Here is a 144179-nt window from a genome sequence, read left to right as displayed (position 1 = left end):
TTATGCTAATTCTGACTTCATGCTTCTTGTTCAAAGCATACACATGTAAAACAATATTACATCCACAGTTCAGTTTAAATGATTAGGTTGGTCTGACCATGGACTAATGCATTTTACAAACATCATGTCATTTACATTGCTCTAAGTCTTCTACCATGCTGTGTTCCTTTCAAAAGGCCTTTTAATATAGAGTAATTATGAGAGTCTGAAACAACAATAAAATGAAAACAATGGTATCACAGAAAACTGTGTAACATTGCAAAGAATGAGATATTTACTCTATGGTTAAGCTGCTGATATTAGAATGTATTATTTAACACAAAATCATATAGTGAGTAACTGAAAACTGTACAAGTGTCAAATGGTTCTATCAAAAGTTTGAACAGGAATTATGAAAGGTCAATGATTGCAATGGTATCCTTTATCCTAATTATAAACGTAAATTGTTTTGCTAAGTGAATGGCTATTCTTATTTATAGTCATTTGATTTTTCTCTTCATTTTCCTCAGTAGACAGCCTGGATTACATTATTTCCCTCACTAAAGTCCACAAAACTCATTTCGACATTCCACTAAAAGCTCTGAAATACCTTGGTTAGATCAATTTATCCCGCCTCATTCTTATTATAAAAGTGTTCAGCAAGAGAGGAGAATGTCAGTATTCAACTGATATGAGGTTGTCTGTCACCTGATTCGTAGATTTCTTCACTCTTTCACCTTCATAACTCCAGGATTCTAGAGGCATCATTTTAAAAACTATCCACTGGGTCTAGGAGATTGACCTATGCTTGCATCAGGATCTGAGTTTGGAAACCCAATATCTTTGTAAAAAGCTGAATACAGCTAACTACTGCTGTAATTGCAGAGCCAGGAAGCTAGAACAGGCTGACCGATATGACCGATATACACTTACCTGCATACATCCATACATAATCTCCCAAACACCTTTGCCCTTCTCATTAGTAATAATGGTAAAAAATAATGGCTACCTAATAGAGATACTAATAAAAGTGTCCCAATCATTCAGGCAATACCTGAATTCTCTTTTTGACATGGCCATGGTAAAGTCATATGCATACATAGTGTGGTCAGAGTCTTCTTAAATGCAACACCCTCTAAGAAATCCAGGGAATATCACAGAAATGAAAGCAAAGATTATAAAAAATATTTAGTTGATTTGAATGACAAATTGTCAAAGTCAGGTATCCTTAATCTCTGGTGGGTGTTGTTGAGATTATAACGTTTTTGCATCTAAGTTAAGTTTTCTTTATTTACAAAGACTTGAACTACATCTTTGCTGAGGGTTCAGAAAAAGATTTCCCATTAATATTATTGTTCTATTAGTATTTTCAGTTTCTGACACAACTGGTCATTTTGTAAAGATATACCATGTTTTCTGTATCCATCTTTAGAAAAACAAGACATTCAATATATACAGAGTATTATTAAAGTGTAGTTATCTTATAGGAGAGCAACAATCCCCCCAATAGAGAGTTCTTACTAATAATACCTGTTGTTCCAAGAGTGGTTTACTTATTTTGGACAAACAGCCAGTGAGTTCACATAGACCACTAATCATTAAAGGCTTTTGACATTGTTCTTTGTTGCCCTCCAGAAATTGTTGGCAAGACTGTATTGTTGAATACACCTGTCATTTGAGTCACAGAACACAGATAACAAAGCTGGTAGTTACCCAGCAGCTTCATCTCTACTGTCTTGTTTCTATAATTCTGGAGGGTGCTACTCATGCTACCAGAGTTATGACTTATCTTTATACCCATAAACCAATACACCCCTTAACCATTGCCTAACAAGCTCCTATTTGCAGTATACAGTGACTATCTCAGAGATCCACAACTGATCAATGCATTGAAGAATAAAACGCTGCAGAATGCTTGCTCAGTCATAAAATAAAACACATACACCACAATCCCTTCTCCCATGGCTTAGCAATCATTGATTAAGAAGAAGCAGATCTTAGGAGGCAGATTCGTGGAGGATTACAAGGACTCAGTGATTCTGGCCACAGCAGGGCAGTGGCATGTGGAAACCCAAAGTTATTTTGATAGCATATATAAGACCTTCGCAAGCTCAAGCCAGACTTAAAATTACAGTACGCAGAGGAGAAGTGAACACAAAATTTTGCCTCCATCAGCGGAGCTGTTGGCAACTGTTAGGTGCTTGAAGAGGCAGAGTCACTTCTCTCTAAGAGATGGCCCCTGTATATGGACCTTGCTCCAGAGGAAAGACACAAAGTTGTTTTATGGGGGAGGAGATGTAGACTTGGGAAAGTGGGGAAGTGAATATAATAACACATTATATGAATTCTCAAAGAAATTTTTAAATGCTTAAAAAATGTAAGATGGAATTAACAAGAGCTACTTATAATATTTGAGTGAAAAATGAAAGTACCCACACTGGCTCTGATTGATGGCAATTATATTAGGGTGTTGTTTTGTGAGTAAAAGAGAAGGTTCTTTATTGGGTGTGGCTTTCCTCACATGTCTGTTCCTTGTATGGGAGCTTGGAGTGGTATTTTCAGTTATGAAGGATTATTTTATTTAAGGGAAGAGTTTTTGACATTGGAGTATCTTGGGGTGCCTAGGTACTGTGTTCAATGTCATAACTATCACAGTACTTAAGAGGTGGCCTGCCTACGATAGCCACAAAACTCTTCTGTTAATACTTGAGGCCGTATTCCTAGTGAATTAACTATTGCTGAGCTAGAGACTCCATCTCTACCACAGATGGGGCTCTCCGACAAATTTACACCTGTAGAAATAATGAGGGAAGGGAATTATCAGCTAGAGTACACAAAATTCAAGTAGAAGTGGTAGTCCCTAAGCTCTGGGAGCCCCTTCTGTACCTTGCCAGCAAATTTTTACTGTGTTCTGACCCTTGTTCCCACATTCTAAATCCTACTTCAAGTAGAAAAGAATCCATCTGTTAGTAAGTGCCATTTTATTTTCTTTCTCAATGTTTTTTGCATAGGTTTTTAGCATTGAAGTCAGACTCTATTCAAAACACTTCTAGTCAGCTTTTTTATATTTAAATTCACTTTACATTCTAATCACCACTCCCTCTGTCCTCTCCTCCCAGTTGCTTTCTACCTCCCTCTTCCATGTTTCCTCTTCTCCTTTCTCAGAAAATGGTTGTCTTTCAGCCTACCCCCAGCTTGTACCAACCCACTCCAGCACATCAAGTTGCATCAGGGCTAAGCTCATCTTCTTCCACTGAGGCCAGACAAGGCAGCCTATCTATGGGCAGGTGATCAATAAGCAGGCAACAGAGTCCGTGGCAGAGACAGCCCCTGATCCTCTTGCTTGGGAACCCACATGAAGACCAAGCTGCCCATCAGCTCCATGGGCTGGATATAAAAACTGGGTTTATATCCAGTTCAAACATGAATTTTGTTTGGTGCTTTGGTCTCTGTAAGTCCCCATGGGCCTAGGTATTTTTACTCAATGGGTCTCCTTGTAGAGTTCTTGTCCTCTCCAAATCATTCTTCCTCTCAGTCTTCTTCAAGACTCCCTGAGCTACACCTAAAGTGTGGCTGTAGTTCTCAGCATCTATTTCAATGCACAGCTGCGTGGAGTCGCGCAGAGGACTAGGAGCTGACTTAAAAGCAAATACAATGTGGGAAAAAACTATACTAACATGGAGATGAAGGATGGAGAAATTATTGCACAGAATTGTGCGATAGGATAATTAAATAGATCCTGGTCTCTCTCTGTGGTTATTTGGAGTGGAAAGCTGGCTGGACAACTTTTTTTTTTAAAGCAAGTAACCCTATTAACCTTATTTGAATAAGTTCAGGGTTTTTAAATGACAAAATTAGACATAGTCAAAGTTGCCCAATTTTCTCAAATATTCCAATTTTTTTCTATCTGCTTCTTTTACTCTGTGATCTTTTAGTAGAGGCTAATATACCTTTCAACCTGACACAAGTAGGTTCCAGAAAGCACTGTCAGGATTTCTGTCAGCACTGTGTCTGAGTCATTGATAAAAAACACACAAAATAGTACTCAGAATTTTACAAGACTTAATTACAAATACCATTCACTTTTCTGCATCAGCTGAGCAGTGCTAGGCATTCAAGTTGGACCTCATGAATTGATGCTAAATATATCCTCTAACCTCTGCTTTTTTCTCTAAACAAGTTATTTGCAAGACACAGGCAAATTATTTCCTAGGTGGTTGTGATCATTACTGCTCTTCTCCAATATGGCAAAGTGAGTTTGGTACTTATTTAGAATCTGTGGCTACTTTATTTTGTTCTGTGTAAGTCTTTGAAGTGGTTCATGCTGCTTAGTTCACTCATATTATATGAGTAAGATGAATTATTCAATATGGGTGCATTATAATACTGGTTGTTAATTGTGTATGCCATCTCTTTGTGACCTTTTAAAATGGATCAGTGCAGCTTCTGAATGGACAAACAGATTCCTTGAAATATGTGAAAGTGACCATTTTATGCATTAAGTCTCTATAACAAAACAGCAATGGGAACAAATGTGACTGTTTGAGTCAAAGCTGATTAAACTGATATACTGATGAGCCAGTTAAAGGGCACGGTATGTACCAATACCCTGAGTTCCCCTGAGTTCTGTCTTTTAAGACCCTGAAAATTAAAAAAAAAAAGTCTAATTAAATGAATACAAATATTGAATCATAATGGCCCTAAGTCATAAGAAAGCAGCGGTTACTATGTCCTGTGATTTCATAGGAGCTGTTTAGTCCAGGATGCTCATAATTAGAACTGATAGAAAGTTCACACATGTTTAAGAGCAAGTGCTGAAGATCCAGGGTGTGGGAAAGAAAAGAAGTCTGTGTGTCTACCTCTACCTCACAAATTTCTCGCACATCACTCATGGAAACAATTTCTCCTTTCACTACAGCATAATCATCATTAAGAAGCACAACCATACATCGTGTGAGTCCACTGATGATGGTGGTAGCATCCCATTTCTTCTAATCACAATCTAAGTACAAAAAGATTGATATCTCATCTGCACTGATCTGAAAGTCTGTTAGGCACCCCACATTTTTTACATGATAAGCATGAAAGGATCTCACTATTTTGGTTCCTGTCATATTAAAGTGTATTTTCTTAGAATTTGCCTCATACACAAATGTCAAGCATTTTTAGAAGGATGAAAATTTTGTATTAAATTATATTACTGAATTATTTCAGAAATAGTACATATTGTATGCTCTTAATATAAAGATCTATGATTGGAAAGAGAACTGAAATGAGCAAGAATGAATAAAACAGACAGGAAGAGCTATACACAGTTTGAGGAAAGGATTTAATAATCTAAGGACATTTTAAAATGTAACAGTAAACTAGCAGAAAAGTATATGGTGATGCATAGATTCCATGAAATTAGAATTGATTAGCTGTGTTTTGTTAGAAAATGCTAAGGTAAACATTAGAAAATGAACTTTAGACTCTCATTTCATTTTATAGCTCACCTGCTATTTATTTTGCTCCAGACTCTTTAGTAGTAAATACTGTGAATATTGATTTATTAATATACTAATTTAAATGTTGGTAGAGGAAGTGACATAGTTTTATGTGCCTGTGACAAGTTTAAAAGGCAAGAAAAATATTTTAATTTTTATTAATGTTTAAAATCTTTTAAAAAATTAAAATAGTATCATATCATACTCCCTTCCCTTTTTTCCCTACCATTCTCTTCCATGCATCCCCTTTGCTCTCTTTCAAAGTCATGACCACATTTTTCCCATTGTCTCACAGAATAATGGTTAGGTAGATAGATGATATAGATGTGGATAGATTTGGTATAGATGATAGTGATAGATATATAGATACAGTTAGATACCTAAATATATAAGGCTGATCTGTTCAGTCCGTTTATTATTACTTTTATGTGACTTCAGGTCTGACACCTCCTATTGGATAAATACATTGTATGCTCTTCCCTAGAGGGATAGCATACCTATCCATGGTGTACTTGTCAGGTATAGATTAGGCAACCATATTGTTATTGGTGAGGTTTCATGGATAAAAAAGTTCCTGTATTTTCTAAGAGACAGAATCCAACCACAGATTTCCTGATCATCTGGTTGTTAGAATCTGTTCTCCTTCTCTGCCATCATTTTCTCCAAGACATAGTGCAGCAGTCATGTTGTAGATGTGTCCATTGAAGCTGGCCATCCCACTATAACTTGTTCTCTGCATCTTGAGTGGTTGTGGTGTTGCAGACATGAGGATAAGTCATAGAGGCTTTGCTTGGCAAAGTTCCAGAGACCTCTGACTGTCCAGTATGATCACAAGACATCCAGAGCAGCTGTTGAGGCTTTGCTTGACAAAGTTCCAAAGGTCTCCAGCTGATCACCACTACCCCTAATAATTATGTATGATCCAGGTGTAATGTTGTTTAGAAATCTGCTACTCCTCCTAAAACTGTATTTCCTCCTTATTCTCATCCCTAAGGAAAATAATATAGGGAAACTTTTTTCCCAGAGAGAATGTTAAAAGAGGGCATCAGGCCAAAGGCTTGAGACAATGATAGAGTTTTTTTCTCTGACTGTGACCACCTAAGCAGAAATTGCATAAAAGAAAGTAATGTCATAGACATAACAGTACCTGGCTAGATTCTGTTCCGTATAGAAATGTGTCCTTAGAATCTGCTTTGAAAGCAATAGAAGGTGATCTTGGAACATGTGCTTTACAGATATTTTACAACAGAGGACCCCTTGGCAGTTAGCCTAGGCTTGGATAACACACCTGTTGGTCTGGTACTGGAAGTAGGTCAAGTTTTTTCTTTGGAGAGCATTTAGCTTAAGCTATGTTGCTATGACCATCTTGTAAACACATTGGCATTAGCATGGGGAAATTTATGATTAAACCTTCCTGTGTATTGTTTAAGAAATAATGATCAGGTCATGCTGACCACTCCCTGAGAATTAATTGATTTTTGTTATACGTTTTGTTGTATGTTACAGAAATTTTTTTATTTCCTTGTTACTCTGTTGAATTCTGATTGCCCTAGTGATTGCAACGAAGAAAAATCATGATGTCATCTGTAATGAAAAAAATTTCAACTTCATTTCAATAAAATACTGGGGTTGGCACAAGGAGAGGATAAACAGGTAACAGACATGAAAGAATCAGCTAGAGTGAGGTGGGGATCAACAAGAGAGATAGAAGATGGATAACAGCAAGCAAGAAGAGAGTTAGAAAGATAGGTATCACCAAGGGAGATGGAGAGATGGGCAACCGCAGGCAAGAAGATAAAAAGGTGGGTTAACAGCAAGCAAGAAGATAGAAGGAAAGCAGCCAAGTGAGCGAGCAAGGAGTGCGGAATCAGTCAGAAAGCAAGTGAGACAGACAGAGAGCCAGAAGAAAAGTTCTCCTGGGCTTTAAGACCTTCAGCTTGTACCGCATATGCCTGAGCCTCTGAGTAAAGCATTTTCCTCTGTTCCTCAACTGCTCCTCAACAATTGGTTCCTCTAGCTAGCTGTTCAGCCAACAATTGGTTTCTCTTAATTGGCCGTTCACTGCCTGCTCAGTTCTCCCTACTGTGGACCCACCTCTCTTCTCTCCTCTTCACTGTTCCTGGAGCTGGTCTTGGGGAGCGGCATTGCGGTTTTCTGTAATGGTCTGGATATATCGCCAAAGAGAACTTCTTCAGTGACGGTGAAAGCTGTACTTATTTGTACGCATAAGCATAAATATTTAGTATGCAGTAAGGGGTTACAATGGTTTAGGAAACTGGTGGCAGTACAATAACCTTTAATATTTATGAACCCACTAGCAACAGAAACGTGGGTATGTTCCGAGGACTGGACATGATTTCGTTCCTGCTGAACGGACCTTAAGTGCAATTAGACAGTCATGGGTTATAGGCAAGATATAAATGCCACTATTGTATCTTTCCATTCTGGTCATCTTGGTTCATAGCCACCAAAGCTTAGTAGGACTGCCGATTGTTTCCCTCCCTTGTGCTTGCATAGCACCTTGCAGCACGATAAGACATAATCTTTTCAGCTGATAATTTCGTTAGATCCAGCTTGAGTAATTCCAAGTCATCAGTCTGAGTCACGTGTATTCAATGGTAGGATCTTACCTTAAACCTCAGGAGAGCAATCAAGAAAAACTGAAATAGCTTTAGGTGGTTTGGGGAGTCTCTTGGACTCTTCTGAACATCTCAAAAACAGATTTCTTATATTTTATATGGGGTTAGTTGTTATACAATCTGGGGCTCTATTTTAGAAGGGAACATTGCCAACTTAACAGGAAATAACTTATTGACATTATATATGTGTATACACATACACAGATTTATATGTGCAGATGTATAAGTACATTATGAGATGTTAATTCAATACTTAGGTAAGGTTGCAAGTGGGTCATAGCCTACACACTTTATTATCATACCTGCTTGTAAAACTGGACTTATCCCTGGCTAGCTTACAAATGAATGAGACTCAGACTAAGATGATTTTACTTGGGCTTAGGCAATTACAGAGCGGTTACTCAGTTACTCATAATCTATTTTTCTACCAGCAGGACTGGCTATTTTCCCAGATACATACCACAAATACTTGCTGTTTGAATCTTCTGGATTATTCCTAGCCTAACAGTCCAAGGAATGGGAGATGGTTTCATTCAGGCACATGTTGTTGGCTCCTCATGGCTGATCCAGACTCCTTCCTTCATCCTGTTTCTTTGCCTCCACCCAGGTAACTCAAAACCCATCTACCTCTATTCTCTCCAGTAGTTGGCTGCAGCCAATTGTAGTTAACTAATTGTTTTAAATTGAGAAGCAGGGTTTACAAGAGAATCTGCTTGTAAGAGAGCAAGCAGATCTCAGGGAGCAAAATTTGAATAGGATAGCAGTTCCAGACCACCCCCAACACCTGCTTCCCTCCAGCTCTTATTTCCTCTCCTATGCACTGAAATGGATCTGCTCTTAGAGGCTCTTTGACTTTTGAAATTATAAACAGTGCCTCATAAATATCTGAAGACTGCTAAAGAACACAGGCATACTGCATTCAGTATCGTATTTGTTTTTAAAGTATGAATTGGCTTATTCAGACTTTTTAATGAATCTATGGAATCCTCAGTGATTTAAATAAGCAGATGTTTTGTATACTTGCTATGAATGGCTACAAACTCTCTCATTCAGGCATAGTGTAGACTCTGAATTCCCCCCTATTTCAAGGATGCTCAAATTTCTACCATTAAAAGTCAATACCATAAAATGATGAAATTCTTTCTGGTCATGTCCTGAGAAAAAAACTGGAAAAGAGAATTGGTTTTGAAAACAAGAAAATCATATAGAGTTGCAACCAAACTTGCCTAAAGGTGTCAAAGGGTCACAGACACTTCTCTGTTCTTAGACACATAAACCATATTTGCTGCTCTGCCAATTTCCTTCAGTGAGCGCTAAGATTTTTTCCTGATAATCATCAATAAAGTAATCGTTCAATTTTTGTCTGTTACAACTTAGGTAATATGCTAAAATCAAAGATGAGGTAAAACTAGTCACAGGATGGGTTTTCAAAGAGCATGAAGACTCCTTTGAGTTAGAGATATATTGAAAACTAATGCCTCTTGGCTTTCTATCACTCCTGAGTGGGTAGTGGACATCCTGGCACCAATGGTCTTTGGCCACACGCATGGGTCTCTTCCTGTTACCATCTACCTTTTATCTTTTCCTGTGCTAAATGACATATGAAATTAATCTCCCATCTACCTCAGGATTTGGAAGAAGTATTCGACCACACTGTAATTTTAGTAAAAAGGTAAGATCAGGGAAACTTTAATCATGGGACAAATCAATTTGTTTGTATTCAGTCATAGTTAACAAGTCTGCAATGCAGGAAACATAACTTAAAATCCAGTCTCAATCATGTGTGCTCAGGCCTTTGGCTTGAGTTTGGAGCTACATCTACTAAGTGGTAGCATTACTCTTGTTCCAAGCATTTCATAGGGACATGAAATTAGCAGCCTCAATTCTGGGTTTGTCTTCTTTTAACATATCAAGTTATATCAAGCTTAGAATTACCATCACATATGATTACAGGTTGGTTTAACATTTATTATATAAGGAGATTTTTTTTCTTTTTTATCCAGCATTTTTAGGGTCTTCTCCCTAATGCTGTCTTAAGATACAGGTTGTATATGGATTTCATTGGAAGCTCAACCAAGTATTTATTCCATACACATATAGAATCTCACACAGGTCACGGTAAGTATTCCAACCTGATCAACCTTAACGTGCAAAAGTGTTTATCAAGGTAACAGTGGAAACATACGTGAGGTGGAACTTAGAGGAATGGAGTTCATAAGAACAACTCTATTATCAAAAATTATCACCCAGGAATGAATGATGACTTTCCGATAATTTTTCTGTATACAGAGTGACCATTTCAGTCAACTTTCTGGCTTCCACATAAAACTTGAGTAGGTGTCCATATAGCTTTGAGGACTATGTAGAAAGGAATGGCTGGAATCTCAGAGTTGGGTCTACCACACCAACACTCTCCTTATATAAGGAAATCTAGAAGGTTCCCATCTTAAGGGTCTTTTGTGGGTAACTATATGTCCTCTGATTAATACAGTTCTGGCTGTTATGCTTGGAGAGAAATAGAACAGTATCCTACAATACATTTGGCCAACTGATTTCACCTTTGATCTATAATATATGCTTCATTGGATGAGTAAATGAATTTCTATGGATCATTAATCTACAGTCTAATAAATAATTTCACACCGTATTAAAATCAACAGTGCACATGCATATGTATGCATCTCTCTCTCTCTCTCTCTCTCTCTCTCTCTCTCTCTCTCTCTCTGTGTGTGTGTGTGTGTGTGTGTGTGTGTGTGTGTGTGTGTGTTTTCTGGCAAGGTGACTCAGTGTGCAGTGGATAAAGATGCCAAACTGACTATTTGAGTAAACGCAATGATACCCATATGGTAGGAAAGAAGTGATTACTATACATTATCCTCTGATTTTCATGCACACTTAATTATACACAATAATACATATAAAAATGAATAGTTTTATGGGATAGTGCCTCAATTCATAAATTTTCTTCAATCTCTTATGTTTTATGTATGTATATAATAAATATATATATAAATTAAAACCATTTTATGCTAATTTTTGCAATATAAGTTAATAAATAACTAAAAGACTTCACAATTAAAAGCATATCACTGATAATTTACAACATACATATATCCATTGTTTGCATATAAAACAATTTGAATGTATAACCAGGTCAATGGCTTAGTTTGATCGGAATATATTCTTTTCTATAGCTTAAGTCTTTGCTTTGGTTATACTAGTTTATCTTAAGCAGTTCCAGACTGAGCAAATTAGGCTTGCATGAACCAAAGCCAATGAAAGCTATTAAATCTATCCTGACACTGAGTTTTCTAGTAACTGGTACTCATTCCTATTTCACTGTCAGGCTCTCTGCAAACTAATGGGTGTAAATTGAAGCTTGTTTGGGCTGTACATAGGATGAATTATATAATAAAAGTAATTCAGAAATAATGTTATTTACCTGCCTAATTTTACTAATTCTTGCCCTTCTCTTAGTCTTATTTGATGTCAGACATGAAAGACTGAAAATATTAAATTGACTGTCTCTGAGTGTCTAGCAGGATTTCCTAATAGGAAGAATGGTTCACTTACAAATGCATAAGGAAATGTTTATGTCAGTGGGTGGTGTTTGTATTTTAAGAGACAGAATTTCATGCATCATAGGTTCAAACAAATACCCATTGTGCCAGACATTAGCTGCCACTTAGCAGCAGTGATAGAGAAGTAGAAAACATCTGGTCGTGGATAATGAGCCAGAGCTGCTCAGCTCCCTTGGATGCTAATAGCATTGGGCAAAGGTCATGGTGAAAGGCCATCTGGCTTCCTGTGCAAAGATATGCATAGCTCTCTCCTTGCATTGCAAACTATCAGCATATTTGCAAGACTCAGCAGGTAGAAAAATCTATTAAGTACTAAATATTTAACCAATAACTTTGCATCTTTGATGTGAATATATTTTATTATCATTGTAGCTGGAGAACTGATTTTTATAAGAAACTATTGAAACAAAAACTGCATAATGACAATATGCAAATTAGCAAAATTATTTATAAACACAAGACAAACCACATTTCATACATTTAGCCTGTAGCAGAGGTGTGTGTAAATTTTTAAGAGGTTTCTACCTAACAATGATAATTGTCCTCTTCTGATTTGACCTTAAGGCTTATCTTCACAATGTTTCTATCAAAATTTGCTGCACACACACACACACACAAAAACCCATGTTCTCAGTCATACAAAGTTAAATATCAATTTTTGGTTACAATAAAAAGAAAAGCAGAATGTCTCTCTGTTATCAGATGGTCTATCTACCATTGAGAACCTAATCTATCCAACATGGTACTGTTCTAGTATTTTATTTCTAAATACTCATTACATAACTATTTCCATGGTACTAATAGAAAATGTAGCATATCACACCTTTAACAGAAATTTCACATGATGCATGAGGAAGAATAGTCTAGGAAAATCACACCAAAGAAACTTATTCAAGGTGAGTTTTGTGCAAAGAAGAGGAGGTACTTTTGGGAAACTCTTTTAAAGTCACAACAAATCTTGCCATAAAATTGAACACATTTTATTGAACAAATATTCAAAGATAAATCATGGATTAAAGGTTTGATGCTTAAAACAGTATTAAGCTCACCTGGATGATGCTAGACAATGAGGGGATATGTATTATCTTAGAGTCAAGAGAAAAAATAGATAATGACAAGCTTGACCAGTAGCCTATCCAAACTAAAACACCTGAATGCCACATTGGTTTTAGGAGTCTGGACTTTGTGAGATACCATAGTCCCAAGATATAGATAGCATTATCACAAATATTAGCTATAATTGTACTAAACTGATCATGAAAAAGATCGGAAAAAATGAATTGGGTTCTATTATTAGAAAAAAGAGTGTGGAAAAAAAGCCAGTGCAGAAATAGAAAGAAGTGAGGAAACTAAAAGGGACAGGAACTACCCAATGAGGTAGACAATGGTTTCCAGTATATTTTGTCGTCTAAGTATTAAAAATAGTCTACTGGCGCATCTTAACAATTGCGATGCTAACTACAAAACTACTTCCTGCCTCTGTTTAATTTAAATGTTTGTAAATGTACACACACATTGGCAATATGAAAAACAAGCATTACACACATGGCATGGAACAGACATTATAACTCATCAGTTTGCAAGTATTACAACAGAACTAATAAGAAGAAAATAAATTGTCTTTATCTTCTGACATGCCAACTGTTTTCTTTAGTACCTGCCTCTCTGGGTAAAATTGATGTTGGCTAATTAAGTATCATACCACTTTCATTGGCCAGCAGAAACTTATTAACAGTTTTAAATATATATATAGCTGTCTTTTTATTTTTAAAAATCTTTTTAAAATATAAGTATGTGTGTGTACTCACTTCATAGTCTGAATGAAGCCCCCCCTCTTTTCTCTACTCCCAATCCTACCCTCACATCCCCTCTCTCATTCCTGCACCCCGTTATCCTCAAGGAAATGCAGACCTCTCCCCATGGGTACCAACCCACCCTGGTACATCAAGTCTCAACAGGACTAGGCATATAGTCTCCCACTCAGGCCAGACGAACAGCCCACCTATGTGAAAGGGGTCCAAAAACAGGCCACAGAGTAAGAAACACTATGGCTGTCTTCTTATTATATACAATGACACCTCATATGTATTCACAATTTTTGAAACTCAGAAATGTATATTAGAGAAAAATTTGGAGCATTACTCCAAGGGTGAGCTGCAAGTAGCTTCCAGAAGCAGAGTAGAGCAATGTGTTGGAGGTGTTGTGTGCTAAGATTTTATGTTTGTAATGATTCTGTCAAGATTCAAAGGCACTTTGCATCATTTTATGATGGACTTCACAGAGTCAGAAAAAAACATAAAGATGCCTTATGAAAGAAAATCACCTAACAAATGATTGACCCATGAAATGTGTTCTACATGGCTTGATATGCTACACTATCTTGTGTGGATGAATAGTGGTTTTTCTCTTAAAGAATTGAAATTAGTGATATAATTGAAGTTAAAGACTTTTATTAGATATTACTATTGCTTACAATTGTGCCATTATAAAGCACCATACAAATTAAGGAAGAGATGTTTTCTTTTTTATTTTGCTTCTTACTTAACCTACATATTTATATTATTACACATGAATAAAATAAACTACATATAGCAGGAAGAACCATGAGACAATCAGGAATTATATAAGTGTTACATTCATACTGATTTGGCTATTTGTATTTGGCAAACTTGAAGGAAACATCTTTCCTATCTTTTCTGGTCTATTTTTTAAAGAAGACCAATATCTATCATATTCCATATCTATTAACTTATATCATCTATCTTGATCTGAAAACATCTTAACCCCTAACCAACTAAGCTTAATTGTAAGAATAAACTAGCTGCTCTTCAACCCCATCAGAGACTTGAGAAGGAATAAAACTTAAATACCAAAGTGAACTGGAAGTGCAGGTTAGCAGCTTCCAAAATGAAAAAAATGACTGAGACAGTTTACTCCCTGAACAGTCACCCAACACCTTATAATGATGGAGAATCATCTTTGGCTTTCTAGCCCAATATATCTTTTTAATGTCTATTTAAAGAGAATAAACCAATAATAATTTATAACTAACCCCCAATCAAAATAAACGTTTGCAGACCAAGAGAACCAACAGAAAACTACCAGACCCCCTTAGAGGGAATGGCACATTGCTCTCTTAAGGTTTCTTCAGGCTGATTTAAGGTAAATAATACCTTTGAAGGGGCCCAAAAAATTGGGGAAAATGGTTAGGCAGGACAAGGATAGCATTTGTGGTTCATTTTCTGAATGTTGAGAACCTCTAGGCTTAATAGGAGTCCTGTCTGGGACAGTCTGAAATGCTGGACCAATTGGGATTAGAAGCTTTCTACAGTGCTGCCCTGGAAGCTGTCCTGGCCTGATGTGTAACAGCAACTAAGGTGCCTGGAGGTGGAACGCGGAGGATACAGGATGTCAGCATCCAGCATGCTGAGAGGATTGAATCCTGTCAGGTGTGATCCAGTGTCAGTGCTCAGTTCTTTCTTTCAGAAAACATAATGTTTCACAAGCATTACACAGTTCTAACATTATGGTTGTATGAATTGTGCGGGATGCACAGAGCAATTAAGGCTGGTTCTGTGCTCATTGTATAAGCAGAACTAAGACATATGCAAATCTTCCTTCATGCCGTACTAAGAATGGCCTCTAATTATAAGTCACAGAGTGTCTGTGACCAACATGAAGCCTTGTTTATGCATAGACCTTCATATCTCAGCCAGTCTCAGAGCTATCCCCATGGAGTGGGATTAGCAATATAAATTACCTGCATGTTCTGCAGTTTGAATTCCCTCATCACCTCCCAATCCCATCCTCTCCATCATCCTCTTTCTCTCCCTCCCCTAGTTCTTAGAAAGGGGAGCCCTCCTCTCCTAACATCTGACCTCAGCTTATCCAATGTCTTCTGTACTGCCAGTAACCTCTTCCTCTGTGGCCTGGCAAGGCCACCCTGCCAGGGGGCAATTGAACAATATTAGCAGGCCTAAGTACAAGTCAGAAGTTGTCCCTATTCCCCAGATTGTGGGACCCACAAGAAGACTGGGCTGCTTTTCTATTACATTGGAACAGAAGGTCCAAGTCTACATCCTACATGGACCTTGGTTGGCACGTCAGTTTCTGTATTGTAATGTGTTTAACCTGAATTAAGTGGCTAACATCCGCTTATGAGAGAGAATATGCCATATTTGTCTTTCTGGGTCTGAGTTACCTCACTCAGGATGATTGTCTCTAGTTCCATCCATTTGCATGAAAAATTCAAATTTTCTTTGTTTTTGATAGCTGATTAGTATTCCATTGTGTAAATGAACCGTACTTTACTCGTTCTTCTGTGGAGGGACATCTAGGTTGTTTCCAGTTTCTGGCTATTATGAACAAGGCCATTATGGACATAATTGAGCAAATGTCCTTGTTGTATGGTGGACCCTCTTACAGTATAAGCTAAGGAGTGGTAAGGCTGGGTGCTGAAGTAGACTTATTCCCAGTTTCCTGAGATAGCACCAGATTGATTTCCAAAGTGGTTGTACAAGTTTGCACTCCCACCAGTAATGGAGAAGTGTTCTTCTTTCTTCACATACTCACCAGCTGGTCCCTTCACTTGAATTTTTTTATCTTAGTCATTTGGATAGGTGTAAGATGGAATCTCAGACCCATTCGCATTTCCCAGATGACTAGGGATATTGAGTATTTCTTTAAGTGTTTCTCAGTCGTTTGATATTCTTCTGTTGAGAATTTTTTATTTAGCTCTGTACCCCATTTTTAAAATTTGGGTATTTGGCTTGGTGGTGTTTAATTTTTGAGTTCTTTAAATATTTTGGATATTAACCATTTGTCAGATTTAGGGTTGGAGAAGATAGTTTCCCAGTCTGTAAGCTGTAATTTTTCTTTCTTTTTTAAAATTTATTTATTAAATTTTAATAATTTATTTATATTATATTTAAATTGTTAGCCCATCCCTTGTATCCTCCCATTCCTCCCTCCCTCCCACTTTGCCCCCTACTCCCTTCCCCTATGTATGTGACTGAGAGGGACCTCCTCCCCCTGTATATGCTCATAGGGTATCGAGTCTCTTCTTGGTGACCTATTATCCTTCCTCTGAATGTCACCAGGCCTCCCCTTCCAAGGGACATGGTCCAATATGGGGCATCAGAGTTTGTGTGGATGGACAGGACATTCTCCACCATTAAGTGGAGCTATCACTTTTCTGTTGACTGTTTCCTTTGCTTTACAGAAACTTTTCAGTTTCACAAGGTCCCATTTATTAACTGCTGATCTTAGAGCCTGGGCTGTTGGTGTTCTGTTTAGGAAGTTGTCTTCTGTGCCAATAAGCTCAAGGTTCTTCTGCATTTTTTCTTCTAACAGATTAAGTGTGTCTGGTTTTAACTTGAGATCTTTAACTCATTGGGGCTTTAGTTTTGTGCATGGTGATAAATATGGGTCTATTTGCATTGTTCTACTGTAGCCATCCAGTTAGATCAGCACCATTTTTGAAGATGCTGTCTTTTTTCCATTGTATGGATTTGGCTTCTTTGTCAAAAATCAAGTGCTTATAGGTATGTCAGTTTATTTCTTGGTATTCCATTAGATTCCATTGGTTTACCTGCCTATTTCTATGCCAATACTGTTGCTCTATGGTACAGCTTGAGATCCAGGATGGAGATTCCTCCAGAAGATCTTTTATTGTACAGGATTTTTTTAAGCTATTCTGGGTTTTTTGTTTCTCCTTATGAAGTTGAAAATAGATCTTTCAAGATCTGAAAGGAATTGTATTGGAATATGATGACAATGGCATTGAATCTATAATTTCCTTTTGGCAAGGTGAACATATTTACTATGTTGATTTTCTCAATCCATCAACATGGGAGGTCTTTCCATCTTCCGATTTCTTCTATTTCTCTCTTTAGAGACTTGAAGTTTTTCTCATATTAAGTCTTTTGCTTGTTTGGTGAGAGTTACATCAAGATGCTTTATACCATTTGTGGTTATCCTGAAGGGTGTAGTTTACCTACATTCTTTCTCAGACTGTTTGAAATTTGTAGAGAGCAGGGCTGATGATTTATTTTGAGTTGACTTTGTATCCAGCCATCTTGCTGATGGTGTTTATCAGCTGCTGAATTTGCTTGGTGGAATTTTTAGGGTCACTTATGTAAACTATCATGTCATTCACAAATAGTGATAGTTTGACTTTTACTTTCCTATTTGTATTTCCTTGATCTCCTTTAGTTATCTTATTGCTCTAGAGAGAATTTCAAGCACTATGTTGAAGAGACATGGAGAGAGTGGACAGCCTTGTTTTGTCCCTGGTTTCAGTGGAATTGATTTAAGTTCCTCTCTATTTAGTTTGATGTTGACTATAGGCTTGCTGTAGATTGCTTTTATTATGCTGAGGTATGAGCCTTGTATCCCTGATCTTTCCAGGACTTTTAACATGAATAAGTGTTGGATTTTGGTGAATGCTTTTGGGGCATCTAAAAAAATGATCATGTGTTTGTGTGTGTGTGTGTGTGTTTTATATGATGAATTTTTACACTGCTAGATTTTCCTATATTGAGCCACATCTTTTTGAAGTGTTCTTGGATGTTGTTTGCGAGTATTTTATTGAGTAGTTTTGCATCAATGTTCATAAGAGAAAATGGTCTGAAATTCTCTTTCTTTACAGAGTATTTCTGTTGTTTAGATATCAAGGTGAATTTAGTAATGTTCCTTCTGTTTCTGTTTTATGGGAAAGTTTAAATAGAATAGGTTTAGCTCATCTTTGAAGGTCTTGTAGAACTCTGTGCTGAATTCCTCTGACCCTGGACTCTTTTTAGTTAGGAGACTTTTTGATGACTTCCTCAATTTCCTTAGGAGGTATAGGACTATTTCATTTGTTTACCTGACCTTGGTTCAATTTTAGTAGTTGGTATCTATCAAGAAAATTGTCCATTTTGTTAGGTTTTCAATTTTTGTTGCGTAGAGGCTTTTGAAGTTTGATCTAATGATTCCTTGGATATCCTCACTGTTGTTATTTCTCTTTTCATTTATGATTTTGTTGATTTGTTAACTCTCCCTTTGCCTTTTCATTAGTTTGGCTAAGGGTTTGTCTATCTTGGTGACAAACAAACAAACAAAACCAACCAACCAAACAAACAGCTATCAGTTTTGTTGATTCTTAGAATCATTCTCATTGTTTCTATTTTATTGATTTCAGCCCTGAGTTTGATGATTACTAGCCTCTTAGGTGAGTCAGCTTCTTTTTTTCCCCCTAGAACATCTTATTCATTTCTTTCTCCTGTTTGTAGTTTCTTCAAGCAGTTTGTTTAGTTCTTTCTTTGTGTATTCCAGTTCTAGTTTGAGGGATTTCTTTTCCTCCACTAAAGCCTCTATCATTTTCATAACCTCAGATTTGAAATCCTTCTCTAGTGAGTTAGCTGAGATAGTATCTCCAGGGCTTGCTGTAGTGGTGTGACTGCTGGTTTCATTTTCTGGTTGTATCAAATGGTGCTGGGGATGGTTGTTTGTGTTCTTACGCTGACCTCTTCCCATTGTGATGACTCCAGTTGGAGTGTATGCCCAGTGGGTGCTTGGACCTCGGAACAATCCATGATTTTTCTGGGAGACCTGAGATCAGATCTGCCTGTGATCCCGACTGTGGTGTCTCCTCGATGCTCGAACCCACAAACACTGATGGTTTTGCAGACTCAATCTAGTATCTGCACTAAGAAGTACAACAGTTGTCCGCCAGCCTCCCGTGTAGGAGGAACACTGGCAGGGTAGCTGTTAGGGGACCCAGGAGCTCTTTCAGTGGCTTTTCTGGGAGACCTGAGATCAGATCCAGTTGGGGGTCCCACCTGTGCAGTCTGCTTGGTACTAGGACCTACCGACCCTGGTGGTTTGACAGTCCCAAGATATTTCTGTGCACTAAGGAGTGCACAGAGCTGCCCACCAGCTGGGCCGGTGGTGCAAGCCTTTGGAGGCTGTGTGCCCATTTCTATGGGAACAGGGTGATTTACAGTTTTGTCAGGTGGCCAGAGGCTGGACACAACCGTGCTCCACAAAACTTTGAACCCTCTTACCTGTGGGTCACCAGGGTTGATGTTTTGTGGTTCTCAGATCGTCCCTTGTGCTGCTGCATCATCTTGGATGGCCTTGTGGAAGAGATGTTTTCATTCGACTTATAGGTGCTGTAGGATAAGAGTCTGTGGTAGGGGAATAGAGGCATGACAATGATCGGCAGGCGTAGAGGCATGGGTAGGGAACAGAGAAATCTCACTGTTTATTGCAAGCACAAAGCAGAGACTGCAATCACAAGCAGGGTGAATGTACATAATCATAACCCAGAGATGTACTTCCTCCAACAAGGCTGTGCCACCTGAAACTCCCAAAACACTGCTGTCAACTGGCATTCAAGTATTAAAGATCTGATTCTTTAGGTCATAATTTAAACTATAAGATTTTAAGTGTGAAATTTCTGGAAATAATACAACAAAGGTATTTATAATATTATGAACATATTTTAAAACGTCTATCATATTATTTCCAAATTATATTTATAATATATCCCTGATTTCAGTGTGTAGAGAAAATAATCTGTAGATTTTAATTGACTAATAAAACTTTTGAATTCCACATCCATCACATCTTTAAAGATTATTTTGTTTTCCTGAGTATAGAATTTAGTCTCATTTTTTTCTGAAAGTACCAGGTGGTTAACATTTATATCTGTGAGCATTTGTAGTTACTCACCACAAGATCCTGAGTTTATAGCCAAAAAATAGCATTATATTGTGCATACTGAAATGAGAGAGGTATTCCAGGAAGACTATCCATAAAAAGAAGCCATGGGTGGGTTATGGCTATTTAAATAATAATCATATATCATATTTGCTAAGTAACACAAATGGAAATGCTTGATCCTATGTTGTTTGAATATGGAGAATGGTTTGTGTTGTTAGAAAAATACTATATTTTCTTATTACTTCCTTCTCCTTCCCCAGGTATGATGTCATTTATTAGAAAAACAAAAAACCAAAAAAGCAAAACAAAACAAAACGCTGGTGTCTGTAAACTCAGGTGTTTCCCTAAAGGCCACCTAGAGCCTGATGTTACCACTGCCCTCCCCTTGCGGAAGAGTTCCAGCTGCTTCCCAGCCTAGAGCACCTCCATACCGTCCAGTCAACTTCATTTTTACACTTGTCTGTAGAGAAGATATTTAATATAGCTCATATTTTTCACTTCCACTGCTTTTATTACTATGACTTTCTTATTTGTTGTGTATTTAGTTGATTTTACATTTATTTTTCTTTTGTCTTTTGCTCTTTCACTGATTGTGTCTTGTTACTTTGAGGCCGTACCTCACTGTGTAGTCAGATAGTCAGAATTTCACAGCTGGAATTTCAAATTTGGATCATCACAAAGAGCTTCATTTCTCTCACTTGTTTTCTGTCTTCTTCAGACTTAAGCAAGCTCATGAAAATGCAGCCCCAGTTAGGACATAGGAGAGTAGGAAAACATGCCAAAATGTATGTATATAATTTTTTAATGATGTAAAACAATATTTAATAAGAATTTTGTTTGTTGTTTATGCAACTAAGTAAACATCCATAAAAACCCTGAGCTGTAGTTCAGGAGGTAGAACGCTTACCCAGCAAGCATAATAATTTGATCCTTAATGCCACACAAATGAACATGGTGGTGTACACATGTGAACCCAGAACTTGGAGGCTAGGAAAGAAGACCAAGGCCACCTTATTGTCCCTGTTGATATCTCAAGATCAGCTTGCACTGGTGACCTTGTCTTAAAGAAAGCAAATGCTTCCTCAATTACTATTATGATGAATTTGTTTCTCTTCCCTCTATATGGTGTTACAACAATCTGGGCCCAAACTGGATTTCATTTCTTAAAAGGAATAATATTTCTTAAATCTTTGGTAAGGTCAGTTTTTCTTTTAGAAATGACATTTCTGGGCCACAGTGCTGTCTTAGGAGGTGATGCCATTTACTGTAAACTTCAATACATGCTTCTTCAGCCATAATCAAAAGAACTCTTCAAACAGAATGCAGACCAGTTTTAAAAGGCTCACTTCTAAAGGGAGTTATTCATTTCAAAAAGAATCTGTTAGAATTCTTAAGAGTTCCTACTGACTTCTTTATAGATTCTACAAAACTAGAATTGTCCTGCTTAACTGTGTGATTTTTTAAATTATACTGTTTAATGGAAATGAAGCTATAGTTTTTTTGTTAAATATGTTATTTACATATTTTAAAGTATGGATAACCTATTAGTGCTCCCCTAACTGTTTGCTGACATGGAAATTATAGGTATTAACTGTCTAGACCATACTTTCAGATTAACTGGTATTGTATAATTGAGCTACAAAAGGAAATGGCAAAAGTGGTAGAAATTTGATTCAGAATAAAGGCACACACCACTGAAAATATTTCTAATCCTTTCCATAGGAATAATAAATTGTAATGTATTGTATTAGTTACCAAAAAAATCTGTTAATATAAAAGGAAACTTAAATATCAGAAAGTGAAAATAGCTCATGTGAAGCCAAAACCATGAAAAAGTACAGGAAAGAGTTTTAATGACCTGATTTTAGAGATTAATTTAGATGCTGTCTACAGCAAGAAACTAAACAAGCATGACTGTAAGTAGAATATCATTCTGGAACAAGCTGAGTCAACCAGGCAAGAATGAATGCTGGAGTTGGGAAGAATTGATTGACAGACATCCTGAGAAACTGTTTATATAGTATACGAAAAGAAAGATAAGGGATCTCGTTAGGTTTCTTTTTCATGAATACCAACTTTAGAATTTATAACAGTGAACAAGGATGTGACATAGAGACGTTTGATTAAAAAATACTAGGTTTGAAAAGATATATGAGTATGTACAAAGAAATTTACAATATGAAGACACAATAGAAACATGAGGGCTAAGAATATGCATTTTTGCAGACATTGTATTAATCATACATGTAGCATCATGAAAGTAGATCATCTTTTTGAACAAAGGGATCGTCAGAGTGTAAATGAGGCTCACTGGATGTGTTGCCATACAATAAAGATGCAAAATTGCAAAAAGTATTAAATAAACTAAAGCAGAACTATCAGAAACGAACATTATAGTTCATTGCTAAATGCAAAATAAAGAACAATCTGTGACATTTATAGTATGAAAGCTGTTGTAAGCTGTACTGAGGGATAGAATCATACCATGCAACAGATCCACTTAAGGGGTTTAATAAGAAGATACAGAAACCATCTCTGGAGACACATGTAGGCAGGGGAAAGGGGGAAGGGAGAGAGAGAGAGAGAGAGAGAGAGAGAGAGAGAGAGAGAGAGGTAAAGAAGTAGTGAAAGATAGAGAGATAGAGAGGAAAAGTAGAGAGAGGGAGAAGGAGAGAGAGAGAGGGAGGGAGAGAGAGAGAGAGAGAGAGAGAGAGAGAGAGAGAGAGAGAGAGAGAGAGAGAGAGAGAGATGTGGAGTGGAGGGACGGTTCTTTTATATGGCCCTGGGCATGGCCATGCCCCCATGGCAGGTAAGCAGAGACATCACAGGTAGGCAGACTGAAGCAGAATCCTAACAAAAGCTATAAGAAATATAAACAATAATTTACTAGTTTTTAAAACCATAAATTGGTGCTAAGGTTAAGCTAAAATGGCTAAAGAAAGATTAATCTAATTAAAATAGAAATGTTTAATGTATAAAAATAATCTTTTGTCAAGAATTTAAAAGAAGTATCATTTTTAAAGTATATGACAAGTTTTCATATATCTGTATTTGACATTTTAACTAAAATTGAGTTTAGACTAACAAGCTAGGAGCAAAAACTGCAACAAGATGTACACAACCATGAGTTATAATAGATACCCTACTGAGAGAATTGTGTCTCGAGTGTGGAAATGTATGTGAGTGTGAGATAGCATGAGGCATGGCATGCTATCTCAGAAGCTAAAATATATTTGAAATATTAACTGCTAGATTAAAGGTGTGCAGTAAATTATTCAAGAATTTCATAAAAATTCTTGGTAACTAGTCAGTAGGGTTCATGTTAATATTATTAGAAAATATAATGGGGTTCTGCACTTGTTCCTCAGTGCTAAGGAAGGTAATAGTGGTGGGAAAGAAAATGAAGACTTAACTGTAAGTGGAAGTAGTTAACTAGATAATTACCCTAGGGTGAGATGGGAGTGTTAGTCACATACATGAGTGGGTTCACTTGCCATAACAGAGAGGTGCTGGTGGTCCAGGGGATTGAAAAGTGGAGTAGGGGATTCGAATAATATAAAACTTCCAATTAAGTATGAGGATGGCTCAACATGGTCAATATAGTCATTGTTACTAAAAGCTTTGAGAATTTCTCCGACAATCAGAGTAGAAGTCTCAGGGAGTACTCACTTATCTCTCTCCATCACACCACATCTGCCTCATAGGTTAGGTACAATCCTCTGTTGTGGACATTTTGGAATAGAATGGCGGGACACTTAAGCAGGATGGACATCTGGACATCACTGATGCAATCTCCCTAATCTATGGCTTGAATCTGGGTCCACCTGTTGTAGACTGAATTCCATATTACATCCCCATTCACAAGAACTCTACCAATCTAAAATACCTCTGTGGACCCCTTTCACTCTTCTCGTGACCTCTGGTAAACACTTTCAGTGTTGATGCCCATTTGTTCCAACTTTATTAATTGAACCTGTTCGTTTTGCACTGAATTGCGTTTTCTCTTTGACAAAATAACAACATAATATAGCTTATCTCTGGAAATGACTGTCTCTGTTTCTTAGGAGCATATGGAACCCTCATTAATCATCTTAATTTAATCTAAGGGAGACTTGATTGGCAGCTGGGCTCTTAGAAGACTTGTATTATAGTTCAACTTTACAACTATATTTAGTAGTATTTTGGAGTTTCTCACTGAAATGAGATTATTTGAGTGTTTCTTCCTATCCCCCTTAAGTTTCCTGAAATACAAGCTTCTAAAAGCAAGGCTAAGTGTCTCAGCCTCCCCACAGCTATGTCCTGCTTAGGGCTCAGCCCTGGTTAAACACATAAAACTGGGCATAACTGAAAGGTTCAGTGATCATGCCCAGGCTGAGTTGGGAAACATCCTGGCATCCACAGAAAGCTATTAAGCATCCAAAATGCAAGAGCAGTTAAATGTGCTCAGCAGAAAATAGACATCAGCTCTGAGACAAAACATGCCCACATACATTTGGATATTAACTGCTTTGTTCGTAATCATTTTACATTTGTCTCATAATTAAGCGTTGATAATTAGCACATATGCAGTGGAGTGGAATCTACTATAAAAACTGTGACATCTAGAATTCAATAGAGGATTTTCATTGTGTTTCTGTTCAAAAGTTGTCTTTTCCTCATTTTTCTTTGTTGTGCTATTTTATATGAAAATACTTTTTTCTTTTCTGTGTTTTATGCCCTGGCAGCAGTTCCCCTCCTTCCTCTCTTCCCAGTCCCTCCATACCAACCTACTCTCTGCCCCTCCTATTCACTCCTCCATTTCTCCTTAGAAAAGAACAAGGATCCAGTTTTTTAGTTAGCAAATATTTGAGTGTGCGTACATATGTATGTATGTATGTATACAAGTGTACATTAGCATCTTCAAAGACATGCTTTTTATTATGACACAAATGCTCTGGCTGTCATCCTCTCCCTTCCCTGCTATACCCCTTCTGCTTACTAAATAACATCTCTTATTTTTAATATACACAACACAGACACAGACACACACACACACACACAGACACACACACACAGACACACACACACACACACACATATATATATATATATATATATATATATAGAGAGAGAGAGAGAGAGGGAGAGAGAATAAGAAATCCTGAGGCAAAGAAACATAAGATTCTCAGAATCCAAAAGATAACACAGATGGGTGCTGAGATTCTCTGAATATTTTTATCTTAATACATGAAAAATTGGTAATGTGCCAAAATGATTGTGGTGGTAGTGGTGGTGGTAGTGGTGTGTGTGTGTGTGTGTGTGTGTGTGTGTGTGTGTGTGTGTGTGTGTGTTCACATGGTGCTAACATGTTTCCCAACATCTTCTTCAATTCCTCTCCACCACAGTTTTGAGGCAGAGTATTTCACTGGATGTAGGTTGTTATTTTGGCTAGGGCAGATGGCTAGTGAGTTCCTGGGACATGCCTGTCTTTAGCTAATAGGAAAGCTGTAGTTACAGGCATGCACACCTACCTCTATATTCAGGTGCTGAGATCCAAACTCAAGTCCTCATGCTTTTGCACCAAATACTCTACACATTGAACCATCACTCCAGTCCGTTACAGAGACTTTTTTATATTGTTTTTGATATTTTGTATTTTTTGTTTGCTTGCTTTTGTTTTTTAAGTGTAGAGAGTATTATACTTTCCCTGGTAGTTTTTTCAATAATGTGGATAAAAAAACACAGAAATATATTTATGTCCAAAGCTGTAATTTCCACACTTCAGGCATTTATAATATGTATATATTTTTAAATTACATTAAAGAAGACACCAACACCAGGTTTGGAGATCTGACATCTAGATGCAGAAAGTATTATTTTCTGTTTTATTTCTTTTTTAAAAATGTATTAATTAAACACTTTTTATTTTTTACTTATACATTTATATTATTGTACATATATACAATAGACTACCTATAGCAAGAAGAACCATGTATTCTTTAACAAGAGTTTTACCTAAGTGTGATTCAAGCATGCCTCAGCATATATATTCCCCAGTTCATTTGTATCACAAATAAGTTCACTAAAGCAAAATCTGCTGGTTAAAAAAAGACAACCAACAGTATAGTAGAAACCATGTTAGAGTCACAAATATGACAAGTAGGTATTTGTTTAATAAATAAAATCTTTATATAACATGGTCTGATTTTTGGATAATAAATCACTATTTAGTTATCACTCTTTTCAAATTGAACAACATCAATAATAATTACTACTACTACTACTACTACTACTACTACTAATAATAATAATAATAATAATAATAACAGCAATAATAATAATAATAAAGAATTGTTTTTGTTTAGTATTTCTAGTGAGAAAATTCTCAATATTTGTCCCAACTTTAGATGAATTGTTGGACCCACAAGGAGACTGTGCTGCCTATCTACCACATATGAGCAGAGTGTCCAGGTCCTCACCACAAATGGTCCTTGGTTGGTTCATCAGTCTCTGCAGCACCCCATCCTCTATCCGGAATTTTTAAATGTTTTCTAGATTATATACATGTTAACAGCCTTATCCCCATATTTTTGACTCAGCTTCCTTGATGGCTATCCAAGGTTAGTAACTTAACAACATTTAGAAGATATAGTTTTCTGGGTTAGTCTGTGAAGATGCTCCCAGTTGAACAAAGAAAAGAAGACCCGTTCTGTCTGTAAACAGCTCCATCCCATGGTGTATGGTCTCAATTAAATGCAGAGAAGAAAATTAACTGAACCCTAACACTCACCCTCTCTGATTGCTGCTTATGAGCACAGTGTGAATGACCTCAGAACCCTGCTGCCAAGACAGAAGCTCTCTGCCCATCAGGGCGGCACATATCCTTACCTGTAGATGCCACTAGTCTCTTACTTGACTGGTGACTTCTTCATTTCTTTCTGCTTTGAACACAAGCATCTCACTTTTCTTCTAATTTATATTTTCACTTCCCATCTCAATGATAATTATTAGGGATAACTGCACATGTATGTTGAAAATATATTTGCTTGTATGTAATTTTCATTTACGACCTAGGGGAACAGTTTCATTTGTATTAGCTTTACCCAAGTACATTTCCCTTTGCTCTTCAAAGGCTGCACTGAGAATTTTTTTTTTGTACCAATGCATGAATGAATACATTACACTGAGTTGTACATGTATTAAGTACCTTTGTTTTCAGTATCATGATAAAATTTTCCACCAATGCTCATGAAGGCAGTTTCCAGCACTTAGTGCATGTAGCTTCCAAACTTAAGAGATAAGGAAAAGGAGCAGAGAGCATGTGTGCTGCCTACCTGAAATGTAGAAATGATTCCTGAAAGTCACTCTAAGGTGTCTTCCAGAATCAACTACTTTGCCTATTCTCTCCTTTAGAAAAATGACCGCTATAGCGTAAGGTATCCACCCACTTGGTTCTGGAGATGGAATGCAGGCTTCATGCATGCCGGATAAAGAGTCAAGCACTGTCCACTGAGCACTGAATAGTTTTCACTGCTGTGTTCACAGTTGAATCCACAGGCCCATGTTATTACAGATTCAGAGTTCTCCCTGAATTGCCCAGGCTTGACTGGAGGTCAGTCTATGTTCCAGCAATCCTTGAAGTTGTGATATCCCTGCTCCAGCCCCTTGGGTATCTTGGAGTACAGATGGTGGCCACCAGACCTGACCTGGTCATCTTGAAGTCAATACAGGTCACACAGTGGCTGAAGATAGGACAAACTCTTTTTCCTGATTCTCTTATTTCTTTTGTGCTTAACAGGTAAGACTTTTTTCCTATGTAATTTCAAAACCATACAAAAACTATTAAAACCATTTATAGAAAATAGCCACCTTTGCAATCTAAGTAAAGAAGCAATCAAATAGCTAAGTGTGGCCATTCTGGACCACTACTAGAGCAAACACACACAGGTGCACAACCCTGCTCAGAGATCCGTTACAAACAGCAGCACTCTCTCTAACTAAAAAAGAGGAAACCAAAGCCCTGATTTATGAAAGAGTGTTTAGAGGTCACAATGACCCAGATAGTGATAACAAGGCAAAATTCAGAAGAGAAACGGAAAATTTACTAGATTCCTTGCTATACTGTAAGACCATGCCTCAGGGAGTAAATACTACATAAGGCTCAGAACATTAAAAAACAATACAAGAACCATCACTCCTCAGACATGAAGCCTCACATAAAAAAAAAAGCTACCAGGATGTTCACAATCATTCTTCAAAATGTCTTTATGTTTCAATGAATGTTGAATCATGGTGAAAATCTTCAAATGAAATGCTGCAAAGTCAAGGCAGGAGTGAAAGAATACAGTGTTCTTCAGTGTAAAAAAGTCAAAATGAAGGAATGAAAAAGTTTTAACGTTTCCTTCTTTTGTAGTAAGTAATGAAAAATGTACAAACACATACACACACGCACACACACAGACATACACACACACACACAGAGATAGAGAGAAGGAGAGACAGAGAGATAGACAGTGGTATATTTCAGATAGTACAAGAGTTACAGACACAAATCCTCCCTTAAAATGGTTATTCTTTTTTTTTTAAATTTATTTATTAGGTACACAGTGCTCTGCATCATGTACGCCAGCACACCAGAAAAGGACACCAGATCACATTATGGATAGTTATAAACCACCATGTGGTTGCTGGGAATTGAACTCTGGACCTCTGGAAGATCAATCAGTGCCCTTGATCTCTAAGCCATCTCTCCAGCCCCATAGGGGGTATTTAGAAAATTAAAATTTGGAATTTTTTTCTTTAACAGAAAGCAGATTGAAATCCCCTGAAATACGGTGTGTTGAATACTTTGAGACACAAAGGATCCAGAGGTCTCCATGAAGATAGATGAAATATAGTGTGAGGAGACCTAGAGGAGTGCAGAGGAGCAGAGGCAAGGCCTGGGGAGGACTCAGAGGACTGACCCTGGGCACGTCCCTGAGCTGCTATGAGGAAGCTGAAGAAGCAGAACACTGACCTTGCCATTGCTTCCTGTCTACTTGCACCGTCTCTGGAGAGAAGAGGTCCAGAGAAGCTCAAATTTATCTAGCCTTGAGGTTTCTTATCAAAAAGACAACCATCCTGTTTTTTTTTTTTTCCACACTAAGATTAGAATTTCTGATGTTATATTACCTTCACACAACAAAATAAAATGGAATATATTTTGGAGCATGTAAAATATATTCTATCAGCCTTTCCAGTTTTCTTTTTTTTTTTTTTTAATTAAGGTTTTTTGAGACAGGGTTTCTTTATGTAACAGTCTTGGGTTTACTGGACTCACTTTGTAGACCAGGCTGGCCTCGGCCTCACATCGATCTACCTGCCTCTGCCTCCTGAGTGCTAGGATTAAAGGCGTGTGCCACAATGCCCTGCTCAGTCTTTCAGTTTTCTAAAAGTGGTCATCATTGAGCAACAGTCAGTGCACAGCGATATGGTTTCACCCTCAATATTTCCATAAAGTTTAACAAACAGGCGTTTACTTACAATACACAAATTAGTTTTGTTAGAAAATATTCTATATATCTCTTCAGATATATTCTTAACAGTTTATGCCATATATGCCATATGCCAATATAAATATTGTTATCCAGGAATATAATAAATATTTTAATTATGAGAATATCTTATCTTAAGAAAGCAGAATGGAAGAGGGTCAAAGATTCAAATCTGTGCCAAATAAATTATGTAACTAGGAAGCAAAAATAGGTATGAAATATCATCTTTCAGAAAGCTTTTTAATTTTCATTTGGTCAAAGAAAGATAAGGCACAGAAATAAAGTTTCAGAGAAAATTTTGCTCTGCCAAAAGGAGAAAATAATTTGACTTCATAGGTTTATCTTAAAACCATTGAGTAGAGTGGAACCATTTAATGAACTTGCAGTGCACTTCCCAAATTCTCACTATACATTATGGATTTTTAAAATCCATAAATAATAATAAAAATAGCTGTATACATGTGTAACATGTCAATATTATCTATTATAAATTTGCATATGAATAATTTTCTATTCTAACTCCTAGACATGCTTACTGCTATATGATCAAGAACAATCATCATATTAGTAGAGTAGATATTTATTCAAAATTGATTATAAACATTTGTTTTTATAGATTTGTTTTTTATCTATTGAACTTGTTTAATCCATAAACCATAAATTAATAAGTATAATTGCCTCTTTTATAGATAACTTATGGAAAAACATAGTGCTTACTAGATTCAAGGAAAAATTCTCAAATCTGTTTTTATTTCTTATATCTTACCCAGCAATCTTCAATCTGCATTTATAACTGCTGCAGACCACATTTGTTATTTGTTACTTAGCATGTGTTCCTGTGTATCTAGCATATGTGGTTAGACAGGTTAGAGGGCAACTTGATGGAGTCAATTCTCTTGAACACTGTGAGTCCTAGGGGGGCTGAACTCAGTTTCCCCGGATACCTAGCAAGTAGCTTTAATGGATGATTCATCTCACCAGCTCCATGTAGGTCATATTTAACTAAAATAGAGCAGACATTTACAGGAGAAAATTCCAAATTTCAGTCATTCCTTACTTCATGCTGTGTATTACTTACAATTAAATGTTTTATATCTTAATCTGGCAATGGCTGTTTCACAGTCTAGCCTGGTCATTTCAGGGTTGACATCATGTCTGTGTCCATGAATGATGTGATGTTTGTTCTGCTTTTGTGGTTTTTTTTCTTATTCCTGAAATGAGTATTGTAGACATTAATTGACTTTCCAAATTATATCTCTAGTAATGGGAATTAGAGCAAAAGTCTTTTAATGCATGGCTTTAAGAAAATATACCTAAGAGTTAAGATAAGCTTAATAATTACTCTTGTTCTATAAGGAGATTTCAAATCTCACTGATTTATTTTAATTTCCCCAAGACTCCTTCTTTCTAACCAGTTTGTGCCCAAGACTGTTAGTGGAACCCACTGGTACTACATAGGATCATCCTTGTTCAGTTAAGTGGTGTAAGGTATGTGCTCTGTAATCTTGAGACTATTTCCAATAAGGTGATAATTTTAGACTTGCCCACTGTGTAGTTCTAGGGTTAAAGTAATGTCCTTCACTCAGATGAAATAAGGAGCAGGCAGCCTTTACTCTTAGATGTGCTTAGCATTCTAGATAATTCCACACAGTCTGTTTGACCTCTTCTATTCAAGGTCTTCACTGTTGGTTTCTTATGTTCTTATTATCTGCGGGAAAAACCCACAGAGTGGGATTGCATTTTATAGTCCAGGAAAGAGGTTTGTCATTCCCTAGCAGCTTTTCATGAAAACAATGACAATCCTTTCTTTGTCATTTAAAAACTCATTTGGTTTTCCTGCAACTTCAAAGCACTGGTGGCTTCTCCTCTGGTACAGAATTCTCATCTGTTTCTTCAGGTTGGAAGATGGATCCTTAGTTTTCTGAGGCTTCTAAAAGTGTTATGATTTTTTTTTCCAGGTCTTTCTTGTTATAAGAGTGAAGGCAACTATTTTGCTACTTAAGAGATTAAAGTGATAGACAAGTCCTAACTTGTAAATTTATTTAAAGCATAAAACAACCCAAGAGTTTACTTATTTTATTTCCTCTTAAGACCAAGAAACTAAGGTATAGAAAAATCAAATGCCTGTTCATGATCTCCTAGCTTATCAGACTAAGATGTGCATTAGATCACAGGGCCCCAGAAACAGTTGTATTTACATCTGTGCTTCACTGCTTTTGATGAAATGTATGGACAGAATCAGTAATTTAGTAATCAATGTAGTTTGCAGCCAGGCTTTGGCAAGTATTGTATCTCTCTCCCACTGAGGAGTTCTACATGGATTCATTGCATTTTCTGTCAGAAAATCTATGGTAGGAGGAATATTTGTTCCAGGAGATATAGAATATATATATTAGAAAGTTTACATAAACATCCCAAAGGTGCACATATTGTGATATTTTATTTAATTATTTATTTAATTTTGACTTGCTTTTGTAAACTCCAAGAATTAGCATATGAAACTGTGATGGGAGTGAGACTAGAGTTTTAATGATAGTTCTGTCATACATTGGTGTGATTTAGTTAATGAGACAATGAAAATACAAAAAAAAAAGGAAGAAGAGAAAGATTAAAGAAATGAGGAAGAAAAAGACAAGGAGGCAAGGAAAAGTAACAATCCATGGACGCAGGAAATAGAGATTTTTACATACATGAAATATTTCAGATAATACAACTAATTAAAAAATAAATAAAGATGTCTTTAAAATCGATTATTAGGGCAAAAATGTTGTATAATATATGCTGGATTTCATAAAAATCTTTTCATATATATTCATATATACTCTGATTATATTATTTTCCCATTATTTTGTCCTTTCCTTCCCTACTGCTTATACTTGCCCTTTCTTTTTCTCAAAGAACCCGTTTAAATTCTGTGTCTAGTATATGTCCATGTGTGTGTGTTTGTGTGTGTGTGCAAGCGTGCATGCGTAGGCACTTGTACATATGGATACCCATGTGTAAGCCAGAGGTTGGCAGGGTATCTTCCTCTATTGCTACCCGCATTCTGTTCTGAGATAGTGTCTCTCACTGAGCCAAAAGAGAAATTCACCCCTTCACCTAAACTGGCTGATTACCAAGCCTCATGTATCCGACTGTCTTTGCCTACCACCAACAACATTGAGACTGCAGGCACACCTGCCTTTGTATGTGGGTGTTGTGAATCTAAACTCAGATATTCAAGCTTGAACAATGACCTACCTCCTCAGCTCCAATATTCCAGATGTTATTTATCTCTTAGGTATGCAGGTAGCAAAGATTTGTCTCTTCGTTTTTCTGCCATTTAACTTTTTTTTCTGTTATTTTCCAAACTTACTTTTAATTTTATGTAATGCCATTGGTTAATTGTGGCTGTGATTTCTTTAGCTATTGGAATTATTGCCTTTGCTTATGCCTATATAAATTGAGTTATTTTACTCGACTAGTTTTCAGTCTCCTATGAACATGTTTGTCCCTTTTAGGTAATGTACATATAGCGTGATATAAGGAACTGCTTTCATTCTGTTTAATCCATCTTCCTAACACCATTGTTGAATACACTGTTTTTCTTCAATGTGTGATTTTGACAGTTTTATTAAAAACAAATGTTAATCATAGTTGTATGGACTTACTTTCTGCTGACTTACTTTATTCCACTAATCATCACTTTTTTTGTACCAATAGTGTACTGGTTTTGCCACTGTGGTTCTGTTGTATAACTTGAAATAAGGTACAATATTATGTCTAACATTGATCAACCATCATTCAATGTTCAAAAATTCTGTTTCTATGCTGAAATAAATCACACGTTCCAGCCTGAAAAGTTTTATTCAGTGGTTCTTTAAGCTCTCTTGTTCTTGCCTTGGCCACCTTCACTTATGTACCCATTGAAAGAATTGTTCATTTATGAAATTGTATTTTACTTCTAATATTCTATTTAGAATATGTCTTCATCTGTGCTTATATTAATATTTTAAAATTACATATTGTCTACTTTTCTGTTAATGCCATTACCCCTTCAGTTACCTAAAAAGCAATTCATTAACATATTGTGCCTATGTGAAACAATGTACAGAAAAGTCTAAGTAATACAAAACATGTAATCAAGCAGGGTAATTATGTATAATAATTGCCAGGAACCAAACGGCCCGTGACCAACCCCCACCCATTCAGCACCTGCAGCAAACATCCTGCTTGGCTGCTCACTAGGCACGCAAGGCATCCGGCTTAGCCCTGAGAAGAGAGCAATCCGACCCTGAGATAACCACAGAGACATCCTGCTTTGCCCCAAACTAGGAAAACCCCTCCCCCTGCAGATGTTCCCGGGGCCCAACCCCAGAAGATTCTGTACTTTTCCATTACCCTCTTTGCCTACCCCTGCCCTCCCTAAAGCAGGTTTTAAAAAGCCTGCCCTCACCTTCAATAAATGGCTCTTGACAAGCTATGGTTTCCTTGAGCTCTGCCTGTTCTCTCGCCTGTTCTTTATTCACAGTTTGCGACCCTCCTTGGCCCCCCAATAACGGACCAGCTGGACTGGTCAAATAATTATATATCTACATCTTAAACCCTAATGAAATGTACATAAGGATGTACATTTAAATATACATTTTGAAGGAGGTTTGAGACCTCCTTCTCTGTGTTTCCTTATCTCTCCTGGGTGGCCTCAAATTCACAGAGATCCACCCAACTCTGCTTCCAGAGTGCTAGGATTAAAGGAGTGTACCACCACCCCAGGCAAATGTAATATTTTTGTCAATGCTTTGAAATTTTCATGATTAATTGTCATATGCATTCTCCCCCCCAATTCTTCCTAGATCTGCCTAAAGCATCTAATTTTGTATTATTATTTCCCTCACTGGGAGCAATTTGTTCTTCCAAAATATTCTTTAATGTGTACTCTACTAATGGAGGAGCATGGTTAGACTCTTTAAAAAAAAACTGACTTTTTTTCCTTTATCAGCCAGTGCCTAGTCTAAGCAGCACCTAGTCTAGGCTTGACATTTGTGGCCAGCACTTCTCTTCATGGTAAGGTTCACTCTTGCTGGGCCTTTATTGTTCTTATACACAGTGTTTAATATTTGATTAAATGTGTTATATGAAAGATATACAATGGAATAAAGATATATCCCAAAATAGTTACTGAGGGTTTCTAGTATTTATCACAGTTTGTTGTTTAAGATATTTTATATCAATGTCTTCTTATTCTTTCTTACTACATACATGCTTAATGGTAATTTTCTATCACATAAATCTGCTTTTCCTTCTTTTTTAGTGTCTTGTGATACTTAAAATAATTGAAAAGTGAATCGGCACCATTAAACTGGGTTAAATGTGTCCTTGCATATATAAGCCCTCTCAAGATCTGCTTGCAAAGAATATTTTCAGAAAAGCAACTGCTGAAATTTGTTGTCCATGGTGCATAGAGTGAGGTGTTAGTTAAGCCATATAGCATTCCTTTGCACAAAATAAAGTTCAGAATTCCTTCTTCTCTAAATAATTACATTATTTAAAATTGAGGCAAATATACAAGATCTGAACTTCCAGAAAACCTAGATTTTTTTTTTCACCTGTCACCACATGACAGCTAAACAGTGGTGAAGGCAAGGAAGAACCCTAGATAAAGGTGACTCTCCTGCAAAGTACAAGCAGGAAGGAAAAATGGACTAAGATAAACAAAGGCAAGGAATTTAGTTCTGTATGCCTGGGATGTGCTGTATTTGTGAGGTTGTCCAACCTGGGATCTAACTGACCAGCTTAGACATTATCACAGGCCTGGCTCTACAAAGCTGCATTGGAAGTCCACCTCACAAGAGGAGTCAATTTAACTCCCGTTGGTAGATGACTTCTCATGCTCAGGAAAATAATAGTCTACTGAGATGTCAATCTATTGGAAAGTTTCCAACGTTTCTGGAGCTCAGGATGAGTTTTGGAAAGAATGGAATCTTTGGTGGTCCAAAACTGGGTATGTTAATGCAGCTAGTTGGCAATCTCTTGGGTATTATATAAAATCAAATAACAAAATAGCTTAGTTTCACTTATCTCAGTGCAGTCATCCTAGAATAACCAACTCTAGAAAACTATTTAAATAATTAAAACGTTTTCATGCAAAGTCAAACAGGAATCTGAACCACCCAAAGTAGCAAAGTACCAAAGAAGAGAGATAAAAAATGATACAGAAATGCCAAATGTTTTCCGTTCTTTCAGGATCCTATTAGACATATACAAGACAGAGTGGAAGGTCAATGTGTTTGGACATTAGCAGCCTGTAAACTGTGGCTACAGTTAATATCATCCTTGCTTCAGATTTTAAGTTTATTGTGACTTATAGATTGACATTATCCATAAAAACTGCCTCTATGAAAACATCCAGAGAATTTAATTCTTTCTTTTCTTTTATCAGACTTAACAAGTAGCAAATTTCTATAAGTTTCAAATTTTTAGCACTACTCTCATCCCAGTTAAGTGCCCATATATAATTAGATATAAAATAAGCCTGAAAGTCAGATCAATTAATAATAAGAACAATATCTTCTCTGTCTCCAGAGTAGTGTCTTGGATATCAAGTACAAAATAGAATATTTAAATGGCTCCATCAATACATTGCATTGCTTTACTTCATAATTAGTACTACAGACATGGCAAGGCATGCCAGCCCAGGCAAAGAGCAAGGCTAATTAGTATTGAGGGATTGAAACTCAACTATAACTTGTAAATTTTTACTGAGCTGGGTGAAAGGTCCCTCATGAGGTCAAACGGTGCTGGCGTCAAACCAATAGAGGAAGGAGGAAGACATGAAAGGGTCAAAGGGGTCATTAGTGATAATAAGTGGGGAAAAGTTAAGTGCTTGGGTCTAAAATCATGAAGAGTGATGAGTTTCAGAACTCTTGAAAAGGCAATTAAATTTGAAGTACCTCTAATTAACTGCAGTGGTGAGAAGAAGCCATAGAAAGGCAGTGGAGGAGGAATAATCAGGACCCACTAAGAGAAACTATTTTTTTTTTCATTAAATGCTTTTGCTCAAACTTCCTTCTGCAGAGTGGCAGGGCTGGCAGAAGAAAGCTAATTAAGCATTCACACGTTACCTATTAGTCATTTTTCAATCATATTATATAATGCCCTTGGAAAAGAAACTTCTGATAATGAATGTATTCTACCAATTAAAGTAACCAAGTAATCACTTTGATTTGCAATAAAGAAATCTTACTTGACAATGAAAGTAAAATTATTTAAATTTTAGGTTCTCAAATTTTACTACATTGTACTTCCTTTGGTGCTGTTTTCTATACTGAAATTTATCAGGAAAGCTTGTTAAAAGTAATTTTAGATTATGACTAATCTAAATGAAAAAGTCTACTAAGAAATGGAGGACATGTTTCATTTCTGTTCATAACTGTTTGAAAAGGCTTTGCTCTCCTCAGTCAAAGTGGCGTATACATAATTGGGATTATATGCAATAATTAAAAATCATACTCATTGTTCAAAGACTTTTCCATTTTCCAAAGCTTACAGAATTCGTCTGGAATCTGTGATTGAAAAAAATTTCCTCAATAATCAATTTGTCTAACTTGTATTCATTCATTATGTTGAGAACATTTAAAGGACTCTAATCAAAATATTAATAAATTAGAAAATTAAATGCAAATGATTAATACTGGGATGCATTGAAATTTAAGATAGCTATTCCCTCTACATAATGAAACTCTATATAAATTTATTACGTGATTCATTAGCATTTAGTAGCTTCAAATAAACTTTCAGTATACTGACCTTGAAATGTTAGTAGGATTATAAAACAAAGGAGAAAAAAAGAGACAGTCCCAATTTAAGAACACCTGTGAAATTTTCCATTAGTGCCAAAGAGTTCCTGACAATAGGAATTCTAAAACAAGACCTGCATCTGACTCAGCCATAAAATCGACATATATAATTTAGCTCAGAATTGATTTCATAGATTCAGTGGTGTCATGGACACTAAGGTCAAGTTAATACTGACATCCAATGTTCATGAATCTCAGCTGTATCTCAAGGCACAATGATTGATCTATTATAGATAACTGATATTTCATTAAAATGAAAAACCAATTGCAAATTCAAAGAAATTAAATATTAATTACTACCATGATGTAAATTTCATTTTTGTAAAGCCATGGATATTTAAGTTAAAATTTTTAATGTTTATTTGATAATTAAGTCATTGCAATATTGTATGGTTGGTATCTCATGAAAGATGTAGACCTGGGTCAAGAAGAAGCTATTTGCTTCCAATCCCAAATTCTGTCTTTTCAAATAAATTGTCTCAGGTTTGTTTGTTAATCCTTTGAAATCTTGAACCTGCAAATGCCATTTTAACCTTCATTTGCCTCTTACCACACACACACACACACACACACACACACTGATATGTTCGTGATTCTGCATTTTAGTTTTTTTCTGAGGTTTCAACAGTTTCAAAATTTTTTTTTCTCTGAACTTCTGGGATATCAAAGTGACCTGATGAGTCCTCTCTTTACTTTCAAATATTAGGTGACCTGTCCCCTTGTTTGTGTGCCCTGCACAGCTATACTTACTTATGTATTCAAGTAAAGTAATTAACTAAATGCTTACAGAGCAGAAGTTATTCTTAACGTTTTCTTAATTTTCTTCAATCAGTAGCCTGATTTATCTAATACAACTTGGTATAGTACTTCATCTGCATACTCAAATTTGGAAGTCATTCAACTACACTAATTTTAAAAGGCAAACATTTAGGTAGGTACTTACACATCTAAATGCATATTAATAGTAGAAAAACACACAATGACAAATGGGTGTGGAGGAACAACTCAGAACACAAGCATTGATTTACATCTCTGCTTGGGCTCAGGTGTCTAAACTCCAGAATCAATCAGGGGCATTCTTGTTCTCTTGTGAATTTAATTTATTGAATGAAAAGCCTTTGAAACAAACTCTTTAAAAGTTCACAGTACATTTTTGGTTGGAAAATTTTCCTCTGCTTTCTAAAGTACATAGTGTTTCCCCAGCAATGGGTAGCAACTTCATCACCAAAACATCTATTACTATGATTCAATTAAATAACGTTTCCCTGTGACTAAAAAGGAATTGATGCCAAACTGGAAGTATACACACATATGTACAGGCAAATAGATACATAATATATTTATCACATATGTGCATTATTTATATATCTTATAGGTCATTGGTCAAATAAGGCTCAGGAGAGACTAAAAATTATCTGAATACAGATAATTTTACACTAAACTGTAATATAACATCAAGATGAAGTTAAATAAATATTTTTAGTAATAATCAAACAAGTTTGTAATTGTAAATGAATAGGCAATACATTATAGTAGCCAGAGATATAAGTGAGTATATATCATTTGAGTCTTTCTGCTTCTGGGTTAACTCACTCATTATGATCAAATCTAGCTCAATCCATTTATCCACAAATTTCGGGAATTCCTTGTTTTTAACAGCTGAATAGTATTCCATAGTGTATATGTACCACAGTTATATCTGCATATTAGCACAAGGGACATGTCACACGAAAGCCTTCACTTACCAGGAAACTGAGACAGAGGGAAGGACATCCTATTGGGACTCTAGATGAGAGAAGCATGGGAGAATGGCAAAGTAGAAGGATCCAGAGGGTCCTAGAAATCTACAAGTAGAACATTATGATAGGCAGATTTGGGCCCAGGGGTCCTGCTCAAACTAAGGCACCAGCCAAGGACAATACAGGCAGTAAACTTTAAACCCCTACCCAGATCTAGCCAATGGTCAGAATATTCTCCACAATAGAGTGGAGAGTGGGTTATGACTTTCTCACGTACTCTGGTGCCTCACATTTGACCGTGTCCCCTGGAGGGGGAGACCTGGTGGCACTCAGAGGAAGGACAGCAGGTTACCAAGAAGAGACTTGATACCCTATGAGCATATACAGGGGGAGGTAATTCCCCTCAGGAACAGTCATAGGAGAGGAGAATAAGGGGAAAATGGGAGGGAGGGAAGAATGGGAGCATACAAGGGATGGGATAACCATTGAGATGTAACAAGAATAAATTAATAAAAAAAGGAAAAAATTAAAACCTTTAAGTACTAGATATATACGATCTTTAAAAAATTAATGTTCAAGGTTTGATGCAAAAGAGCAAGTTATGAGACTACCACAGTCATTTAGCCAGGAGTTGACTGTCCCTTTAGTTAGGATTATGGTGATAATGTTTATAAAGGAATAGGGAGACCAGTACAGACAACTAAAACCATAATTGTAGAAGCCAGTGTAAATGTACACATCTACAAAACATTCCTGAGCATAAGCATTGGGGAACATTCTGGAAAAGGAGGCAGAAAGATTATAAGAGCCAGAGGGTGTGCCTTTTATCCTTGATCTCTCCAAGACTTTTAACAAGAACTGGTATTGGATTTTGGTCAAATCCTTTTTGAGCTTCTAATGAGATTATCATGTGTTTTTTCTTTCTTTCAGGTTGTTTATATAGTGGATTACATTGATGGATTTCTGTATATTGAACAACCCTGCATGCCTGGAATGAAGCCTATCTGGTGGTGGAGGATGATATTTTTGATGTGTCCTTCGATTCAGTATGTGAAAATTTTGTTGAGTATTTTTGCATCCATGTTCATAACAGAAATTGGTCAGAAAATCTCTTTGCTTGTTGGGTCTTTGTGTGGTTTAGGTATCAAGGTGACTGTGGCCTTATAGGATGAGATTTGTAAAGTTCCTTCTGTTTCTATTTTGTTGAATACACCCAGGAATGTTTGTGTTAGCTAAGGAACAAAACAAGGGTGTCCACTCTCTTAGTATCTCTTCTAATTATCTTAGTATCTAAGCATCTAAGATATATAGTATCTAAGTATATTAGTATCTCTTTTAGGTCCTAGTTATGGCAATAAGACAAATAAAGGAGATCAAATGGGTACAAATTGGAAAGGAAGAAGTCAAAGTATCACTAGCCACAGATGATATGACAATATACACAGATAACCCCCCCAAAAAAAATTCTGCCAACGAACTCCTACAGCTGATAAACAATTTCAACAAAGTGACTAGATACAAAAGCAACCCCCAAATTCAGTAATCCTCCTGTATACAAGAGACAAACAGGCTGAGAAAGAAATTAGGGAAAGAACACTCTTAACAATAGCCACAGGGAAAACAAAACAAAACAAACAAACAAACAAACAAAAAATCATAAAGTATCTTGGTGTAACTCTAACCAATAAAGTGAAAGACTTGTACAAAATAACTTCAAGTTTCTGAAAGTTGAAGAAGACATCAGAAGAAGGAAAGATCACCCATGCTCATGGATCAGTAGGATTAACATAGCAAAAATGTCATTTTACCAAAAGCAAGCTACAGATTCAATGTAATTCCCATCAAAATGACAATACAATTCTTTACAGACTTTGAAATAACAAATCTCAGCTTCATATGGAAAAAGAAAAAACCCAAAATGCTAAGAATCCTGTAAATAAAAGATTTTCTAGAGGTATTTCCATTCTTGATCTAAATTTGTACTATAGAGCAACATTAATAAAAACTGCATGGTGCTGACATGGAAACAGACAGGTGGGTCAATGGAATTGAACCAAAGACCCAGAAATAAAACCACATACCTATAAACAATAAAATTTTTACAAAGAAGTCAAAACCATATAATGAACAACGAGAGTCTTCAGCAAATGGAGCTAGTCTAACTGGATGCCAACATATAAGAAAATGAAAGTAGATCCATATTTATCACCCTGCATAAGTCTAAAGTCCAAGTTGATTAAAAATCTCAATATAAAACTAGACATACAGAATCTGTTAGAAGAAAAAGTAAAGAAGAAACTTGGACTCATTGGCACAGGAGTCAACTTCCGGAACAGAACACAAGCAGCTTAGTCTCTAAGACCAACAATTAATAAATAGGACCTTTTGAAACTAAAAAGCTTCTATAAGACAAAGGATATTGTTAACATAACAAAAAGACAACCTACAGACTGGGGAAACATCTTCACAAACCAAAGGGGTAATATCCAAAGTATATAAAGAACTCAAGAAATTAAACACCATAAAAACCAAATAATCCACCTCAAAATGGAGTGTAGAGACAAACAGAATTCTCAAGGAAGGAATCTTGAATTGCCCAGAAACACTTAAGGAAACGCTCTATGTCTGTAGTCATCAAGGAAATGCATATCAAAACAACTCTGACATTTCATCTTAATTTTTCACAATGGATAAGATTAAAAACTCAAGTTACAGCACATGCTGGGGAGGATGTAGAGAATGGATGTCTCTATTGCTGGTGGGAGTGCAAACTTGTACAACCACCTTGGAACTCAATCTGGTGCTTTCTCTGAAAATTAGGAGTAGTGCTACCTCAAGACCCAGGTATACCACTCCTGAGCATACACAGGAAAGATGCTCCACCATACGACAAGGACATTTTCTCAACTATGGTCGCAGAAGCTTTATTTGTAATAGCTGCAATCTGGAAACAACCTAGATGTCCCTCTATTGAAGAATGGATAAAGAAATTATGGTACATTTATATAATGTAATACTATTCAGCTATTTAAAAACAAGGAAAATTTGCATTATCCTGAGTGAGATAGCCCAGACACCCAAAGATATTCACCATATACACTCACAAGCAGATATTAGCCACATAATACAAGACAACCACAGTATAATACCCAGACCGAAAGAACTAAGTAATAAGGAGGACTCTAGGGAGGATGCATAATTTTCATTCAGAAGAGCCAATAGAACAGACACCATAAGTAGTTGAAGAGAAAGAATAGGATGGTAGCTTACAATAGAGGTACTCTGAAAGACTGCACCCAAGAGGGCATACACAGATGCTAAGACTCACAGCCAATGTCGTGGTATGATGATCATATTTAAATATCATCCTCACATCCCTACCTGGAGAGTTGGTCAACTTGTGTTCATTCTGTGTTTTGCAATCTTACTATAACTTACAATCTCCTCACTTCTTTGGTTGCTCTGAGTTTGAACGCAAAGAGTAGCAAACAGTGCTTCATGCACTTATGGAATTGTAGGCTTTTTTAATATGTTAATATAGATTTTCATGTGAGAAAAGAGTGCTGTTACTGATAAACAGTTTTCAGAATCAGAAACATAGTCATGATTTAGGATGTATCAAATTGACTAAAGAGTGCTATAACAAGAGGTAGGAAAAAAAAAACTGATAACAGAATCTGAGAAGAACAGACCTAAGTTCCAGGGGAATAGTAAGTGTAACCTTTGCCTCCAAAGCACCAGAGTAACTATGGTACTTCTATTGAGATGCATCTGGGGTAGAACACCATTTATCATATTTGAATATGGACTCCTCTATATGACTGAGCAAGTGTGGTTTGGTCATTGAACTGGTGGGTGTTGGAATCATCTAAAAAAGAAGTGAAAAAAATAAAAACATAGGAATAAAAGATAGAGGCCCAGTTTTCAAAATTATTGGTTGTGGAACATACAGAGTAGAATGGTTGCTAGGTGTTTTTTGTTTTTGTTTTTGTTTTTTGTTTTTTTGTTTTTTTTAGACATAGAGATCTGTTTACATGGATAGAAATGCCATGTTACAATGTAGGAAAATTCAATTACATAGAAATAATGAATGACTATTAAAGTTGCAACATGGCTATTAGAGAAGTTGTGCAACATGTGAATGAGAAACTTCCTCTTGGTATTAAAAGAAACCTTTGTTGTTATTAAAATGAGAGAAAAACTAAAATAATAGATTCAGAGATGTTTGAAAAATCTTTAGGTGAGCTAGAATGTGATGAAATCCAGGGTTTCTCCCTTTCCTTCCACTTCCTTCCTTCTTCGCTCTCACTGTCCTCCTTTATTCTCACTTGTATGACAGGAACTTATAGATGGCAATCATAGGTGAGATCTGGGGAACAATCAGAAATTTGATCAGAGTGAGGGTTTGAAACACATATGAAAATTGAGAATTTAAGTCAGTAAAAAAATGATAGGCCAACGTAGAGTTGTTTTATAATTGCTGATGATGAATCAGGAGTTAAGTCAGCCATGGAAATTTCATGACTATAGTAATTACCCAGAAGAAATTCAATTAAAATTATTTTATTTTCCTTGGGTATATTATTTTATGGAAAAACAAAGTAAAATGATTAGGATTATTAGAGATACAGTAATAGAAAATACTGAAAGGCAGCACAGAGGAGGGAATTTTAAGTTTTAAGACTGATAGCTAATAAATGTAAAAGTTTGAATGGTAGAGATACCTCTAAGTTTAGAAGCTGTGAACTAAGTGAAAAAAGATATAAACATGTGCGTTAACTTGGAGTATGATGCTGCTGCTAGGCTAGGGTATTAGAGAAATGTTAATCCGTACTTCTGAGCTCTGCAAGGAAAGCCAGTATCTCCTAGGAGAGGAATGGTGGTAATTACTGAAGCAATTGGTAATGGAGACAAGGATTATATGAACCACAATATGAGAGACCAGTGAGAAATTTTTGAATAAAAAAAATACCAAGTCTCAGACAAATGGGCAGAGGTAAATTGATCATGAGCATATCAGCATGTTATTTTAAAATGCAAATATGTTGACAATATGTGAGTTATTTATCCATAGACTCTCTTGTATGTTTCTCTTTTAGAAAAATACAAAACACCCGGTTTGTACTTTCTGCATTGAGCTGCTTCCATGTTCGTTCCATCACTCTCCCATTTCCTTGCCTCCAGTGTTTTGCTGAGCTTAACAGATAACTCCTCAGGCCATCTTTAGTAGAAAACTACCTTCCACAAAAACAAACGAGAGAAGCTACATCAGTAGAAGGTCTTTAATTGAAAGCCTACAACCTATGTAGCACAGCTGATTTATTGAGCAGGTTTTCAAACCTCATCCCCAGAAGAACATGTTGTACTTTATAGTAAAGTCCTACAACTCCCCTTTACGTTCATTTATTCTAAAATATGAAGAAAAGACAGGGCCCATAGCTTCATGTGAAACTTATTGCAAGAAAAGGAGGAGGAGGATGAAAAGAAGGGCAGGGAAGAGGAGGAGAAAAGAAAAAGCAGAAGCGGAAATGGAAGCAGAAGAGGAAGAAGAACTTTATGAACTCTTGGAGCATTGTGGAAAAAAAAAGAAAAACCGTTTTCTTTATATGTTTAAAAGTGTGTTCTTTTGATATTTCAACACTAGCTAAATAAAAATAAAATAGTACTTTCTATGACAAGCAAAAGACTATGAACAGTTAACCTCCATTACCAAATATATTAGTCATATTTTGTGCTTAATCTTCTTGTTGTTATTGTTGTTAGTTTGTTTTGTTTTTTTCAGACAGAATTTCTCTCTTTTAGCCTTGGCTGTCCTAGACTCGCTTTTTAGACCAGGCTGGAATCGAACTCCCATCGATCTGCCTGCCTCTGCCTCCCGAGTGCTGGGATTAAAGCCACCATGCATGGCTCTAAACATTTATTTATATACACACACTATTACCACATGATGTCTCACACTTCATTATCAGAGGTTCCACTTTGTTCAGTTCCAGGGTAGCTAAACAATTAATGCAATCTCTTCTGTTTAATAGTCTACCAATTCATCACTGTGAATATAGCTCATATACAAAGAGAAGCTCAAGACATTTTGACTAATTAAAACACATTAAATGATCAACCCTAATTTTATTTCACATTTTAAAATGATTCAGTTCATTAATAATAATTGTACTTGGATTTAATCCTTCTTTGTGCTGTAGAGACAAAAACTTGAATACAGGAGTACAATATACCCTGGGAATTTCATCATCACAGGACCTTCTTGCAATTATCAAATTCAGTAATGTGTACTATGTCATTAAAAGGGGATATTTCTTATCTCTGGGAATATATATATATATATAATTGGTAAGGATAGAATTTGTTTTTATGTGAAAATACTAAATAAATACCAGTTGTGCGTAAGTATATTTATAGGCAGTGAGACTAATTTATTTATACTAGGAATGTAGAACATATTCTGCTTTCATACATTCTGTGTGATTGAAGAAGTGACCCCCACTAGGCATCAAAGACTAGTGAAAGAAGAGTTGTATGACTCTCCATGAAGAAAAAATAGCAAAATATAAATTAGTAGGAAAGTTCCAGGGAGCATTTTCTGAGAAAACTCAGGGTGGCTGCAGCATACTTGATCTAGGGAAAAGAAAATAAAAACTGTTTCCGAAAATTATCAAACAAAGTCCCTGGGAGGTTGTGGCCTATTGTCCAGGGGGAAGTAAATATCAGTGAAAGGGCAACTTAGAGCAAGAGAAAAATCATTGAAGAGGATTCTACATGTGGAAGCAGGATCTAGACCAGGCAGGATCTTATAGACAGAGGAAGAACTTAGCTATTATCTTGAAAACAAAGTGACCTTACTGAAGAGCTTAAGGCCTGATACAGCAATTAGGACTGTTTTCAAATGATACTCTGCTATGTTCTCCTGCACAGTGGAGTAAAGGGACAAGGATTTCTGTTAGAGCAGAAGGGTGAGACAAATAGTACAAAATGCAAGTGGAGTTTGTTTTCAGATACATTTTTTTTTCATCCTCATTTTAGTCAATGTACTTATCTGTAGACCAAGAAACATTTTGGATGAGTTACAGAGTTTATGTAGGAAACGATCTTATGACTTTCACTTGTTTTGTTATAGCTATAAATAAGTAAAAATAGCTCTAATTTAAGAAGTAACCCTTGAAATCCTTTGGACTAATTAATGAAGCATTTATATTGACTTTGCACTTTTGTTGCTTAGCTTTTATTACTTACACATTCCTGTAATAGTATGTCACTTTAATATCCAAAATAAATTTTGAAACTTAAGTAAAATTATAGCTTTTGCAATTAAACACATATGTATTAGAGGAAAATATGACCACACAAATTTATTCCCATAAATATCATGAATACTAAGTAATAAAATTAGACATCATTGTGGAAATCATAAAAATAAATTTTTATTTTATATATATTTATACAGTAATTCTGAGTGAGGAATGGCTTTAAATATATTCTCAGTTATTTATCTGATTATAAATGATTTTACCTTAAAATACACTATGATGCTGTGAACTCACTTTGAATTTTTAAATACCATTTCATCCCAATATTTATGTTGTACTTATAAAAGAGGCTTTATGAAGCTTTGGAGTCAGTGTGTGCTATGACTCTAATAGGTACAAAATTATGAATAAGATTTTCAAATATAGCTGAGAGTAGGGGTCTATAATCACAGAATTCTGGAGACTGAGACTGGAGGATTATCTGTCACAAGTATAAGGTAAGCATGAGTAAGGTTGTATAACAAAATCTATGAATGGATGGTTTTCTTTTGTAGCCATAATGTGTAGGTTTCTAAATGTGAATTCACAGCAGTTTTGGCTTCTTGAACAAGATCAAAGCCAGTGTAAACGGAGGAGATAGCACCGAAGCTCTAACCCTGCCTTAAAATCTGTGGGCAGTTGACAGTTCCTGGGGAAGAAGAGTCAGTTTTCTTCCAGTGACCATGAAGGGCATTAAACTGGGCAGGAGACATGCTCAGATGTCTGAGAGAAGTTTGAGAAATCTGGAGTATGGACATATTCAAATCACAGTGCATGAATGTATGATTTGTCAAAGGGTATATAAAAATACATTAAAAATAAAACAAGGGAAGATATTTTCATGTACAATGATTTGTAGCTACCAAAATAAATCTTTTCTTAATGAAGAGACCCAAATATTTGTACCTACAGATATCTCTATATTTTCCTGATCTAGCCAAGGCTGATAGGATCAGTCAGTCTCCTTCCCCTTTCTACTTTTCTTCACATCTTTTGTTAGATCAAAGTACTGAAGTCTTGCATTTGGTTCTAGAAACACTATCATCAGGCATAAGCTTTAGCCTTAACCTTTAGTGGTTACTTTTATTTGGAAAATAACTGTATATAGGAAATTGCATATATTTTCAATCTTCAGCATAATGTGAGGACTTTACAAGGAAAGCAAAGGGAATAAACCCCTATAGTAGTGAACGCAGTTAAAATACAACTATAACAGTTACCTTCTGCTTAACACCGAGGAAGGGCAGCATCCCGGGATTCTGCTGTGACATCAATGCTGATTTAGTCTTCTTTATGTTATTGTACACAATATCTGAGGTACATCAATTTATAACAATGGAATATATGCTCTAGTTGCTAATTATTTGAGGTTTGCTCAGCGATTACTTGCCCTCATAGACTTGGATCTGTGTTGAGGCAGAACAGCATCATAGAAGTACAAGGAGTGACTGTTGCTCTTTTGGGGGAGCAAGAAGAGGGACAGGGAGGTCCAGGATTTTCAATAGGATCATTGGGACACAACCTCAAATATCTATCTTGTGCTATACCTCTCCATTGTAAGACCATTGACTTAACCTTTAAGGAGAGCTCTGTGAGAGGTTCATAATCGTCTATGTTCCAATACCAACCACCAAAGGGGATATTTATCTCCTCAACTTTCGTGTACTGGTCATAAATCATGATGTGTTAAATTCTCATAAGAAGGTTCCTTTTAATTGCATTGTTAGCAAAAGTCAACTAGAAGAAGCCAATTTGTCAGAGGAGGTTTCTTTTTTCTTTTTCTTTTTCTTTTTTTCTGAATCATTGGCTAGGAATTAAGTGGGTTGTCTGTATTTCAGTTATAAGTAAGAAAGGTATCCTCTCTCTCCTCTCTCTCTCTCTTTCTGTGTGTCTCTCTGTGTCTCTCTCAGTCTCTGTCTCTCTCTCTCCCTCTCTTACATCAAAGTGGACCAAGGAATATATGCAGTAGGTGAATTTTAAACAACTGTTAATAATATTTTCAATATAGTATAAAATTGTTTTACCTCTTTCCTTGCCATATAGAAATTGGACTGAATTCCCACATGAAATAAACTTTGAAGAAATTAAACTAAGGAAGAAAGAATATGAGAAAACTCCCAGCTAACATGAACATTGTGATCCTCAATAACTCATGTTGATGTAACTATGGCCAGGTAGAAAAGAACATTTTTACAAAGTAGTGAAGTATGTGAAATTATCTGTACTTATTATAAGTGAATAATGCATTCCCTTTCCATGTTATACACTACCAAGCAGTTAAACAGATGTTTAAAACCATTGAACAATTCTGGATCAAAAATTTAACTCAGTCCAAGCTGAGGTGATCGAGTATGCATCTCAAGAAGCCAGTGTAAGAAATTCTCCTTTACAAAACCCCAGAAAATTAAAGCATTTCCACATTTTGTTAATCAGAATTGCATCACATGGCCATATTATGAAGTGTCTGGAAAGACATCTGTTTCGCTGGAATACAAGTGGCCCTATTATTGGAGAAAAGAAAATTTAAGTGAATTGAAAGAAAATTATACTTTTTTTTCTAAAAAACTATCTTTAGACACTGAAATATTTAGAAATGTTTCCTCTCTAAGTAGCAAATCATCAATCATTGGATTTTTTAAGTGGTAAACGTGGGACAATCAAACTCTTGCCCTGTATCATGCCTGCCTGGCAGTAACTCAGGCAATGTGAGCCAATGCTGAGGTCAAGTCTACAAACACCTGTGGCAACAGTAAAGCTAGAATACCCTGATGGTGTGGTTAGGTGAGGTTGGGAAACCCCTGGTCACACTCTGACTCTGCTAGCTACGTTTAGATAGTCAGCATGCTGTTCACCACACACTGACTCCTAAAACTCTTGAATCTGTTACCTACACATCTTACAAATAGTAGAAGCCACAGAGCTTCACTAATTCACATTTCAATATTTTTCAAGTTTAAGAATTTCTCTGTCTCTGTCTTCTCCCCGACAGGCAGGCACACACACACACACACACACACACACACACACACACACACACACACACACCCCTTTGAACTTAAAACTAATTTGAATTTCGTGCATAACCTTTCAATAACTTCTGAAAACTTAATTTCTCTCCTCCACAAATGGCTTATTTTGACAGTTTCTTGACATAATCATAAATAGAAATATTCCAGAAGCCAAGAAGATTAGTGAGTCACGATAATTACTAAAATCAGTAAAATAAAAGAATAATTTAGTATAAATTTATCTGTAATTAAATGAAGAAACTTTGGGCTTAGATTTTGGGGGAAATTCTAGTTTATTTAAACTTTTGGGCTTTAAAGCTATGGATATAAAGTCATCTTTTTTTTCCTTTATTTTATTTTATTATACATGTATTTTATTACACATGTATAAAACACTACATACAGCAGGGAGAACCATGTGACAATCATGAGAATAATGAGTTCTATACATGTTACATTCATAGTGACTTGGCCATCTGCATTCATGCAGTTTGAAGTAAACATCTTTCCTGTGTTGTTGGGTCTAAATTTCCGAATGAGATTCAATATCTATCCTATCTCAGCTCTAATAGCTTAACTTTTTTATCTTGATCTAAAACGATCTTGTCCTCTAACCACCTAAACCTGGTTGTAAAGCTATACTATCTTGTCTTCAGTGCCCCTCAGAGACTCGAGAAGGAATAAAACTTAAATTCCTGAGTGAACCAGTAGTGCAGGTTAGCAGCTTCCAAAATGTACAAATTGACTTAAGACCGCTTACTGCCTGACCAGTCACCCAGTACACTTTATAATGTTGGAGCCTCATCTTCAGCTTTCTGGCCTAATATCTCTGCCAAACTTGTTCTCAGGGCAGGAACTATTGAGGACTTGCTTACCCTGACTTGGCAGAGTGCAGCCATCGACTCTTCCTGCATCTAAGTTGCCCATTTTTAGGCAGATTCTGTTTGTGGCAGGAACGAGGACATTTTGCCCAGTGGCTGGTTTACTACCTTTGAGGCTATGTCTATAAACAGAAGGAACACTACAAACCCATTCTATGAAGCCCCAATCACCTTAATACCTAAGCCACACAAACACCCAACAGAAAAAAGAGAATTTTAGACCAGTCTCCCTTATGAACATGCAAAATACTCAATATAATTCTGGCAAACTGAATCCAAGATCACATCAAAAATCACATCCATCATGACCAAGTAGGTTTCATATTGGGCACGCAAAGGCGGTTCAGTATAAGGATTCCATCTATGTAATGTAAAGTCATCTTAAGGCTTCAATGGATAGAATTGTGACCTGAAAGTGGTGTTACTAAACAGTCCAATTTTTGAATAGTCAACGATTTTGAAACGTATACTCACTTGGGGACTGGAGTAATGGCTTAGTGGTTAAAAGCACTGACTGATCTTCCAGGGAAACCTGGGTTCTCTTCCCAGAACACATCCTATGATAATTTGGGTCTCCTGTTCTGTTCAGGGGGCCTTGATGCTCTCTTCTGGACCCTGGGGTCTCCATGCACTCACATAGTATACAGGGCATACAGATAACACAAATAAATATAAAAAATCTATAAAGTTTTTTTTTTTTATAAGAAGCTTAGGTTCATTTTGAATAAGAAAGTGAAATTACCATTGTATACTGATTTGACATTTTGGTCTCTATCTTTGATGGAATTTTCCAACCATCTTTACACCGACTAAAACATGTTTATTTATTTATTTATCTATTTATTTATTTATTTATTTATTTTTGTTTTGTTTTTTGAGACAAGGTCTCTCTTTGTTAGCCTTGGCTGTCCTGGACTCACTTTGTAGACCAGGCTGGCCTCGAACTCACAGCGATCCGCTCACCTCTGCCTCCCGAGTGCTGGGATAAAAGGCATGCGCCACCACGCCTGGCAACATGTTTATTTTTGCATGCATGCATTTGTGAGTGTGCCTGCACAGGCTCGGGTTTGCTGGTATTTGCACAGGTGAGAAGGCAATAGTGGATCCCTGGGAGCTGCAGCTAAAGGCAGTTGTGAGCTACTCAACATAGGCTCCAGGCACTGAACTCCAGTCCTCTGAGAGGGTAGTGGGAATGCCATACACTAAACCATTTCTCTGGCTGTACATTTGAATATTTAAAAATCAATGAATTCTTAATGATTTGATTAGATACTTGTATTTAGAGCACTTAGTTTCAGAGGCATAATAAGCAAACCAGTGGCTTTCTTAAACATGAAAGGTGCACATAGTTCATAAATACAACTAAATACAGAGGCGAATGTGAACATTTGTGAGCCAAGAACACAGAGCTCAGTTTTCCTGTAGGGAAACAAGTACACACCACAAAACCAGATCAGAAATTTTCTTAAAATTCTGTTAAAGTTGCAGAGATAATAAAACTGGGACCGAAAATCTTTTCCAGTGTTTCCATTCCATTGACTTTAAGCATAATGGAAATTCTAACATTAATTAATGCAGCTTTATATTTTTCCTTCTTCACTAAATGGACTTGTTAATTGCACCACTGCCTGGGTAGGCAGGCATGCAGAGCGCAAGTTCAACCATAGCATGAAGATCTAGGAAGAATTCTTTCTACAGAAAGAACGCAGTTTGCAAAAGCGTCCCTTTAACAGTGATTCACTCCTAGGAGTATTTACTTTCAATTCTGGCCTGTGGCTAAATTTCAAAGCTCACACCTCTGGAGTAACAAGACAATTATTCTGTCAGTTTTACTATCATAAAATGTATTTGATTAGGAGACTGAATGTTTCCTAACTGCTCAGCCGTCTTATTTAAGTCTTACTTTAAGGTTTTATTATCTTAACTGCTGTCCATGCCAAATTTACCTCCAGTTCCAAATCTCCTTTCCCCTCAAGTCATATCTGTCCTGTTACTTTATTCAAGCAGTAAGTTTGTAAAACAGGATTCACGAAACCACAGACTGATACCATAACTGTTGGTTATTTATACTAGAGGAATCAATTTCATGTTAGTTATTTAAATATAATTAAATTAAATATACACATTTGACATTGTGTATATTGGCTATAATATGATATTCCATATGAATTATTAAAGTGTTGGTACCAAATACTGAGCCTAGTTCTTAAGTTTTATTCTCAAGAAGGAAAATTCTTCTACACACTAAATAGGTAAAGTTTCACAGGAAATGGGTATGCAAGAGATTTTTAAAAATTTAAAATCTAAATATAATTGCATCATTTTACTTTTGCCTTTACCTTATTCATACATGCTTGATTTCTTTCAAATTTGTGCTTTCTATATCATTGTTGATATAGACTAAGATATATAGGTATTGATGGAGAGGGCAAAGAGGCCTTTTTTACACAGATAAGCACTGGGGAAGCCTGGAAATTTAAATACATTGCTTATCTCTTCGATGGAATGAGGTGTGTAGCTGCCTTTTCTGGAATGCCAGGAATGGTGTCCTTGAACAACCTGGTGATCATTTGCTATCTGAATAGGCAGTATCTGCCCATATCATCAAGATTTATATTTTACTTATCTCAGATCCTTACCCCTTAAAAACTTGAGTATTGATCTTATAACATAAAACCTATTCTTATAGTGATATCACTTGTGTTTTACAATATCCTACATGACTTCTGTTTTTATCTTAGAGACAGGACAAACTTGAAACCAACAGGCATTATGTTTACCTTAGTCAAGCACCCTTAACCCTAAATCTTGGGCACTATGTTTGAGTATACAGTACCCATTCAAGTGAAAGAATCTACATGTGCTTTGTAAAGAATCTCAATGTAAACATGTTTTAAGTTGTTCTGCACTTGGGAATAAGTTAGTTGTTGTTATCTGAATACTTTTCCCTCAAAATTGTGCTATGCTAGACTACAGAAGTCCTGGTCCAGCATCTGTTACAACAAAATTGGGTTGAGCTGAATCTCATTCTTACCTCACCCTGATTCTTCTTCCTGTCTAATATAAAGCCTGCAGTTGAATCAACACACACGCACAAGCACATACATACACACACTCACATACACGCACACACACACACACACACACACACACACACACACACACAGCCCGAGGCTTACTGAGCTTAAATCTTACTTTACTGTGTGTGTGTGTGTGTGTGTGTGTGTGTGTGTGTGTATGTGTGTGTGTGTATATGTGTGTATGTGTGTGTGTGTGTGTGTGTGTGTGTGCACTTCCTAAAATACAAGAATACAGCTTACTCAGTCTGTGTAATGTTACTTGCGTTTATGTTTTCAGAGCTGACAATTTGGTATTCGGTAAACAAATGGTGTGGCTTTCCCCACACTCAGCAATAGTTGGTTTCATTAGTCTAAGGTTGAGGCACCATGAGATTTCCTTCCCCTCTTTATTTTAGCATTTCTATTGTTGTCATCCTTGTTCATATATTGTTTAGTCAGCCAAGGTGATGAGACTTTATGGGTGTACATTCTCTTACGCTCCCAGAAGAAGTTATATTACATCAAACTTTATGTTCCCCTAGCTCTTACAATATTTCCATTCCTGTCTTTTGTTATGATAAGAGCATATATGTGTTGTAAATGTATTAATTTGGACTGGGCACCACAGAGTTATTTCTTCTCAACATTTTCATAAGATTGGATCTAATCAGATCATGTCACTAGAAGATACATGTAAGCTTCCACGAAAACTAAGCAATCAGTAGTTCCAACCATCTCTGATACCCACGAACTACAATAATGACAAGCAAGGCAATATATCCTTAAGGATGTAATAGTGGTATATATACCTGTTGGTCACCCACAACTTTCTAGTTAAAGTCGGCTCAACAAGATGAAAATTAGGCTTGCTACTGGAAACCTTGCCAAATACTCATGAGTAGAGATATCATAAATCTTGGAAGAGAACTTTCAACTGCCATTTTACTAAGCTAGAATAATTTCTGATTACATTCTAAGTATTTACACTTATACTCACAGTTAAGTATAGATCTGATCCCTCATCGAAGCTTTTATTTGCAACAAAAGGAGAACATAAAAGAAAACTACCACTAATGTCTTGTTGTTCAAAATTAAGTGTTATGATCTTGAGATGTGGCTAAGTTACTAAGATCTTGCAAAGAAATTGGGTTCATTTTCTAACACCTAGATTCATAATCATCTGTAACTCCAGCTCTAAGAATCCAAGGTCCTCTTTTGTCCTCTTAGAGAAGCAAGAATTTGAATCCCACACACATATCCAGGCCCTTACACATACAAATAAAATAAAAAGAAACAGTTTTTTTCCTTTTCATTAAAATTTTTATTAAATGCTTTTAACATATACATTTATATTATTATACATATGGGCAATAAATTACATACATGAAGAAGAACCATGAAACAACCAGGAATTATATATTTGTTATTTCCATAGTGTTTTGGCTATTTGTATTTGGAAGCCTTGAAGAAGACATATTTCCTATCTTGCTGCATCTAAAATTCTCAATGTAAAACAATATATCATATCTCATCATTATCAAATTAAAACACCTATCTAGACATGAAAACATCTTAACCCCTAAACAACTAAGCTTCACTGTAAAACTAAACTATCTAGTTATCAACACCATAAGAGACTTGAGAAGGAATAAAATTAATTACCTGAGTAGACAGAGAGTGCAAGTTAGTAGCTTTCTAAACGAGAAGATGACAGAGACGGCTGCTGCCTGAGCAGTCACCCAAAACTCTCTACAGTGTTGGAGCATCATCTTCAGCCTTCTGTCCAGTATATCTGACAGATATATCTGTGTGGCAGGAACTATTGAGGACTTGCTTAACCTGTCTTAGCAGAGTTTGGCCATCAATTCTGGCTGGATCCAACTTGCCCATTTTTAGGCTGAATTCTGTTTGTGGTTGAAAAGAGGACATATTCACCAGTGGCTTGTTTGCCACATTTGAAGCCACCTCCGTAAGGAGGTTCTTTGATGCTCATCGTCTTCTTTGAGGTAGGCTGTGTGTTGTCAGTAGTTAACCTGTCTCATTGTATAATATAACTTTGAAATAATAAACATCTTTAAATGTGAAATTCTATATGTCTCTAAGTTTTTTGAAGACCACAACTAAATATTTTACCTTATCTTTCAATAGAATCATATCTGTGTATTCTTGTGATAAAAATAGACTAATAATTGATATGACCATGATTTGATCAACTAACAATTAACTTATATAACTTACTGTCATAAACAGTCTGTAATAGCACTTTGAAAATACTGGAAATAAGCCTTGTATTATAATTGTTTATTTTGAATTCACTGATAAAGAATTTTGTTTATAGATACAAACTAAGCTTAAGTGCAGATACATTGATATAGAATTCAAGTTGAAGATTATTTTTCATGTTGGGTGGTAGTAGCCCACGTCTTTAGTCCCAGCACTCAGGAGGCAGAGGCAGGTGGATTGCTGTGAGTTCGAGGCCAGGCTGGCCTACAAAGTAAGTCCAGGATAGCTAAGGCTACACAGAGAAACTCTGTCTCAAAAAACAAAAACAAAAACAAACAAAAAATACTATTCCTCATACACATTATATATATTTCTACTCTAATATGTAGTATTGTACCCATACAACTCAATTATAATACAGGTTTTCTACATAAGTGTACAGTTTCTGTTGATTGCAAGAAAATAAAGTCTGTGACTTCCACTGACTGGCAGGCAATATATGGAGTGACTTTCAGTCAGTGTACAGAGTTGAACTCCATATAGTTATTTTCATAATATTCCTTAAAACTCTATTGACTTTATTTTATTTTATTTTAGCTTTTGGTTTTTCAAGACAGAGTTTCTCTTTGTAGCCTTGACTGTCCTAGACTAGCTTTGTAGACCAAGCTGGCCTTGAACTCACAGCGATCCACCTGCCTCTGCCTCCCGAGTGCTGGAATTAAAGGTATGTGCCACCACCAGCTTCTATTTTGGGGGGGGGGGTTATTTTTATATACCAACAACAATGTGGTCTTTGCACTACCTGGTGCAAACTCTAGATTAATTTTCATTTGTGAGATCCCCTATCAAAAAGCCATAAATTGTGCCTGAACTGCTATGAATATAAATAATGTTATTCTAAGTATTTTGCAAAATAGTTACAGAGAAGAAATTAAATGTCTTTCTGAGTTTTTATTTTATATAAAACAAGGAGATTTTCAAGGTTTCATTTTCTTAACTGTGTTAATTAAGATTCTGGTTGTCTCCTTCATAGCTACAAATGCTGTTTAGTTCTCTTCTGGTCATATCAACTGTTGCTATTTCTCTTTAGAATATTATGAAAGTTTACTAGCTGGCCAAAATATCCTAAATCTGATACCTGCATAACCATTTCATAAAACAACATGACCTAAAGCATAGTGAAACACTTGATCAGTAGAAAATAATAAAACGGGACTATTGCTGTTGCTTGACGTGAATTCAGATTGATCTGAACACTGTGTTGTAATTTGACCTGTCCTTTTTCCTCAGTCTTTTTAATAGCTCCCAATTTGTTAAGGTGAAATTCGAATATCTTATCATGTCTCATTAGTCAAAACACAAAAACAACTCCCCCCACAAAAATGCAGGCTGTCTTGTGTTTAAAATTAATGTTAACCCCTACCCAGATCTAGCCAATGGACAGAATAGTCTCCACAGTTGAGTGGAGAGTGAGATATGACTTTCTCACGTACTCTGGTGCCTCACATTTGACCATGTCCCCTGGAGGGGGAGACCTGGTGGCACTCAGAGGAAGGACAGCAGGTTACCAAGAAGAGACTTGATACCCTATGAGCATATACAGGGGGAGGTAATCCCCCTCAGGAACAGTCATAGGGGAGGGGAATAAGGGGAAAATGGGAGGGAGGGAAGAATGGGAGGATACAAGGGATGGGATAACCACTGAGATGTAACAAGAATAAATTAATAAAGAAAAAATTTTTTAAAAATGCTTAGTGATATCAGCTTCATGCCTGGTCCTGAAGTCTGTCTTGATCTGTCCCTTGTCCCATTATACCACTTTGTTTTCTTTAACATTTCCTTTTTTTTTTTTTTTTTTTTTTTTTTGGTTTTTTGAGACAGGGTTTCTCTGTGTATCCCTGGCTGTCCTGGACTCACTTTGTAGACCAGGCTGGCCTCGAACTCACAGTGATCCGCCTGCCTCTGCCTCCCGAGTGCTAGGATTAAAGGCGTGCGCCACCACGCCCGGCTAACATTTCCTTTAAAATGTCATGTCGAGGGATAGATATGGAAGCAGTACACTGGACAGATTGCCGAGAGTATAAGGTGGCCCTGCCAGGCCACAGAGGAAGAGGTCATATGTAGTACAGGGGACACTAGATGAGCTAAGGTCAGACTTTAGGGTAGGAGGGCATCCCTTTCTAAGGACTGGGGAAGGAGGGAGGGGGTGGGATTGGGAGGGGTTGAGGGGGGCTGAAATTGGGATGTAAAGAATTCCAAATATGTGGGACAGATTGTAATGTTAGACCAAATGAGATCAGAAGCTTTCTACAACGCTGTCTGTGAAGCTGTTCAATTAGGAGATAAGATCTTTTTAGATCAAGATAAAGGATTTAAGTTAATAGAGATGAGACAGGATAGATACTGAATTTCATTCAGAAATTTAGACCCAACAAGACAGGAAAAAATGTTGACTTCAAGTATGAAAAATACAAATAGCCAAATCCCTATGAATGTAACATTTATGTAACTCATGATTGTCTCATGGTTCTCCCTGTTATATGTAGTTTGTTTTATTCATGTGTAATAAAATAAATGTATATGTTTTAAAAAATGAATTCAAACTGCAGAACAAACAAGTAACTTACATCCCTAATCCTACAACATGGGAATAGGTATGAGACTGGCAGAAATATGAATGTAAACGCATAGAGAGGCTTTGTGTTGGCCACAGATTCTCTGTGACTTATTATTAGATGCCATTCTTAGTACAGCATGAAAGACCATTTGCAGACGCCTTACATCAGCTCATACAATGAGCAGAGAACTAGTCTTAATTGTTCTGTGCATCCCGCATACATCATACAATTATAATGTTAGAACTGTATAATGCGTGTGAGAAATTTGGTTGCAGAACAAAAGATCCAGACACCGATGCTGGATCAGATGTAACAGGATCCATTCCTCTTGTCATGCTGGACTCTGACATCCTACATCCCCCTTGTTCCAGCTCCAGATGCCTCTGTTGCTGTTACCCATCAGATTTAGGCAGTTACCTGGACAACATTGTAGAAAGCTTCTGATCCTATTTGGAGCAGCATTTCAATCTCCTACTAAGGCTGGAATCACTCAACATTTAGAAGCTGGACCACTATGCAATCTCTGGCTTATTTAACCATTTTCCCCATCCTTGGGGGGCCCAATTCAGCCTGAAGAAACTTCAAGAATATGATGTCAAATTCCCTCTAAGGGGGATCAGGTTGGTGTCTGTTTGCTCTCTTGGTCTACAAATGCTTATTTTCATTGTGAGGTGGTTATAAGTTATAATTTATCTTCTAGAGAGAAAAAAGTAGGCAGTACTCAGGGATGTCTCTCTTTTCTTTTGTCTTTCATCTGTAGGTAAGGAGATAGGAGCTGAAAAGAAAGAAAGGGAGATATAGAAATATAGAGGGAGGATAGAACAAAAGATAGATTGTTGAATCTACTCCTTAACTAAAGGCCTTAATTGTTACTCATAATGAAGGTTATTTCAATGTCTTTGTTCTATAATTTAGTATATTGCTACAAAACATAGGAATGTCAAATACTTGTTGGATTCTAGCATAAGAAAATATATCCTAAGTCTAACACATAAGTGTGATTCTATAACTATATGAGGTAAAATAGTTAAACAAGATCTTCAAAAGCCTCAGAGACAAACAGAATATGGCATTTAAAGATGTTTTTATTATCTTAAAATTTTTTGACAACAAAACAAGTTAACTCCTGAAAACACCCAGCCAACCTCAAAGAAAATGATGAGCATCAAAGAACTTCCTTACAGAGATGGCTTCAAATGTGTCAAACCAGCCACTGGAAAAATGTCCCCTTTCCTGCTACAAGCAGAATTCTGCCAAAAATGAGTGGCTAGATGCAGGTAAAGTCGATGACCGAACTCTGCCAAGACAGGGTAAGCAAGTTCTCAATAGTTCCTGCCTTGTGAGTGAGTCTGGCAGAGATAGTGGGCCAGAAGGGCGAGGATGAGACTCGATCTTATCCCTTAACCAACGAAACTTGATTATAAAACTAAACTATCTTATCCTCAATACCCCTCAGAGACTTGAGAAGGAATAAGACTTAAATTCTTGAGTGAACCAGCGCTGCAGGTTAGCAGCTTCCAAAATAAACAAAATGACTGAGACAGTTTACTGCCTGAAGAGTCACCCAACATTCTCTATAACGTTGGAGTCTCATCGTTAGGGATGAGATCTTTTTAGATCAAGATAAAGGAGTTAAATTAATAGAGATGAGATAGTATAGATATTGAATTTCATTCAGAAATTTAAATACAACAAGACAGGAAATATGTTTACTTCAATTTTGACAAATACAAATAGTCAAATCACTATGAATGAAACTTTTATATAACTCATGATTGTCCATGGTTCTCCCTGCTGTATATACTTTGTTTTATGCATGTGTAATAAAATGAATGTATATGAAAAAATAAAAAATAAATAAACAAAATGTCATGTCACAGTAGTGCTTATTTTAGTTTCAAATATACTATGCTATATTACTGTTCGCTGTTTGGATTAAAAAATGTCTAAATTACTATCTTACCAATTTTCTATGACACTTCTACTTCTGTAAAAATTCATTTTCTTATTATCTTTCCTCTGAGTGCCACCAGGCATCTCCGTCCAAGGGACATGTTCAAATCTGGGGCACCAGAGTTTGTGTGAAAGTTAGATCTCCTTCTCCACTCAACAGTGGAGAATGTCCATCGGCTAGTCCGGGTAGGGGTTCAAGGTTTTTACTGCCTATTTTTTCCTTGGCTGTTGCCACAGTTTGCGGAGGACCCCAGGGCCCAGACTCGCCTGTAGTTTTCCAGGACCCACTGGATCCTTCCCTTTCCTCTTTCTCCCAGGCTTCTCACACCTAAAGTTTCAATAGGATGTCCTCCCCTCTTACCCACTATTCTGGTAGGTACAGTTTTTCATGGGGACGTACACCTTGGACTAGTGTCTCGATATAAGTGAGTATATACCATTTAGCTCTTTTTGCTTCTGTGTGAACTCACTCATTATGACAATTTCTAGTTCAATCCATTTGTCCACAAATTTTGGAAATTCCTTGTTTTTAATAGGTCACCAAGGAGAGACTTGATACCGTATGAGCATATTCAGGGGGAGGAGGTCCCCCTCAGACACAGACTTAGGGGAGGGGAGGGGAGTAGGGGGGAAGTGGGAGGAAGGGAGGAATGGGAGGATACATGGGATGGGCTAACAACTGAGATGTAATATGTATAAATTAATAAAAATGTATTAAAAAAGCTATTATAGATAAAATTAAATTTATATACACAAATATACTTGGTGACTAAAAAAAATTCATTTTCTTCTTTTTTATTAATTAAACATTTTTGTTTTTCACATATACATTTATATTATTACACATATATACAATAAACTACCTATTGCAAGGAGAACCATAACACAATCAGGAATTTTATAAATGTTACAGTCTTGGTGGTTTTGCTATTTCTGTTTGACAGCCTTAAAGAAGACATCTTTCCTATCTTACTGCATCTAAAATTCTAAATGTAAATCAATCTCCATCACATCTTCTCATTATCAACTTAAAACATCTATCTAGACCTAAAGACATCTTAACCCCTAAACAACTAAGTTTCATTGTAAAACTAAGCTGCCTAGTCTTCAATTCAATCAGTGACTTGAGAAGGAATAAATTGATTACCTGACTATGCCAGGAATTCAGCTTAGTAGCTTTCCAAATTAGAAGATGGCAGAGACAGATTTTACCTGAATAGTCACCCCAAACTCTGTGCCTGCATCCATGCTTGCCCTTTTTTAGGCAGAATTCTGTCTGTGTGGGAAATAAGAACATTTTGCACAGTGGCTTGTTTGTCATATTTGAAGCCATCTCTATAAGGAGTTTCTTTGATGCTCATCATCCCCTTTGAGGTAGGCCAGCAGTTATCCAGTCTCATTGTCAGTGATCTTTAAAATAATAAAATATTTTTAAATGCCATACATGTCTCTGAGGTTTTTGAAGACCTTATCCTACCCTATATGGAATTTCTCAATATTTAGAAACTGGACTACAAATGTGATTCCTAGCTTGTTTAATCATTTCCCCAATTTTATTTGGGGACCAATTAGGTATTATTCTTCCCAAATCAGCTGGAAGAAACCTTAAGTGAATGACACCCCATTTTCTTTTAAGGGGGTCAGGTAGGTTTTTAGTTGCTCTCTTGGGCTATAGAGGGTTATTATCAGTGGAGTTGCTTACAAGTTATTATTGGTCTTATTTAGAAAGAAAATGAAGTTAGACTCAGGATTGTCTCTCTTTTCCCTAAACTTCCATTCTTAGGTTTGAAGATAAGGGTTGAAAAGAAAGAAGGGAAAATATAGAAATATATAGAATAGATAGAACAAAAGTAGTTTCGTGAATCTGCTCCTCAACTTAATGCCTCAATTGTCAGTCACAAGCTTATTTTTAATTTACTGGTAACAAATTTTGTATATAAATGCAAAATATGTTTACTAGATACTGTGATATAGAATTCAAATGTAAGTTTATTCTTCACACATATATATTATAATATGAGGCATTATACCAATATAACTCAATTGTAATTCAAGGTTTGCATCCTATACTTTGAAAATGTTATTGCGGGCTGTTTAGAATAAATATGTTATACAAGTTCATTGTTAGTTGATCAAATCATGTTCATGGCAATCACTAGTCTACTTTTATCACCAGAAAATACATGTTAGGTGTGGCAGTATATATGTTTCTATAAAAATTCATTTTTAAAATAAAAAATTCAGCATTCTTCTCTATCTTGAAGCCTCTGATACTATTACCAAAGTTTTCCCAACACAATATTTTCAATTCAGCAATGGAAGAATAAGTTTCCTGAATGGTTGATTGATGGACATTCAAACCAACTGTTTGGAGGAAAGTCTGCAAATACTGAATTAGTGAATCCTAAACTTTTATTCTGAAGGGAAACACAATGCTATCTCCATTATCATCTAGCCCCACTGTTCTCATCAACTAAATCCTTATTGATATTTACATGTTCATAGCTACAAAATGACCCAATCTCTTCAATACCAGAGAAACTTTCTTTTATATAACCCCTTTCTATACAATCTTTGCACCTATTTCTTAATATTTTTCTAGATTTTTAAGATTATCAATTCCATAGTCCTTGAGTACCTAGCAGATACTGTGTTCACATTTTCCACAAATTCCATAGTTTTAGTATTCAGTGAATGTACATCATAGTCATGAAACAAAATTATCCATCTAACAGATGCTGAAGATCCTAATCCATCATAGGAATTTTTTAATATTTGCTGCCTATATTATACATGCAGATACTACTGCAAGAAGAGATATAGGTGTGAGAATTCTTTACCTTTTAAATGCTTAATATAAGAGTATGTGCCTGGAAGCACGAGTATCTTAAAAAGCCTAGAAAACACAGAAATATACATACATTATACACATATGAGTAGGTCACTGATTTATGTACAACTACAAAAATTTAAAACCACAGAGGATTTAATAATTATTAGACAAATGATATTCCTTTATCAATATTATATTATATAAGGTAGATGGATTAAAATAACTATTTGATGAGGTTTAGGATATCACTTATCTATTAATATAATGCATACATGGAGCAAAGAATAATATCATTTGTGCCTCACCTTTAAGATGACAGAAAGTGACAGAATCCCCAAAGCCCTGGGATGGGGATCATTTGATATCCAGTCCGTTCAATCTTATTTGTTTAGCAAATTTATGAAAAATGATTGTGTATAGATGCACATACAAATTCCAGAAAATGTTGTTAAAGCTGAAGAAATTCCCTTTCTACCTAGTATGGGGAGAAAGTGTTTGAGTGATGTTATACACAGCAGAATAAACTCAACTGTAATATTTTGATCTATTAAGTAAAAATATGATTATATTTCCATGTGTAAGCACTGCTATACTTTTATTTAGAATGAGTGTAACACTTTGAAAAGAGATTTGATATTAACAAAATAGCATAAATATAGCTTAAGTTATGGTAATTTCATTTCCAACTTCCTCAGAACAGAATATATCTTCTGTAGAAAAGAACAATTTGTATTTATCTTGAATGTTTTTTAATTATAAGAATCTTCCATATGATTCAAGTGTAGATACAGGACTTATTTCTGGAGAAATAGTTGAGACCTCCCAGGCAGGTTCTGAGAAGATGAGATCAGTGATAACAGCAAGGAAACAGATGAGAAGTGAGTGCACAGTAGAAGAAATTCAAACGGGCTCACTTGTCTCCAAATATCTCCTCAATAATGCTTGCTATTCTAGCTTAAATCACGGTTATTAAAGCCATAAATTTTGGCTGAAACATTGTTTTCAAGTTGACTGGGGTAAAAATATATTATTGTATTAACAATGACCCAATAATATCTGCAGTAAAATGACAAAAATGAACCTCCTGCTGGGTATTTTGCAAGTGATATACAATGCATTGTTGATCTAACCTCCTACCCGTCTCCCACTATCATCACTCTCAGATAAGGATGTTGTTTATTATTTAATTTTTTCTAAAGAAAAATAATGCTAGGAAGATTATTGGGTGGATATACATGCTTCTTACACAATCATGAGGAACTGAATTTGGTTATCCAGCATCCGTATGTCAAAAAATACACATGGCTGTAACAGGCTTATTAACTCTACAACTTGCAATAAGGGTTTCAGAGATAGAAACCCAGCAGTCCTAGTCAAATAATTCCAAACTTCAGGTTTAAAGTGAAACTCCCTTCAAGATATTGAGGAGGAGAGTGGTAAGGTATTCTTCCCCAAAGCCTCCTCTGGCTTTCATGGAGGTGTTTGTAAATATATGTGTGCGCACATGCATGCACATGTTCATGCAAATGCACAGCACACACACACACACACACACACACACACACACACACATGAGCGTGCACACGCTCAGGCACGCACTAGCACAGAAATCAGAAAGAACCTTCCATACATTTCAAGTTCTATGTCCCCATTGCTCAGTCTCTATAATGTATAGATCCATTCAATTTCTTTTCTGTCTTGGTAATATATCATTTTATGTCTTTAAATTTTATCTAGGTGTTCTTGACTATGATATTTTTTTCTGGAATACTCACCTCTTTTGAAGTTAGGGTCAAATGTAACTGTTGATTCATACCATACTAGGGGTATCTAAAGATTTTATATCTGTAGATATCTAAAATTGAAGACTTAATTTTCTTTAGCTTGAATCCGACACTATTAGTCTTTTGATTCTCAAGAAACTCAAGTATATTCTGCAAGTTTTGTGTGTCAAAGGCTATGTTCTCCCTTTTCCAATGGAATCTATCCTCGGCAGCTCTCAGTTCTACTTCTATTCCTACACCCAGCATCTGACTACTTCTTATTACATCCTTTAATGCTACCATAGTCTACACTGCTATCACTTTTAACTTGATTAATGAAACTGCTTCCTCTCTCTGCTTTTGTCAACTTTACTTCCAGTGAATTATTTTTACCCAACACATATGTAAGTGGTCCTTTTAAGCAACATCATTTTGTAAGTTACTTCTGTCTTCAACTGCTACCCTTACTCTTTTATTCCTGTTCCCTCAGTGGGATATAATTTTGTGAAACCATCTTGGTTTCCTGTTACCACTTTCTCTTCATTTGTCACAGGTGGTTCCACAAAAGAACAGAATTCCAGACTTGTTTGATGAAGCTAGTATGTGTCCTTGAGCATAGCAAGGCTCCTCTCAAGCCTCAGGATCTGGGACAGTACTCACCCTACTTAATTTACCTTTTCTCTTTCCTGTTTTCTGGTTTTATCCTGTTTTGCTTTCATAAAGTGTCGATATAATGGCACTTTGTTCTGCTAAGTGAAGACTTTCAGGGGTCATCCCTGTTGGGCCATTATCCAATTATAAGTAAGTATATACTATGTGATGAAGGAAATCAATAACACAGTTCACATATCTGAAGATGAAAATGAAAACTATGATAAAGGAACAGAAAGAAGAAAAACAGGACCAAGAGGCCTTAGAGAAAAAAGCAAGCAACACAGAGGTCGCCTTCTCTAACAGAATCCAAGAAACTGAAGAACGAATAATAGGACTTGAAGATACAATCGTAGAACTCGAAACAACTATCAAAGAAAATGCTAAATCTGAAAATTTCCTGACACAGAGCATCCAAGAAATCAAGGACACCATGAAAAAATGAAACCTAAAAATATTAGGCATTGAGGAAAGAAAAGATGCCCACCTCCAGGCCCAGAAAATACTTTCAAAAATCATAGAAGAAAATATCCCCATCTGAAGAAGGGGATTCATATAAATATACAAGAGGCCTACACACCTGGCCTTACAGAAGTTATAGAAAGAAAACTCCACCCCAAAGGGACTAGTTACAACCAAAATTACACAGGAAATAGATAACTATATCATTGCAAAAACACAACAACACTAATTCTCTAGTGTAAACAACATCAAAAATTGAGGGACTTAACAGTCCTTGGTCATTAATATCTCTCAACATCACTGGCCTCAATTCTCTAATAAAAAGATACAGACTAACAGAGTGGATGCATAAATAAGATCCAATGTTCTTCTACATTCAAGAAATACATGTCACCCAAAAGGACAGACATTACTTCAGAGTAAAAGGCTGAAAAAATTATTCCAAGAAAACAATCACAAGAAGCAGGCTAGTGTAGCCACTTTAATATCTAATAAAATAGACTTTCAACCAAAATTAATCAAAAGGGACAAGGAAGGACACTTCATACTTATCAAAGGTAAAATCAACCAAGATGACATCACAATTCTGAATATCTATGCTTCAAATACAAGGGCAATCCCATTTGTAAAAGAACTATTAGCAAATCTTAAACCATACACCGATCCCAACATATTAATAATGGGAGAATTCAACACCCCACTTTCACTGAAGGGTAGGTCATTGAAACAGATACTAAGCCAAGAAATAACATCATTAACCAAGGTCATGAATAAAATACATCTAACTGATATTTACAGAACCCTTCACCCAAACACAAAGGATTATACCTTCTTCTCAGCACCCCGTAGAACCTTCTCCAAAATTGATGACATACTAGGTCACAAAGCAAGCATTAACAGATATAAGAAGTTTGAAATAATATCCTGTATCCTATCAGATCACCGTGGTCTAAGGCTGGGCTTCAACAAAAACAGAAATAACAAAAAGCCTACACACATGGAAACTAAACAACTCTCTACTTAATGACAGCTGAGTCATAGAAGAAATAAAAAATGAAATCAAGGACTTCCCGAAATTCAAATGAAGGAACAACATACCCAAATTTGTGGCACATATTCAAAGCAGTGCTAAGAGGAAAATTCATAGCATTAAATGCCTTATAAAGAAATTGGAAATATCCCAAATAAGCAAATTAATGACAAATTTGGAAGCCCTAGAAATAAAAAGAATCAGAAACATCCAAGAAGAGTAGACATCTGGAAATAATCAAACTCAGGGCTGAAATCAATAAATTAGAAACAAAGAGAACAATTCAAAGAATCAAAAAACCAGGAGCTGAAGAAACTGAAGAAACATAAAGAATCATAAGATCCTATTTTAAAGGCATATATGCCACAAAATTTGAAAATCTAAGTGAAATGGACAATTTCCTTGATTGATTCCACTTGCCAAAATTGAATCAAGCTAAGATAAACAAATTAAATAGTTCTAGTTATCCTATACAAATAGAAGCAATCGTTGATAGTCTCCCGACCAAAAATACCCCACCCAGATGGTTTCAGCACAGAATTTTACCAGATGGACCTTCAAAGAAGAGCTAATACCAATTCTCTTCAAGCTGCTGCAAAAGATGGAAATGGATGGAACATTACTAAATTCTTTATGTCAGGCCACAGTCACATTGATACCTGAACCCCCAAAAGACCCAACAAAAAAAGAGAATTTCAGACCAATTTCTCTTATGAACATAGATGTAAAAAAAAAACTCAATAAAATACCCTCAAAACGAATACAGGAACATATCGAAAATATAATTCACCATGACCAGGTAGGCTTCATTCAAGGCATGCAGAGATGGTTTAAGATATGGAAAGCCATCAATGTAACCCACCATATAAACAACCTGAAATAAAAAACACATGATCATCTCCTTAGATGTAGAAAAAGCATTTGGCAAAATCCAACACCCATTCATGTTTAAAGTGTTGGAGAGATCAGGGATACAAGGCAAATATCTAAACATAATAAAGGCTATATACAGCAAGCCAATAGCCAACTCAAATTAAATGGAAAGATACTCAAGGAAATTCCTCTAAAACTGAGGACTGGACAAGGCTGCCCACTTTCTCCTTACCGCTTCAATATTGTTCTTAAAGTCCTAGCCAGAGCAATAAGACAAGAAAAAGAGATCAAGGGGATCCAAATGGGAAAGAAGGAAGTAAAAATATCCCTATTTGCAGATGATATGTTTGTTTACATAAGTAACCCCCAAAATTCTACCAGAGAACTCCTACAGCTGATAAACACCTTCAGCAAATTTGCTGGATAAAAAATTAACTCAAAAATGTCAGTAGCCTTCCTTTATACAAATGACAAACATGCAAAGGAAGAAATTAGGAAAACTACACCATTCATATTAGCCACTAGTAATACAGAATATTTAGGAGACACTCTAACCAAGCAAGTGAAGGACTTGTTTGAAAAAATCTTCAAATCTCTGAAGAAAGATTTTGAAAATGACATCAGAATATGGAAGGATCTCCCTTGTTGGTGGATTGGGAGAATTGACATAGTAAAAATGGCCATCTTACCAAAAAGCAATTTACAGATTAAATGCAATCCCTATCAAAATACCCACACAATTTTTAAAGACATTGAAAGTTCAATTCTCAACTTCATATGGAAAAACAAACAAACAAAAAAACAGAATAGTTAAAACAATCCTATACAATAAAAGATCCTCCAGAGAAATCTCCATCTGAGATCTCAAGCTGTACTATAGAGCAACAGTAATTAAAACAGCATGGTACTAGCACAGCAATCAGCTGGTGGATCAATGGAATCAAATCTAAGAGCCAGAAATGAACCCATGACCATATGGTCACCTGATTTTTGACAAAGAAGCCAAATCTATTCAAAGGAAAAAGGACAGCATCTTCAACAAATGGTGCTGGTCTAACTAGATGTCTACAAGTAGAAAAATGAAATTAAACTCATATTTGTCACCATGCACAAAACTCAAGTCCAAGTGGATTAAAGACATAATCTAGAGACATAATTCAACATAAAACCAGAGACACTAAATTGGTTAGAAGAAAAAGTGAGGAAGAGCCTGGAACATATTGGCATAGAAGACAACTTCCTGAACAGAATAGGAACAGTGCAGGACTTAAGGTCAACAATTAATAAATCAGACCTGATGAGGCTGAGAAGCTTCTGTAAGGCATTACACACTGTCAATGGAACAAAGCAACTGCCTACAGACTAGGAAAAGATTTCACCAACCCTACATCTAACAAATTTTAATGTGCAAAATATATAAAGAACTCAAGAAATTAAACACCACCAAACCAAATAACCCAATTAAGAGATAGGGCTCAGAACTAAACAGAGGATTCTCTACAGAGGAATATCTAATGGCTAAGAAACACTTAAAGAAATGTCCAATGTCTTTAGTCATCAGAGAAATGCAAATCAATATGACTCTGAGATTCCATCTTACACCCAGGCTAAGATCAAAAATTCAATTGATACCACATTCTGGCAAGGATGTGGAGAAAGAAGAACATTCCTTCCTTGCTGGTGGGAATGCAGACTAGTGCAGCCACTTTGGAAATCTATCTGGTGCTTTCTTAGAAAATTGGTAATAGAGCTTCCTTAAGACCCAGCTATTCCACTCCTTGGAATAAACCCAGAAAATTCCCCACCACACTACAGGGACATATGCTCAACCATGTTCACAGAAGCCTTGTTCTTAATAGCCAGAACCTGGAAACAGTCTAAATGTCCCTCAGTTGAAGAATGGATAAAGAAACTGTGGTACATTTACACTATGGAATACTATTCAGGTATAAAAAGCAAGGAAATCCCAAAATTTGTGGACAAATGGACAAAACTAGAAATGATCATACTGAGTGAGTTAACCAAGAAGCAGAAAGACTCACATGATATATTCCCACTTTTAACTGGGCACTAGCCCAAAAGGCATGTCCCATGAAGTCTTCACTTACCAGGAGATTGGGATACATGTGAGGACATTCTATTGAGATGGGAAAATAGAAGGATCCAGAGTATCTTAGAAATCTACAAGAAGAACATCATGATGGGTGAATCAGATCCCAGGGGGGTCTGCTCAAACTTTTGCACAAACCAAGGACAATACAAGTAGTAAAAATTGAACCCCTATGCTGATCTACCCAGTGGACAGGGCATTCTCCACAGTTACGTGCAGAGCAGGGACTAACTCTGACATGAACTCTGGTGCTCCATATTTGATGACCTCCCCTTGGTGGTGAGGCCTAATGGCATTCAAAGAAAGAATAATCAGGCTACCAAGATGAGACTTGATAACCATAAAGTGGGGGAGGAGATCACCCTTAGTCATAGACCTAGGGTAGGGGATTGAGGCGAAAGTGGGAGAGAGAGAGATGAATTAGAGGATACAGGTGATGGGATGACAATTGAGTTATAATCTGAATAAATTAATTAAATAAAAAATTTTAAATAAATTATTTTTTAAAAGGTCAATGTGGAAAATAGCACAGGGTTCAGTTTTGGATGCCATAGAAATTATTTTTGCAACATGTCAAAAATGAGTAATAGTGTAGACAAACATATACTGTGTAAAGTTTAATAATTGTGATGGTCAAGATAGTTAGCTCAAATATGTAATAGATAAATACTCCACCGAATAATGCAAAAAAGTCTGGGATCATTATGGAGACAATATATTATAAACTACCTTGGGGGTGTTAATCACTAAGTTTAATAAAGCAATTCTTTGCTTCACTTTAAATTTCCATCTTTTATTTCACCCAATATTCTTGCCAGATCAATTCTTTATTTTTATAATTTATTAGGGAGTTTTATAAAGTTGTTTCTTCCTGATTTTATTTAAAAACCTTTGTGGCATTACAATTTAAAAATTTAAAAACTTGGAAAACTAACATGAACTCCTGATCTGGTTACTTTAAAAGCAAGTGTACATTTCCATCCTTCAGAATTCAATAACTTTTGTTGTTCTTTCTCTGGGTTCAATCGCCACTATGATAATAATTGTTACTGACAACTAATTGCTAAGATAAGTTATTCAAATTAATGCAAAATTCTCAAGGAGAAAAGACAATCTTATTTCATTTAATAAGTAGTTATGTCTCTGACATGATTGACAAAAATGTATTTATACTTTAAAAATCTACTTTCAATGACTGTTACACTTAAGAAATTTCAATGTTAATTTTTATCTACTTTGTCTTTGGAATTAGTACATAAACATTACTGAAGAGTTTGGAGTACCTTCTAGAAAATGAGAATCATTTACATTACAAAATTATGATAGTTTATAGTTGCATTTCTTTTAAAAAGTAATATTGGTTGCATTTACGCATACACACATACAGAGAGGGAGAGGGAGAGAGAAAAATTTATCTTTGAAATGATATTTTATCTACCTCAAAATCAAATATAATCAATGCTTGAAATACATTTTAGAATCACTAATTTAAGGAAACTGTAAGAGATTTTGTTCTTTTTGTGCCACCTGGGTTTTTCAGTGGTGGCATTGTAACTTCGATGTCTCTTGAAGTCACCTCTTTCCTCTCCACTTCTTAATATACAGTAGTATTCAAGGTACATTGAATAACTGAAACTTAATTTTTTATTCACTAAATTACAATAATTGTGTGGGTCTGAAAACACCTTGAAAATTTAAAAAGAGATAATATAAACTGTATAACATCATGCTTGATTGGGTATATAAACTGGTGACTGCTCTTATGCTAATCTGTAACACGGTTAGTTTGGTTTTTGTTGTTGTTGTTGTTGTTGTTTTGTGGATACCTTCATTGGTATCTTAGAGTTTTTATTTTAACCTTTGAACTGTATGTTATAACTTATATTTCCTGAGCCTTCAAATATTTTCCCTTTTTAGAAGTTTAACAGGTTGTTTTATGTTGAATTATTATAGGCATAATTGATCCAGCTTGATAGTTTAATGTACATACCTGAATGAGGCTGAAAATATAGTATCAAATTCCTTTGAGGGAAAACAAATAATTGAAAAATTCATATTTAAAAGAGTAGTAGTGACAATTTAGTCACCCAATTAATCATTCAAAAGAGAATATTGACTTGAACCCAGATAGAACAAAATAACCAAATACTTCACCCTGAGTGACAACTGATCTCTTTTAAATAAAAAGATTCTTTAAGTATAGAAACAAATGCATATTATAATTTTGTTGCAGGTTCTCCACATATGTATTTTTAAAGGTAATAGGAAATACAAAAACCCATGCTGATGTGGAAACCTATTAAATAAGAATCAGAGAGAAAGCCGAGGAGTAATTGCTCTGACTACTCTTGCAGAAGACTCTCCCAGCAATCACATGGTGCCTTGCAACTGTCTGCAGCTCTAGTTCCTGGGTAGGTGACACCTTCTTCTCACCTCCATGAGCACCAAACATCTTGTGCACAAAAAAATAAATATATTTTGGGATAAATTAAGTAGTATCATTAAACACATGTCCTAAAGTTGAAGATCATTTTGCTAGGTAGAAATTTTACCAATAAATCAAGTAAGCAAAATAGTGAGATTAGTTTTTGTATTTCCCCCTCTTTCTAAATGCATACTTAAATTGAATTACCATTTAAAGAAATGGTGCACTTACTTACTAGAAGGGAATAGTATTTCTGATCAGAGGATTCTACATGACAGAACACATCCAAATGCCAGCACAGGTTTAAGATTTTTTATCATTACTGCACTGCAAACTGTAATGATATGCAGTTATACTGACATTCTTAACATTCTAGACCTTAACATTCTAGACGTCAGAAGGATTCTGTAGGCCTCGTTCGGCAATATCACTAGCTTGGCAGTGTTGGATTTTTTTTTTTTGAAACATTGTCAATAACTCTCATCTCCCAGTACCTGAGGTACCATTATCCCTTGCCTCATAGATTACTCTCCCGTCATCGAAAATGAAGAGTTTGCTTTTTCACCTCATTCCTCCTCCCTCTTGAGAATTTGTGAATTTTAATAAATGCACATGGCTGTATTCTGATAATTATGGTCAGTTCCACTATCATGATTAGCTCTATATGAAATCTTAATTGTCCTTTAACAAACAATTTAACATATGCTCAGATATCAAATACGGATACCGTTGTTTAGCTAGTGTTTTAGGTGATTCATCATACTTCAATTTATTCAGAGAGTTAATCAATAGACAAATGCGACTTGAATATTAATAGAAAATCAATTTCCTTCACAGATTGATCATTAAACCAACATCTTAAAGGTGGTGGTATCCCAACAATCATTAATGTATATCACCAAAATAAAAGCATTTGTAACCAAAAGCAGTCGATGATGACCCAGATTTAAATCCACAATAGTAAGTGTATATACTCATTTAGAGGATACCAACAAATGAAATATATTTATAAATAATAATAAAATATTAGTAAACAGATTTTCATAAGATAATCCAAGTGTATGGAGTTTATCAATAGGAATTAAAGAACTAATATTGTATAGTAATTATTTGCATATTATCACATTTTCTGTCTTGTGTACTCTAGCAGTCTGACTAGATGCCAAATGTAAATATGTATTTGCTATGCTATTCTGCTCTCCAGAAACTTATGGAATTAATTTCCAAAAGTCATTCTTACACACACACACACACTCACACATACATGCACAGGCATGCACGCACATGCGTGCATTATGCACACACAAGGGCAAGAGAAAAATAACAAATATTATTTATTCTGCTGTGCTTTTAAAATTAGTGATTTTGTTCCTTCTATTACATTCCAAACTCAACTTTATGCTCTCACCATCATATACAAATTTTTAGTAATTATGTATCAAGCTGTCTCATAGTTACTCATTTTATTTATTTATTCTTATTTATATCCCCTTAATACAGTAACAGAGGAAACTGAAATTAAAGACCAAGTGCATGATATTAGTAACCAAACTTAAGACAGCACAGTAAATTAAGAAAACTTCTCACATCCCTGTAGCTTCTTCCAGTAAAGACACTGGTCTTGCATGGTATGAATGAACAATGGTGTTTATTAATCTCTGAAATCTGAGGCATGCATTGACTTGGGGAAAATGTCAAAGCAGGAGAAAAATACATAACAAAGTAGTAGTTTCTGATATGATTTCCAAATGTGAGTGTAATAACATTATTACTAATATATAACTTAATATATATGTATATATATATGATTAATACATATTGTTCAACAATGCCTGTGGTATGGGTTTGCTATTTTAATACATTATATACATTATTTTATGCTTCAAAATAAGTTTAAAGCTATGATTTAAGAAAGTATTTTCATTTCTGTTTTCTCAGCAGGATTTTAAATAATTTATGACTTTGGTTATATTTGTTCTCAGAGTGAAATCTACTGCCCGATATAGCCTTTATGCCATTCTTTGTTTCCACGGTTTTTATCTTAATGTCACCCATAAAAAAAAAAAAAGACTATAAATCCTGCAGTAACTTTGCCATCTCAGCAATATTTTGTTAGCACTTATTTTTCTTTCTTTTTATTTTGATGTGTTTTTCTTTTATTACAATTTCTAAAATCCAAGGAAGGTTTTGGAGTCATTGTGAAACTTCAGAGTTCAGATTGAGGGAGGACACAAACACTGACAAGGCAGCTTCACACAAAGATACCAACAGAGGTGCTCTTGTGGAGAACAAGGAGGTCAGGTGGAAGACAGAAAGATGGGAGTCAACCAGGAAGAGAAATGAGCTGGCAATCATATCTAAGGAAGCCGTGAGCAGACTATTTACTTCAATATAAAATACACAGGTAGAATTCTATTTCATGGGTGAAGAACTGGGCATAGGGCAGACTTGTCTTTAAAAGGTGTAAGTGAACATCAGCCATAAAAATTTTCTTCATTCTAAAGGATGCAAATCTTTGTGTCTGTGAGACATTTGCAACCCAGATTAGAAGGGTAATTGAGAGAAGAATTTGCTGTAACTGTCTTAGAGTCACTAATAGTCTTTGGTCTCATTTTCAAATTTCTTCAGGTCATTCCCAAATAAAAGCAAGAGCTAAAATTTGTTAACTGCAAGCGACATACAAGGTAAAGGCTGAGGCAGAGAAGCTGATTTTGCTACATGTAGCTATGCATCTAGTGTACAAGATAATTTTAGAATAATAATTTTGGTACAAAGTACAGCTCTTAACTCAAAAGGAATGAGTAGTTTGTTCTTGAACTATGAGTAATCATGGACTTGGAGCATGGCTTCATATTATCCCAAGCAACATGTTCCAACATGAAAAGAGCCCAATTTAATCTTATAACTACATGACCAAAAATAAGAAATTAAGGCATTTCCAAATATACTTGTGAAGATATATAAAATAGATAAACTATAACAAATTAGTTCATATATGCTATAGGTGAAAGTTAGAGTCCTGCTAAATCAATATATTCCCAAATGACTTGCTTAAAAATCACTGTGGCAACAATATTTACTTTCAACAATAAATTATCACCCCAAACTGACCTCTGGCCTCCATGTGCATCTGTGTGCACATATACACATGTAAAGAGGCACACCGAGAGAAGAGAGGAGGACGGGAAGGAGGGAGACAGGGAGAGGGGTGGGGACAGAATGAACACTATCTGGGCTAAGACTTCATGCCTCATGAAAGCTGAGGCTGTCCTAACCTTGGAACTATTTTAACTGGACATATTGAGTCCCATAATTTTGGTTTTCAGGAGGTTTTTATCATCAGGATACCACATGGGATTAGCAACACAGTACCTGAAGGGCCACAAGTTCAGCTATCTCAGAAACCACACGTGATTCTCAATTGTCTTTATTTTCAATTACGCCCTCAATGTGGCAAGTTGGTTCCTGGAAGTGGAGCATCAGTATCCTTACCACTTGTGGTGGTTTGAAAAAACAAACAAACAAACAAAAACCCATATGTCCTTAAGGAGTGGCACTATTAGAGGATATGGTGAGTTGGAATAGGAGTGGCCTTATTGGAGAAAGTGGGGATGGAGCTTTGAGATACCAGATGCTCAAACTAGGGCAGTGTCTCTTGCATTTCTTGCTGTATGCCAGTCCATACATAGAAGTGTGGCTGCCTCTCTAGCAGCATGTCTGCCTGTGTGCTCTCATGCTTCCCACCATGATAATAGAATAAATTTTGAATTCTCAGCCAGGCTCAATTAAATGTTTTACTTTATAATTGTTTCTGTGCCATGGTGTCTCTTACAGAAATATAAATTCTAAGACAACAGTTGGTACAAGGGTAGATTGCTGTGATAGGCCAGACCATGTGCTTGTTTGGGGGAATGTAGGCTTCAGACATTTGGATTAGGAAAGTAGCTGATGCTTTGAAGAAGCTTAACGGGCTATGTTAGGAGTAGTGTCTAAGAAAGCAGTGCTGAGGGTTATTTGAACTGTCAGAGCCTTGTTCAGGGGTTTTTCAGAAGACAGGAGTATTACCATGTGGCCTAGAGACCTTCCAGAAAAATCTGCCTAAGGCTAAATTGAAGAATTATGGATTAACAGCTTTGACAGAGACTTTTCCAAACAATCTAGCATTGATTGTGTTGTGTGGCTATTAGTGGTCAGTATTTGGCAGGTCTATAATACAACAAAGGAAGATGAGCAGAAAAAAAAATACAAAATATACAATTGAAGTAGAAAAATAACACCAGAAAGTGTAAACAGATTAAAAAGGCTTGAAGCTAAGTGTAATAAAGAAAATGGTGACCTCAGAGAAAGACACCACCCAGCAAAGCTTTGAAGAAAAGAATTGAAGAAAAGAAAAGATTAGAGCCAGACACTGTGGTGCTTAACTTTTATTCCCAGCACTTAGAATGTTAAGGCTGGCAGATCTATGAGTTTAAAGACAGCCTGGTCTAAAGCATTAGTTTCAGGACAGCCAAGCTTAGTCAATGAAGGGAACCATGGAAAACAGAAAGCTGGAGAAAATGTAACTGAACAAGGAAGCAATGTTCCAGCCCCAGCAAGGAGCAGAACATGGTAGCTCTGGCCACGTGGTTCTGGCTTTAGATTTAATGATAGAAGAGACGGGTTATAGAATCTCCCTTTGCCACTGAGCCCAGGCATATGTCATTGGCGTCTCTTCATGGAGGCTCAGAGAGACTATTGTGTAGGGCATTTAAGATAAAGCCTGCATTTCCTTGGAGACTTTAAGGTATTGCAGATGTCAGAGTTTAGGATACTTCTACAAGAATGTTGGCACTTGGAGTGGAACCAGCTCCAAAGAGAGAAGTGTCTTGCAGCCAACAGAACTGAAAGGAATTGCAGTTATAAAGAACATATTGATATCAGACCTGAAGATGCAGAGTTTGGAGCTTGTCTATCTGGTTTTTGGTCTTGCTTTGGCCAGCATTTTCTTACTTTCCTCCCTTTTGGAATAGTAATGTATATCCTGTGCCATTATGGGTGGGAAATATATGATCTGCTTCTTCATTTTGTTTTCTTAAAACTTTTTATTCATTTGGCACTCAGAGGAAGGGGAAGCAGGTGACGCAGATGAGACCTGATAGGCTGTATAATATGGTAGGGAAGGTAGTCACCTTCTGTCACAGGCCTAGAGGAAGAGAATAGGGTGAAAGAGGGAGGGAGGTAGGAAAGGGAAGATACAAGTGAGCAATCAGGATATAATCTGAATAAGTTATTTGAATTAAATAAAAGCAAAATAAAAAACTTTTTATTTATTACAATTTAGTCACATTACATCACCATTGTTATCTCCTCTGTTCCCACCGTCCCTCCCTCTTCTGCCCTAATCCCCTCCTCTAGACCTCTGGCAGGGGGCCCTCCTCCCCACTTTATGACTTCAGCCTTTCAGCTCTCATCAGGATAGCCTGTATCCCCTTCTTCTGTGTGTCCACAAGGCTATCCCACCAAGGATCAGTGATCAAATTGCAGGCACAAAAGTTCATATCAGATGCAGTTCCCACTCACAGTCAACCTCCTCCTCCCTGATATGAGAATGGTCTGTCCATCAGGGGATTGTCCTTGGCTGGTGCATCAGTTTGTGCACACCCCCCTGTGTCCAGGTCCACTGACTTTGGTCATGGTCTCCCTGTGGAACTCCTGACCCCTCCGGGCCCTTCCATCACCCAACTATTCTATCAAAATCTCAGCACTTCATCCAGAGTCCAGCTGTAAATCCCAGTATCTGCCCAGTCTCCTGGTGGGTGGAATTTATTATAAGTGAGTATATACAATGCCTGCCTTTCTAGGTTGGAGTTACCTCACCCATCCCATGATATACTTTTCCAGTTCCATCCATTTGCCTGCAAATTTCAAGATTTCCTTATGTTTGATAGGTGAATAGTATTACATTTTGTAAATGTACCAAATTCTCTTTATCAGTTCTTTGGTTGAGGGACATCTAGATTTTTCAAGATTCTGGCCTTTATGAATAAAGCTGTTATAAGCATAGTTGAGCAAATGTCCTTGTTGTATCATGGAGCATCTTTTGGGAATATATCCAGGAATAATATAGTTGGGTCCTGAGGTAGCACTATTTCCAATTTTCTGAGAAAGCACCAGGTTGATTTCCAAAGTGGTTGTATGAGTTTGTACTCCCAACAGCAATGTAGGAATGTTTCTCTTTCTCCACATCCTCACCAACAAGTGCTGACACTTGAGTTTTTGATCTTAGCCATTCTGAAAGTTGTAAGTTGGAATCTCAGAGTGGTTTTGATTTGCTTTTCCATGATAAGGATATTGAGAATTTCTTTAAGTGTTTCCTAGTCATTCAATATTCCTCTGTTGAGAATCTCTGTTTAGCCAGATGTGGTGGTCCACACCTTTAATGACAGCACTCTGGAGGAAGAGGCAGGCAGACCACTGAGTTTGAGGCCAGCCTGGTCTACAAAGTGAGTCCAAGACAGTCAAGGCTACACAGAGAAACCTTGTCTCCAAAAACAGAGAGAGAGAGAGGGGGGGGGAGGGGGGAGGGAGAGGGAGGGGGAGAGAGAGAGAACCCTCTTTTTATTATGTACCTCAGCTTTAATTGGATTATTTGTTTATATATTTTGGATACTAGCCCTTAGTTGGATATAGGCTTGGGGAAGATCTTTTCCCAGTGTAGACTGATTATTGTTATTGTTGTTGTTCTGTTAACAGTGTCCTTTGACTTACAGGAGCTTTTAATTTTCATAACATCCTGTCTTTTAATTGCTGACCTTAGAGCCTGAGCTATTGGTGTTTTGTGTGGAAAGTTGCATCCAGTACCAAGGAGTTAAGGCTCTTCCATACTTTTTCTTTGAAGGTATTTAGTGTGAAGATATTACTGTTAAGAGATCGCATGAGTAAGAGAAGAAACTTTGAACTTTGGACTTTTAAACAATACTAATACTGTTATAGAATAATGGGATATTTGAAGTAAGTCTAAATATATTTGAATTATGATATGATATAATCCTATGGAGGCCAGAGAGTGGAAGTGGTGGTTTGAATGAAAATGGTCCCCATAGAACCACAGGAAGCAGCACTACTGGGAGCTGTGGCTGAGATGAAGTAGCTATGCCCTTCTTGAAGAAAATATGTCACTGAGGGTGGGTATTTGAAGTTTCAGGTGCTCAAGCTTGGCCCAGTATCTCATTCTCTTACTGCTGCTTGCCAATACATGTGGAAGTCTACTTTCTCATTACCATGTATGTCTGTGTCCTGCCATGCTTCGCACCATAATGATAATGGAATAAACCTTTGAATTTTAATCCATACCCAATTAAATAATTACTTTTATGAGAGTTGCCAATGCCATGATATCTCTTCACAGCAATAGAAACCCTAAGAGACCGACTCAATTTCATCGCTTCAGTGTCTTCATCCATTCTGAAGCACAAACATCAGCTGTGTCAGGGTCACTTATTCAGATACAGGTATTATTGTTTCTATGGTTGGTCTCATGTACCAGAAGGCATTCAATCATACACAGTTTATTCAGGTAAGGAAAAGTAGGTTGTACATAGTTTATGAGTATACTAGTCATTCATTATTACCAAAGACTACAACAGCACTTCCAATTATGCCACAAAAACTTCCATCTTAAATTAATACTGACCAGAGTCAGATGGCAAGACTGCCAAAAATTCAACAAACCTGAAGACTTCACTGGTATCAGAAACACAGCTTTCCAATTAAATATTTTCTCCCCTATACCCTCCATGCCACTATCATGAGCAGAAGTTCTTACCCTGATTATCTGTAAAATCTACAAATGTTTATACATCAATGCAAGCAAGAAAAGAATATTAATGAAACCAAAGGCATATTTTCTGTTTAGATCTGTACCCCATTTTTAATTGGATTATTTGGTTTGGTGGTGTCTAAGTTCTTGTGTTCTTTGTATATTTTAAAAATTAGCCCTTTGTCAGATGTAGGGTTGGTGAAGATCTTTTCCCCATCTGTAGGTTGTCATTTTGCTCTGCTGACAGTGCCCTTTTGATGACAGAAGCTTTTCGGTTTCATAAGGTCCCATTTATTAATGGTTGATCTTGTAGTCTGAGCTGTTGGTTTTCTGTTCAGGAATTTGTCTCCTGTGCCAATGAGCTCAAGGTTCTTCCCCACTCTTTCTTATAAGAGATTTAGTGTGTCCTGTTTTATGTTGAGGTCTTTAATCCTTATGGACTTTAGTTTTAATGGGGCGTCTCATAATGTTCTACTTGTAGGTTTCTAGGACCCTCTGGGATCCTTCTACTTTGCTATTCTCCCATGCTTCTCGCATCTAGAGTCCCAATAGGATGTCCTCCCCTCTGTCCCACTTTCCTGGTAAGTGAAGGCTTTCGTGGGACAAGCCCCTTGGGCTAATATGCAGATATAAATGAGTATATACCATTTGAGTCTTTCTGCTTCTGGGTTGACTCACTCATTATGATCATTTCTAGCTCAATCCATTTATCCACAAATTTCGGGAATTCCTTGGTTTTAATAGCTGAGTAGTATTCCATAGTGTAAATGTACCACAGTTTCTTTATCCATTCTTCTACTGAGGGACACTTAGGCTGTTTCCATGTTCTGGTTATTATGAATAAGGCTGCTATGAACATGGCTGAGCAAATTTTCTTGTTGTGTGCTGGAGCATCTTCTGGGTATATTCCAAGGAGTGGAATAGCTGGGTCTTGAGGAAGCCCTATTCCCAGTTTTCTGATATAGCACCAGACATATTTGGCCAGAAGGCTGAAGATGATGCTCCAATGTTATAGAAAGTTTTGTGTGACTGCTCAGGTAGCACACTGTCTCTGTTATCCTCTCACTTGGAAAGCTGCTAACATGCACTCCCTGTCTACTCAAGTAATTAATTTAATTCCTTCTCCAGTCTCTGATGGGGTTGAATACCAGATAGTTTAATTTTACAATTAAGCTTTGTGGTTTAGGGGTTAATATTCTTTTAGGTCTAGATAGATGTTTTAATTTGATGATGACAATATATGATAGATACAAATTTTATTCAGAATTTTAGGTGCACCAAGATAGCAAAGATGTTTCCTTCAAGGCTGCCAAGTACAAATAGCCAAACACTAAGAATGTAACATTTATATAATTCTTCATTGTTTCTTGCTTCTGCTTGCTGTTCATGGTACATATGTGTAATAATATAAATGTATATATAAACAATAAAGAATATTTAATTTTTAAAAAGGGAAAAAAAGAAAAAAGACAGTGCAACTGCCATCACAGGAAAACAAAGAATCATAAGCTATTATAAAACAAACTATACAAGTTTGTGTTAGATAATCTGTAAGAAGTAGATAGATTCTGAGACACAGCCTATCAAGACTTTAAGCTAAGAAATGCAGTGCTGGGCTGGAGATGTCACTCTGTCAGTAGAATGTTTGCCTAGACTACATGAAGCTCTGGGTTCTGCCCTCCTGTGATGGCTGTCCTTGGTTGTCAATTTTACTTCATCTGGAATGAACTAAATCCCACAAATGGAGAACACACCCATGCAGTGGGAAGATCTTCTTCTAATCTGGATCTTTGAGATAAGAAGACACACTTTAATTAATACCAATCATCAAGATTTAATCTGGGTCATTCTGGAAGCCAAAAAAGGAAGCTTATTGCCCTTTGCCTTCTTGCTCTCTAATTCCTATCGAGTCCATTACTTAACTGTCATTAGAAACAATTTATTCATATTCAGTATATACTAAGACCAACTTGGGCTGAGAAGCTAAGGGATTTTGGGACCGTTTGTTCATAACCAGTCATTTTTTTTATTAGCTGGAGCACTCTAAAAAGATACCCTTCCTATACATGTATAGAAAGGTACATTATAAAAGTTGAGTTACTCTAAAGAACCCTGACTAATAAACCCCTAATCTGCATAAACCAGTTATGTCACCATAGACACCTCAATTCCCAACATTAAGAAAGAGAGGCTTCCAGGACCCGCTGGATCCTTCTATTTCCTCATTCTTCCAGGCTTCTCACAAATAAAATCTCAATAGGATGTCCTCCCCTCTTACCCACTTTCCTGGTAGGTACAGTTTTTCATGGGGACGTACACCTTGGACTAGTGTCTCGATATAAGTGAGTATATACCATTTAGCTCTTTTTGCTTCTGTGTGAACTCACTCATTATGACAATTTCTAGTTCAAGCCATTTGTCCACAAATTTTGGAAATTCCTTATTTTTAATAGCTGAGTAGTATTCCATAGTGTAGATGTACCACAGTTTCTTTATCCATTCTTCTACTGAGGGACACGTAGGTTGTTTCCAAGTTCTGGCTATTATGAATAAGGCAGCTATGAACATGGTTGCAGGCAAGTCTGGGCCCTGGGGTCCTCCGTAAACTATGGCAACAGCCAAGGAAAAAATAGGCAGTAAACCTCGAACCCCTACCCAGACTAGCCGATGGACAGAACATTCTCCACTGTTGAGTGGAGAAGGAGATCTAACTTTCACACAAACTCTGGTGTCCCATATTTGAACATGTCCCTTGGATGGAGATGCCTGGTGGCACTCAGAGGAAGAATAATAGGTCACCAAGGAGAGACTTGATATCCTATGAGCATATACAGGAGGTGGAGGTCCCTCTCAGACACAGACATAGGGGAGGGGAGTAGGGGGGAAGTGGGAGGAAGGGAGGAATGGGAGGATACAAGGGATGGGCTAACAACTGAGAAGTAATATGAATAAATTAATTAAAAAAATAAAAATTAAAAAAAATTCCCAATCAATTAAAAAAAGAAAGAAAGAAAGAAAAGAGAGGCAGGAAGACTGGAAGTTGGAGGTCATGTTTGGTTACTTAAGCACTTCCAGACCAGTCTGGCATACATTGTGAGACAATACCTCAAATCAGTCAATAATTTATGAATCAATAAAAGCAAGCAGAGAGAAGGAAAGAAAGCAAGAAAAAAGAAAGAGTTAAGGAAATAATTTTAATGGTTGGCATAGATTTAATATACTCAGATAATGTTTAAGTCATGGAATCTGAAGATCTTAGTGAGCCAGTGACACAATTATTATTTCCAAAACCATCACTTATTCCCACAGTCAACTCAATGCACATAAAGAGTAAAATGCCTTTACCATATAAAACCAAAGCATGTAATTATAAACCAGGTCCCTTCATAACCCCCCCAAAAAAAACAAGGCTGTCTGTTTTATACACACTACTTTCTGAGACAACATGATACCCAAGGAGATAAACAGTTCCCCAAACCACAAAGACCTAAGATCAGCTGTGCAGATGTGATGTTCCAGGACTGTTTGCATTAATGCCTCAGGAAGACAGACATTTTGGTTTCATCACCTGAAAAATGAAATCGTTGAAGATGTGATCCTAAGTTTCCCTGTAGTCATATGAATTATTGTTTCTTTTGAAATCTATCCATTTTGTCATAACAATTGAAAACACTTTTACATTTTCTTTTCTAGTGAGTGCTTGTGCCTGAATAAATTCTCTTGCTCAGATATTGTGCAGCACCTTCTATTCATTTCCTGGAAGACATTTTATATGTATATGTATGTGTTTGTGTGATATATTCAGCTTTTTTCACAATCACAGGGGTCTGAGAAAAATTTGAGATATGATAATGAAAAAGATTTACATTAAAATCATGTCTCAAGAGGTATAAGATGCAATTCACTTAGGAGTAGATTTCCATAGCATGCGGTTAGACCAGAGTTTAGTTCTCAGCCACACATAAACGTGGTATAATGGTGTATGCCTTCAGTCTCAGAACTCAGGTGTAGGGGACATAAGGATTGAAAGTTTAAGGCTATCCTTAGCTACACAGTGAGCTCAAGAACAGCCTAAGCTTCATTCAACTTCTTTTTAAAAATATTATAAAGCAAAAAAAAAAAAAAGAATAATACATCTTGAAAGCAAAGGGACATATTGTTAAGAACTCTGTGTACCATATTTGTTGTTTTAAAACCATTAAAACTCTTCAAGATTTAACATCTGAAAACTTGTCCTTCTGTCTCATTTTCATACAAGGTTTAAAGAGATATTTTGATATCTAGAACAGTACGTTTTTAATCTCATTAATTACATCTAGACCTTAAGACTGTTACCAGTAATTTGACCATGTTGTTTATATCTTAGTTGATGAAGAAAGGCTGCATGGCAAGACCACCTAAAAGAGAAAAAGATATTCTTCAATAGTCACTTCAGAGATGCTTTTACAGGAGACTTTCATGCTTTAACCTTTCCTCCTATGCTGCCTCCCTACTTTGAAATTGTTACATATTTTCCAACTTCTGCTTGTCAAACTACAATTATGGCATCTAACATGAGAATGATACTGCTAATGACCTTTCATAGCAGAGATATGCACACGTACAGAACCTTCTCTGGTTCTACAATCTTCTTGTGTCATCAACCAACTCTGATGTCTTTGTAAAAGTAGTATCCAAAAAAAAAAATGGGTTTTTACACACCTTGATAATCCCCTTCACAGAATTTTACTCAGCGAACACTGAGAAATCTTCAGCATGAACATCTGTCCCCCTTCAGTTTCTGTTGGTGCTTCACGTTCAAGTCCTCTCTCCAGTCCATTCATGGATAAATTAATTCTCAAAACATAACTCACTGTTTACTTCACAAGAATCTCCTCTTAGCATCAGCTATAACAGGTAGGGTCCTTCCAAGAAATAAATATTAGAATGGAATGCAGCATGCAAGAGAAGTACAGTAGTGGGGAGGAAGGGATGGCTCAGCAAGTAAGACAGCCCTTGCTATTACATAGGACATTTAGTACCCATCACCCACATGGTTGCACATAAGCCTCTGTACCAGTTCCAGGTTTTCTATGGTCCCCTTTTGGCCTCTATGGGCATTGTATACAGGTGCTACATATGCATGAATGATAACAAGATACATACACACATAAAATATTTCTCTTTATAAAGAGAGACAGGAAAAAAAAAAGAGAAACAGGGTTGAAAGTTCGTGAGAAAAAACTGGAAATGAAGAAAATTGACTGTGAACTCCAGTCAAATAAAATAAAACAGTTTTGTTGTTTTAACAATTTCAAAATTGATCAACTTCATTTTATAGCATAGAATATGGCTATATGTGTTATCTTACTAAGGATTAACTGTAGAAATGTGTATTTTAATATTGTCAGATCATTGCCTTAATCAATTCTAGTTAAATCTAGCTGACACTGTTAAATTCTCTTTTTATACTAGTTTTCTGTTTAGCTTATCTCTCTGTTGTTGAAAATTACATTTAAATTAAGCTGAAGTAAAAGTACAAATTATTAAGATTTTTTTTTTGCTCATATACATTCTGTGTTCTGTATTTAGTAGCTGTTTGGTAAGTGTCCATTAATAATACATAGTCTATTTGGAATATATTATTCCTTTTATCATTTTAATATTTTAATGTGCTCCTTGTTTCATTAAGATTTTAATTATTATAATATTATCATTGGCACAATTTTTTATTTCTTTAGCTCAATATTTGGATAATATGTTTCACATATCTCCCACTATGTGCTTTATTTAGGCAGAACCACCTGTGAACCAGGTACATCTTTAAGTTTCTCCATAGCCAAAGCCAATCTTGAACTTCTGATCCTCCCCATCTCCCAACACCTTCCAAGAGCTAGGAGGACAGATATGAGCCACCATACTCTGCCACACTGTTCATTTGAATTCTACTTTTATGTGTCCATGTTGGCATTGAATATATACATACACAATGCATATGTGACAAACACACAGACATATATATGAGTGCATATAGAGATACATAACTATTGTAGAGCTAGTACTAATTATTATATGATATTACTAAGTATACAGAGTTAATTTAGATTCATGATGTCATTACTTTACAAATTGCACTAAAATGTACAAGGTTATTTTTACTCTTCTCTTGAAACAGTCTACATTTATAAGATTATTATCTTAAATCTTTGTTTACTTAACTGAATGAAATCAGTGAATAATCCAGCCATGTTTCAATTCCTGCAGCATCTCCTGGACACTGTCCTCTATTCCTCCTTTTTAGAAATGCTTTCTTCATCACTTCCTGTTCTTCTGTCAGTGTTTTCTCCACTGTCCCTTCATCAATATCTGTCCAACAATTGTCCACTAGTTCCTTTTTATCTACAAAGATCTGTCTTTCCTTTCATTCATTTTTGTTCTCACTGTAGATAGAAAACTGAATTGTAAAGTCCTTTTAAGATTTATTTTCTGCACCAAAAATATATGCTTTCTTCTTCCTGGTATCCTTACCTTATGAGGATAAAACACAATCATTGGAAGTTTGAGGGGTGGTTCTTTAAAAAGACAAACAGGTTTCTTCACCTTTTTTCCTTATTTCTCTACAGCATGGTTCTGTTAGATTTCTCAGAATTTTTCCAATTAGGAATGAAGTTAGCTTTGTGAATTTATAATTTTATCTCATTTTTCAAATGTTGTAACAGTATGGTACTTTATTTTATAGCTAAAATTAAAAACTCTATAACTATGGAAACTTATAAGAGTAAAAATTTACTTTGGTGTTCACAATAGTAGAGGGTTAGAACTCATGACTATCATGGTAGAGAGCCTCGCAGCAGGCAGGCGTAATGCTGGAGTCTATCTGAGAGTTCAAACCCTTGTCTAGGAATAGGAGAGAGAGAATAGAGGGGAGATAAATCTAACCAGAAATGCATCAGGACTTTTATTCTGAAACCCTGCCCCCAGTGTAATACCTCCTCTGACAAGTCCACACCTTATAATCCTTCCCAAATAGCTCTACCAGCTAGGACCTAAGTAGTCAGCTACATGAGCCTATGGGAATCGCCCTCACACCACATCTGCCAGTTATTTATACTTTAATCTTTGTGTCCTATTGGGACTTTGATGATCTAGTTATAACCTGAGTACACACAGCCCTACACTCCATCCCAATGTTTTATTATTTATCTTTGACTTCATTTAATCTTTTTTTTTTTTGTAATCAGATTTCTCACATAATCATATATTTTTTAAGGTTCAAGTATTTGGTACCGAGGTGATATCTGTATTTTATAAGGACACATATAATGTAAAGCAACTGAGCAGCTATATTTATAAAAGTAAAAGCCTCAGAAAATACAAAATATTTTTAAAGAGTCACTGTTAGTGATTTCATCCATTAACATTACCAGAAACAGGTAAATGATAAGTATGATTTCAGAAATAATGTGTGAAATAATTTAAGAGTCACTACCCAATAAATAGCAAAGACTGAGAAAATATATTATTTCCTGGTAGACTTAAATTTAAGTGGAAATACACTCATACTGAGAAAGTAAGAAGTGAAGAGAGGGAGTCTGTTAAGCTACTACATTCATTTTAATTTTATTATACTTTATAGATGATACATTAGGGGACACAAGCAGGCTTGGTGTTCTAGAGATAGATATTGGCATGAACTTTTTTTTAGTGAGTATTCATTCAGATAGAGATGCTGGTCGTTAAGAATATAGAATAATACTGGACATATACACAGAATTTACAGTTATTAAAAACAAACCATACTGGTGAACTAGAGACAAGGCCCAGATAAAGTTACCCCTATGGAGTATTATAATTTTTCATAGTTTAAATTTGCTACTTTTCCATATTGTTGTGGTTTTAATTGTTCTGAAATGATTAAAATAACCACTGTTTTCAAGGTCATAATTTCATTAATCCCACATCCTACTTAAATTATTTCAATCTGCTTATTCTCCAATTATTAGAAACAGAATTTTATCTCAAATAATGTCTCATTTTAACATATTTAGCAATTTTTCTTCACATTATTTACTATTAAGTTTCTATTATTTAATTCCTGGCTTCTACTGCCAAATTTAAAATATTGTTTGCTTTTGCAACTCCATCTAAATGTTAATAGGCAAAGTAATTCCAACAGGCCTAAATTATTTCTGAAGAGCACAAAAGCTCTTTGAATGAAGAACCAACTCTCTTTCTCAGCGTTTTCCACAGTATAGCACTGTTCTGTCCCCACACTCAAACCCCATGTTTTCTTTGGTGAAATAACCATACTCCTTGTGATGCTTTGATAAAGAGAAAATAATATCTATTCCAAGGAACCACTCATAATATATAAGATGATGGATGTTTTTGTGACAAGAGTGTGTTGTTTGATTGGAACTGGAAGGTTGAAATAACACCACACATCTCAGGAACTAAGCGTTCACACAGAGAATGTGGTGGCCTGGGGAGCCCTGTGCCTCACACCTACACTGCTTAATTCTGCCAGTTTTTTTGATATCTAGAGTATTTAATTTCACATAGCAATGGGCCTGACAGCACTCACATCACATTACAGAAACCTTCAGACTCTGTTGGCACCTTCACCTCATTTTCAATAAGATAAAAAAAAAAAAAAAAAAAAACCTCCCGTATCCCTCATCGCACATTTTGTAATTACCCAAAAATCAGCAGCCTGATGTTGATGATAGTAGAGGAGATGAGTACAAATCATATTTTCTCTGCACCCAGTTTTTCGACCATGTAGAGACAGTTGATGTAATTGCAAATAACAGGTGCGCTCTAAAGCTCTCTTAAACTTCCATGGCTTACACCTTTACATGTTAAGATTCCCCTTAAAAGAATCAGACGTTTCATGCATTTATTAAAGCTGCGTGCTCTCTTCTTGTGTTTCAAGGAGGTAATACAATTTGTTTCATGATTTTTGTAAACCAGCTATTTGCAGCAGGTTAAGATTTTAATTAATTAGGGTTACTGTTTAATTAATTGGAGTGTGTGTTTGTGTGTGTGTGTGTGTGTGTGTGTGTGTGTGTGCGTGCGTGTGTGTGTGTGTGTGTGTGTGTGTGTGTGGGTGTGGGTGTGGGTGTGGTAGCCTGTTTGGAATTATAGAATTGAGAATTCAGTAAGTCTCAAATTCCCTTGATTTTCCAGTCCAAACTTATCTGAAATTATTGTTCATTCTTACTTTCTAAATGGATGGCTGATTATGGGAATGAGGCATTCACCGCCCAGGAAATCCACCTGGAAGAATGGTTCAGATGTGCTGGCTTACTCTAATTACATACGAACATTTTCTCACTAAAGAGCTTACTAATTTGGACATTTTTATTATTATTTGAATTAGTGATCATAAAGAAAAAATACAGTTAGTATTTATTATGAACATAATACTACCACTCTTCATTACTGACAGTGTGTAGATACTAAACATAGCCACATACATCTTAACCATTGCATTTAATTTTGAAACCTTTTGCTATATCCGAAAAACAGATAAGACAGTGTTTTATATTTGTGTTTCAATATATTACAGGTTACCACTGTGGAGTAGATGTCCTGTTTTATATTAGTATACTTTATACTTATAGTTCTGTGGGTTTTTTTTTTTTTTGGAGTTTTCACATATTTTTTCAGCATGAAGAAGACAGAGGAATGTGGTTCTCTCAGTTTGAGACAAACTTAGTCTACAGAGCAAGTTCCAGGATAGCCAAGACTATGCAGAGAAATCCTGTTTTGAAAAACTAAAATAAAATTTAAAAAATGGGAGTTATTTATTTAAATGTTTTCATATATATGGTTGTGACCTCACCTTGTTCTGCAGAGTTATGTTGTTGATAACGATACTTGTGTTTGATGATCTTAGTATCTTTTATTACTTACTGTTGGAAATGTTTTTGTTTCATAAAATGGAGGCAAAAATTAATTAGATATTAAAATTAATAATTCTGCATTTTCTCTTACACTTGTAGATTTCTAAGAGATATAACCTAAAGGTCCCAAAAGGACCAATTATGGAATGCAAAGCAGTTACGCAAGATTGTAAAGTCCTGTGTCCCTGGCCCTGCAGCATTGTCATTGCCACAAAGCAGTATATTTCATGTGCTTCAGCCTCACGTGTGGAGGAAATTTTGTTCCCATTGTACAAAGTAAAACATACCCTATATGGAAAAAGTATGATGCCTATACTACAACAGCAGGTAACAAATCTTTGTCAAGTAAGTTGCATGACCTCAGGATCAAAATCTAAGATAATATCATTGTTCTAGAGCGGGGTGTGGTGGCACAAGCTGGTAATACCAGCATTCAGAGAGGCAGAGGCAGTGAGATCTCTGTGAGTTCAAGGCTAGCCTAGTCTACAAAGTGAGTCCAGGACAGCCAAACATAAACAGACAAACCCTGTATCAAAAAATAAATAATAAACAAATAAACAAATCATTGTTCTAGTTTAATGATTCTCTATTTCCCTAATGCTGTGACTCTGAAATATAGTTCCTCCTGTTGTGGTGACCCCAAAACTCCAAATTAGCTTATTTTCTACTTCATAACTCTAATTTTGATACTGTTATGAGTTGTAATATAAATATTATTGTAGATAGAAGGCTACCAAAGGAGCTACACACAAACGTTAAGAACAACTGTTATAGAAGCATCTCATGTAGTCAAGAACTTTGCTTTGCAGTTCTATTTTTTCTAACATGTTTTTAGACTTATGGTTCTCTCTGAAAAAAAATCATAGCAATTTATGTGAAAGTACATCACTAATTGATATATTTGCAAGACTTGGATAAAATTTTATTTTTAAACCCCAAATTACATTTTTAAAATGCTATAGCATTATTTTTTTAAACCTATGACTAGAGACAAAAAATTTCATTTAATTCTCTTAATAAGTGAAAGGTAACATGATTCCTTTGATCCTTAAGTAGCTGAAAGACATGATTTGTTGGTAACATGCTTCTGACTGTGTGAATGAGTCTCAGAAATTTGCTAAGAGAAAACTGTGAAAATGCTAAGGCCAACACACACACACACACACACACACACACACACACACACACACACACTTTCACAAACATAAACATGTACACATACACACATGTATACACATTTATATACAAGCATACACATTTACAAAATATAAAGATGTATTCGTTCATTCTGTTTCCTTAATACCTTTTACTTCATTTATTTCTTTAAATACAGAATATGGATGCAATTTTAACTGTATTTGATTTACCATTTTTCTTTTTTAATTTTATTTTATTAATTTATTCATATTATATCTCAGTGGTTATCCCCTCCCTTGTATCCTCCCATTCCTCCCTTCCTCCCACTTTTCCCTTACTCCCCTCCCCTATGACTGTTCCTGAGGGGGATTACCTCCCCCTGTATATGCTCATTTTAAAAATTTTTTAATTAATTTATTCTTGTTACATCTCAATGGTTATCCCATCCCTTGTATCCTCCCATTCTTCCCTCCCTCCCATTTTCCCCTTATTCCCCTCCCCTATGACTGTTCCTGAGGGGGATTACCTCCCCCTGTATATGCTCTTAGGGTATCAAGTCTCTTCTTGGTAACCTGCTGTCCTTCCTCTGAGTGCCATCAGGTCTCCCCCTCCAGGGGACATGGTCAAATGTGAGGCACCAGAGTACGTGAGAAAGTCATATCCCACTCTCCACTCTACTGTGGAGAATGTTCTGCCCATTGGCTAGATCTGGGTAGGGGTTTAAAGTTTTACAGCCTGTATTGTCCTTGGCTGGTGCCTTAGTTTGAGTGGGACCCCTGGGCCCAAATCTGCCTATCATAATGTTCTACTTGTAGGCTTCTAGGACCCTCTGGATCCTTCTACTTTGCCATTCTCCCATGCTTCTCTCATCTAGAGTCCCAATAGGATGTCATCCCCTCTGTCCCTTTGGAAATCTATCTCGTGCTATCTCAGAAAAACGGGAATAGGGCTTCCTCAAGACCCAGCTATTCCACTCCTTGGAATATGCCCAGAAGATGCTCCATCACACAACACGAAAATTTGCTCAGCCATGTTCATAGCAGCCTTATTCATAATAGCCAGAACACGGAAACAGCCTAAGTGTCCCTCAGTAGAAGAATGGATAAAGAAACTGTGGTACATATACACTATGGAATACTACTCAGCTATTAAAAACAAGGAATTCCCGAAATTTGTGGATAAATGGATTGAGCTAGAAATGATCATAATGAGTGAGTTAAGCCAGAAGCAGAAAGACTCAAATGGTATATACTCACTTATATCTGCATATTAGCCCAAGGGGCATGTCCCACGAAAGCCTTCATTTAAAAATTTTATGCCTTTTGATATGATGTCTTTGTCTATGCCCTTGGACCTTACTTACACTGCATGAGGCTTATTTTTGAGTAATCCATAGAGAATTGCTTTACTTCCACGATATTATGGCATGCTACCATGGAATCATAACATACATTTAGTTCGACTCACCTAATGTTACTTGAATTATAAAGACATAGTTAAGAATGAATAATTTTACCTATGTAAGTGTTCATTTTATACTCATTCTAGTCAAATTTATCAACCATAGATGGCTTGGGGGTCTCTATGCTTGATCACTTCACACAAGATTCCAGGTGAGTGTGACAATGAAAGGACATTTCATGTCCCACTAGAAACACTTTAAAAGAGTCACATGAATTGACGGAAGGAAATCTCATAGTGGCTTAAAAGAAAGTAGTCCAATGCAACCTTCTTTTTGGTACAACAGGGCTTTAATGTTTGAAAACTATTATTCTACATGACTATGGAGATTAAGTTGCTGTGTCTGCATTAAAGAAACATGGCATCTTTAATCTATGGCAATCTTAAACAAACACAATACATGTTAGTTCCACCATACAGCCTTTTTTTTTTTTCATTAAAAAAAAAAAAAAGAAAGAAACAGAAAATGTCTAAATCCTCAGTCTCCGGGTTTCCCAGCAACATACATAAAAGCCTACTTGTGCTGCTTGAGCTACAGTCTAAATGGACGGGTAGAAGAACATTCGACCATGTGGAACTGAAATATTCATGAGTTGCTCAGAGAACAATGAAACTAAATATCTTCAGATGTCCTGGAGGAACTAGAGTCAAGGAAACACAAGAATAATGAGACATGCTTCTATTTTAAATTTTTTCTTTTCTTTTTTCCCATTAGATGATAATTTAATCTTGGTACATTATGAATAAGATTTGACAAGCTTACTAGTCTATGCTAAAATTTGACTAAAGCCTGTAGCCTTTTAAAATACATATATCTCTCTCTCTGTGTGTGTGTATATTCATATCACATCTTAATTGTTATCCCATCCCTAGTATCCTCCCATTCCTCCCCCCTCCCACTTTCCCCCTACTCCCCTCCCCTATGACTGTGACTGAGGGGGACCTCATCCCCTTGTATATTCTCATAGGGTATCAAGTCTCTTCTTGGTAGCCTGCTATCCTTCCTCTGAGTGCCACCAGGTCTCCCCATCCACGGGATGTGGTCAAATATGGGGCACCAGAGTTCATGTGAAAGTCAGTTCCCACTCTTTATGCAACTGTGGAGATTATCCTGTCCATTGGCTAGATCTGGGTAGGGGTTCGAAGTTTGCTGCACATATTGTCCATGGCTGGTGCCGTAGTTTGAGCAGGACCCCTGGGCCCAGATCTGCCCATCATAATGTTCTTCTTGTAGATTTCTAGGACCCTCTGGATCCTTTGATTTCCCCATTCTCCCATGCCTATAACCTTTTTTAATTCCACACCTTGAGTACTATGGAATCTTGGAAACTTAATTTAGAATTAAAGAATTAAAAAAATGCATAAATTTTTTAGAACAATTTTATTCATCTAAATACATATTGTAGACTATCTTGGGGCATGTTAGTATATAATATTTTTTTAGAATGTGACCCAAAAATTCTATTAAAACAATTGAATGCTCTTATATTTGGTATTATATCACATATGTTCACTAAACACCTTCTTCAAAAATAACAGCTATGGCTTATATGGTAATTTCTACATAGACGCATGACTTTCCATGTTAAATCATATGTGTAATTTTAGAATTTACAGTAAATCTTTAAATAACAGCCATACAGTGAAAATGTTTAAAGGGGCATTTGATTATTGGTGAGTTTTAATTAGATGATAATTATCTATCGAAAGTGACTTTGAGTTCAATTTGGGCTACCTAAAACTTTGTGTTTTTATGTGCTCAGTGACATTTAGAAACATACTAGGATATAAGACTGTTAATTCATTTCATAATTAAATAAATTTATGAGTCTGGCTCTTCATGACTACCTCTTTGAAATCTGCCTTTGTTCTTGAGATCTTTCACTCTATTTTACTGCCTTCCATAGTAGCTTCAGATCTGGAAGCTTCAAATAAGAAATCACTACCACTACTTTCCTCAATCAACTGGTTGTTTGCTCGGTTAAACTGCAATTGTCCCTGTCTGTGGAACCCACTAAAGGATCGCTCATGTTCGCTCCTGTTTTCCAAGAATCTATTCTATGCCCCTTGCAGGAGCTCAAAATGGCCCCATGAACCTCCAATACTGATGACTTTAAGTATATTAGTATCCATGTACTGTACCTATCCCATCTTTTTCATTTCTGCATCTCTGTATCTTGTTTCATAACTCTATGAATTTAAACAGCTTGTGATTCATCAAAGGATTATTTCCTGTGACACTTCTGAAATTCTTCCAATGCCCTTTACTCTTCATTATCTTCTCATCGGTACGCATATAGCCAATTGCCATGAAGGGAAAATAGCATCTTCTTCCTCTCACAGAGATGGAGGATTGTTTTTCTAGTGATGAAAAAAAAAAGACAATATCTGTAGTAAATGTGGGAAATATTTGTAAGCATCCTTCTGCTACATGTATGGTTTCTAAGCATGGGGTCACTTGGCAGTAACACAAGCTCATTGTGTGGGCAAAGTCCACTAGTATTTACTTCTGGGTGGTTGTCACGGGATTTAGGAAGCAGGAAACTTGTTGAAACTGAAGGTACTGCTGTCTGCCTTATGAGAGTGTTAATGTTTCATCTCATATCCTGGAGACTCATGACACCAACCTACAGCCATGATGCTGTCACAGAGTCCACATACTCTCCTAAGTACATGCACTCGTCACAGTAAAATCTCAACTCTGCAATCCATTGCTATCCTACTTACGGTACGATTCCAATCTCTAACCTTGTTGCTTTACCATTCTCAAAATCAGCACATGCATTTTCTGAAATTTCATCATATATATTGCTGAGTCTTTATTGTTATAATTTCCACAAAGTCACAAGTTGTCATAGTGAACCTCTACCTGCTGCATCTCATCTTTTGGAACCACTGAAAATTCTTCTTATTTTGTTCATCTTTTTTTTTTAAACCTGTAATACTCATGAATACTACCCATGCTTCTACTCAGGTAGAAGTTTAAAAATATATTTTCTTCTCTTTCAGAGTAGTTTTCACTATTTTGTTATGTTTTGGGAAATAGAGAGAAACAGATAATGTTGTCTCCCCTTTGTTGATTTTAATTTGATTTTCTTCTTTTTGAGCCCTTGGATTATATACAAACAAAAATAAAGCAAAACCAACAAAAAAATCAAAACACATAAAGGTTAGTTTTGTTACGTTTTTTCTTTCTTTCCTTTTCGTCATTTTTTTGGGGGGGGCGGAGTGTGGGATTTTGTGATTATTTCTGACAATGTTTTATACACTCCAGTGTGTGGAATATAGGAGAACAATACTGCACCACAGATGGAAAGATGCAAAGAGGCAGAGGGTATATCAAAGAAAACACCTGCGTGATGTATAATGACATGACATTTATATTTGAACTTGTTTAAAGCTTTGCATGTGTATTAATACACTGTAAGTTCTAAATGCAGAATCCCAGAGAAATTCAGATTTCAACTATACACTTAGCCTGTAATAGAATACTAAACACAAGGAAGACATGTGTGTGTGTATATATATATGTATGTATATACATATATATATATATACAAACCATCCATATATATACAGATGGTTTGTGTGTAGAATTATGGAAAACCTCTTCATAGCTTATCTAACTACTTATATGGCAGGCCATTGTGAACACGGTACATAATCATTGTTGTTAATGTTAATATTTTCATTAGATTTCTAGTTATTCTTACATTGTTTTATAAATACTCACTCTATAATTAACACTTTTAATAATTATCTCTCTATGAAGTCTAGAAAGACATTTCTGCTAACACATGGAACCTTCTTATAGCACCCTAAATTTATATTATATATACATATCAATGTGGTTATTGGTTTTATTATTCTCCATTGGGTGTACTCACACACAACTTTTGGAAAAATGTCCTAATGTCTGTATCAAGAATGCCTCCTAAGTATTCAGATTTAGTCATCAATTGTAGTCAACTATTTTATCCATTAGAATAGCACTGTACAATGTATTTGATCATTTGTCAAAATGTGACAGCACCTACCTCAGCACTGAGCAGGCACAGACAATGAATCTGTGTTCACTAAATGATCATTTAAGCTGCACTGCCTTTTTATAAAGTCAGCAATGTTTCCCTGGATAAATCTTAACCATTCCCTCACTCACTAATCAGACACAATGATGGAAGATCTAGAAAATCTGTTCTAGAAACATAACAATGTCAATCATGGCTTGTGTACTGCTCATTCATGAGCTTCCTTCTCAAAGCATGAGCAGCAGCTTCTGGAGATCTCAGAGTAGCTAGGAAAAAAAACTAACGTGTTGTTTACATAACCATAGTGTGCTCAGGAGAAATGTAGAAATATTTTATCCACTGAGATTTAGAAATGTGAATCACTACTTACATGCAGCATGAAGATCATGACCTGTCATGGAGCAGATAACTGCAAATGAAGGAATATTGCGTCTGAAAGCCCAGACATGCTTTCACATTTTATGAATTAATAAATAATACATTAAAGCAAAGAATCTTTTATACATTCACTGAAAAGAGCAGCAATATCTTTGGATAATTATGCATTATTTAAAATAAATCTGCATTGTATTATGTGTATTATTTAATGTAATTTTACATTATTCAGATAATCAAAGGATCAATCATTTATTTTCTTTTCCCAAATTGTAACTATTGAAAAGGAGTCATAAGCATAACTAATGCAAGTTATATGATGGGAATTGCTTTTTAAAATAATGAACAATAATTAAGAATCCATTTATTACATTAGGCTAATTCAGAAATATATTCAATATCGTTGCCTAGATATTCAGAAGAGAAAATAAGTGCTAATGTCTGCTATTGTAACTAATAATATAATGAATATTATATCTAATGCTATATAATATAATGTAATAATATATAACCATTAAATATAATTTCATAAATAAATTATATTTATATATAATCATATGTATGTTTTATATATAAATGTATATAAACATATATAAAACCATTATAGTTGTATTTATATGGAATGATGAAATACTCAAATATTTTGCATAATAATTAAAAATAATATTTTAAATGTCTCTGATAAGGGCTAGGCTGATGGATGAATGTGTAAAATCACTTTTACAGAAGCATGTGGGCCTGAGTTAAGATACTATGAATTAAAATACTAGGCATGAGCACTGTGTAAGCCAGTGATTCCAAACTGGGAAGCAGAGACTACAGTATGGCTGATATGTGGTGGCTAAACACACTGGACTAATATCATTAAGTTGCAGACTCATAGAAAGACTTTCCTCAAGGGAGCAAGACAGAGAACAATAAATACACATGAATACATGGAACTAAGTACCTGCACACATATATGAAGGGGGGAGGGAGGGAGAGAGAGAGAGAGAGAAAGAGAGAGGAAAGGTGGGAGGAAGAGGGAGAGAGAGAGAGGGAGGGAGGGAGGGAGGGAGGGAGGGAGAGAGTTTTAAATGGCTATATTAATTAGTTTCCCCAAAAACACTCTAAAAATCATGAGGTTCTGGTAAATTATATTAACGTTTTTGAATAAACATAAAATTTCACATAAAATATATAGTAGGTTTCAATTGTCTTATTGGTAATATTTCTAACACCACATTAAATCAGATTAAAATATCAAATATTTTTAGTTCCACAAGTACATGAATCTCATGTGCCCCTTCTGTATTTGGGTTGGAATCCAATGCCACTCCTTAGAAATAAATACACATCAACAGTAAGAAGTTGAGCAGTGTACAATAAAACAGGAAAAACCCCAAGGAAAAAGATATGCAGTAACCAGAGTGGGTGTCCTATTCATGATTCTTGAAGTTTGTAGCAGCCACTTCAGCAAAAGGATGCTAAGAACAAGTACTGATGTTCATTTTAAAACTCAGTCTCAATGTTTCCCAGGAAAGCACACGATGGATTTGCCTGAGAATATGCATTAACTACCCATCCTGGATTTTTCATTTAAATCTGCTTTTCTCAGAATTTCTTTTAAAGCAAACAAAGTAATGTATATATTTAAAACATTTTTTTAATTTTTTACATATACATTTGCATTATTACACATATATAAAGTAAACTACCTATAGCAAGAAGAACCATGACACAATCAGGAATTATATAAATGTTACATTCCTAGTGTTTTGACTATTTGTATTTGACAGACTTAAGAAGACATCTTCCACCTCCTTTTTGTGGGAAGGCCTGATGTCATTCAAAGAAAGAGTAAGCAGGCTACCAAGATGAAAAGTGATAGCCTATGACCATGTAGTGGGAGAGGAGGTCCCCCTTGGTCATAGACCTAGGAGAGGTGAATAGGGAGAAAGCAGGAGGGAGGGAGGGAGGGAGGAATGGGAGGATAAAAGTGATGGGATAACAATTGAGTTGTAATCTGAATAAATTAATTAAATAAAAAAATTAAAACAACAAAAAAAGAAGACATATTTCCTATCTTGGTGGGTCTAAAATTCTTAATGTAAAACAATATCTATCATATCCCATCATTATCAAATTAAAACATCTATCTAGACCTGAAAATATCCTAACCTTTAAACAACTAAGCTACCTGGTCTTCAACTCCATCAGAGACTTGAGAAGGAATAAACTTGATTAACTGAGTACGCCAGGAGTGCAGGTTAGCTTTCCAACTGAGAAGATGACAGAGGCAATATTCTACATTGAATACTCCCCAAAACTCTCTATTATATGGGAGTATCTTCTTCAGCCTTCTGGTCCAATATATCTGATAGACATATTTGTGAGGCAGGAACTGTTGAGGACATGTTTACCCTGTCTTGGCAGAGTTTGGCCATCGACTGCCTGCATCCAAGCTCGCCCTTTTTTAGGCAGAATTCTGTCTGTTATAGAAATGAGGACATTTTGCCCAATGACTTGTCTGCCACATTAGAAGCTATCTCCATAAGGAGGTTCTTTGATGCTCATCATCCTCTTTGAAGTAGGCTGGATGTTGCCAGAAGTTAACCTGTCTCATTGTCAGTGAATCTTTAAAATAATAAAAAACATTTTAAAATGCCATATTCTGCATGTCTCTGAGGTTTTGAAGACCTTATCTAACTATCCTACCTTATCTTTCTATAGAATCATGAGTATCTGCTGCACCTAAGATGTATATTCTTGTGATAAAAGTAGACCAGCAATTGACCTGATCATAATCTGATTAGATAATAATAACTTACTTAACTTATTTATCCTAAACAGCCTACAATAGCACTTTCAAAGTATTGAAAGTAAACTTTGTATTATTACAATTGAGTTATATGGGTACAATATCTCATATTAAAGTAAAAAAAAATATATATATACATATATATTGTGTGTGAAGAATTCTATACCACTGTATCTAGAATTAAACTTATTTCGCATCTATATATACAAAATTCTACACCAGCAAATTAAAAATAACTTTGTGAGTGACAAATGAGGCATTAAGTTGTGGAGTAGGTTAACTAATTTACTTTTTGTTCTATCTTCCTATATATTTCTATATTCCCCCCTTCTTTCTTTTCAACCCCTATCTCCAAACCTAAGAATGGAAGATAAGGGAAAAGAGAGATACTGCTGAGTCTAACCTTGCTTTCTTTCTAAGTAAGACCAATAATAACTTGTAACCATCTCCCATTGATAATAACCCTGTATAAGCCAAGAAAGTAACCAAAAACCTACCTGACCCCTCTCTAAAGAAATGGGGTGTAATTCTCCTAAAGTTTTGTCCAGCTGATTTGGGATGAATACTACCTAGTAGGGGCCCAAATAAAATTGAGGAAATGGCTAAACAAGCTAGGAATAGCATTTGTGGTCCAGTTTCTCAATGTTGAGAAATTCCAGGTTTAATTAGAATCCTGTATGGGACAGTCTGAGATGCTCAACCAGTTGGGATTGTAAGCTTTCTTTGAAAGTGTCCTGGGAGCTGTCTTTGTCTGATGAGGAACAACGATTGAAGCATTTTGTGCTGGAATATGAAGGATACAGGATGTCAGTGTCCACCATGCTGAGAAGAATGCATCCTGTCAGGTCTGATCCAATGTCAATGTCTGGCTAGTTTGTTCTGAAAGCCTATAATTTCTAACACGCATTATATATTATTAAAAGTATAAGTTTATAAGGTGTATGTGATGCACAGAACAACTAAGTCTGGTTTTCTGCTCTTTGTATGAGCAGGAAAAAAAGGCATCTGTAAATCTTCATTCATGTCATATGAAGAATGGCATCTAATAGTAATTCATAGGGGTTCTGTAGCCAACAAAAGCATTACTATGCCTAGACATTCATGTCTCAGCCAGTCTCAGAACTATTCCCATATAGTAGGATTAGCAATATAAGTTACCTGTTTATTTTGCAGTTTAAATTCTTCACATCCTGGTTGTATCCCCCTCCCTCATTCCCTCTTGATCACCTCTCCCTCCCTCATGCCCTCTCCTTCCCTCCCTTATTATACAGAAAGGGAAGCCCTCTTCCCCTAACATCTGACCTCAGCCTATCAAGTCTCATCTGTATCCTCTTCCTCTGTAGCCTGGCAAAGCTGTCTTGCCAGGGGGAAGTGATGTTAGTTCAGCGGTCAGAGTGCATGTCCAAAGTAATCCATATTCTCACACGTGGGATCCACAAGGAGATTGTGCTACTACATTTGAGCAATGGGTGTAGGTCCACATAATGCATGATCCATGGTTTATGCTTCAGTCTCTGTGTTGTAATGTATCCTGTAGTATATATCCTGCTGTGGTTATCCTGTATTATGTGGCTAATATCTGCTTATGAATGAATGTAAACCATGTATGTCTTTCTGGGTCTGGGTTACCTCCCTCAGGATGATCTTTCAAGTACTATCTATTTTCTTGCAAATTGCAAGATTTCCCTGTTCTTAATAGCTGAATAGTATTCCATTGTGTAAATGTACCACAGTTTCTTTATCTATTCTTTAGCTGAGGGACATCTAGGTTGTTTCCAGATTCTGGCTATTATAAATAAAGCTTCTATGAACATAGTTGAACAAATGTCCTTGTTGTATGGTGTGCCATCTTTCGAGTATATTCCCAGGAATGGTATGGCTGGGTCCTGAGTTAGAGTTATTCCAAATTTCCTGAGAAATCAGGAGATTGATTGTTTGCACTCCCACCAACAGTGGAAGAGTGTTCTCCTTTCTCTACATCCTCGCCAGCATATGCTGTTACCTGAGTTTTTGATCTTAGCCATTCAGATAGGTCTAAGATGGAATTCCAGAGTTGTTTTGAGTTGCATTTCCCTGATAACTAGGGATGTTGAGCATTCCTTTAAGTGTTTCTCAGCCATTAGATATTCCTCTGTTGAGAGTTCCCTGTTTAGTTCTGTACCCCATTATTAATAGGATTATTAGGTTTTGTGGTGTTTAATTTCTTGAGTTCTTTATGTATTTTGGATATTAGCACTTTGTCAGATGTAGGGTTGGTGAAGATCTTTTGCCAGTCATAAATGTATATTTTAAATAAGTTCCTTGTATTACTTTAATAAAAAATGTAGAAATAACTGGAATATATGATAAGTATATTGAATAAGTTGGTATAATAATAATATGAATACCATAAGCTAAGACTTATTTGTTGAGAAATAAACAAAAACTGAAAAGAAAATTAATCCAAAAACAAACTCCTCATTATATTAAAATCACTTCCTTCCAATTTTATGGGTGATCATGATCAATCAAAATATGTCACCATATCCATATCTATTTTTAATGATTTATATAGAAGGAACCAATAAGATGTATCCTTGGATAAAGTAAAACATTAACAAGCAAGCCTATAAAATTAAACAAAGCAACTATGGTTTTATATTCCAACTTCTTCATTACTATGGACCAGAATGCCTGTGATTTTCAGCACTGAATATTCCTGACAAGAATAAAACTAGTAGAAACACAATTTAAATACCTTTACTTGAATCAAATTATATCATACTTTATTTTATATAATACATTTTCCTCTATTCTGCAAAATAATATACAGATCTCTGTGTGTGCATTTGTGCATGCATGCACATATATATGTGTAGGAATACCTGTGTGCTGTCCTGTGTGTTTAGGTATACCTGCACCTAAGAACATGTGTACCTTCACCAGTGCATGTGAATGACAAAGGACAATGTCATGTTCTAGGTAGGTCTAGCCTTGTGTTAATCTGGCCAGATGAAAGGGAGTTTCCTCAAGAAAATTAATTTCTAGAAAACATATTTATATGTATGTACATATAAGCATATGTAAACACACTGTTGTTTCTATCATCTATGTACCTATCAATAATTAATTTATCTATCCATAATTTTCCGATTGCCATCCTAATTTAAGGTCCTGCTACAAAGTAGTCTTTATAAAATCTTGCTTTGGATAAGCCACAAGCTGGGAGTCTAGAAATTGTTCTGATATGAAAAACAATATGGACTGTTTCACCTCAGAGAAACCTGTATTGTGTCTGAAAAGGAAACAATTTTGTCAGTGGAATCATGAAAGTTTTAATTTTAAAAATAATATGGAATAAACGACTCAGTATGGCAGAAGCCCAAACACTTTATATAAGTCATAATTGCAGCCCGGTGAAACAGGTCCAGCATATAATCATAGGAAAGCCAGTCAGACTCTAGAAGGCAAATAATGACTCACTATATTTCTCTGGACTTTGAGCTTTATACAACCTGTATTAACATCTCCACTCAGGCAGATATCACTAATCACATATTAATCCAATCAGTTTTAGATGGCTGTGATCAACAGAAAATAAGAATAACTGTTATGTACACCTCATTGTTTTATGTTATGCCAACTGTGCACTGAGCAGAAAAAAATATGAGTAATTTTACATGGAAATACTGTTCATCATTCTACTGCTGAGGCCCCTGAGATTAAGGCTCCAGCAGATCTGGTGTTGGGTTGGGGTCAACTTTCATGCTTTCAACATAATTTTTAATTGTGTCCTCATTTGACCCATGGGGCTCTTCTATAAAGATCTTAATCTCATTATTGAGATATTTTCTCTCTTGTCATAATCACTCTAAAGGTCCCAGTTCATGCTGATATCCCTGTAATGTAAATGTCCAACCTCACATTGTAATTTTAGGGGTAACAAAAAGGTCACATCTCCTAAATTATCTCACTGGTACTTTAATCAAATGAGAAATTCCTAGCAACAAATCAAATGATAATACTTTAGTTTATTAGTTTATGAATGCTAATTTTAAAACAATTTCATACAATTATGATTAACATGAAAAACCTAACTTCTTTCCACTGGAGTTAGGTAACAAATATTAGAAAATAGTACCCTGAGGAGCCACATCTGGTGATGTTTATTTGGACTAAATTACGACAAACTGGGCAAAACAATATCATACAACCCAGTAGCCTGGCAAAACTGTGGCTTGAGATTAAGTAAAATACCACAAGAGTGATTCCTTCCCACCACCATATCACTTGGGTATCATCACTTGGGTGGCTTAGGAGAAGTGGTCCAGAGGGCACGAAAACAGGAAACCTGGTTCTGCTACAATACATGGTAGAGTAGCCACTGCACCTCATCTGGGCAGTGGCAGGAGAAGTGGCCCAGGTGGCATGAACACACAAGAGCTATTGGGCTGACCAACCGAGCTACCATTCAGATCTATATCCTGGGTTTTGAGTTGGCCCAACCAAACTTCTACCCCCTCTGTGAACTACTGGAGTGAGTGAACGGGCAGTTCTCCCAAAACCAAAGCTACAGGAACTCCCTGAAACAGGGAAACAACAGGATGCCTGAGAGGATCCACTGCTGATAGTGTAGTATAAGTCAGAGGCCACAAACCAGACCAATGACTCATTGCAATGAACATTTGCAAATAAAACTGTTTGCGCAAAAGTTTATACTATGTGGCACATCGTGACAAACTGTAGTTTTTACAGCAAGATTTTTTTTTTTTTTATGATTTTCTTTTGTTGGACAGGTTGCAAAGGGAGAGGGATGGGGGGATTAGTAGTAATGGGGCTCATGTTGTGACAATCACAAAGACTACATAAAAAGTTTAAAAAAATATTACAGGAGGTGATTTCATTTTAAAAATCCTCTAAACTGAACTTCAGGACTAACTCTGAGACTAAGATTAGCTGATGTGCCATTTCACTTCCTAAGATGTGGCATTAAGCTATAATGAGTGTAAGGATGTCATCTATTAGGAGGCTTGGTCACATATTGAGGAGGACATGCATTGCAACCTTCTGTTTTGTTTACGGTGGGGTTTTCTCATACTATAGTGTCTCTCAGGGTAGCTTCATTGATGTATGTCTAATCACCTCAACCAAACTGAGCAGGACCTTGATAGTTATGCAAGACCCCCAAACATGAGAGCATTTGGCGTCAGTGCATTCGGAATTGGTCATGTAGCTTGTATGACTTTTCTTCTTCTTTCATTTAATACAGTCATTAAAATTTTGACCTCTTTATTTAATTTAATCATGCAGTGTGTTGGCATAAGCATGCTCCAAGTACTTTTACTGTGGAACAGCAGTTTAAATACTCTGTCACATGCAATGTCTGTTATGTGATTATTTATCTATTAAGAGTAAGGACAAAATGAGAATTGGGTGGAGGTAGGGTACATGCCCAAGATACCCTCCTTATGATAGGTACCTCAACTTGCAGAGTTTGAATTTTAGTCTTTTCCCCAATAAGCAACATACTAAAAGGTGCAGTTTCAATATGCAGTGGTTTGGATGCATCTTCGACTGAGCCAAATCAGCAGCAGACAAAACTATGCAGTGCTCTCTGTTGTTGAGGGTGTTTAGTAGGTTGAATGCTCTAAATGCAATTTCAATCATTGGTAATTATGGATTATGTTTTTATCTTGTTGTAACACCATTGTAGGTTGGAGAACATTGTTGTTCATATTTCATATGCATATCACAATGTAATAGCTTATATTTCTTGCTAGATTCTGGTTTATATTCTGTTCATCCTATTCAGCACAAAGATAAGAGCTGATATTAGAAATAGTGGATGCCCTCATTTTATACCTGCTATACCAAAATTGAATGTCATTACAATTTAAATATTATTTTATATATTATTTCTACTTTATGCGACTGTAGATAGATATTGGCGCTCTTGGTTACAAACTATGTATATTTTCTTGACTAATTAAAGCTTTCCCTCTGACCTGAAGTATTTAAAGTATATATAAGTGTATAATATGTATATATTTTAAAATACACTTTTCAGACCCTTTTTATGAACATAGACATAAGGAATAAGCTAATAAATATTCTAAAATCTAGTGATATTTTTACTTACAAAGAAATATTTACTTAATAATTATTAATTAACATGTTGGCTAATAATGAATTCTATCATTAGTATTTTGCTGAAGAAATTTCACACAACTTTAGTAGCACACTGAGGGATTATTTTTTTCCATGCCAGTGTTAGAAGGGAAGGAATAGTGTAATTTCACTTAATTATACAGTTCATTCAGTCACATAAAAGCAATAAATCAATGTCCATATTTCATTTCACTCTTTGATTGCATCAATGTAAACACCCTGGAGTGTGTACAGTTCTTTTACTATGTATACATAGTAAGAGTGGAGTAAGGAATTAGTTGATGGTATTTTACTTACCTAAAATAGCTAAAAATTAGAATATTTAAACAGATATCTATAGCTAGATTTGAGAAGTACATTTTCAGTTATCAATAATTACTGTATTTTATAAGCTTATCAAAGAATGCTATCATTGTAAATTAGTAAGTATCTGTATTCCTAACTGTTTTGCAGATGTATGGTATATGTGTGCAAATTTCTTCATCTCAGTTCAAGTGTTTGTAGGTACATGTACCTGTGTATATGGCCCTATGTGGTAGCCATAAGAAAATGTGAAGTGTTTGGTGGCAAATGTAAGATGTTTTGTCACAATATATTATGATAAGAACAATTCTTACTTTTTTATGAGACCAGAACATTCACTATAATTCATGGGAATTAAAACACTACCTTGATATTTCTTAAGATTTAATACTGTTATTCTATTGTATTATTCAACCTATTTGTTAAATCTGCTCTTTTTCTAAACCTATTTTTTAAATTTATTTATTTATTCATTTACATCCTGATCATAGGCCCTGTGGTTTCTCCTTCCAGTCCCACAGTACCTCCCTCTTTACCTATCCCCCTCCTTTATGCCACAGAAAAGGAGAACCCTACCTCCCATCCATCCCAGATTATCAAGTCACATCAGAACTGATTGTTTCTTCTGCTCCTGTGGCCTGGAAATGCAGTTTCACCAGGGGGAAGTGATCAAAACACAGGCAACAAATTCAATGTTAGAGACAGCCCCTGTTCCCCTTAATATAGGACCAACATGAAGCCTGAGCTGCTCATCTGCTACATTTGAGTAGGGGCCATAGTTCCAGTCCATGCATGGCCCTAGGTTGGTGCTTCAGTCACTGCAAGCCCGTCTAAGCCTTGATTAGTTGGCTCTCTTGGTCTTCTTTTGGAGCTCCTGTCAATTCCAGGTCCTTCCCTCGTCTCCCACCACCACCCCCCCGGCCTCACTTTTCCAAAAGACTTTCTACTCATTGCCCAATGTTTGGCTATGCGTCTCAGCATCTGTTTCAAGCTACTTCTAGGTGGACCCTCTCAAAGGACAACTATGCTAAGTTCCCTCTATAAGCATAGTAGGGGATCATTAATAGCATCAGGGATTGGCTCCCTCCCATGGGATGCGTATTGGGTTGGGCCAGTTATTGGTTGGACATTCCCTCAATCTGGGCTCTATCTTCATCTTTTTTTATCTTGTAGGCAGAGTAAATTAGGGGTCAAAGTTTTGTGGTTGGTTTGGTGCCTCCTCCCATTACAAGTCTTGTCTAGTTATAGGGAGTCTTCTTCAGTTTCTATGGTCCTTGCTACTAGTAGTTTCTTAGAGTGCCCCTCATATCCTCCCAGGACCCTATCCTAAATTAAGCTTCCAGATGTGTCCCCACCCATGGTTTGTCTTTTCTCTACAGATATTCTGTCCCCCCCCCCTGCTCTCCCCAGGTCTGATCTCCCCCCTCATAGCTATCTGCGCTTCCTCTCCTATCTTTTTCCCTTTCTTCAGTCACTACCTTTGCCTATCCTATTTCCCCTTCTGAATCAGATTTAAGCATCCTCCTTTGCATCCTCTATGTTACTTATCTTCTTTGGGTTTGTGTAGTATAGTATGTCCTACATGGCTGTAAGTGAGTGCATACCACTGAGTCATCTCTCCAGCCTCAATACCACAGGTTCTTTATTTATTCCTTGGTATATCTAGGTTCTTTCCAAATTCTGGATATTATGAATAAAGCTGCTATGAACATAGTTGAGAAAGTGTCCTTGTAGTATGGTAGAGCATCTTGTGGGTATATACCCAGGTGTGGTATAGCTGGGTTTTGAGGTAGGGCTGTTCCCAATTTTCTGAGAATGTGCCAGATTGATTTAAGAAGTGGTAGTGCAAGTATGCACTCTCACCAGAAATGGAGCAGTATACCCTTTTTCCACATCTTGGCCAGCATGCGCTGTCACTTGAATTTTTGATCATAGCCGTTCTGACAACTGTAAGATAAAATATCAGAGCCATTCTTGTTTGAATTTCCCTGATGACTAATGAAGTTGAACACTCAAGTGCTTCTCCCTTTTGACATTCTTCTGTTGAAAATTCTGTTTAGCTCTATACCCCATTTTTAATTGGATTATTTGGTTTGATGGTGTTTAATTTATTGATTTTTTTGTATATTTTGGATATTAGTCCTTTGTTGGATGTAGGATGGGTGAAGATCTTTTCCCAATCTGTAGACAGCCATGTTGGTCATTGACAGTGTCCTTTGCCTTACAGATCTTTTCAGTTTCAAGAGTTCCCATTTTCTAATCATTGATCTTAGAGCATATGCTGTTGGTGTTCTCTTCAAGTAGGTGTTCTTGTGCCAATGAGTCCAAGGCTCTTTCCCACTTTCTCTTCTAATACATTTAGTGTGCCTGGGGTTATGTTGAGGTCTTTGATCCACTTGTACTTGAGTTTTGTCCAGGGTAATCAATATGGATCTATTCGCATTTTTCTATATATAAACATCCAGTTAGACCAACACCACTTGTTAAAGACACCTTTTTTTCCATTACACAATATTGGCTCCTTTGTCAAAAATCATGTTTCCTTAAGTATATGGGTTTACAGCTATTCATTATCATATGTGGAAAAGTTGATTATATAGAATATTCAAGGCAAGAAAAATTGATTATTAATCTACGTGAAGTCAGGGATGGAGATACCTTACAAGTTCTTTTTATTGTACAAGACTGTTTTAGCTATTCTTAGATTTTTTTTTCATATGAAGTTTAGAATTGCTTTTTTCAAGGTATATAAAGAGCTATGTTAGTATTTTAGTGAGGCATTCATTGCACTGAATCTATAGATTACTTTTGGTAAGATAGCCATTTTTACTATGTTAATCCTTCAGATCCATGAGCATGGGAGAGCTTTCCGTCTTCTGATATCTTCTTCCATTTTTTTTCAGAAACTTGAAGTTCTTGTCATATAAGTCTTTCTTTTTTTTTGGTTAGAGTTACACCAACATACTTTATACTATTTGTGGCTATTGTGAAGGGTGTAGTTTTCCTAGTTTCTTTCTCAACCTGTTTGTTGTATGTATACTATTTTTTAAAATTACTCTTATATCCAGCCACTTTGCTGACAGTATTTATCTGCTAGAGGAGTTCACTGGTAGAGTTTTTGGGGTCACTTATGTATACTATCATATCATCTGTATAGCTATAATCTTAAATTTTGTACTTTTTCATGCTTCTAACAAATAGTAATGCATGGAAGCATAAATACTATAGATTGAAAACAGTCTTACAACAAAATAAATATCTATCATAAATGTTTAATACAACATTTGAATATTGCTTAATGTTTTGTTTTTATTTTCTTCTGTGTGGACTGAGGTCATTTTGAGTCAATTACTTAATCCCTTGTAAAATTCAATTAAAGATTTTTGTAAAATATCCTTCATTTCTTTACCCATGTGATGCATTCTATGCTGTTCAATAAGTGTAGAGCAAAGCCTTTTGTCAAGCACAGACACATAGTCTCGCAACAAATACACATGCAGTCACACAATGGACAGACCTCACAGACACAAAAGCAGACCCACTACAGAGTCTGGGAGCACAAAATGAGAGAGTTCAAATTTGTTAAATGAAACCCCAAGGGGAAGTGTTTTCATTTCTTTCCTTAATCCAAAACTTGTACATTACTGGTGATTCTGTAGTTTTTCATACTATTATCTTTGAGACACTGGTCTCAATGAACCTGGAGTTTACTGATTCCAACTTATTTTCTGGCCCGCAAGTCTCAGGTAAACTTCTGTCTGTGTTACCACAGCAATTATATTACAGGGACATGACTCTGGATTTATGTGAGATCTGGAGGTCCAAACTCAAGTCCTCAGACTTAAACAGCAAGCATTTTATCAACTGACTTACTCATTTTATTCTCTACTCTTTACTCATATTAGTTACACTTATAGAAATTGTCATTACCCATACTCATATATCTATGTTCAGCTTTTTTTCAGCTTATCCAGCATAATGATAATATGATGTCATTAGGAAACACGGGCTCAAGAAAAGAAGCCTGAAATCCAGACATTAGCCTGGCCATAGTCTCTCTCTCTTAAAAACGTTCTATTTGAGATATGGTCTGTCTTACTATGTAACCCCAATAAGCATGTAACTCAAAGAGGCACAGCCTATCATTAGCTCTCAAGGGAGGCTATTAAATGCATGCTCAGTCACACACAGGAGGTCATAATCCTTTAGGCATATTAGGAGAATTTTAGTCTTTGCCATTTTTAGACTTTTTTTTTAGTCCATGCCTCCATATTTCTCACTTTCTGCTTTGATGCTCTCTCTTCTTCTATGCCTCAAACACTTTTGCTTCTGTAAGAATTTATTGCCCATACATATATGTTCAAGATTACCTCAACTCAAAAATCAATAACTACATGTTATCTGCCAGCACTATAGTTTCCAACTATCACCACCATGGACATTTTAGACAGAAACAGCAAGGAGAATGTTATGACATTTGTAATCAAGACTGTGTAATTGTGCTTATCAGGGTCCTATTTGTCAGGTTTTGACTGAAAGAATATATTTCCTTTTTTAAATATTTTGTGTTCTCTCATTGTTTGCAAATATTTAAAGAGCATTTAAATGATGTCTTAAGGAAAATATTGTGTGAAATGTTTCCCACTTTATGTAATTTATTTTTAAGTGTATAGTTTATTTAGCCATAATTTAAAACTGTATTATAGATATACTAAATTTTATAAAAAAAAAACCACTTGCCTGTGTTCTATGTTGTATATTTTGAGAAAAAAAAACATTTGTTTATGGCTTTCAAGTCTATTTGTGTTCATTGAATCTAATTGTTTATTCCTTAATTCGTTTTGTCATATCTTTGCTCAGTGTCCTTCCATCCTTAATATTTGTTTCACTGGGCATAGTGGTTGACTATACTCTGTATGGTGATTTGCTTTTCCCAGAAATATTAGCAACACACCCTTTTTAACATGGCAATCTCCAGGCTTAAGTCTCCATATGCAAATGTTGCAGGCATAAACTTTTATTTCAATCAGCATATTAATAAGAGCTGGTGTCTGAGATAGCATCATTAACAGTTTCTTGTGATGAAAATGCATTCTTCATAGACTTTGACATTTACATACTTTGATCTAATTTATATTCTTGCAAATGTCTTCTTTTCAATGATATAGTTTTTGCTCTTTCCCTTCTAATAAAATAACCTACAATGTTCCCACTGGTGATAAAGTTAACTTGGGTTATAATTATGTAACCCACCCAAAAATATAGCTTTCACTATAACAATGTATGCAGTTTGTGTGCTTGATATAGACAAAAAAGAAAACATAATTTTATAGCAAACATAAAGTATCTTTCTTTTCCTAAACAGTCCTTCAGATGTCAATTCTTAAATGGATCCTTTTCTACATGCATTCTCACAAACAAGACAAAACAACCATCCCCTAACAGTATTCCTGTTGTAATATTCATTCTGTGACCAGCTCTGACTTTTATTGTATAGCAGAAAATATATCCTTAATCAAAAAGGAAGAAATTATCATCACTTTCATTAAATTTATGTGGTGATGGTAAGCTACAAGATCTACTTTGACACACACACAAATTTTATAAAATGGTATATAGGTACATACAACTGGAATAAATAGTGGGACATAAGAAAGTATAATTTATGTAATATACATAAATGATATATAGATATTTCAACCCAGGTATATTTAAAGTACAATTATTGTGTTGTTTCCCTAAATTGGTAACTATTTTGTCTGTTATGCTACCTTCAAATTGAACCAAACTGGATACAAATATCAGGTTTGGGTTTTTTTTTTTACCTATTTCCTAAAATAATTCAAATATATTTCTATTAATCAGACTCTACCTAGCCATTATAAATCCACTCAGTGTAGGAGTCAGAAAAAATATGAAGCACAAGAAAATAACTGCTTAAAGAGTTCTAAAACCTGCTAGGGGTGGCAGTGACATTCTGCAGTCTTCACACAAAGATTCTCTTTTGTGTTTGTAGCACACGCTACCAACTTCACCTTCATAGTTCTCACTACAGGAATATGTATTAAGACAGCGAGAGCAAGGAATCCTAGGAAGTGTGGCCTCCAACTCCTGTGATATGGAATAGGATGGTTTAGAATATTGTTATCAGTAATCTATTACCTTAGCAGGAGTAACGACACTGATTTAATCCCCTCACAAATTGAAGGGTGTAGACATTAGATATCATTGATTCAAATAGTTCACAGGAAGCATAGTACTATGTTAAAAACCAAAAGGTGGGCCAATTTTTCTATTACTAACACTGATATTACTGGATATTTCTGATGAACCTCCATAGAAGCATTTGTAGCACAGTAATTCTGTGAATAAACAAATGCTATATGCAGAAATTGAGCCACAACTATTTAGGCATCCATAAAGTCTTACGGACTACACTTCTTTTGAGATGCGCAACATAAAACAGCTTCTTCACAAACTGAACTTCTGATGAAAGAGTCCATTCATAGCGGTCCTTGGGCCCTTCCTGAACTTCACTGATAAAATGGGTGCTATATATTATCTATTTCATATGTTCACTATAAGGAATCAGGGAGTTAGTTAACACATGAAAAGTAGTCACAGTGTGGATAGGCATCTAATACATTCTCAATATGTCGTTTGTGTTTTTGAAAGAGATGTGGGCAATAGTAATACTAGTGATCCCTATTTACTGTTTTAATTGGTTAAAATTTCAGTAAACAGAGAATCTCTTTTATTCAAAAAGGAAAAAAAAATCCTAGTAGGAAATATTGGTACCACCTTAAATTATTATTCATTCTTAAATATTTTCATAGAATTTTGTGAATGCCATCCAAATTAGCTTATCATAAATAGTAAGAGATAATTATTTGAGTGGATATGTCAACAATAAAAAGAAGTCACAAAACAAGAGGGAATTAGGAATAAATTCAACCCCCAGCCAGATCTTAGTAGGGAGTGCAGAAAGCCCTTCTTTAGTCCATTTCATTGGCATTTTCCAATATTTAATAAACTCCATTTTCTCACCTTAAGATGTTCACTGATGAAATGCAATGACAGAGAATTCACTGTTCATGCCTCACATTGAGTAATCATACTCCTTCAATTAAAAAGAACACAATACTTAATGCAAAATTCCTCAGCATCATTTTGGTCTTTAACTCACCATTGCTTTAGCCTCTGTGAAACCTCCTTACTTGAGAAAGCATGTAAATAGATTTCCTGTCTATGGTTCCACTGACTCTTAGGATGGTGTTCTTTGATGAATGCTTTGCTTTGAGTTATTTAGTTGAGATTACAATGAATCTTCAATTCATTCAATAGAATAATACTTGAAGAACCACCAAACCCTTTTTCTTTTCTTTTATTAATTTATTCATATTACATCTCGATGGTTATCCCCTCCCTTGTATCCTCCCATTCCTCCCTCCCTCCCATTTTCGCCTTACTCCCCTCCCCTATGACTGTGACTGAGGGGAACCTCCTCCCCCTGTATATGCTCATAGGGTATCAAGTCTCTTCTTGGTAGCCTGCTATCCTTCCTCTGTGTGCCACCAGGTCTCCCCATTCTTTCATCTATGACTTTCAAAGCCTTGGATATGTCTTTGACCTCATGCAACTTATTCTAAAACATCTTTATGGAAAAATGCTAATAATATTACTTCCCTAAACCAGGCCTCATTTTGGTAATTGTCTTATGAAATATCTTAAGATTTGATTAATCAAGTAAGATGATACAAACACTTGAGAAAACAGACCCCCAAGTGAAATAAAAAAGGTATTAACAATATAGAAAATAAGTATGCTAATTATTTTTAAATAGCCTAAAATTCAGAAATATGTGCATCAACAAGGATAATAGAAACAACCAAAATTAGGAAAGAATGAAGAGCTATAACCTCTGACTCTACAGCATCAAAAAGTTAATAAAAGGGCGAAGGCTATGGCTCAGTGGGTAAAGATATTTAATTAAGCTATTTATTAGAAAGAATATGTGGAAATTTATTCTACAAATTGGTGTAGCAATTGTTGTAAGACTATAACTATTGTGTAGTTCAATTAAAAGTGATAGTTAATGTTAAGGGAAAAATCATAGAAAAAGGACTGACAGACTATAAACAATAGAGAAACAAGACATCTGCAGCCATGTAGTGTCCTGTATATATGATAGGGAGGCTACACTCATGAAATATTCACAATATAGTCACCTAAACAAGACCAACACAGTAACAGTAGCAGTTAATATGCTTTACCAGTAAATGAAGGGCTATAGGAAATCAATGACTGCTGGGAGAGAAAGAAACTATCTTCTCCAGAGATATACCACCTACTTGGTTATTCCAAATGGTCAGCCCTAAACTCATGTACATATGGGCAGCTTGTACTCATACAAAACATAAAAAAGTAAATTAAAATATATATTTTTTATTAAACTTTTGACAGTGAAAACTCATAATGATAAAACTGTATCAGCATTACCAAATGCAACAGACCAAATACATTTAGAAGGAAAATTCAGTGCTCAATGAAATAACTGTATTGAGATTTACAAAAGAAAGTCTTTAGCAAATTCGGACTTTGGTACATCAGTATGCTCACACGAGCCTTATGGGAGTAAAAAGTGGGAGTGACAGAATAGAGGTGGCATTTTGCTTTCCAAACAGAATATTTAGACTGCCCTTTGAAGCAATGCTTTAAAATAACTTTCTCTTCAGTTAAGAAACATAGGCATAATGAGCAAAACTTTCTACCTGGAACAAGCTTTAGCAACACCTTGGCAACTCTGCAAAATCCTCCCATATGGTTCATGTACATGAAGAGCTTTTTGGCAAACTCCTTCTGAATATCTAAGCCTCAAAGTTGATGATGAGACAAACAGGCTGCGCCACAAGTAGATGAATGCCAGCATAGAGAACATGATTGATGACTAATTGTTTTAAACACATATTTCTGTCAAATTCCTTCTGGTGGAAACCTAGAGCAAACCAAAGTCTTTTTTTTTTTCCCTTTGTTTTGTCATTTTGAATATTTTATCAACTTTACTTTCTTGAGTAAAATGATCAGTGCATAATTTTCAACATGTATCTTTGGTTCAACTATTATGAAAATTAAGTTTGTGTGCTGTTTCAGGATGTGATGTACTATAAAATAACCAAGTTCTTTTGTTTTTACTCAGCAGCTTACAAAAATTGTATGTGTTAAAACATAGATCACAATGAAAAACACAGAAAATCAGTAGAGACAGTCATAACAAATATTGGCAAATGTGTGTATTGTAATAAAGTTAGCTCAGTTGTGATTTGTTGCTTATGACTTGCAAATATATCCTGGGTTTTATATGATACAGTAGTTTAATTGTGCTACACTGTGAACTTCTAAGTAGTTTTATTTGTGTGTTTAAGAACAGTGATAAATTGCTTGGCTCCTTTAATTATATTTGCAAAGCTGCACTTTTTAAAACCTTATAATTCCCAAACTAGTTTATCAGAAAGCAGATTTAAAGCTTAGTGCTGACAATGCTTCTTGTTTCCCAACATGTAAAAATAATCTCTCAAAATATCGACCTTGATATGAATACCACATTGGTGTGCTACCTATGCTGAATATCTAAATATCCAGGAACCAATATATATCATTCCATCTCTTCAGCAAAATGTAAATGTGTGTTCTGGCAATATACATTTCTGAACTACAACTTCTGAACCAAGTTTTTCACTCGAGGATTAAACACTAAGAATCAAATTTCATTAGTGCCCTTGAGCTCAGGGAGTCCTGGAGTCTTGAAGAGCATGCAGCCCTCTACATGGTTTAGGATCACTTTGAACTTCAAACCAACACCTTCCACCTTCTTAGTGCTGGATTTTAGATTTATCTAGCGCTAGGAATCAAACCCAGGGCTTCATGCATGCTGGATAGGAAATTTATGAACTGAACTATGTCTGTAGACCAAAACACAAATGATTTGGGAGAACAGCTAAGCATACTTTTTAAAAGACAATAAAGATATATAGTGGACAACTTGATATGCTTCGGGAATCCTCTCAAGCCGGACCTTCTTGACTCCTCGAAAATTATATAACTCCATTTATGGGTCTTTCCTCTGCCTTAGGCTCCTATTGTGAAGTGCAAGGGATAGCAGAAATACTATGGGAGCAGAATGTGAACAACCATGAGATGATAAACTCAACACATAAAGTTAAGCTACAGGTCATGAACATATTCAAGAATGTGTATATAGAAAAAAATATGTACACTGAAGGATCTGAACCAATAAAATAATGCATGCAAGCATAACATGAACAAAAACACAGGGCTAGGCACATAAGGTAAAAAAAAAAAAATACGCTATAGGCTACATTGTATTTGAATAACATTAACCATGAGAAGAAAACCAGGGAAGCACTGACAGAGAAACAAGATCCACTGTCGTCCTCCGCAGTGACCTGACACCACTAGAGTCTAAGTTTCCCATTAGTTGCCTCACAACTAAAAAGAAGAGAGAGATCAGTGCACAGATATAGACCTATCTGATGCTCTCTCATAAGAAAGTAGAGAAGACTCTATTTTCTTCATCTTTGGCGTTTCCTGGGAATGAAGGATATTGTGAATCACAGAAGCTTTACAGTGAGGAAGTGAATTGAAATTTCTAAGCTGGGCAGTACTTCTCTCTAGACAAGTATTATCCCCACTTAAGAAGCTTTGTAGGAAGAATTGTAAGCTTTTTCACCGGCTAAAGCAGTCATGGCGGCCTTTGCCCATGGACACACCACGGATACTCCCTGAGATTAACCTTGAGATAGACTGAGTGGAGCCGTCCTGGGCCTGGAATTCTGGAAGTGGACCTGGGGAATCCACCTGGATTATTGTGTTTCTAAACCCTCAATGAGTGGAGGAGACCAGACCTTGCACATGAGAGACAGACAAGGAGGGTGAGAGGAGGCAGTAGATTCAGACCAAGCTCAAGCACATGTGGATCGAAGAAAGGATCAGCGAACAGGCTAGACCAGCACGCAGGCCAAGGACACCTAGGGACCCATCCACTGGAACTGATACCGGAAGGGTCACTCTTATTTCCCATTAACGTTTTCCCCCTCTTGTATAAGAAAATTGGGTTGTATATTAATGTTTAATTGTTAAAAAAAAAAAAAAAAAAAGAGCCAACAAAGCTCTTCTGAAGTCTTGATTTCTTAGGAAAGAGTCTGAGTTTTCCTTACAGGTATGTTACTTTCCTGCAAGTCAATTTTGTGGAATTAGAAGAGGATGAAGTTTCAGATCGTTCTCTCTCGATTTTAAGATATTATTCAGGCATGGTGGTACACGACTTTAATCCCAGCACTCAGGACGCAGAGGCAGGGGGATTGCTGTAAGTTCGAGGCCAGCCTGGTTTACAAAGTGAGTTCAGGACAGTCAAGGCTATGCAGAGAAACATTGTTTTGGAAAAAAAATAATTTCAAATTTTTTGGAAATGTCTGGGTTATGAAAGATGGGAGGGATTAGGGACAGCAAAGGGGACAGTATCCACACATCACAAAACTAAAAATTAGTTCCTTGGAACTTAGGATTGAAGGACTGGAAGGGAAATAAAAGATAACATTTTGTTGTTGTTGTTGTTGTTAAAGGACACTAATCCCATACATTAAAGCTCAATATTTATGACAGAATTAATTCATAGAGGCCCCACTGTAAATGCATTGTGTTGCATTGGTGCTTACATTTGAACATACAAATTTCAAGAGACACAAATCCTAGTCCGTAACAACACACTGCTTCTTTTGTGTGTAGACCTCACATTTGTATGGTTGTCAACGGAAGCCAGGATTTAGATATTGGCTCTATCCTCAATCTCACACTCCGTTTTTTTGTGAAAGGTCTCAGAATCTCACTGAAATCTGCAGTTAGGCTGGCCTTCCAGAAACACAAGAGACCCTCCTGCATATGCCCTCACAAGCGCTGAGATTACAAATGGGCATCACCCATGCAGGGCTTCTCACTTGGGTGTTAGAAATCAAACTCAGGTCATCATGCTTGTGTGGCAGGCGTTTCCCAACTGAGCCATCGTGTCAGTGCTATCAGCCCTTCTGAGATGATTTACGGATGCATTAATATTTTAATATTTTTTCCTTTCTTCTGAAACTCAGATACAAAACTGTGAGTGAATAGTTCCCACAAAAGAGGCCATTGTAATCTTGCTGTGCTGCCTGAGTTCCCATTCAGGTAATCACTGATTGTGTTAATAAGCTGCCCAGAGCAGTGTCAACAGGAAACAGGAGTGTCTTATTAACACGGAAACTCAAAGGTCTCTAATGGGGTCTACAGTCAAGTTTAGCCTTTTTCTTTAGGAATTTATATAATATGCTTCTTCCTGGATTTAAATATTTGATTTAAAAGATACAAATGTATTAAACGGAGCCATTTTTGTGAGAGTAGATAATGCACACTGAGTGCATTCCCCATACCCTGACACACTCCGTGTTTTCAGTTGCCATTCCTTCTTTCCATCAGCCCACTTTGTTCTCCTGGACAGTTTTGTGCCTCCTTTTGTGACATACATGCATACATACCTACATCTGTACATACATGATCTTATATCTGTACACAAAATCAAAGAACCACAAATAAGAATAATTATGTCTATATCTCACTGGTTTTTGTGCTTTATTCATTATGAAAATGTGTTGTGTCCAGGATTATAAGGGTTTTCTATGTTTTCCTAATTTATCTAACACCTTTATAAATTAAAAAAAAAAAAAAAAAAAAAGAGTAATCAGGACAAGGACCTCTTAGAAAAATGTATTTTTGTTCCAAATGCTTCTTGAGGCCTCGCTGCTTAAAGAGGAAAGTACGTGAAGGACTGATTAAGGCAAGGCAGAGACTCTGTGGAGAACATATTATATTTCCAAAAGATTAGAAAATGTGTGCTGAATTATTGTCATGCTAATTATCCAGTGCTGGATTTATCTTGGTGTTAAAAAGTAAGAATAAAAGTCTTGAATAGGTAGAATAATTATACTTAACTGTAGTAATTAATGAATTAATTTTAGAAAATGATTCATACCAAGAATGAATTATAATGATTGAAATTTAAAAACTTTGTGCTACCATTTCCTGCCCCCTTTTAAAAAATTGTGCTGAGTTTGTCATTTAAAATATTTTTCAAGATTACATTATTTTTGTATCTGGTTATTAATTATTTAAGCTAACTATTTTAATATATAATTAATAATTGAGCTTGGCTATTCTAAGAACATGTGACAATGATTTTTTTACAATTACATTTATTGACCAAGACATCTTGCTGTGTTTCTCCTTGTGTGCAAGTGCACACACATACACAGCTGTGAGCCACTGCTGTCCGTAGACTGATTCAGTATTTATCACCAAGGCTTACAGGAACCTTACGAAGGCTGTTTGTCTTTCAGGTCAACACTAATTTGTATGATTTTAATGCTCTCCAAACCTCGGTGCCTGCAATAGAATCCATACAGCATCAAAGGAGGTATTGCCATTGGGTTTGACTCAAATATTTGACTAAGAATATTAAACAGCCAATTATATAATTTTCTTTGAGAATTCATTTGTCGAAATGTCTTTAAAATGAACAAAGTTCTTTGACTGTTCTTGCTGAACTGCTGCGAAGGTCACAAGACCTAATAGGTGCTTCTCTACGTGAAGAGAAGGCATGCTTTCTGCCTTTGTCAGGAGACACTCAAGATTCTTTGTGCCTCTTCAGCACCTATCAGAACTGCACCCTACAAAGACACCTTATTGTATTCGAATAAAACACAATTTCAAAATAGTTATGTTACAAATTATAAAACATTTTTAAAAATTTAAATGCTATTCTGTTATCTTATTAAGATATTTCAACACTTTACCTTGACATGAGGCATTAACTGACTTAGAGACTTAGGGTTGTCAGCATTGCCCCACCTGCCTCCTGATTCTTCTTGCTGCTTTTCCTTCTTTCCTGCTTTATAGGTAACTGTTATTTCATTCCGTTTCCCCCCTAAGATTCCAATTCTAATACCACATTATTCTCCGTCATTTGTTCTTGAGGTCTGGCATAGTGTGTCTGAGTGCCTCTTGAGTGTATGTGTTTGTCTGTCTGTGTGTGCATGCACACATCCTTGCACATAATAATGAAGGACAGGGGTGTGTATCTTCTTCAATTGCTCTCCATGTTAATTTTTATATTGTGTTTTTCTTTTAGCGTATGGGTGGTGATGGTTTATCTGCATGTATTCTACATAGCACATGTAGGCCTGGTGTCTACAGATGCCCAAAGGGAGAGATGGATTCTCAGGAACTGGAGATACACAGATGATATGAAATTGGGTACGGATGTTGGGAATAAAACTCACATCTTATAGAAGAGCAACCAGTGCTCTTAACCATTGAGCCATCTCTCTAACTATTTTTGCCACATTTTTTAGACAGTTTCTCACTGAACCTGGACCTCAGATATTCAGCTGGACTCCCTGGCCACTAAACTCTAGGAATACTATTTGGCTGCTCAGTGCTGCCTGACTTTTACATATCTATTAGAGATTGATCTCACATTAATGAGCTTGCACAGTAAATGCTTTGATAGCTGAGCTATCTCTCAAGCCCCCTAATGAGTTTTTCAAATCAAAGAATAGTGCTGAAATAAAAACAAAATTCTTCAAAATACTATTAGTCCTCACAATAAGATATCAAACACTCCTTTCTTTTTACTTTAGGAAAAGCAGGTTTACCCTCTTAGTAGTATTTAGTGTAGGCATAAAATGAGGGGACACCTTACAATGACTTGGATTGAATGAAAAAGTTGAGCAACTATATAATTAATTTATCTTTTATAGTAGTTTCTCATATTTTATTATCTCACATGAAAAATGAATATGTCCAAAATACTAGGGGCATTGTATATGGCAGGAAAATTGCAATAGCTCTTGAAACGTTTCTGTCACTGCTCACCTAATTAACTGTATATTTGTTAGCGGTCATGGTTTAATTCTACCTTCCTCGAATTCTGACTCCTCAATCTCTATTATGTATCAGTGAGATAGCACACTTATCCTAATTTATTTACTTAAAAAATATGTTCAGTGTGTGTGAAGCCAGGATAGAGAAATCTAAGTTCCTTCAGGACACACATTTAACCATTCTAGGATTTGCTTGTGTTGGTGCTTTGATGCCACTTTAGGATCAGAACTATGTAGGTTCACATGCTGAGCAAAGCTCACACTGTAATTATCTATGGTCAATCTTAACAGGTTTTTGCATTTTTCTTTGTGAACATAAAACAATTTTATTATGGTCCTGCAAGATGAATCAGAGTACAAAGGCCTGTGTCACCAACCCTGAGATTCTGAGACTGAGACTTGAGTCCCACATTGTGGAAGCAGAGAACTGACTCCTGCAAATGGTTCTCCGACCACCTTATGTACAAATAGAAATCATGTACTCAACACTCCCTTGCCACACACACACACAATTAAATAAGAAAATGAATGAATGAATGAATAAACAAATAAATAAATAAGTGTCATGTAAAAGGCTTATAACCAAAATGTTTTTGTCTTATATCACTAAATCCTATTACAACTGCACACTCTGAGTTTAACGGTTCTCTTGGTTTCATATTTACTTACATGTATCTTAGTAGAAATTTAAATTATGTGTAGTTAACTGTATTTTGAAATCTCTAGCAGTTGAGTGCTGGGATTTCTGTGTGCTGCATTTGTTTTGTTGCAGTACTAGGGATTGAATGCCAGCTTTATGTATAGTAAGTGAGTCATTTTCACAGTCAGATTTTTGTAAAGATGTAGTAAGGGCAGTAGCTTGTTCAGCCTAATACATAGGATGTGACAAAACTGCAGTGTTCACCTAGAGGTCTTCTCATTATCACCTGTGGGGTCATGTGAGTCCAGTTCATGTACACTGGCTGTGGATGCTATAATATGGCTTTTCCCGGCGTACTTCTTATATCCTGCTGGAAGCCCTGCATCTGTTCCTTGGGCACAGGCAGGACTTTTAAGGAAAGAGTGGAAGCAAAGAGACTCCTGAGGCCTGGATTTGGTCTTGCTATACCGTGTTCTTAACATCCTTCTGACAAGAACAGCCCAGACTCAAAAGTCCTGAGAAAGTCTCCATTCTCAATGTAAGAACTACAAACCGACAAGACGGAAAGTGTGGAAAGAGGAACAATAGAAAACTAGAAAGTTTAGCAGAGCTAATTTTAAACCCTGATATAGAGAGGAATTAAAACTCAACCAGAAACAAAAGTTTAAATGATTGCTGTGTCGATGACTTTAAACCTTAACTATGACGCATAAGAAGGTCCTGGATCACCCAGTCCTAAGATTCATGCCCAACTTAACTCCTAAAGGTCTCACCTTGAGTACTTCCTCAAGTAATTTTTTATCCTAAAAATATAAAGTAATGCTTTGCTTTCTATTTTCTTTTGGCTCTGGCTGTGTTTTCTTTAGAGATATGTGAGTACTCGGTATGTGGGTATGTATGTGTGTGTGTGTGTGTGTGTGTGTGTGTGTGTGTGTGTGTGTGTATGTGTGTGTGTGTGTGAGAGAGAGAGAGAGAGAGAGAGAGAGGAAGGGAGGGAGGGAGAGAGGGAGGGAGAGAGAGATATATGAAGATTTTTGTTACCACTGAACATCAAAATTTGAAACTTGATCCAGCTTTCTATCATTGGTGGACATTCAAAAGAAAATTTTTTGAGCTTCATAATTTTTTCTGTGGCTGTTAAAGAAATGGCTCATCTATTCCTCAAATGACTCAGAAAATCACATGCCTACCTTTTTTGTTTTCAAGTCACACAGGAAAATAAATATTTGAATTAGCAGTCTAAACAAATTAGAGACATTTAAGGTAAGGTTTATCTATCAACACATTCCTATGTAGCACTGAGTTGGGACCTCTGTTCTCTAGACAAACAAGATAAATAGTCGTGGAGGTAAAGATGCTTGATCATGTTTTATCCCTTCTAATGAGAGAAGAGATAATCATAGCTGAGTCCACCTGTTGGGTAGAATTCAACAGCAAGAATTCCAAGGGGGGTCTTGTCTTATACATTATGACTAATACAAGAATTTGAGAACTATTAACATTCTTGCTTATGGTAAAGGTTTTCTGATGGTTCAAATGGCCTCTTAAAAATACATAAATTAGTAATCTTATGTAAGCGAAAATATAGATTAATATAATGAAAATATGTTTCAATGTGGAACTATACTCTTCTTTGTCAAAAATATGTAGGGGCAACTTTAGTTACACATACAGAAGAAGTTCTGAGTTTCATGTTAGTGATGAATAAAGTAAACTTTGTAAAACATATTCAACGTATGTTAAAAATTTTTAAAGAATTTTTTTCTGATTTTTTTCATTTTTTGTTTATTTGTTTTGTTGTTGAGGAAGGGTCTCTCTATGTAGCTCTGGCAGCCTGAACTTCATGTAGACTTGGTTTGCCTCACACTCACAGAGGGATCTTCTGGTCCTGTAATTAAAGGCCTGTGTCACTACTATTAGCTTTATTAGAAAATTTGGGTATTTGAAGGTCATGCTAGTAATTCTTACTTCTGCCTCCATTTTTCTAAGGAATGGTGTATTTATTACAATGTCTGGGGATATAACTAAAATGTGTAATATCTTTAACACTGTGCTTTATATGTCTAATTGAAAAATAAATTCTTTCTAATGTTTATGTTCCTTTAGTTCATTTGAGACTAGTATTTCCCTACAAAGAATATTAATTACTAAATTCTGAATGTATAGGTAAAAAGAAGAGACAAATAACACAAAAAGAGAGTAACTTATACAAATATATCACAGTTTTCCTTACATACCACTGAAATCAACCTTTGACAGATGGCTTTGCTTATCAGTCTCTGTCAGGATGCTTGTCAAGGGCCAAAGAAGATACTCTGCTTTGACTAAAGCACACACATACAGAATGCTGATGGGAATGTTAACTTATTGTCGGTGCTATGCTACCAGTGGAGTAGATCCAGGCCCATAGATTTATTAAGCCAAGATTACATATTTCCCCTGAGATGTAATTACTAAAGTAGGAAAATTGTGAAGAAAAAAAAACCAAAAACAAACAAACAAATATATAGTGTCTAAATTTTGAAATCCATATTTGAAATGAAAATAAAAGAAGAAACTAGGAGATTCAGTAGTTTAAATAAGTGAGCCATTGTGAGTCACTCTTGAATTCTCGGCATGTGAGTGGCTCAGGCATGCGGTTCACATAATTGAGGACAGACTACACTACATGCTTATCTATCTATCTATCATGTTTGTCTGTCTGTCTGTCTGCCCACCTGCATGTCTGCTCCCCCATCCACCCTCTTCCTCCATCCCTCACTCCTTCCCTCCCTCCTTCCATCTCTCTCTCTCTCTCTCTCTCTCTCTCTATATATATATATATATATATATATATATATATATATATATATATATATCTGACTACCTACCTGAATAGGAAAGGGAATGGAGAAGAGAGAGAAAGAAACTCAGAGATTCTTAGTGACACCATCAATTCATAATGAATAGTTCTAAACTCATTGTCATATACATGATCCTGCTTAAACTCAATCACAAAACAACAGGTAATCATGAATGTAAGAAGGAAATATATAAGTAGGAAGAGTAGACATTACAGGAGATAAAAGAGGATAGAAGGATAGAAGCAAGAGTGACAAAATTAATAGTATAAAAGTCACTGCATAAAATGCAATAAAATAAAAACTAAGTAAAATTAACTGATAATCTCTCATGTGTTGTGTTATTGTATGTAGGCATGTGTTTTATTATGTTTTATATTCTTAGCATATTAGTATTATAGAAATGTTTCTGAATAGATATGACAATTAGACATCAACATCATGTTCATGCTTACAAATATCTTCTGATGTAGGAAAAAGAGAAGTGCAAGAAAAATATACTTTGTATCAATTTTCTGGATAGTTCAAGTAAGCAGAAAGTTGTTTTTATTTGTGGAATAATGGAAATTATTTTGGTAATTCCACAGACTTTGATTCTCCCAGTGACATATTGCATTTGTGGCTCACATTACCACTCCCTGACAAACAAACTTGGGAATGCATTCATTCTTTATAGTTATGAAATTATTGTTTGCATACTGAACAAGCAGCCTCATATTCCGAGATCCCTGTTCTTTCTGAATCATGTTCTCTCCATTGACAAGCAGATTGGCATTGGTTCAAATCCTTTCTAAAATCATTGTAGCATAACCGCTAATGGAGTACTAAGAGTTACATTGACATTTTCTGATGAAAAATTTAAAATACTTCATGCTGTTTCTAGATAGATAAAAATTTGAGTTTTCTGATTTTAAAATGTGTTAATTTCCTCTAAGGATGTCATTTTTACGGTTAATGATTTTGTTTTTAATACCACTAGTCACTATGCTTCAATTTTTGGTGGAACCAAACTTAATTTTACACTTAACTATTTTAGTGCCATAAATAATCACACAGAAAATCGATAAAGTAGGGTACACTCACAGTTCACCAAGCAAGTTTTACTGACATTAAAATTGAAATAGTATCTGATTTCAGAGAAGAGCAGACCTCCAAAATACAACAATAGCTAAACAACGGGGGCGCCGGGGGGGGGGGGGGGGAAGACAAGACAAGACAAAAGACCGCATATCAAGGCTGAACATGGGAACCCAGCAGAAGTAAAATATTCTCAAGAGCAGAGAAAAGAATCAGATACACACAAGCATCTATTGTTAGTAGTCCCACAAAAACAGTCAAGCTAACAGCCATAACATATACACAGAAACCCACGCAGGATCTGTACTGGCTTCTTCAGTTTTTATGAGCCTATGCGAGCCCTGCGTAATTGATTAATTGGGCTATGTTTCCTGATGTCCTTCATCCTCTCTGACTCCCACAATAAATCCTCCTCATGTAGGATGAACTGTGTCACTGAGAGTGGGCTTTGAGGTTTCAGATGCTCAAGTCAGGGACAATAACCTCCTGTGTCTCTCTGTCTCTCTGTGTGTCTCTCTGTTCCCTGACCTCTGAGTTCTTCATAATAAGTGGCTGTGGGTCTCTAGTGACCCATCTTCTACAAGAGTAAGCCTTTTTCATGACAACAGGAGAAGACACAGATTTGTGAGTACAGCAGAACATTAGGAATCACCGTTCCATTGATTTAAAGAGAGAAAGGGGGCTTTTTAGTGATTTCATATCCACCATATATGCTAATGTATGGCCAATGCTGACACACTTAGTTGGGACTTTCCCTGAAATGCCTATACCCACCTCTCAGAAGAAGGACCTTGTATCTAAGCCAAGATGCCTAAAAGAGTAAGAGAATCTCTGAACTTGCAGCAGATGGTAGCCTAAGGAGGAGCCACTGTTACTGCCATGGTTGCCATCATTGCTATAACCCAGCCACCATGTTGGAAGGAATCCCTGACTCACCTGGCGCACATGGAGAGACATTTCAGGCATGACTGGATGAAGTCTGCAGAAAGGCTCATGATGCACTACTCTGCAGGGTGTAGAGCCTGTTGGTCATCTCTCCGTCCACTGTCACTGACTGATATTCCCTTGTGAGATTCATTTATGAATTTTTGAAGAGGAACAAGGCTTCCTTTGTGCTGGATGTGAATTTAAGTGAACTTCTTGTTACTTTCACAGGACAAGCCTCTGGCTTCCTTTGTATAGAGTATTTAACTAGAATACTTACAAAATAATGCTGTCTCTACAGAAAGGCCCCTGCAACTGCCAATCAGAGATGACTTGAGTGTTAAGGCTGACCTCTCTATTAATGTCCCTACTGGAACCTTCCTCAGTATAGTTCAAAGTTAAACCTGTTTCTAGAGATCCAAGCTAGTGGCACACACTGTGTCTGAATAGCAGGACAGCCAGGATTGCATAGCAACCTAAAGTCAAATCTGAAATCTACAAAACACCAGTGTTGCAGATTCCCAGGAGAAAGGGATCCACATTGTATTGAGCTTATGTGGGTCTGACCCCTGGCCAACCAGCTGACTCACAGAAAAATCCTAGAAAACAGACCTCATTAGCCGCCATCTTGAGAATGACTGTGGAATATCTGTGCAGCTTGGGGCACTCACCATCCCTCTACTGCTTGCCAGATTCAGGTTGGGGAGTGAACATGTAGAGCTGAGTCCTGGCACCAGACACAATCTACATTAGCTGCCTCCAGAGAAAGACTGTGGTGCACCTAAGTACCTTTGGGCTCTGATCTCTCTCACACTTGCAGCTTCTTGCCAGCCTAGCCTAGCTAGGTCATACAGCAGATAGCCAAGCCCTGCCATCTTATGAGGGCCTGTGGAATATCCAGGCAGGTTTGAGTTCTGATTTCTCGCAGCCTCCAGCCACTTAGCAGCAGGGCCCATCTGTGACACAGAGCATACAAGCAGAGCTGAATCCGGGTGTCACCCACAATCTACATTAGCAGCCATCCTGTGAGCAACCTTGAGCCTGGGTCTATGTCTGCCCAATTGCCTAAAGAATACTGTTCTGACACAGCTAAGATACAAAGCAAACAGGCTGAGCAGAGACCTGCGTGGGCCACTGTCTGCGTTAACTGCTATCCTGCTAACAGCTTCTGGTTCTGATCTTTCTCTGCCCACCTGCAGTTCATTGGCCTGATCCATCTAAGTCATAGAGAAGAGACCTGCACAGGCCATACAGCACATTAGCTGCCATTCCATGAACAGATGTGGGCTCTAATCTCTGTTAGCCAGCAACTTACCTGCCTAGCCCAACTGGGGCCCAGAGCAGATAAGCAGAACCTTGTCATCTCAAAAAGGACTTGTAGGGCATTTGAGCTGCTTTGGGATTGGAAATATCAGTCCATTCCTCTCCTGCCTGACCCACCTGGTATAATGTCAGGGAACCCAGCTAAGGTGAGCTGGGTGCAAGCTTTAACACCTACTGTCCAACATCCTGAGGAAGCCTCTGTGGAGCTCTAGCAAACAACATTTGTAAGTTCTAGAACAAAAGGAAGCAGACACACCCAAGAGGAGTAGATGGCTAGAAATCACCAATCTCAGGGTTGAAATCAGTAAAACAGAAAGAAAGAAAACAATTCAAAGAATCAGTGAAAACAAGAGCTGTTTTTTTTTTTTGAGAAAATCAACAAGATTGACAAACTCTTAGGCAAACTAACTAAATGGCAGAGGGAGAGTATTCAAATCAACAAATAAAAAATGAAAAGGGAGAGATAAAGACTTACAATGAGGAAATCCATAGAATCATCAGGTCTTACCTCAAAAGCCTATATGCCACAAAATTTGAAAACGTAAATGAAATGTTCAGTTTTCTTGATAGCTACCAACTACCAAAATTGAATCTAGATCAGGTAAATGATTTGAATACTCCTACCATACCTAAGGAAATAGAGGTAGTCATCAAAAGTCTCCCAACAACAACAAAAAAGCTCACAACCAGATGGATTCAGTGCATAATTCTACCAGACCTTCAGAAAGGGCTTATCCTAATTCTATTCAACCTATTCTAGAAAATAGAAAAAAAAGGAACATTAACAAACTTATTCTGTGAGGCCACAATCACCTTGATACCTAAACTACAGAAAGACTCAACAAAGAAAGAGAATTTCAGACCAACTTCTTTTATGAACATTGATGTGAAAATACTCAATAAAATACTCCTAAACCGAATTCAAGAACACATCAAAACTATCATTCACTTTGACTGAGTAGGCTTCATCCCAGACGGCCAGGGGTGGTTCAATACAAGGAAATCCAGCAATGTAATTCACCATATAAATAAACTGAAAGAAAAAACACATGATCATTGCCCCAGATACCAAAAATCATTTCACAAAATCCAACACCCATCATGTTAAAAGTACTGGAAAGACAGGGATACAAGGAACATACCTAAACATAATAAAGGCAATATACAGCAAGCCTATAGCCAACATCAAACTAAATGGAGAGAAATTTATCAATCCCACTGAAGTCAGGGACAAGACAAGACTGTCCACTCTTTTCAAATCTCTTCAATATAGTAGTTGAAATTCTAGCTAGAGGAATAAGACGACTAAAGGAGATCAAGGAGATACAAATCGAAAAGGAAGAAGTCAAACTATCACTATTTGCAGATGATATCATAGCATATATTAGTGACCCCAAAAATTCTATCAAGAAACTCCCATACCTTATAAGCACATTCAGCAAATTGGCTGGATACAAATCAAGGTTTACTTCCAACTCTTTGAAAGTGCTATTGCAAACTGTTTAAGATAAATAGGATATACAAGTTAATTGTTAGTGGATCAAATCATGGTCATGTCAATTACAACTCTTTCTTTATTACAAGAATATACATCTTAGATGCAACAGATAGATATCATTCTATAGAAAGAAAAAGTAATACTATTATGCAAGGTCTTCAAAAACCACAGAGATATACACAATATGGCATTTAAAAATGTTTTTATTATATTAAAGATTCACTGAAAATTAGACAGGTTAACTCCGGGCACACCCAGCCTACCTCAAAGAGGATGATGAACATCAAAGAGCCTCCTTATGGAGATGGCTTCAAATGTAACAAACAAGCCACTGGACAAAATGTCCTCATTTCTACCACAGATAGAATTTTGCTTTAAAAAAGACAAGCTTAGATGTAGGCTGAGTTGAAGGCCAAACTCTTCCAACACAGGATAAGCATATCCTCAATAGTTCCTGCTTCACAAATATGTCTTTCAGATATATTGGACCAGGAGGCTGAAGATGATGCTCCAATGTTAATGAGAGTTTTGGGTGACTGTTCAGGTAGCAAACTATCTCTGTCATCTTCTCATTTGGAAAGTTACTAACCTACACCCAGATTATCAATTTTATTCCTTCTCAAATCTTTGATGGGGTTAAAGAACAAATGTGGGAAAGATTAAGCTTTGTCGCAGGTGGAAGCAGTCTTGGCGGGCTTTACCCTTGAGGCACACCATGAATACCTTGTGAGAGACTGTTTGGAGCCTTCCTGGGCTTGGAATTCAGGAAGCCTACCCAGGAACCCCACCGTGGCTATTGTTTTCCTAATTGACCCTTGAAAGGAGAAGGGACCGCCCTTTGCATATGACTGGGAAGGTGGGGGAGAGAAAAACAAGAGGTAGAAGGGGAGAAGGAGAAGGCGCGGAGAGAGAGGAAGGGACCAGACCAGCTCGTGGGACTGAGACACCTAAGGACCCGTCCTGCTGAACGGATTCCAGGAGGTTTTAATCTTCTGTCCCTTTAACCTTTTTTTCCTTCTTGTATATGCTAGTTGGGTTGTATAATAAAGTTTAATTGTTAATAAACTGAGCCAACATCTGGCGCCCGATGTGGGGCCCGATGGGTTCCACAATCCCTAATGATATGAGGGAAGATTCAGTATTCCACAGGATAGAAATGTTGTTTCAGGGTATTGGCAAAATTGCAACTGCTGTTGCAAAACTCTTTCCTGCATTATACTTAGAGGGAATTCTTTGTTTTCTCATTGTCCTTTTATTACAATATTTCGTGCTTAGAAGGATTAGAAGACTGGCTAATGGCATAGAAAAGCCGGAAGGGTCAGTAAGTTCTATCCTTTTGGAAAAGATTGCAGATTTGACTGGACAGATAGAAAGGCTGAGGTATGAAAATGAAGGGATGGGAAAATGGATAGAATTTTTGGCATTTGGTAGTGATGAAGGACAGAAAATAGAGAGACCGGAAAGCCAGAAAAATCAGGAAGAGTCAATAAGCTCTATCCTTTTGGAAAGAATTACTGACTTGACTGAACAAATAGGCAAAATACAGAGAAAAGTGGAAGGGCTGGAAAAGCAGAAGGCACCTTTGGTTAAAAAGGGTGGAGAAGGTCAGAAACCAGAGGCAAAGGAAGCCAGACCGACCAAAAGGTCTTTGGAAGTAAATGTACCAGTAGAGGATACTTCCACAGTCACCCAGGCACCTTCAGCTTTTCCAGTCACTGTAAGACATGTAATTGAGCTAAATGGTGCTGAGGGTCATGACGAAATAGCCTGGTGTCCTGTAGACATGATGGTTTTAAAACATTTTAAGGAATCCGTCGTCAGATATGGTATGCATTCTAACTTCGTTAAACAAATGTTAAACAGCTGGGCCTATCAGAATAGACTTGTTCCCCAAGATTCGAAAAATTTAGTTTCAGCGGTATTGGAAGCAGCACAACAGTTACAGTGGTTATCATGGTGGCGAACAGAGGCTATAAAAATAGAACAAGAAAATATCGCACAGATAATAAATATTAATAGAGATCAGTTACTTGGTGATGGACCATATACTAACATGAGAGAGCAAATTCAAGCTGACGATAGAGTGATTGAACAATGTCGTAAGGCAGCCTTGAGAGCTTGGGAGCTGGTAGAGGAACCTGGGAAAACAACTATTCCTTTTACTAAGGTGTTCCAAGGACCTCTGGAGCCCTTTACAGAATTTTTGCAGAGATTAGGATCTGCTATGGATAAGGCGATGCCAGATTCTGATAACAAAAAGGCATTAAAACTTATCATGGCTTATGAAAATGCAAATGCTGAATGTAAGAAGGTGCTTAGACCGTTAAAGGAAAGAGGTGCTCCATTAGATGACTGGGTAAAGGAGACAGTTAATATCAACTCTCAGGAATATCAGAATAATATTGTGGGACAAGCTTTAGTCAGAGAGCCCAGATATCATAATACTCGGTGCTTTAATTGCGGTCAAATCGGTCATGTGCAAAGAAACTGTAGAAATAGAAGGCTCACTAACCCAGGAGAAAACGTAACTCATAGAAGAGAACAGGGGGGTTCTGGTTATGATGGTAATGAGGTACCAAGACTCCCAGGGTACTGTAGTCGCTGTAGAAAAGGGAAACATTGGGCTCGGGATTGTCAATCTAAGCGAGATGTGCAAGGCAATATCTTGCCGACGGGAAACGGCAGGAGGAGGCCATCGGCTCGGGCCCCCGTAAACAATGCCAGCCGAATTCCTTTGGCCAGTCAGGAAGTGACAAACCCGCAGGAAAACGGGAACTGAGTGTTAGCGATCAAATGCATGCTACTGAAGGCAGTGCAGCCTTGGATCTGGCTTCAAATATGTCTCTTACCCTAACTCCTCAGGTTGAATGTTACAAATTAAATACTGGTGTTTTTGGACCTTTGCCTTCAGGCACAGTAGGATTGGTTCTGGGAAGAAGCGGGCTGACTTCTCAAGGTTTTATTGTGCATCCTGGTATTATAGATGGAGATTCTAAAGGGGAAATAAAAATCTTGGTATGTGTGAAAAAGGAGATGAAAATTGATGCCGGGGATAGGATTGCTCAACTCCTACTGTTTCCTTACATTAAGGGCAAAGCCGCTCCAGTGGAAAGGACTGGTGCGTTCAGGAGCACAGGGACCCGTGTGTTCTGGCAAACAGTAATTAATGATCAGAGACCTAAGTTAATTATACAATTGAATGGTATTAAAATAGAAGGCTTGGTAGACAGTGGAGCTGACGTCTCCATCATTTGCCAGAAGTCTTGGAACCAAACTTGGCCACTTAAGAAGGTTTATACAGAAATTGTAGGAATTGGCAAGTTATCTCAAATAAAACAAAGTGTACAGTGGCTTGAGTGTGTGGGACCAGATGGGCAGACAGGGAGGCTGAAACCCTATGTGGCTGACATTCCTATAAATCTATGGGGAAGAGACCTTTTACAGCAATGGGGTACTCAGATTACTATTCCTGCAAATACTGAGATAAAGAAGGTTGAAACAATGGGTGAATTGGTATGCGCTTCTAGGGAAGAGTTTAATGTAAGTGATCAGAGGCGACCACCAGCTATGCCCATTGTCCAACCTCAGGATTCTTCAGATTTAGAATGTCAAAATTTATAAGAGGGGCCACTGCTGAGATACCAACCGCCTTGCCCCTAAAATGGATTTCAAACAGACCTGTATGGCAGGAGCAGTGGCCCTTAACAAAAGAAAAGTTACAGGCGCTTCACGGTTTAGTGCAAGAGCAGCTGGAGGCTCAACACATCGAAGAATCTTCCAGTCCCTGGAATTCCCCTGTGTTTGTGGTAAGAAAGAAATCAGGTGGATGGAGAATGATAACAGATTTGAGGGCCATAAACAAGGTGATTCAACCCATGGGTTCGCTTCAACCGGGAATTCCTTTGCCTTCCTTATTACCTCGGTCTTGGCATATAATTACAATTGATTTAAAAGATTGTTTTTTTACCATACCTCTACACGAGAAGGACAGGGAAAGGTTTGCCTTCTCAGTACCTACTCTGAACAGTAATTCTCCAATGAAGAGATATCATTGGAAGGTACTTCCACAGGGAATGTTAAATAGCCCAACTTTATGCCAGTATTTTGTACAACAACCTTTAGAAATACTTCGTAAGCTGTTTCCTCAATCTATCATATACCATTACATGGATGATATTCTGCTAGCTGATTCTGATCCTAGTATTGTAGAAAAAATGTTTCAGGAAGCACAAAGAATTCTGCCATGCTGGGGATTACAGATTGCGGTGGAAAAAATACAAAGAGGAGATTCAATTACCTATTTAGGCTATAAAATAACTGAACAAAAAATTCGACCACAAAAGGTACAGATCCGTAGAGATCAATTACAAACTCTTAATGACTTTCAGAGATTATTGGGCGATATTACCTGGTTAAGGCCTACAATCGGGTTAGCTACCTATGAGTTAAGTAACTCGTTTCAGATTTTACAAGGGGATTCGGATTTAAACAGTCCTAGGTGTTTAACTGCTGAAGCAGAAAAGGAGTTAATTCTGGTGGAACAAAAACTTCAAAAGGCATATGTGGATAGAATTGATCCTGAACTTGGTTGCATTTTGGTTATTTTGCCTTCAAAACATTCTCCTACTGGGCTTCTCATGCAAAGGGAAGACCGGATTATAGAATGGATATTCCTGCCAAATAAACAAAGCAGAAAATTGAAAACATATATAGAGAAAATTTCTGAATTGATTACAAAGGGAAGAATAAGGTTGCGTCAACTGTCAGGGATGGACCCGGCGGAAATTGTAGTGCCTCTTACTGATTCTGAGATTATGTCACTATGGGTAATTAATGAAGATTGGCAAAAAGCTTGTAGTAATTATTTGGGAGACATTAACAATAGATACCCAAAAAGCAAACGTATACAGTTTATAAAAAGAACTAATTGGATCCTTCCAAGTATTGTAAAGAGGTCACCAATCTCAGGGGCACCCACCTTTTTCACTGATGCAAATAAATCAGGTATGGCTGGTTATAAGTCTGAGAAAATGACCAAGGTGATTAAAAGCCCCTTTACATCAGTTCAAAAATCAGAATTATATGCTATCCTTATGGTTTTGTTAGATTTCCCTGAACCTCTTAATATAATTACTGACTCTCAATATGCTGAAAAGGTTGTTTTGCATATAGAAACTGCTGAATTTACTCCTGATAACACAGAATTGACTACTTTATTTATAGAACTGCAACAGGTCATCAGAAGCAGAAATTATCCCTTGTATATTACTCATATTCGATCCCATACAGGTTTACCAGGTCCATTGGCAGAAGGAAATGAAGAGATCGACAAATTATTGATAGGTAATGTATTCGAAGCCTCCAAATTTCATGAAAAACATCATGTCAATGGTAAGGGGTTGAAGAAAAGATTTTCTATCACTTGGCAACAAGCTAGAGAAATAATTAATAAATGTCCTACATGTTCCTTATATAGTCAACTACCATTACCTACTGGAATTAACCCTAGAGGTAACAAAAGGAATGAAATTTGGCAGATGGATGTGTTTCATTTTGCAGAATTTGGAAAAATGAGATATGTGCATCATACCATTGATACCTATTCAGGTTTTCAATGGGCAACTGCCTTAAGTTCTGAAAGGGCTGACTGTGTGATTACTCATTTACTAGAAATAATGGCATTTATGGGAATACCTGCACAAATTAAGACTGACAATGCTCCTGCATATGTGTCCCTTAAGATGAAAAACTTCTTTATGTATTATAATATAAAACATGTTACTGGTATACCTCACAATCCCACAGGACAAGCAGTTGTGGAAAGAGCTAATCGTACCTTAAAAGAAATGCTTATTAAACAAAAGGGAAGGGTAAAGACACCCAGGGATCGATTAAATAATGCTTTGTTGACTCTAAATTTTCTTAATGTGAATGATGAAGGGACGTCAGCTGCGGAGAGACATTGGATAATAGAAAAAACTGAAGAATTGGGGCAACCAATATTCTTCAAGGACTTGGAAAGTATGAAATGGAAACCTGCAGTAGTTTTGAGATGGGGTCGTGGGTATGCGTATGTTTCCACAGGGAGTGAAAATATATGGCTACCAACTAAACTTATAAAGATTAGATCTGACCATATAACAAGTGAATCTTAAGAGCTACCTGGTTCTTAACAGCTTGACATTGTTCCTTACAGCTTGGAGAACTAATGCCCTCTTCTGTCCTATTGGTGTATATGCAGGTAGAGCCCTGTATTTGCAAAAAGCAGGACAATGCTGAAGACAGCAGGCAGCATGGGTGATTTAACCCCAAAAGCATGCCTCTGGCACCTCGAGCAAGATGCCTCAAATGATGTTCCCTTGAAAATTATATATGTACTAACATACCTGTACTAATGATTTATAAAGTCTGCTTACTTTCAGAGCAAAAAACAGGACAATTATGAAGATTGAACTTCTGCCTCTGGCACTACTGCTTCTTCCAGAAATTGCATGCATATTAACAATAAATCGGCTAGCCGAAAGGATCGATCCCAAAAGGACTGGACAAAAAACAGCTAGCTTTTCCAGCGCTTGGCCAATATATTATTTTTCTTGGGTACCCGAAAAATATTTTTCTCTTAAACAGCATCAAGTAATTTTGAGAACACGACGCCCCCATTCCCAGTAGGTGGGATGTGTGTTTTTGGTGGGTTACCAATGCTCATCTTTGCCTAACGGGGTTATTTACAATTAATAAAAGTTCATTTGGGGATTTCTTTCTTCTATCTTTCTTTCTCTCTTTCTATCCCTTTTAATATTAAGAAAAAGGGGGGAAGGAAGGGAGGATACAGGATTGTAGAATAAAAGGTAGATTATTGAATCTACTAACTTAAAAAATTCTACATTGGTATTGTAGATTGATGGAAATTTAAGACTTTTGATTGACGGAAATTTAAGACTTCAACTTTTGCTTCACATTGATATGAACTTAAATTGTATATTCCATTTTTGCCTTATGTATTGTATGTTATATGTTGACAAAATATTGTATATTGTATGTTAGAAATTTACGTTCTTTTTGTTCAATGTTTATTTGATGTATTATTTGTACCACTAATGTCTTATAAAAAAAACTGTTTGGAATCATCGGGGATAAAAGTTGGTATTTAGTTACGTAGAAATCCTATTAGATACTCACTTTGTTATAGAGCAGGTTTGTTTAATAGCTTGTCTATGTCTTCAAAGGAATAGATTGATAACTGTAAGAATAGATAGATTTGCTCTTCAAACTCTTCAGAGATCCACAGAATATGGCATTTAATGATGAGGGCTTTCCTGACAGAGAGAGACATCCGCTCCTGACCGCCTCTCCATTTGCATCATTGAAGATGGGGGCTTCAAGAGATGCTGGTGACAGAATGGTCACTAGACGGAAAAACTGCTCTGCTACTGCTCTTATCTCTACGGCTGATGACAGGCTGACTGTCTGCAACGATCAACAATGATGCTGGAAAGATGACTGTCCAGCTTTAAAGAGAATAGATGGACCAGACCGTCGGATTTCCTGCTTCAAAAAGCAGTTCGTTGGATGTTTTGGGCCGAAAGGCTGAAGACTGATTGCCCTAATGAAGGAGAGAATTCAGTGACTATCCAGGCAGTCTGCTCTCTCTGTACCCTGCAACTTGGAAGTTGCCTGCCAGCACTTCCTTTATTAGATAGATTTTCCTTCTTGGGTCTCTGATGGGATTGAAGACTAGATAGCCACAGTGTTACTAGAAGCTTTAGTAGATTAATAATTACAATTTCTCATGAAAGAAAAGGACTCTCTTTGGTAGGATAGTGGTATACTTTCCCTTAGGTTAACAAGTATAAAAAGGACTTTGTTATGTTCTTGATTCCTGATGAGTATGTATATATGTATATACGTATATATGTGTATATAGTTCTTAATTTTTTAGAGAGAAGGGTGATGTGTGGGAAAGATTAAGCTTTGTTGCAGGTGGAAGCAGTCTTGGCGGGCTTTACCCTTGAGGCACACCATGAATACCTTGTGAGAGACTGTTTGGAGCCTTCCTGGGCTTGGAATTCAGGAAGCCTACCCAGGAACCCCACCGTGGCTATTGTTTTCCTAATTGACCCTCGAAGGGAGAAGGGACCGCCCTTTGCATATGACTGGGAAGGTGGGGGAGAGAAAAACAAGAGGTAGAAGGGGAGAAGGAGAAGGCGCGGAGAGAGAGGAAGGGACCAGACCAGCTCGTGGGACTGAGACACCTAAGGACCCGTCCTGCTGAATGGATTCCAGGAGGTTTTAATCTTCTGTCCCTTTAACCTTTTTTTCCTTCTTGTATATGCTAGTTGGGTTGTATAATAAAGTTTAATTGTTAATAAACTGAGCCAACAAACAAAGAGGTTAGTTCTATAATTAAGCATAGTTGTTTAGATTTTAAATTTGTTTAGGTCTAGATTGATGTTTTAAGTTGATAATTATGAGATATGATAGTGATTTACATCTATAATTTTAGTTGCAACAAGATAGGAAAGATGTTTTCTTCAAGACTGCCAAATACAAATAGCGAAAACACTAACAATGTAACATTTATACAATTCCTGATTGTGTCATGGCTCTTCTTGTTATAAGTAGTTTATTGTATGTATGTATGTATGTATGTATGTATGTATGTATGTATATATATATATATGTGTGTGTGTGTGTGTGTGTGTTTCATAATATAAGTGTATATGTAAAGAATAAAAAATACTTAAAAAATAAATAAAAATTGACTATAAGGCAAAGAAACCTGTTTCTAGCTTTTATTGAGGTGATACAGAATATAATCTGTTTATTGAAATCATTTTGGTTGATATTAATTTTAAATAAAAACTTATATAGTAAGTTTTTTACCATGTCTAAACATTTTTCCTTACACTTTCTAATTAAGTTATTGATTAACAGATTGCAAGCACATTGTAACATTTATTTTATTTAATCCCATTGAATTTACTGCTGAGTATGTTGTTATTATACATAAACAGTTGTCAGAATACAGTTTATCCTTAAAAATTACCAGAGCAACATTAAACATACTTTGTAAGAAAACTATGATTAAAATTGTTCTAGCATTCAGTTTTTTATTAATCATTAAAATCAACAAAATTCAATAGTTCACAGGTGTTAGTCATAATATAAGTTGATCTTCTTCGGCATTGTGACTGTTTCCCAAAAAACTTTTATTTATGAAATCTCACCACCGCCCTTTCCTGGTTAAGGAAAACTACTCAGCTTTTCCTGCCAAGCACTAAGACTAAATAGTGTTATTAAAAAACTACAATAATGATCAACAGGGTTAGGGGTGGCTCCTGTTCCAGCCATGGATATTCATCTCTCCTAATATGCAGAACACTCCCAGTTTTGTGTTACACTGACAATAATCTCCATTTCTCAATGGCAGTTCACTCTTTTCCCACCTTTTAGTTCTCAATACATATAGCCATGATGTCAATTATACTATTGCTTTTTTTTTTAATGTTATGTCTTGTTCTAGTTTCAATGAAATGGATCTCATTTTTCCAGGATTTGCTAAGTTCCTTCAGGCCCATCTTCATTCTCAGCTGCTCTATCCTTCCTACCGGAAGATGACACCTGTAACGTAAAGGCAGATGACAGCACATTCCAGGATTCTCATGGACACTGTCAGTAAGCACAGTAAATTTTCATTTCTTCATGTTGCTTCAATTCTCAACAGCATTTATGACTAACTGCACACCAAAATCTCAGGCAATGAAAGCAAAAATTACTAAGCATGACTACTTCAAGCAAAATTAATCTCTTGTAGAGCAAAAGAAATTACATAGTAAAAGGAATGCTTAAATACCAGGAGAGCATATTTCAATGTGTGTGTGATAAGAAAATGCTATAGACACTGTTCCAAAAATATATTTGTGGGCAAGGAGGGAAGGGGGGTTGGGAGATATTATCAAACAAGCACACACATGTAAATAAAACATGGATCAGAGGTTAGAGGACGTTCTTGGTATGCATGAGACCCTGGTTTGAGATTGCTACTACAAAAAAGAGGGGGGGAAAACAAGATTGTTGGCCAAAAATATATAAAAGTTTCCTTTTACTAATTGTCAAAGTTTTTCAAAACAAAACTAAAAAGAATTCACCTTTTATTTGCTAAGAGAGTGCAGGTCTATGTTATTTGGGTCTGAGATGGGTGTTCTAACATTAGCCATATGTACACTATATATAATAAAAAAGGAAAACAATAAAAAGTTAACCACACTTTAAGGGCAAAGGATAAAAAAAAAAGAGAGCTAGAGAGAAGGAAAGGAAAGAAGAGAAGGGAGGCTCCTTAAATGCTGTAAAGAGTATTGAATTTTAGACACTTGACTGTTCCACCAGCACTGCTCTCTTTCCCAATTTTCCATTCCTTTATGCTTGTTCTACACATTCTTCACCTTTAGTACTCAGTTACTTCTTATACCTAGCAAAACCATTATCCTCAGTAAAAGATTCACTTTAAAAATTTGAAGACAGGCCAGGGTAAGGGGTGCATGCCTTTAGTTCCAGTGCTCTGGAGGCAGAGGCAGGGGGATCTCTGTGTTTGAGGATAGGACAGCCAAGGCTTCACAGAAAAACTCTGTCTTGAAAAACATAAAAAACTGAAGATATATAATCAAATATCTGCATAAAACATACATTTGATATAGATAAGTAAAAAAGGACAAAGAATATTTTTAACACTAGCAAAGATATTGGGAAACAAAATACGAAAGAGTAGTTAAAAGAGTGCGCATGATACATGAGATAGAATATTACAATATATAACGCTAATGACAGAAAAAATTGAATAGTGTAATCACAATGTAGTCTGTACACAAAATGTTATAAAAATATGAAAATAAATTCCTTAAATTCTTATGCAAGGCATCTGACATAGGCTGTTAATGGTGAGTTTTACAATATAAACATGGCTGTTCATATCAGAGTTATGATAGGATCTATTAACAGCAAGAAACATAAGAAGCTGTTTATTAAAAAATTGGTACTATGTATGATATTAAAAATCAAATTCTTCACCAAATTGTTAACTCTGGTAATTCTCTTACCCTAATGACAGTGTTGGTGAGAAGAGTTCATTGTTGCAATATTACAGGTAGAGAGTCTGTTAAGAGATCCTAAACCTATCATATTCGAGAGGGAGATAGGAACATGGTTGTGCCATGACCTCAGCTACCCTGACATAAATTTTGGCTGCTGCATCTTGTCCATTGGAAGTTGCATGATGTTTGTTCAGAGAGAAGTAATATTGTTGTTATAGCTTTTACTGTTTTTACCTGGCTTAACTGCAACAGGGAATGAAAACAGACATCTCAGACATTGCCTCATTTTAAAGGTGTTCAGCATCCTAACACATAGACATATATGGGGCACATTTTCCTTTTTTGTATGTGATCTCACTATGAACCCTAGGCTTAAAACTCACTGTATATTGCCCTAAATGCCAAATACTAGCATAAAAAAGGAAGCAAGAACTTGTCCAGAAAATGTGGGATATGTTTTACAAACATAGTAAATAATGTTTTCCATTTTCTTCATATGGAAGTTTAAGTGTTCATAAACATGCTCAGGCTAATGTCTACTATTTAATAAGTTTTCCTCAAACTTACATCACATTGTATCCTCATCTGTCACCCATCACAGTAAAGATACAATTTCTAATTTTAAAATCTAAGATGCTTAACTAATTTCAGAACCCATTATGTAAACCAGATTGATTTGAATTCCAAGGCTTCTCATTTGTTATTCTGCATCCAATATTGTTTTGAAATAAAACATTAAATCAAAGGACACCACAGATAAATTGATAAAAAGACAGAGAAGAGCTTCTGTTCCATGATAAATAGAGGAGATTATCACTAATACGATAAAAGTTAAGAAATCATAAAGGCCTCTCTACAGGTGCTAATTCTACTACTTGAATGAAATTAATAAGACTCTATAAAACAGCAGGAGATCCTCAGATTACAGAAGTAATCAGCAAGAAAATTTATTGTGGTTTCACGAAGCATAAAATGTTTGTGTAATATATGCAAAAGTGGTACTTTATTCTCTGCAGTGAACAATACTCAATACTTAGAATAGAAAAATATTTAATAGTTTGACACCTCTCAAGGCATAGTTTTGAAAAGTTGTTCAAGTGTGATTAATTTGCCTGAACACGATGCAACAATGGAGCAATGCTGACTCACTCTTAAGACCTAAGGGCCTTCCTCATTAATATAGTGACATTAGTGGGAGACGCAGGACAAGGGTGTTTTCACATTGAAATAGAGCACAGGCTTCAGAAAACATGCATAATGAGTAATAATGATAATAATTTAAATAGAAAGACATTATATTAAGTTTGAGAATGCTATTTAGAATAAATGCTATTTAGAACAAAACGCCTTTAACAGGAAATAAAGCATATACTAACTAGGTCGTTGACTATGAATTGCTCTGAATTGTAGAATATATTTGTTACAGTTAACTGGATTTCATATCTTCTTCCATTGTATGCATTGTTCCATATTTCCAGGAAAATTACATACATGCATACATATATACAATGTGTCTCTCTCTATATATCATATATTATACATATATTATATAATATAACATATTTTACATATACTGAGGTAAGGGTTATTTTTCTATGTTTCCTTGATCCAGTGTATTTTGTTCTATATGTGCCCTTTGAGCCTAGAAGACTTATTCTTACTTTTGGAAAAGGAAGAAAATAAAGCTCATAACAGAATAATTAGTAATTTGTATATCATGACTTTTTATTGCACATCATTGTTGTAATTTGCAGGTGCATTCTATTTTTGTAAAATACCCAGTTTATTTATTTATTTATTTACTTAATGTATATGAGTATTTTGCCTAAATGTATGGACAGGCACTATGCGCATGCAGTGCCTGCAGTTCCTGAAGAAGCCAGAAGAAGGAATCAGACATCCTCGAACTGCAATCAGAGATGTTGTGAGCTGCTATGAAGTTGCTGAGAACAGAACCTAGGTTGTCTACAAGATGAACAAATGCTCTTAATGGCTGAGGCATTTTTCTTGGACCTACCTTTGTTGTTGTTTGGTTGGTTATTTTCTTTTGTTTCTCTGTTTTTTCTGTATGTGACAAGGTGTGATTTTTTTTTTTTGACCATCAGGGTTGGTGAATTTAGGGAGAACTGACAAGGTAAATCAAATGACTGTACTGAGAAATGAAACGAAGTTTTTACATACACCGGTATAGGTACAGAAGCAACAGTTTCACAAGGCATTCCTTAATGGCACCAGTAACCAAGACTCTCAGGCAGTATGTGTAAGAGAGAAAAAAATTGCATCAGATAAGTGTGCAGAGTATGAACCAGAAAAACCTCCGATGCCCCACAATTTTACCAGAATTAAATCTGAAATGGATCAAACCCATGTGTCTACCTGCACTATTTTCTTTTAGTTCATATTTCTAGTGTTTTAGAAAGTAATTTACTATCCAGTTTAGGCCCTTAATAGTTAATTTAAAACTAATAGTTATCTTTACAATTGAAGATGCTAAATTTAACATATCACATGAAGTGCGTCTCTATCAAGACATAACATTTCATAAGTCTATTTATTCCAAGCACACTGTATAAATAACATTTATGAATATGCTCATAGCAGGTTTTTTGTTATATTATTGTAGTTAAAAATACATTTCTACATCAAAAAAGAATTAGAATAAAATTAGCAGGAGTTCAATATCATTAGAACTATTGCACAAATTTAATTGCTACTCAATGTCTTATTTAATTAAGTAAACTTAAATTTTCTTAATACATTTCTTAATAATTACTCTGAGCCTTAAAGGACCAAAATGGCCTACGTAAATTTTGAAGTGTACTGTCCTATATACAGAATAGAATGAAAAATTAGTAATATCTGAGACATAAATGTTTCTTAGGCCATCCAGCTTATGCATAGACACAGTCTGCATTGTATAAAAAAATAAGAAGGCATTGTAATGGAGTGGTAAAGATGGCTTCTCTTTTACAATTCAGTATTCAAATAACTAGAGATGGGAGAGAAAGAAAAAGAGATAACGAATGACTTGAGGAGAAAATAGTGAACAGAGAAAGAAATGTGATCATACTGTTGCAGGTGAGCATGGAAACCAGATCCCACACAAAACCATGTTAGACACTTGAGCATGATTCTGGGAAATGGAAATTTAGCATAATCATAGACACAGACTTAATACAATATTATTAAACATTTTAAAATTT

Source organism: Acomys minous, assembly GCF_964271855.1.
Source record: "Acomys minous genome assembly, chromosome: 19".
Classification (NCBI taxonomy): domain Eukaryota; kingdom Metazoa; phylum Chordata; class Mammalia; order Rodentia; family Muridae; genus Acomys; species Acomys minous.
Note: the sequence above shows the minus strand (reverse complement) of the source record.